The following is a 144,179-nucleotide window of genomic DNA, read 5'->3' on the forward strand; positions in this document are numbered from 1 at the left end:
GATTATCTTGAGTGCCATCACACAACACTTATAGGACAACCAGGTGATCGGGCCCAGTCAACATGGGTTAATCCTGCTTCATGAATCTAATCTCCTTCTACAACAAGGTGACATGCTCAGTTAATGAGGGAAAGGCTGTGGATGTGGTCTACCTAGACTTCAGTAAGGCTTTTGACACTGTTTCCAAAATCGTTCACCTGGAGAAGCTAGCTGCTCAAGGAGTGGATGAGTGTACTCTTCATTGGTTTAAAAACTGGCTGTGTGATGAGGCCCAAAGAGTCATGGTGAATGGAGTTAAATCCAGCTGGAGACCCCAGGGCACAGTATGGGGGCCAGATCTCTTCAGTATCTCTTCAGTATCTTTATCAACAATCTGGATGAGGGCCTTGAGTGCACCCTCAGTACATTTGCAGATGACACTAAGTTAGGGGTGAGTGTTGATCTGCTCAAGGGTAGGAGGGCTGTACAGAGGGATCTGGATAGGCTGGACTGATGGGCTGAGGCCAACTGAATGAAGATCAACAAGGCTAAGTGCCAGGTCCTGCACCTGGGTCACAGCAACTCCATGCTGTGCTACAGGCTGAGGGAAGAGTGGCTGGAAAGCTGCCCAGAATAAAGGAACCTGGGGACACTGATCGATAACTGGCTGAATATGAACCAGCAGTGTGCTCAGGTGGCCAAGAAGGCCAACAGCATCCTGGCTTGTATCAGAAATAGCGTGGCCAGCAGGACTAGGGAAGTGATCGTCCCTCTGTACTCAGCTCTGATGAGGCTGCACATTGAATACTGTGTTCAGGCTTGGACCTCTCATTACAAAAAGGACATTGAGGTGCTGGAGCATGACCAAAGAAGGGCAATGAAACTGGTTAAGGGTCTAGAAAATAAGTCTTATGAGGAGCGGCTGAGGGAGCTGGGGTTGTTTAGTCTGGAGAAAAGGAGGCTCAGTGAGACCTTATCACACTCTACAGTTACCTTAAAGGAAGCTACAGCGAGGTGGGTATCAGGCTCTTCTCAAAAGCACCAAGAGATAACACAAGGAAATGGCCTCAAGTTGCACCAGGGGAGGTTTAGTTGGGGTATTAGGAGAAATTTCTTCACTGAAAGGGTTGTGAAGTATTGGAACAGGCTGCCCAGGGAAGTGGTTGAGTCACCATCCCTGGAGGTCTTCAAGAAATATGTAGATTTAGAATTTAGTACCATGGTTTAGTGGTGGACTTTAGCACTAATTTAAAGGTTGGACTAGATTATCCTAGAGGTCTTTTCCAACCTAAATGATTCTATGATTCTGTGATAAAGCCAGGAGACTTTCCCCATTCAAAGCTAAAATCTGAGAAAGATTTGGCTCTTGTGCCAAAATGACCCTAGCCACAGCAAGATATGCACCCCTCACAAAATAAAATAAAATAAAATAAAAGTAAAATAAAATAAAATAAAATATAAGTAAAATAAAATAAAATAAAATAAATAATTAAAATAAAATGAAATAACTGAGGTCACAAGAGCTGATGAGTTTTATCAGTGTTTTCCCCACAAAACTCCCCTGCTTATTTCATGGGCTTTATCTTTTCAGATGTTTTGATTCCTTTTAGCACCAGAAACAAAAAGCTTCTTCAAAATACTGTCTTACATAGTGTTCTTTTTCTGTTCTTTAAAAACCCTCATCTTCAAAGTGATTCCTGGACAATCACATGGTTGCTAGTTCAAACAGTGATTGCTTGTTTGCTGTACCCCTCTTCTGTGTGAATGCTATTAATTCAGCTTCTGGTCACTATAGGGAATTTTAACAGGTTCTTCTATGTTTAAGGAAAGATGGCTTTAATCAGCAGATTCAATAAGTTTTATCCTAAGATACAATATTATTTTCCTTTGCAGAACTAACCAGTTCTGTGATCAGTGCAGCAAGATGGGAGCCAGTGACTTATAATATCTCCCCTCCCTCCTCTTTTCCTACAGAGGAGCTAGGAATATTTTCAATTTATTGTGGAGAATATCTTTTTATTCAGAAGAGTGCATAAGTGCAGTACTGGAAAGGTCTGCTTTCACCATTGAATGGGGTCCCCAACAAACTCAGGCTACTATGTAATGTGTATGAAACCCAGAAGGGTGCTTTGCAATTTTTCCATTTTGCTCATTACTATCTTCAAACTTCGAAAATGTTCACTGCACCTTCACCGTTAAAAAATAAGATTTAGAATGATTTGACTGAAGGTAGGGTCCTAAAATATTTTAGCAATGCCCTTTGCCTGCACCCTTTTTGTAGTATGATGTCAGGTGTCATCTATTTAAGCACCTGCAGTGGATCTGAGTGAATCTACACTTGTCTACCTCATCTGTCTCTGCAGTCAATGGAGGGAGGTAAGTGCTTTTAGGGCATGAGTCATCTCAGTCTGAGCAACTGTGAAGTAGAACAGTTCAAACCTGATTGATCATCTTACATAGTTACACAGCATAGAAAAATCAGGTCAGGTACTAGACACTAGTTTTCACAGGATCTGAATGACTACTGCAGCAACAGCTAAATTACAAATAATAAGAAAGAAAGAAGAATCCAAGCTTGAAGTTACCTTAAATGTCATTTTAACCTCTGCTTTAAATTCTAGTTGAGTTTGACTTAGAAGATTTTCTTTATTTGTACTCTCATGTTCATGGTGATTTTAATTACTTCCTGGTTGATATTGTTCCAGTATACACCAAAAACATTTCTGAGGACTAGTTATACTGCTATGCAAGGTGAAGAGTTTTTTACAACAACACACTGAAACCAAAGTTCTACATCATTTCAGTACATGCTTTAAGGATATATATTTTAACACAGATGTAAAAAAAATCCAATTTATCAAACGAAGTTTAAGGAAAGCTAATGAAACATAAGAAAGAAATATATATGTATACATATATATATATATTTTCTAACTTATTTGTGTTCATGGTCATCATCTAGGTTTTTTTCACCCTTGCAGTTCTGACAGATGTTGAGTCTCCATTAAAAGGCATCCAGTCTGGACGCCTACCAGGGCAACCTGCTCTAAGGAACCTTATTTGGCAGGGGGGTTGGACCCGATGATCTCTTGAGGTCCCTTCCAACCCTTACAATTCTGTGAAAAGGTTCACTGCCAGTAACGATCTTAGTTCCAACTGGTCTTCTTCATAGGTTCATCCTCCATACATATCGTGAAAGCTTTATTTGCAGTAACTCACTCTATGGCTCCTTGTTGCACTTATTATAGACAAGTTCTCCCAGATTGTGCTTAAATGAGTACCCTTCTAGGTTAACAGAAGCCCAAGCAAAAAGAAACAGAGGAAAAAAAAGTCTTTTTTTTTTTTCCCTTTTTTTCTTAATTACATACAATAGTTTATTAATTTCAAATTTGAAGTTATTTAATGGATTACTATTTATCTGTTATTTTTTCCCTTTGATCTGGAAAGTACTTTAGCTTAAAAAAAATACTATCCTATTGCCCTTATTTCTCTAGCTACCTCCAACGTCCATAAAATATTTATTTTCTTTATGATTAAATGCAGGTTTTCCTCAGGATCCAGAAAACCAAGCACCATTTATATCACAACCACAGAATATACAAATCACTGTGGTATTGATTATTAATTTCAAAATATGGAGATATTGCTCTTCAAACATGCCTGAAAAGACTATTTTTGTAATAGTAAGATGGCAAAAAGTTTAGAGTTAGCATGCAGTGGAAGCTAGAAAAAAAAAATAATAATAACCTTAGAACTAATAGAGAAAACTAATAATAATTAAAAAAAGTAATGTGACAGTCCCAGCATTTCTGTCAAAAATGTAGCATATTTGTCTAATATTGTAATTATACTTCATCATAGTAGAAGTTGCTAAAGAATAAACTGTGCAATGTTTGCTATTGCAAACCTTGACTGCCTTCTACCCCCAAGCGTCTAGGTTAAACCCAAATTAGAACTCACAGAATCACAGAATCACAGAATCAAAGAATCATAAAATCATAGAATGGCTTGGGTTGGAAGGGACTTTAAAGATCATCTAACTCCAACACCCCTGCCATAGACAGGGATGCCACACACTGGATCAGGTTGCTAAAAACCCCATCCAGCCTGGCCTTGAACACCTCCAGGGATGGGGCATTCACACATTCTCTTGGCAACCTATTCCTGTGCCTCACTACTTTCTTACAGTGAAGAATTTCCTCCTAATGTCTAATCTAAATCTATCCTCTTTTACTTTAAGACCATTCCCCTTTGTGCTATCATTATCTACCGAAGTAAAGAGTCCTTCTCTAACCTTTTTATAAGCCCCCTTTAAATACTGAAAGGCTGCGACAAGGTCTCCCTGAAGCCTTCTCTTCTCCAGGCTGACCAGCCCCAGTTCTCTCTGCCTTTCTTCATAGGAGAGGTGCTCCAGAGCTCTGATCATCTTTGTAACCTTGACTCCCTCTGTGCCTTTGGCTTTTTAGGGCTCTAATAGAGTTTAGGTACTGTCTGGGGGGATCTGTACCTGGTGACATAACAAGTCACATGCTTGGTGCAATCGTTGCAAGAAAGAAGACCACTATGGTAGGTTTAATGACTTCTTTATGTTGATTTTACGTCAGAGATGCTGACATTTGTTGTTTCTTTGCTGTTTTTTGATAACAAGTATGATGTGTGCACACAGATATACATAGGATAGACACAAGTAACACAAAATATATTTAGACCTGCTGGGAAGGAAAAAAAAATAATAAAAAGAATCAATGAAACTCTTGCCAGAATTTCTACAATGTTTAGAGAGAATTTTACAAGTCTTAGGTGACTTTTCTGTGATTCCAAAATACTTATCCTCATCATGCTTAGACTCAGTCTCCATCCCATATTCTCCAAACATTCATAAATAAATCCTACTTATGATACAATTCCTGTAAACGGTCCTTTTCATATGGTTCTCCTTTATGGTTTCAGCTTTGTTGTCAGGTATTCTACACCTAAGCTAAAAGCCTATGTTGCTTAAGTGGCTCCTTAGACTGGAGGTAACATCCCCTACAGGTCTCTGGGCAACAATCCACCTCTTGTTTCTAAGCTCTCATCATCTGGATTGGTGCAATCATTTTTGCAGTATATGACAATTTCTCAAAGAGTGAGCAAAAAGGCAAATATGTAAGGGCCCTCCAGTATTACAATACAATCAAAACAGTGTCACCAAGGAAATGGAGATTATGGATTGATACAGCTACATGTAGAAATAGATCGGTTTTCAGTTTCAGTTAGTTTTACCAAAAAAGTTTAACCGGGAACTCTGAAGTGTGGCATCTTCTAAAAAGGAAATTCTGTGGCTTTTTAGGCTTATTAGTTCAGAAAACTGTTTATTTTGAGTAAAGAAAGCTCTATGACCAACTTTAGCACATAAATAGTTAGGGTTGAAAAGGTGATATTTGACAGTTCAATAACCTGCACTGTGACAACTAAGCTGGGAGTGGAGAGGACAGGGCAGTATGCACCCTCAATTTCTGATCTGTTTTGTTTTTTTCTCTTTCTTTAGTTCTCCTGTGATTCTTTTGGCACTGGGTGCTTTGTAGGCTGGAGATGTTAAATCTCTCTTGCCACTGGTTAATATTCACGCTTTGGGCCCCTTGTGCCTATTTGCCTGGGAGGAGGATGGATCAGGTCCCATACATCACTCAACACTTTTTGCTATTTCAGTACTTAGAATTTGCTCTAGTTTCCTTCTTTAGGAAGTGATATGGTTTTCGTATTCACTTAGTGTCACATTCTAAATAGGCTGTTCATTGTCAGTGTATGTTTGCTATACATTAAAATTTTGAAATTTAAATTCTCAGTGGAAAAAGACTGAAGAACTTATTTTATTTTTTCTTTCAGTCTTTGGTTCTCGAAATACGTCACTAACAATATAAAGGGCTGAAAACAATTGTTAATGCATTATCTTTTGGTTCAACTTGTAAATTCCAAGAGTTAGATTTTTTTTTAATTTAATGGCCATGATTCTCACTCAAATATATTTGCTGCTGAAGGGTAGAAATTGCCAGGAAAAGACACAAATCTCTCTAATTCTCATGATGCTGTCTGTGTTCTGCCCATTGCCTATGCCATAAATTACTAAAGCCAATTAAGAATTGTCCTAGATATTGTTATTTTATTTCTATGGGATCTGTTCTGTCATATTGAACCCCTACTACATTGCTTCATCTTCTAGTGAGAGTTGAAGATAGATGATGCAAAATTTGGTTGACTCACTTCATCTAATTTTTTTTTTCTTATTTTTTAATCGATTTCCAGCTTAGATCTTTGGATGGGTTTGTACCAGGCAATGGAAAGGAAATCTAGCTCTGTTTTCTTTTTTGCTGTCCTTCTAATACATTATTCACTATGTCACTATGAAGCAAATTTTCTAAAGTTAGGGGCACAACACAACTTCCGGAGATTAACTTGTGCTGGCGTAAAGTGTTTGGCATGAGTACTGGGTCAGCCTTCATATGTGATTGGTGGACAGGTGGCTCCAGAGCTCAGCACAGCAGACACTGCACCAGTGCAGAAATTCAGGCTTTCAAACTGGTATCTAACCGGATTCCATGTCCCTGAACTGCTGCCATACCACAGACAACAATATGGATGTTACCTAAGATGTACATTTCTTGATCTTTTCCTCTTCCTGTACATGCATCCACATATTTCTGAAAGTTAATATCTTACAGAAAAGTATGAAGGCTCTGTAAGTCTGCAGTTCATCACAGAATAACTTATAGGAAAAGGATGTGTGTGTCAAAAACATCCGTCTAAACCTTGTTATCTCCTGTTAAAAATAAGTAAGTCTCAGAAGGCACTGAGAACTAGGAAGAAATAATGCATTTATTTTCTTTAAATCTTTTTCTCTCCCCATTTTCCCCATGCATTTTTTTTTCCTAAATTGTTTTCTCTCTAATGATAATGTCATTTCTGCAAGGCTTTTTGCACTTCTCCAGCTTAAGCATCTCAGTGGTTGACGAAGTCAGTCAGAACTGAATTGCTTAAAGTCAGAGATACTGTTTTTGAACCAGTGCCACCATCTATTTATAAAGCAATATGGAAAATGTCACAATAACCTTAAAGACATTTTTCCCTCTCTCATGTTTGTAGGATGATTAAATAGGATTTAGTTTGTGAAAGTGGTCAGAAGGTAATGTTTCCTCTCACAACTAACTTTCCAAGTTCTCTTTCTGTTTTCTCACAGAAAGAGATACATCATCATTCTCTGTGTCTGGGCTGCAAGACATACACATTTTCTCTCTTGAACAGAAAAAACACAGAGAGTCAATACAAGTATTAAATTCCTCATTGATCTCCCCCTGCACATAGGAAGGTACACACTGTCTCCAAAGTATTTTGAATAGGGAGAATTTTACCTCAGTCGATCCTGTCTGCAGGTAAATGATATAAGTCAACAGTTTTATTTTTAAGGATTATCTACACGTTTCATGTTTCCCAGGATCAGGTTTTCTGGGGGAGTTCATTCTGTCCAGCTCTCTAAGGATGCTAAAGAGGAGTGTAGGGGGAGAGGTTTATAGAGTGTTCCTCTCATAGATGGCTGCTCTTTCACTGGAGCTGGCATTCTGCTTTTTAAAGAGAAGCAGTAATGAACTTCTTGAATAGTTAGACATCTCTGCCAGGTAAATTAGTGCAAACACTTATTCCTAATAAAAACAACTGTAGCAAGGACTGTCAAGACCTTGTAGTTCAGTTTCCTAAGGGAGAAGGTCACCGATGGAAGAGACTATGCATAAGCCAAGTATGAACTGGGTGATGTGACTTCACTGTGTATATGTAAGAGGGAATTGACTTATACACTTATAAGCCTCAGTCCAAAAAAAAAAAAAAAAAAAAAAAATAGACCATTCAGGTCTATTGTATTTTCTCTAGGACTCCTTTAGAAGCCTGACATCAGGGAGCAATGCTGTTGAGAGCACTGATTCTAATCAAAGACCTAAGGGAAAAAGGGATTTCCACAAATAATTTCTACCAAGGACTGCTCTGAACACAAACAGCAGCATCAGTGGGCACTTCCCTGTACTCAATTGTTTATCACAAGGTAGGAAAAAGAAAGAGAGATGTCCTTGACGACCTCTGAAAAATAAGCTTTTTCATAATTATTACTATTGTATTTTATTTGGTACTTATGATTGTATTTTTACTGGAACAGCTGTCAGAATCTCAGCTGAGCTCAGGCCTCAGTGTGCTGCAGGCTAATTCAATGTATAAAATGCTTGAGGACTGCTTGAAGTTCTCCCCTGTCTGTAGGAGTTGTTGCTGGCCTTTGGCTCTGATGGTAACTTTTGGATGTATTCTTAGCCGTCCACTGGTTCAATGCACAGTTTGCATGTGGTTGGAAAAGAAAAAGGCAATGATGGCCTAAACAAATAGGGAAAGTCAAAAAAATGTCAGAAGGAAAAAGAAAATAGAGAAGTGACTTGCCTAAAATCATGATGCCAGTTGGAGCTAGAATTAAAAATCTCTTTCCCTTGTCTGCAAATAAATTTAGAGCATTGTCAGAGTCCTGGGAAGATTAAACAGAAAGCTCCATGTACTACACATTTCTCTCTCTTTCTATATATTCTTTCTTAAAGCCTCATAGGTGTTCTGTCATTGGTTTGCAAAGGCTCATCTCTCATTGATTTGTAAAGTTAATACAGTAGCTTGAAGGAAGACTGCACAGGAAAAGATAGATAAAGCTGGTTGACCTCAGCCTTGAGCCAGATGATGTGTACTATTCAGCATTATATCTTTCCTGTTTGAGAAGTCCAGAGGCCCATTAGGCTCAGACTAAAAGCTCTTAAGAGCGGTTTAAAATATATATATATATATATTAATTAAAAGCTTGAAATTCAGGCAGATAAATGAATGTGTGTAGAAACTGAAAGAATGAGGACAATGTTAATCTACGGTGGCACTTCACTGAAACCCAGAGAGATATATTGAAGGCAAATTGGACCCAAAATATTTACATTGGGAAACATTTAGCTTCTTTTATTTTTTTGCCTGAATAAAAGTTTTCAGTGAATTGTAAAACATTTTTTTTTCAGCAAAACTAATGTAAATGGTAACAGTAGCTATCCTTTACTAACTTTACAACTCTTTATGTTGAGTTTCTCAGAATCTTCAGAGAGATGTTAGATGCTTTTGCAATGTCTTTGTTCTCTTATGGGAAAATAATTATGGTACAATTTCTTCTCATTCAGATTTTAAATCCTGATTAGAGGCATGCAATCTGACCTTCAAGTAAAATATATAATTTTATACATTTATCTTTCTAAATTACAACAAATTTTCCAATTTTTATTTTGTGGACTGTGTAGTTACAGCAATCAGCTTATCTGCTCTTCACTTCAGCATATGCTATAGTGCCTTAAGTGATGAATGTCATTTCAAATGAATGCAAATGAATGTAAGAACACCTCAAACTAGGTTCTAGTTAAAATCATAGCTTTGATTTTTATTTTTTTATTTTTTTCTTCATGATGAGACGAGCTCTTAAAAATACTAATGCTACTCCCTCATTGTTTCCAAAAAAATAACGGAAATTGAAATGAAGATCTATGCATGACCATTCATTCCTGACCCCACTGGTGTATGGGAGGTTTGGATACAAAGCATTGCATTTTTTTAAAAAAAGTAAATAAAAATTACATCAGAATTAGTTAGTAGTTAGTACATTTATGGTAGAAGGTTCTCTCAGGCCTCAACTCTGAAGGCAGGAGAAGGAAAAGGGGAGTGCGGTGAAATAGTCTCCAGCTTATTCTGTCTAAACATTTGGGGAAGGCTAGATGAGGTTGTAACATATTGAACATTTCCCTAAAAGGAACACCCTTTAGGTGTTTAGGCTCAATAAGGTTCTAGATTTACCCAGGCAGGTAGAAAAGATAACATTTGGATATATTTTTCAGGCTTTCTTCACTCTGTATGTTATGAGCACATATATCAGTTGATTATTTTCAAAAATATACGAAGACCGTATACAGTTAAAAAACAAAATACTGAGTATATAACTGTAATCTGGTTTGTTATGAACCTAATACACAGTTATTTCTTAGAAACCACCTCTCCCTGGTAGAAGAATTGGTTAATATATTGTACTCACAAATTGGAATTTGTTGGGTTGTGTTGTTGACTATCCAAACTTATAAGTACCTATAGATTCAATTAGGAGTTTATTTACATACAAAGGTAAAGTCCAAGAAAATGAAAATAATGTATATATATATATATATTATATATATAAAACAAATTAAAAGATAAAGACTTTTAACAGTATATTGTAGCATGGGATTTAAAACTAATTCAAGGGGTGATTAAGGTTATGATCTCACAAAGCTGGCCCAATGTACAAAAGACAGTGAAATTCCTATAAATTCTTCTAAAATCTTTGGAGAATCCAAATTCTAGGTAGAAGACACAAACTCTTTCAGTCATGCAGAGTGTTGAGGTGTTTTCCTCTATTTTTTTTCTTTTAAAAAGTCTTAGGTCTCTGTAACATGGGATTTTAAAACAAGGTGGAAGTTGCAGTGTGAAACACTGAGGAGCATATTTTCTGCTGACATGTTTCCACTGAAACCAGTTGAATTCCACCAACAGATTTTGGCTCTGAAAGTCAGGAAATGCCAAACTTAGGTTGAATGTAGGGCAACATGACAGTATTTTTGCAATACAGAAAGCACACTTGTTTTCATTCTCAAACAGCTTGAGTAAGCTGCTGAGGAATTTGAAAGAGTTCACTCAGCACTACTTCCAGCTCCCCAGATAGCCAAAGAATATCTTATGATAATACAAAAGTCACCAGTGTGCCTGTTCTTAAGTGAGTACATTACAGAATGAAAGTAGATTTATACTATCTAAGAAGGATGGACTGAGAAAATAATCTCCATGTTTTCTACAGGCATATGCATACACATTCATCAATATCTTTCTGCAGCTAATTCATTTCTCCATTTCATGAACTGGTGTCATTGCCTTTAAGTCAGTAACCTTAAGCTCAGAGGCTTCCAGCTCCTTAGAAATCAACATATTGTGGCAATATAAAAGATGTCTTCATAATAACAGCTTTTTAGAGACAGGAAACAGCTAGAAATATGAAAATCAATAAAGCAGAATGTTGAGGTTTGGGGCAGTTTCCACTGGAATCTGAGAACACCACTACAAGCATTTCTTCCTCTTGTTGTTTCAAGTTCCTTTCTTTGTTTTTGGTATTTTAGAATATTTTCTTAATCTTCTTATCCATGTGAACACTCTGAGACAAAATGTCATCAGTAAAAGCTAGTGAGGTTTTCTAAAGCCTTTAAAAAAATACTATTGATGCATTTGGTTATTGCTGTATATTTTGTCTCTAATATGTCCACTTTGCTATCCAAAACCATGCCTACAGTCATAACTGAGGTTATGAGTACTTACACTCCCCTTTTTAAAAAGGGTAAAAAGGAGGACCCAGGGAACTACAGACCAGTGAGCCTCACCTCTATGCCTGGCAAGATTATGGAAAAGATCCTCCTGGAATCAGTGTCGAGGCACATGCAAGACAAGGATGTGATCTGAGACAGCCAGCATGGTTTCACCAAGGATAAATCGTGCCTGACCAATCTGGTGGCTTTCCACAATGGATTGACTGCATCATTTGACAAAGAAAGACCGATTGATGTCATCTACCTGGACTTCTGCAAGGCCTTTGACACAGTCCCACAGAACATCCTGGCCTCCAAATTGGAGAGAGATGCATTTGATGGGTGGACTATTCAGTGGATAAGAAATTGGCTTGAAGGTCACACCCTGATCATCAATGATCAAGTGGTGATCAATGGATCTCTGTCCAAGTGGAGGCCAGTGACAAGTGGTGTACCACAGGGGTCTGTCCTCAGCCCAGTACTGTTTAATATCTTCATCAATGACATAGACAGTGGGATTGAGTGCATCCTCAGCAAGTTTTCAGATGACACCAAGCTGAGTGGTGCAGATAATATGATAGAAGGAAGTGATGCCATCCAAAGGGACCTGGACAGGCTTGAGAAGTGGGCCCACATGAACCTAATGAGGTTCAACAAGTCTAAATGCAGGTTTCTACAGCACCTGGGCTGGGGAAATCCTGGGCATGAGCAGAGACTGGGAGAAGAACTCATTGAGACCAGCCCTGCAGAGAAGGACTTGGGGATTCTGATGGATGAAAAGCTCAACATGAGCCAGCAGTGCGTGCTTGCAGCCCAGAAGGCCAACTGCATCATGGGCTGCATTAAAAATAGGAGTGGCTAGCAGGTCGAGGGAGATGATTGTCCTCCTCTACTCTGCCCTGGTGAGGCCCCACCTGGAGTACTGCATCCAGGTCTGGAGTCCACAGCACAAGAAGGATGAGGAGCTGTTAGAGTGGGTCCAGAGGAGAGCCACAAAGATGATTAGAGGGCTGGAGCACCTCTCCTGTGAAGAAAGGCTGAGAGAGTTGGGGTTGGTCAGCCTGGAGAAGAGAAGGTTCTAGGGTGACCTTATTGCAGCTTTTCAATACTTAAAGGGGGCTTATAAAAAAGATGGAGATCAACTTTTTGCTCAGTCAGATAATGATAGGACAAGGGGAAATGGTTTTAAACTAAAAGAGGGGAGATTTAGATTAGAGGTTAGGAGGAAATTCTTCACTCAGAGGGTGGTGAGGCACTGGCACAGGTTGCCCATTGAGCATGTGGATGCGCCATCCCTGGAGGTGTTCAAGATCAGGTTAGATGAGACCCTGAGCAACCTGATCTAGTGGGTGACATCCCTGTCTATAGCCGGGGGGGGGGGGGGGGCAGTAGATGATCTTTAAGATCCCTTCCAACCTGAGGCATTCTATGATTCTATGACTGTATAACAAAATAATTCAATACCAGAACAATATAGTTGTAGTTTTAAGGCAGCATAAACCTCTTGGATGTGTTCTGCCAAAAGTGCCATGAAACCAAAATATGAAACAGGTTGCTGAAATGTAACTTTAAGACTGACTACCTGAGCTACAGTCCCACTTCTGGACTATAGAAAGACACATTTTCAGACACATGCTCCTGATGTATTGTCACCTGCAGTGAGGATAAAGAAGCTCCCTGCCCACAGAACATACAAAGGGCATAGGCAGGAGAAAGGCTGGAGTCCAGCACAAAAGCCTTCTATTAAGATGCTGAAAAGTAAAGAATAAAAATTTGTTCCTCAATGTAGTGTGAGTGAAGGAGACAGAATTGCTTTCCAGCAATTAATTAAACAATACATATTGAGAATGTGGAGGGAGAGAAGAACTTGCGTGAAAAAGGAGACATTAATTTACAACAGCTGTTTAAACTACTTATGGCAAAATCCCATGAGCTGCTCAGTGAAGAACCTTGGCTTTTAGTACTGCAGGTAAAACATCTCCTCAGTGAAATTTCTCATTTATAAGGATATGTTAAGACCTTCTTTATGATTCCTTCTCAGAATTCTCTCCCCAGTCTAGTGTGAAATCATTTTTTTCATTCATGATCTTCCTTGCTGTTATCCTTTCATCTATGTGAGCCTGAACATAATTAGAAGAACAGATTCATTTGTGTCATTTAATAATTTACGTAATTTAATTGCATTCCCACTTGAATTTCTTTTTATTTAGAATTTATATTTACAGCAGCTAGCTAGCAGTATCCATTTCTCATCTTTATTTTATTGATACACGGGCACCTATTGCCAACAGATACTATTATACCTCTATAAAATAGCATGTGGAAGCGAGCAAGAGCTAGGTGTAGTAATAAAAGTATAGGTCTTTTCAAGACCAGAGTAACGTGGCATTGTCTTGTATTTTAGATGGTCAGCAAAAATATTCCATTTTCTTCTAATCTCTTCTCCTTAACAATCTGTATAATTAAGGGAAATCAGTATTAGTAATTGGTAATTAACATTCTGAAATTCACAAAATATATTTAAATCTCAACCAAAAATATAGTCCTTGTCAACAGAGTTTTCTTCTCTGCTTAAAAGTTTAGTCAAAAGCTAAAAAGCCAAAGAAAAGCTAAGAAGTTCCTTCCAGTTTTGTCCTCTTCCACCTGAGCTGTGATGCATAACCACACTTTTTTTTTTTTTTTTTGGCAAGGTATAGGCCCCAGTTTCTCCTTTCACCAAGGCATACAAGTCCTTTTCTTGGTGCCCAGATTAGTGTGATGGGGCTCTTGTGGACTGGGAGCATGGACAATTATTTTGGATACTCATTCCTCAGATATCATTGCTCATAGATTATTTCTCCTTCTGAAGACAATTGGTGCACCATGTGTAACTAATTATAATTTTATTAATTTTTCATATCAAATTTTCTGAAAGGAGATTAGTATTCCCAAAGGAAAATGGGATGGCAGTAATAGAATGAATACAAAACACACATATTTCTCTCAGGTTTTAATAGTCATGTGTTTTCCTGTACATTCAAAACTTCATCTGGCAGTTTAAATCAGCAGTCTAAGAATCTGATTTTTCTACCAAATTCTTTAGATTCAGAGTCTTGGAAAAAAAAAAAAAAAAAAAAAAAAAAAAAAACCTAGGATTTCCATTCCTACAAGTTCGTCCCATGGGAAGGCTAGTAGTTCTGACTGCAGAACAAAAAATACAATTTGTGACTATGCAAGGCATTACTTGAGAGACTTGTGGAAGTATTGGGGAGCATTTACAGCATCACATTCTTGACATCTAGCATCTTAGTCCAGCATCTATCCTTCTTGTAAAAGCAAAAGAGAGAAAGAGGTACACGTTAAGATTAACAGGGTGAATATACTTTGGTTCCCTCTATAGTCAGAAGAGAGAGAAAAAACACTGTTGAGGTGATTCTGGGCAGAAACTTAGCTTAACTAATTGGACTCTCGCTTCAGAGGAGCCTTTCCCATTCACAACACAGAAAATCTCAGATAACCAGCCTCCTGGTTAGAGCACCTTTCCGTAATTAAACTTTTGTGGTAAGAAGGCCTACAGGATGCTCTTCTATATTCTTTGTAGCGGGTTTTGATTTTTGTAAAAACATATCTTTTGCTCAGATGCCCCGAATTATGATGTAAAGGGCAGGAGAAGACGCTCAAGAATTCTTCTCTTTTGAATTTCACTACACATTGGAATTTGTATATACAAATATTTTTATTCTATTCTCTGCTCATAAACAATGACAGATAATACCATTATAATAACTGCAGGTCCTGATTCTTAACTATTTTTCACTGTCTTAAGCCAAAATATTTTTTTCCTAAATTTAATAAAGCTTCAGTGGTGCTGAGCCAGTATTAATTATATCAAAAACAAATTAGTGGTCTGTCAAAGTAATAGAGATAAAATTCTCTCTTATTTTTTTTTCAATGGACAAACCAGATGGCCAAAAAAAAAAAAAAAATTCTTCTGTCAGGGTTTCTGCTAGTCACTGATAATAAGCATTTTACTGATATTTTGTCAAAACATCCAGTTTAAGATGTCTCCTAGGAATAACTGATGAATTATGACTGAACTGTTTGTTTCACTCTTGAAGGACAGCATTTATAACTGTTTTTTTTAACATCATTTTATCATAATTGTATCACATTATCACATTCATCACATTTTATAAGAGTTTTTCAGTCACTTTTTTGCAAGTGCAGTTAATGTCCCTAGCCCAAGCTGCAGCTCAAATAGATTCCAGTGGTCTCCAAGGGAAGTGCGGCTCCACTTGGAAGCCTGGACCACGCTGAGGTCATTTCTGAACTGAGCCCAGAATCAGGTGAGAGCAGCAGATGGACATCTATGCTATGGGCTGCAATTCTTTTCTAGGAGAACTTAGGGCATAGGGAGAAAACGTGGTTATACTCTTAGGTTTAATCTTGAGATTAATTTAGGGCTGAGAAGAGTCCCTGACTAGAAGGTCTATGCATACCATACCTTATTTAATGGAGCTGGCCAAAATTTATTCTTAACTATGGTATTACCTAAAGTGACTCAAAATTAGAAAAATAAAAGTTGAAACATGTTTGAATGGATTGTTTGAAAAAAAAAATCAAAACAAATTGAAAGTTAGACATACTAATATAAAAATGAAATAAAATAGAATAAAAATTAAATAAACAAACCCTAATTTTATCTCTTGTTTTGGTGGTTTTATTCTTTTAGAACAAAGATAAAAATAGGCACAGGAAATCATTTTGAATTGAGACTAGGAAACTTTACATTTCAGTATGTAACAGTCGATTTGCAGGCTTTGTTTACAGAATATGGAGTTGCATAATTTATTTTAAATGTTATTTTTTCCTCCAATCAATCCACTGAAGTGACTTTCACCAGCAGCAAAAGTTCCTAATTTCATAGAAGTTCCAGAAGATGTTATCAGCTGAAACAAAGGTATAAGAATGGAAAGAGTGAACTCTTGCATTTCCAACTTCCTGGGAAGCACCAGTGACTCCATACTGAGGCAAAGCAAACTGGGTGGTAAAGGAGGAAAAGTTCCCCAGGACACCGGGGAACCAGATCTTAATGTTTCAGTATCTGGCTTGTAGCCCAGCCAAAGACAAGAGAGCCAATTTAGAAACCTCCTTCCTTCCTCAGCCCCTTCTGCTCACCACCCACACCAGTGCATTATGTTTGAGAAGAACCAACAGCAAAATGCTGAGAGCCTCATTTGAAAGTATATGGGCTTTTTCAGGGGTGGAGGGTGTTAGGAAGCTCCCTGCCTTTCTGCTCTCTTTGCCCCTCCATGGGAGGCCGTGATTTGCCTGTTATAATATTACGTGTTGGACAATAAGCCCCTTGCCTGCAAACGTGACTTTTCCCATAATCTTTACATTTTCTCTGTACTCACACTTGCTCTGTGGAGGATCACCTCCATTTACTGTGGCACATACAGAGTAAATATATCCATAATTTCAGTTCTATGAAAGAAATAGTGCACTGAAAAAAAGTGCATTTCCATGGGATAACTACATTTCTCCACCAGATCAAATTGTTCTGACTTCAGATTCAAACATTACATGCTGGCACTACCTAACATCCAGAGATAAAAGTTGATCTGTAAGAGATAGACATATTTTTTTTTTCTTATTGATTATACAATTATCTAGAAATACACCACCACAAAAACCTACAAGTTTAATCTAAGCTATATTGGAGGTTTATTACTATTGCAGTCAATCTGTAGTACAGTCAGTCAGAGTAAGCATCTAATCAGAAAATGATATCTCCTTTCACAGCAGTTAGTGATCCAGGTAGGTTTGTGAGTGTATAAGTGTGAAAGTTTTCCCATTTGGTTTAAGAGGGCCAAATGTTGCTGTTGGATATGTGTTTTTTCTATTAATATGTGCATTTTTGCATATATTTAATATTTCTCTCAAGAGCTCTAAAGAGATTGATTTTCAAGGCCTACATGCTTAAATTATTATGTTACACCATAAAAAGTTCTTTAAAAAATGCTACCTTTCTAAGCCTCAAAGCCACTCACTGCATATGAGCTGTTGAAATAATAAGTTAAAAAACAAAACAAAACAAAAAAGATACAAAAAAAAAAAAGAGCCAGAAGTGTAAATGAGCAGTTAAGTAGCTTGCTCAAGGATTTACCAAAGCTAGGAAATTAGTCTGTATAAGGAGATTCTAGAATGACCAGACCTGACTATGAATTATTATATATCAGAACAAGCACAATTTATTTGGAGTTAATTTATTTTAGATTTAATAGCAAAACATGTTTTAAAATAAGTGCATCCAACTCACAGGATTACTAGAAAAGCTATTGCCTTTTAAGTTACTCTGCCTTAGTCTGAATTTATTTCTCTCCATAGATAAACTGCTAATGAAATCAGCAGAGTTCCAGCAACTTTGGATCACTCCCTAACAGACACGTGATCCCAGAATTAGTTCAAATTCTTGCTCCTTTCAGATCTACTGGCTTTATTTTTATGTTCACTAAAATTTTAAATTAAAATTCTAGTGGTACTTCAACATATGTACAGCCTGCTTTCCATGTGGACTCAACATACACATCTATGGTACTCTTATTGCAGATGTTCAGAATTTACTGCACACTAGCTAATAGGTTCTAAGTCCTACGCCCAGTGTGGGTGACATACCTGTAGCATGGTGGCAACACCATATCTGTGTTGAGCCTTAATGTGAGCAGTAAATGTGGGGGAAAGTGAATTCAGTGTGCTCAGAGCATGGGTAGCAACCCTGCCAGTCCTAAGGAGACCAAAGAATGACTGAGCTGGCACCTGACACCTCCCAAACTAATGGCTAGAGAGAAGGGAGATATTCACAAAAACAATACCATTAACAGATCTTAGATTCAATAGGAAGAAAATATTTTTCTTAAACTTCTTAAAGTTCTCTTAAAGTTTAATTTGAGAACCATACTTTCTCTGAGCTAATAAGAGCTGATTGAACGGAGAGGAAAGCAATGTAAAAAATGAAAACAGTCAAACAGTAACAGGAACAAGCATAGAGACAGGATATTTGAATTTGTTTATTTGTTTTGTGATTGCCTGTGAAGGGTACTGTTCTCACTGTAGTCTCATCTCACATGGATATGAAAGTGGAATTTAATCAATTAAAAAGGGGAAAGCTGATTTTAAAATTATTCAGAGCTAAACAGCAAGTCCTTTTTCTTCCCATGTTTATTATTTTCAGTCAATATGTAGTTTGATAATAGTAGTTAATAATGAGTTTTACTTCCTCACTGGTAGCTATATGCAGAAAAAGGTAAAGCCATAACAGTTGTTCGAGGAGCTACCAGATCTAGTTTTGGGTTCTGGAAAACACAAGCTTTTTGATTTTCTAGACATGAGCAGTCACGAGCGTAGATGATCCTTTCTCACAAGACTTTTACTCTTTCTCCTGTTATCTGATAAAGTTAGGAAGCCAGCAGCCAGCTCTTTGCTTGCTTGATAAGGGACAAAGAAGCAGGAAGGTAAATAACTCTAAGACAACTGGAAGAATTGGTTGGGACTGTCACAGCAAGCACCCGAAAGGCAGTGAAGGGTCTGACTGAAGGGGAAGTACCAAGAGACCCCATACAACCCTAGAGTACAGAACATGACTAGCCAGGGCAGCCTGACATATCAAAGTGAAGGTGTGAGCTGAGCAGTGCAATGAAGGAGGAAGTGGATTAATTATGTTTCTGTGCTGGAAAAAGATTTGCAGACCTGGCTTCATAAATGCATCTCCTCATTTTAACATTTTGCTTAACTTTTAAGTTTTTTCCTTTTCAAGAAAATGAAGAAGTGTGAATTACAGCTGAAACTTGTAGAGTAGAGGTGCTTGTAGCAGTTAAGTAATCTCTTTTTGTTTTATCATTGTTTTTCTATCCAAATGTGCAAATTGAATTTAGCTGGAGGAGATAAATATTGAAGAGGTCAGTATGGGAGTTTACTGTTGCTGTAGCATCTTTCTGATGTGTCGTTAAATAAATAAATAAGTAAATAAATTTTGCTTTATGAGCAAGGAGTTATTTTATGTTGTGCCCAGCATGAAACTCTCAGTAAGAGAAAAAGTACCATTCATATAAGTGCAGTATCAAGAATTGGAGAGAACGAGCAATAGAGACAGGCTCTAATCACCAAAAACAAACTAACATACAAACATAAAGAAATCCAATTTGCACAAGCAGGAAACAAAGAACCAAATGCTCTACTCTGCCCTGGTGAGGCCCCACCTGGAGTACTGCATCCAGGTCTGGGACCTGCAGCACAAGAAGGATGTGGATCTGTTAGACTGGGTTCAGAGAAGGTCCACAAAGTTGATCAGAGGGCTAGAGCACGTTTCCTACGAAGAAAGGCTGAGAGAGTTGGGGATGTTCAGCCCAAAGAGAAGGCTCTAGGGTGACCTTATTGCAGCTTTTCAATACTTAAAGGGGGCTTATAAAACAGATGGAGATCAACTTTTTGCTCAGTCAGATAATGACAAGACAAGGGGAATGGTTTTAAACTAAAAGAGGGGAAATTTGGATTAGAGGTTAGGAGGAAATTCTTCACTCAGAGGGTGGTGAGGCACTGGCACTGTTTGCCTGGAGAAGCTGTGGGTGCCCCATCCCTGGAGGTGTTCAAGATCAGGTTAGATGAGACCCTGAGCAACCTGATCTAGTGGGTGACATCCCCCCTATGGCAGGGGAGTGGCACTAGATGATCTTTAAGATCCCTTCCAACCCAAAACATTCTACGTTTCTATGATTGAAATAACAGAAAATTAAATTGTAAGGCACCATTCTCAACTTCACTGTCTGGGCCGTAAAGGCTGAGGGCTGGCGGAAAAGTCTCAGAAATCCACTGATGTGAAGTCATCAGCCCAAACCATTTGCTATTGCAAGCATGACCAGGGACGATTTTAGCCAGAAAGGAGCTGCTGAGCATGCTCTCTGAGATGGAGCAACTCCATCAGTTCCCCTTCATGTGCAGTGCAGGAACCACTCTCAGACAGCATTAGGGAGAAGCCACCGCAGACTGCACTTGAGTGACTTCAATTCCAGTCTGTGAAGCTCCAGTGCTGTGAGATGTGGATGAGAAAGCACCCAAGAATGTCACTCCCAGTTATAAATATACTGAGCAGTAGACACGTCAAAGCATAGTATAGACGGTTCAGTGGAACTGAAAGCAAATTTTATCAACATGGCACCATCCTGCTGCATCACACCTGGGATGCTTGAGGCAGTGAAAGAAGGGGAAGAGCTGGATTGCTCCAAGATTTCCAAGACTGATTATCCAAAGAGATTACGCCTGCTTATTCGTATTTTTATTTAGCCCAACAGATTAAAACAATACAAATAAATAATATCTATTTATTTTTAAAAAGCATATCATGACATAAGAAGGATTGGTCAAAGAAGACAAGAAATACATATGTTACACAATGATGAATATCTAACCAAAAATATATTTGGGAGAGTGAGAATATGCAAAGGGTATGGTGCTGGATAGCAAGGACAATGAACATGTTGTCAGTCTGTGGAGCAGGGATTTTTCATTTATTTCCCACTTATGATAAGTTCTGTTGAGAAGATGCTGTTTCATTGTTCAATTGTGTGCAAGCTTAGCAGTGAAATGTAAAAAGTTTCATATTTAAATTGTCTTTATATTTTGGATAGAATGCTGGATTTTTTCTCAGTGTCCCAGGGGTACCATAGCGGAGAGTTTTTCTCTCCAAAATCCAGTGATCTCTGAGTCTTCTCACTGACATGAGAGGATGTCTTATTTTCCACACTTTCTACTCCAGTATGTTAATCTATGATTTTCAGGCTGCATTTCAGTTTGAAAAAGCGTGCTGCAATCAAGATGCAAAATAAATTACCCCATAAAAATTCAGTCACGATACTACTTTTCATTCCAGGCTTGGGATTGGAGTTACATGGCATTCACCAACTCCCTATTGTACTTATGGCCACCTCACTCTGGAAGAAGTGCTGTAAGAATGTCCTCCAGGCAATTCTGAGGTGGGGGGTGGGGGGGGGGGGGGGGGTGGGGGGGGAATCTATAGTAGAGTGTTTGAAGAAACTTAAAGACTTAAAGATGAGGAAAAATAATGAAAGGATTTTGTGGTCCATCTCTTCATTTTCCCACACAGAACAGAGGATATTACATTTTACTATAAAATAAAAACACTCTCTACAATAAAATTTTAGTGTACAACTGTAAATTTGGATAAATAAAAACAAGAAGTGCATAAATAAATGTTTCATAAAAGAATAAGCTGACTGTACACATTCTGTAATAGTCTACAGCCACATGTTAGCATTGCCTTAAGCTATCCCTGCTGTTCTATAAACATCGAAGATTTTCCAGGTAATCCTATAAAATGTAGCTACTATATTTGGTAAAAGAAAAAAAATATATATATATATATTCTCTGAAATGTTGGAATAAACTAAAAATTAGGTATGATTCAATTTTGTAAATATTATTGTGTCTTTTTTATTATTTATTTTTCTGGGAGAAAATATATTTTTTCTATTCCTCTATGTACTTCATTCTTACTTGAACAAGAGAATAAAAGGGTAACTATAGAAGATATTTTACATTTCCAGTTACTTTTTGTTTGAAAACAACTGCTCAACTAGATCAAAATAGCTATTATCCCAGTTTAGTCAAGACTTTAGTCAAGTTTACTTTCAAAACCTAACTCCAAACATTTTAGTTTTCTACAGAACAAGCTGTTATATATAAAAACTTGCATATAAATACCTTTCAGTAAAAAATATAAAAAATAAAAAGTTTTAATCACCCCCAAAGTACACTGTAATACCTCTTTACAATGCAAATGGAAGCTGTTCAAGCCTAGGAAACAGGAAATCATGAGGACATGTGATTTCTCCAATCATTGCAAATAATATAACATAAAGTGCCAGTCTGAATCAAATAGAAAGATCAGCTCATAGAAATAAAAATTTGGTAGCCTTTCTTCAGTCACTAAGTAAGCATATTTTGAGAAAAAAAAATCTTGAAGAGCATAAAGTGCTATAGAATGAGAGTTTTATAACTTGACATCAGTAACATCAACTATACTTTATGCAATCTGTCTCTTCTGAGAATAGATAGAGAATCAGAATTTGGAAATGGGTTGAAATAACCACAGGTGTAGCTTTCACTTATTAGAGAAGTAGCTATGAAGTGTATACTGCATATGTGGATATTCAGTAAGGCACAGTTAAGATGGTGTCTGACCAAAGTTATCTGTTCTATCATATGACAATTTGGACATAGTGTAATCAAGGCAAATTTCCACCCTGCAGCAAAAATCTGATTACAGTGAAGCATCACAAAGGACTGGCAGTAAAGATCTTCTATCACCAGTGGTGGTATTTGCAATCTCCACTCAGCAATCTCCATTTTGTGTTTTGTGCATTTCCCTTCTAAGTTTGTGTGATGTTTCATATTCAGTGGTACATTAGCATGTGGAAAGGTTTCAAAACATCCTTTTTTTTTCTCTCACGTTTGTTTTTCTTTCCAGACTGTATGTCATTCTGTGCTTTCCAGCCTAGCTTTTAACTTTATCCCCATCTGCCTGTAATGTTTAAGTTTCTTCTCCATCTGCCATGGCTGACAATTTCTCTGTTCATAATTACTTTCACAATGACCAGAACAAGGAAAATATATTAATATCAATACCATATTTCCCTTCACAGGTGATGTGGGTACTGGAAAGATGTTTTCTGTTCTTACCTACTGATGGCTCACACATTATGTATTTATTCTTGCCCTGCCTATATTAGCAAGGGAATAATATCTGGTTTATTCTACTCTTCTGTTCCTCTTTCCTAAAATTAGCTATCAGTTGTTATCTTCTGGTGGGAATGATAGAGGTTAATATAGATATTATCTGACCTTTTAGGCCTATTCTCTAATTTTGCATAATTAACTTTTTGTCTTGGAATTTATCTTTGCCTTTTTCCCTAAAACATTGCACTTTTGTAATTCATTATACATTTTACCAGCTCTCCTCTGAACCTTCTTATTATCATCCTTGCTTCTGTCTGCTTAGGGACATCAACAGTCTTGTTCTGATCCCAACCATACAGTGAGTCTTCTGACTACATTGGTTTCTCGTGGACATAACTTACCAACACCAGACACCTCATTGCATCCTAGCTGGTTCACCACTCACACCTCAGCTGCTCATATGCTCATGCCTCAGTCGTATATACAGATCCAACCTAAGTGATCACTGTATGCAAATGTCCTTCAAGTGCTCAAAAACCTCTTAGCAACCTTGCAGATCCATGCAAGAAAAGAAACTGAAGTTACCCAGAGGTAGTTTGTGTTGCTTTTGACAACGTGGAAGGGTTGAATTTTCAGTGCCTGTCCACCTGCTCTAATTCTGACTTCATTCAAATAACTAAGGACAAGGAAGTAGAAGCTTTCTCAAATGCAGGTCTCAGAGTGTAATTACCCCTTGAGCCATGGCAGAAGAATATGGGGAAAATATTTTTCTTTTAAACTGCAGCTTTAAAGATGGAAAGCATTTTCAGTGCATGGAAATGTCTTTTAACCTAGCTCTGCTGGGTATAAAATGAACTTTATTTTGAGTGACAGTCTGCTATTTTCTTCTCAGAATCTTCAGTCTAACTCTATTTCATGGTGTGTCGACTCTCTATATGATTACTCCAATATTCAGGTGCAGAGAAGTAAATGTTTCATGAAAGTGATGTCCCTGTCAGTAGTGTGCATATCATCTGGCCCCCTGAGCTGTCAGTGAACAGATTGTAGAATTACCATTAGAATACAGGAGCCCATAGCTGCAGGCAGTAAATGGAGAGCCGGTAAGCATATGTCACCAGCGTGATATTTTAGCTTCGTATGAATTTGTAAAGTGGAAATAAGCCAGCAGTACCACAGCAACTGCTAACTGCTCTGACTATCCATGTTTCCACATTACACCATATGTTCACAAAATTTGCAGCAAAAGGAATAAAAACTGCTTTCCACTTTTGTGAAATATAACTTTATGGGATGGGGCTTAAAATTTCATTAGTCTAATGCTTTAGATCTTGTGTGTTTAGCTTGATGAAATTTACTTTTTAGGATATCACAGAATTTCTGTGGATGTCTACCTAGGAAATTACATTTAGCTGCCAGCAGGATAAAAATAAGGCACATCTGGTTTGTTCCTCTAGGGAGGAAGGTGCTAGATGCACTTGGATTTCAAAGTCAAATTATATTTTTAATCATATTCAAGATGCAGTTGGATAGCAGTCCATCCATGCAGGCAGATGCAGAGTTCAGTGTTGGCTATCACTTTTTTTTATTAACCTTGGTGAATTTTGTCTGTTGAATTTGCTATGACTGTTTTGAATTGAAAAGAAAGACCAGGATTAGTGAAGAGGTATTTTTACCTTAAATGTCAATCCTTTATTTTAAAACGTTCAGATTTTCATCCAATCATAATTGTTAATTTTTCAAATTATAGGAAAGCACAGTAATGTCAACCATTAAAAATGATAAATTGTTAATGTTACTTTCTATAACACATTATACATTTTCCTATTAGTAATACCATTTATATTGAAGAAAACCCAGATACCCTCTAGCTCCCTAGTGTTGAATAGTAATTGACCAAAATCCTGGTATTTGGTTGCATACTAAAATCTGAATTACATTCTGCAAGTGGCTGTGCATCTCCATCTACACTGGTGTAGAGAGAGTGAAGTGGGAAGGACTTGGCATCTGGGAAGATCAGGCTTTTAAGATCTGAAATAGATTCAGATCCTAAAACAAGATGGGGTAAATCTGGGATCTAGAGGCCAGCCAGATCCTGACCATTTTTCCTAGGAGAATAAATCAAATGAAGACTCCTTCACCCAAGATCTTACCTGGGATTTTGACAAGATTTTATTATTAGACAGTAAGACAACCTTTGTCTGTTCTGTGCTCTGCCACAGAATGTTAGCCTTTGGTCACTAATGCCCAGTTGCAATATATGATTATTCATCACCCATTGTCTTGTAGAGGCTAACAGATAACATTAACACAACTGTAATCTTTAATAACAACTCAACCAATTAATAAATGTATGGCTATTTTCTGTGTTGAAACTTGATAAATAGAAGTAGTGACATTAGAGAACTTTCAGTCTTGTTAGCTGACAATGTCATACACCACAGAGACACTTAACACATATACAAAAAATAGAAATATGCTTAATTATTCCCTTTATGTCCTTGGTCAAAAGAAAACATTAAAAAAAAAAAAAAGCAGTCAAATTTCACGACCTTCTGAGCATCATAGAAGAGCCATTTATTTAATAAAGCATTTGGACAAGTTCAGATTCTATTTCTTGAAGGTGAAAAAAAAAAAGTTCTGTGTTGTTCTGATTTATTGGCTAGCTGAGTTACTTTGTTCTCTCTTTGTGATTATTGTTATGTTGTTTGGTGGACATCATTTGGAATTGTAAATCTAATTAGTTTTATGGGCACGTAGGGCATTTCAATGAGTACTTTCATATTGCTCAACTATAGATAAATAAATGTATAAGAATAAAACAAGACTAATATTACGTTACAAACAAGAGAAACTGAAACACTAAAAAGATGAAATAATATACAATACAAAATGCTCAATCATTGAATGCCCTGTGAAGGAATATTCTTATTGAAATTTGGAATTTCTTTAGCTTTTTTTTTTTTTTAATGTTTATATATATATATATTCATATATATATATATGTATATATATATTCTTTTTGTCTATGTGTGTGCAGTCAGGTCCGTGATCTATGACTGCACCAAATTTCAAGGTTCTACTCAATGGCATTGTGAAAAATCATCAACGTACCTACAGCATACTTGCTTGCTTTCAGCAATTTTCTTGGTTACAATCAGATAAAGAGATCTGGTGACCTTTATTCAGCTTAATATTTCCAAACTGAAGGCTTGCTGCATGTTAGTATAAACAGAAGGGAACTGGTTCACAAACCATGGCTAACAAATTGACAGTTCAAATTTGATGAAATAACTGAAAGGTCACCTTTCAATGTTAGGATAGTTTACCCCTTCTTAGCTTATAATGGTTGCATAAATTAATATATCAGATCTCGAGATCCTAACTTAGAATATGAAAACTAATCACTATGAAAAATCCCTCATTAACATCTATATTGTACAGAAGACAAATAATGTGTGCCTAGTTGTGGTTTCCTTCTTGGCTACAGTTTCAAAGTAAACAACAACTTTGAAAATTATATATATATATATATATATATATATATGTGCTTTGCTAATCAGAGCGAATTTGTGGTGTTGGTTTTAGTTAAATATCATAGAATTATAGAATCATTAAGGTTGGAAAAGTCCTCCAAGATTACCTGGTCCAACCACCATCATTAGTGCTTTTAGCTTTCTTCTATGACACCTGGCAGAAAAAACATTCACTCAGAAAATTATGTAATACAAGAGTAGACTGTTGCATTTCACCACTTTTTGCAGTGGAACCTTAATGAAGAAAGAGACTTTTTCAGTGCATAGGATAACATGAATGAAGCTGTCTATAACATTTGAATTTTGAATATTAAAATATGTTGTTATTATTACATGCTTATATAATGTGTTTATAAGTGGTGGGTTAGTGAGATTTTTTCAATCTTTCTGAATGTGTATAAATATATATATTCAAGGTAAAGAATCACAAGGTTTCTTTTTATTATCCTCTAATATTTGAAGTACTCATGACAGACATTACACAAAACCCTAGCTGCTATTGGACTATTGGTTTGTCACCTGGTAAGACATCAGTTGTCATCGCTACCAACAGAGACAATAACATGCCAGTCTCAAAGGCATTTGTTTGCATACAACTCCAGTTTAAAATATGACCTCTCTGATATGATGTTTCTCTCTGTATATATAATTATTATGCACAGAGGACAGAAATCTTGACAATACTTTTTGATCAGCCTGACAATAGCCAGTCATAGCTTTACATTATCTTATTTTGACACATTTCTATTGCCTTCTTCCGGTTTAGACATTTTATCCACACTAAAATTAAAATCTCTTCTTCGTTAATGCTCATAGGGTTCAAACTTCAACTTTGATAAGTATGAATATAATGTAATTTATTTCACCAGAACACTTAAAGAGGAACTCTTATTTTATTGCTGAAACAGAGATATTTGAGGAACTTGATATAATTCTTCAATGTATATTGTTTAAAATACATATATTTTAAATATATAAATAATATATAAAATATATATATACACTAAAAGATTCAGTTAGCAAAATCTTCCATTTTCACCATTTCAAAATGCAAACTGCTTTCTTTTTTGTTTTAGACTAATTCTTATTCACCCACATTTATTTTAACTCAAATTCCCCCCATATAATTTTTAGAAGAGATGGATTTGGTGTATACATTTTGGTGTATCTATAACTTTTAACTGAATTTTATTTTTGATTTATCCAAATCCCTGAATCAATAATCTACCTAGCTCTGCAAGTGAGAAAATTATTGAGAATAAAACCATCAATAGGCAGACCTACAGTCTTGTACTGGGGCCAGGGGTGGGGGCAGTAGGGTGTATGAGAGGAGAATAGGAGGAGCTGAAGGGAGGTTTGATGTGAATGGCACCACCTAGAATGTGGAAGGAAATAGAAATTGTTTATTTGGACTTCCCTTTGCAACTGTGCAATGCTTCTGTCTGTCCCTAAAGTGACATCTGGAATAATTTCCTTCACTGGTTCTGCCATTGAACAAGCTCTTTGCATGCAACATAACTTCAAGTGGTTTTGATTCCGCTTAATCCTCCAGTCCATGCCTCAGAAGCCTGCAAACATCTGAATATTTCTTTCCTCTCCAAGTGTGTACTCAGTTCCTCGTCCTGAAGCAAGCAGTAAGTTCAGGGGTGTCTTTCTGAGTAGATTAAGCATGGGCTGTCTCCTGCTGAACTAGTGTCTTTTTGCAAGCAATGGAAACACCAAAACAGAGCAGGATATGGACACATAAATAAAAGTTCCAACAGCAACAAGTTACATTCCTTGGAATGTCTGCCAAATGTTCATTGAGATGTTCCTGAAACCAGACCGCTCATGTAACTCCAGCATCACTGAGGCTCACAAGGCTTCAGACAGCATGCTGCTCTCTGTCCCATGGAAGCCTGGAACAGGGTCCTGCACTAAAACAAACTAAAGGAGAGAATTGTAGACATGGTATTACTTCACTATCCAGAAACAAATCTGAAATGATGAAAAGAACCAGACTCTGCTGGGCAAGATGAGTGACCTGCCTGCCTGCTTTCCTTCCTTCCTTTCATCCTTCCTTCCTTCTTTCTATTCTTTTCTTTCCTTCTTTTTCTGTCTTTTGTTCTTTCATTCTTTTGTTCTTTCATTTTTTTTGTTCTTTCTTAATGTCTTTTTATTGAGGCTTTTTTTTTTTTTTTTTTTAAACTTGGGCACTTTTCTTAGGTGAACTTCAGCTTAAACCTGTGCTGGTTTTTAATTATGCCAGCACAAATAAAACACTTTGCAAACATCTGTTTCTGTTTGTGTTTGTATACACTATAAAGCAATTCTTTGAAAAAGAAATCTGTAGAAGAATTAGCTACCCAGGCTGAGGCCTCATTTGCCAAGTTCTATCTGGGATTTAATCCTATAGCTGTGTAATAAATCTTGAAAATGATGTTTATACTGGAAATGCTGACAAAACTTTCACCATAATTACAGCATGTTACTATAAATACATGTCTGTGCAGCATACACATGTAATGTATCCACATGTATATGCTGTATGCAGTGGTTTTATTAGTCATGAGGCATTTCATGTTTGACTTTTTTTTTTGTTGTTGTTCAAAAGAAGTAGAAATGCTGCAGCCCTGAAAACTTTCTAACAGTGACAATAATAAAATTATTGTGACAGCTTCACACAGCTGTCACCTTTGATGATGATGCATGGCATGAATGAGTGATTGGCTAACATATACTGTGAAAGATAAACCTGCACCAATAGGAATTTTGATTTAATTAAGAAAAAATGTTAAAGGTTAAAAAAAAGCAAATGTGCGTGTGACAGAACTATCTCAGGGGCACCTTTTCTAGCATCTCAACGCATCCTTCCAATGCTAATTTTACCACCTTTTGTGCTTTCTAGAACTCAGAGACATAGAAGACAAAATTCCCAAAAGTTATGTGGAAGGAAAAGAACATCCACCCAGGTGCTCCAAAACACACTACCCCTGTTCTGTGTGAAAAGAAGGCAACAGTTCCATTACTGTATGATTCACAATCCCTTAGGGGTATTGTCACTGCTGTCAATCAAAACAAGTTTTTCCCAGATACATTTACTAAGAAAATCTTGTCTTTCTGTAAGGGGACATTGTCAAGACTTGTTAAGAGCAAGCAAGGCAGGACTGCTTCTGTTTACACATGACATCAGAAGGATGTACATTTGGCTGTTTCTCAGGCTCAGCCTTTCCAGTGGGCAGAATACTGAAATATTCTGAAGCAGAAAAGCTTGGTATGTAAGGACAGGCTTGGATCAAGCCATTGAAACATAAAGAGACAAAAGGGGACTTATATGTGAAATTTTCCAAAATAATAGCTATTTCTTTCATAAAGATGAAGATATTTCAAAAGATATACTAAATAATTCTATATATGCAAATCCATAATAATTCCAATTAGCTAATATTCAGCTTTCTGGGCTTGTTTCTGTAGCTCTAGAAGGGCAGCATTGATTCCAAATCAGCAGGATTGTTTTTATCTTGAGTTCTAGTAATAATCAGTGCTTAGTCTTAAAAACTAAATCCCTGGAGTCACAAGTTTCTAAGATAATCTTAGGCTTTATTGCAGTAAAAAGTAGGATTTTAGTTGTCATGGTCAAAAATTAGCCTTAAGAGTTTCCCCAGGGCTCTATAACAAGAAGGTAAATAAGAAGTGCCAGAAAGCTTCTTGCAGTTTTAAGCTAAAATTGTGACTTTTCTCATCCCTTTGAATAGGTAAACAAAACCATAAGTCAGACAGTGAAAACAGAATAGAAAAACAGCTGATAGCCATGGGAAATTTGTGAAATTAAAGTAATTTTTTAACTAACTTACCTGTAGCAAACAAGAGAAATGAGAATGGTGTTGCTGTTGTAAGTGATGCCTGAAGCATGGAACAGTTAAGCAAGATTTCAGAAAACTCCAGACAGAATAAGACTATAGAAATGTTGACTAATCTATTTCTTACTGTATCAACTTGCTATCTTAGATCACAGCATGATTATTTGCAAGGTCTGACTTCTTGGTCTGATTCTTATTATGTATGCAGATAACTACAGATTTTCCCCCTTATTGAGGTAACAGTACTCATTCCCTGAAAAACACAGGAAAAATTATGATGTAGATGTATATGTAGTATATGTAGAAGACATATAAATGCAGAACAGAATAAATTCTATGTTATTAACCTAATCTTATATGTACATTCTTTTAAATTTGTACTTCTGATTTGCAAAAGATGTCAGACCATCAATATATACTATACTGTACTTCACCTTCACATAAACCATCCCTTATAAATGTTTTCCATACTCTCTCTCTCTCCCTTTAAAGTGTATTCACACTGGAAACATTCCCAATACTTTACTTAATTATGTAGATCATTATATCTTTGTGTGCAAAGGTGGCACACTACTCACTTAAATCTGCATTCTTATATCGGTAAATAGCTAAGGCATTATGGCATTATTATGGTTGTAATAGCTATAAAGGCTGCATTGCCTGCAAAATACATTTTAATGCTTGAATCTCGTCATTAGAATTAGTAAATGGAAATTGTGTCTGCTAGTTTTAGTAAACTTAGTATCTTTCTGCACCAGGTATTCTATGAAGTTCCTTGCTTACATTAAATACAGGCTTTTGACCATTTCTGGTCTGAAGTTTAGTTATCTCCTATCTGTATTACAAAAGGTTATATTGCACCTAGACAAGAACTACTGGGATATTTTCTTCTTTACTTTGTTTTCTTGTTTCATATTACCGAGAAATATGAAAATCAGAATAAAGACTAAACACATTTTCAAAACTGAAAACAATATGTGTAACTTTATGGACATTAAAGATTCCAATACTGAATTTAGGATTGTCTCTGGGACAAATTAGTCTAGTTTGCAGGAGGAATCCTTGAGGGAAACAGATCTCGATAAATGCCTCCAAACAGCTAGGACAGTTGAATTGTTCAAGGAAAAAAAGGCCAACATAATAATAGCTATTAGCACAGAGCAAGTACACGACTGATTTGAGCTCAAGAGGCGATGCTGAATTGGTCTGGTATTGCAGAAAACAATACAAAAAATACAGACCTTCATACACAGCTTATGCGGGGACTGGGAAGAGTTAGAGGGAAGAGGTGGCTTTATAACCTAATCCCATAATATTTCTGAAAGAAACAAACAAACAAAAAACGTAGGCCTTCACCTGATCATTTTAAACACAGGTCATATCTATGCTGCAAAATAAAACAGTGCCATACAACGGATTCGAGCAGTGGATGGGACCGCTAGTCTTCTGTGCTGCATAATTGTTAGCATACTCCCTGGCAGGGATGTCGCCTGTCCCAGTTAGAGTTCTCCAAGACAATGCCTGGGCATGGTTCAGAGGATAACATGTGCCAGGACCATTCCCAAAAGGCCACGTGGAGAAGAATGCAGTGGTTTGGGTGTCCCCCACCCTATGTGCACTCTGACTTTGCAGCAGCCAGCACTGTACCCTCAAATACTCCTTGTGACACAAGTCACTGTATGCAATATAAGCCCACAGCTCCACATGATGAAAATATCACTCTGGTAGATAAGTTTTCATGTTATCTCAGAATCTATACAGGAACCAAGGAAGGCAGGAAGGCAGGAAGGCAGGAAGGCAGGAAGGAAGGAAGGTGGGGAGGGAGGGAGGGAAGGAGGGAAGAAAATTAAAGAAAGGGGAAAAAAAAAGAAAAAGGAAGGGGGAGTTATGTACTTATAATGGCACTTGAGTCCCCAGGACTATGCAGTGTGAATGCAGTCAGTATATTCCATTTGGTCTTTGGGACAGACAGTGGTCTCTGGCCTTGTTTTACCTACCAGTGTAGACACACCAAAGAAACTTTCACTAATATCTAATGTGTACTAGCAGATACTAGAGCTCTCAATACACATGCAGAACTGAAGATACTGCAAGACATTTCTTTTTTTTTTTTTTTTTGTATTTGCAGCTATGCAATTGGATCAGTAACCAACACAAAATCAGCAATACTTGAGGGGCAAAATTTGACAAAATATCAATTACATGCAAAAAGACACTCTGAGGCCCACAAGCTCTTAGTAAGAATTCCACGTTAAAGTCATTATCACCTGAGGTTCTTGGTAACTGACAGATGCAAGGTCATTTCTTCTAGACAGCATGGTAATAAAATCAATACACAGACTTATAGTGGTGGTTGTATGTTCACCTTGGGCTAGATGTCCTGGTGTGTTAGGGAGCATAAGACTTATAATTTCAGTAGTGACTGACATATTAAATAACAATGTGGATAAAACAAAACAAAACAAAACAAAACAAAAACAGTCTCCTTTGATTCCCTGACTCTAATAACCAGGTGACCTTTCCCAACTGGGTCAGTTAGGGAAAAGGATGCAAAAACTCATAACCTAAAATTTATGGACAGCAAAGCACTGACTGACATAGCTGAATTTATTGCAAATTTTCTTAAACACTTACATTACAGCATTTCATTTCACTGTAACATGGTTCCAAGCTATTTTCAGCATAAGAATTACAAAAGAACTCGCACCGTGGGCCTTCTTCAGTGTTGTAACCAAACAACATGGATAAAAGACAAATCAATGCTGTTGAGGAAATATTCACATTGCCTAACTGTAAGTGTGCATTTTCATAACTTTCGTACTCTGGAAATGTATATAGATTATCTGGAATGTCTAGGGTCCAGAGATAGCTCTCTACAATAAGGCAGTATACTTCCCTTCACCAGCACCTGAGATTAGAAGAGAGCTTTGCCTGCAGCCTGTGAAACTGCAGGAACATATCTCTATGATCTTTGACAGAATATGTTGTGGCAAGGATTAACACTGCAGCAAAATGATCAGCGTTTCCAGCTGCTCCCTGAACATCAAAAGAATAGAGTTAGGGATTTTGATGGCCATTGCAGGATCTGGACAAGACTGTGTAGTGCTTATAAACTTTCCTGTCATTGTTATTTCTGCTTTTGGTTTTGCCTCCTTGTATTTCTGAACCTCTGTTCTGTTGCTTTCCTCCTCCTGCCCTTGCTTCTCTCTTTGGGCAACCAATCCTGCCTCACTGCATGCATCCTTTCTCCTAGCTCGGGTTCCTAATTTTCCTCTTTGCCTTATTCTCTTACTACCTTTCCATTTCTATCCTTGTGACACCTCTCAGTTGCTCAAGAGTGCTGTGAGTCCTGCTTCAGAGAAATTCTCATTCAGGAACACTGGGTGGATGCAGAAATCTGAGAAAAGCAGAAGTGACCAAAGACGCACTCCAAACATTTCCACCAGACACTACTTCTTTTTCTTGTCTTGTTAGTGTTAGGACAGAGATTGGACTAGATGATCTTGGAGGTCTCTTCCAACCTAGACGATTCTGTGATTCTGTGATTCTGTGATTCTGTGATTCTGTGATTCTTCTCATTATTATTTAATTATTTCTTCTCACTTGAATGGTGACAGATAATATCTGTGTCGTAATGGTGCAGCACTAACTCCTGGCACCAGCCCAGGTAATGTTATGACCATGCCACAGCAAGCAGAACATTGGTTGTGGCCATGTCACATGGGGTCAGTGACAAGGCCAGCCCAGGAAGGCAACAGAAAGGGCTGCACTAACCCAGGCTGGCAGGTTAGCAGTCAAGTAAGCAAGGGTTGAACAGGAAAGGTCAGGGAGGATATGGCAGGGAGGCAGGGGCTGCTCATAGTGATGGACAGTGGCCTTAGTTGCATCACCTCTAGATGTCCAGACAGACATGCAAACATACAACACCACATTCCTGTCCTCTCCCTCGAATGCCATTCAGACAGAGACTTGTCAGCACTCTACAGGATAGATAAGATAACACCACCCTGTACCCCATCATGGTCTTACGTGGAGATGGAAGGTCACCACAGACGTGGATGATGGCAGCTCTGCAATCTTTCTCCTAGGGTAGCTGAGGGCTGGTCCCAAATGAAAACCTGTCACCAGTCGTAGGGACATAGTGGCCACATCACAGTGGGCAGAGCTCTGGTGGTGGGCCATGTCACAGTGGGTTTGGTGAGAGGGGCTGTGTCCTGGGAGACATGGCATTGGCAGCCTTGGCATGAGGCTGTGAGAGCGTGGAGCATAGATGCAAGGGTTGCCTGTGGTGACAGAGGGTGGCTATTCTGGTTTTGATTCTCCTTGATAGCCGTAGCCCTGGACCTGGACATGATTGGATCATGGCACTGTCTTGTTCTCTTCCTGCTCTGCTGCTCAGCTAGGAGAGTGTTGCAACTTGCACGTTGACTGAAATTCAAAAAAACACATAGCCCCAGTCTATACACCATCATGGTCCTGCAGGCTGCTGGAAAGTTTCCACAGCCATAGATGAAGGGAGCTCTGCACCAACAACCACCCCTCACCACCCACCATCTCTGTATCTTGTCATGGTCCTAAAGGCAGCTGGAAGGTCACTGAAGCCATGGACAAAGGGAGCTCTGCTACTCACCTCTGTTTTTTAAAACTACTCTGTGTCTAATCTTCTTACAAACATGAAGAAAAACTGGAATTTACTTCACAAAATACTACGGCCAAAACTTCATCAGCATTATTTGTCTTAATAAACATGTAATGAGAACCACTATGATCTACATGCTAGTACTAAAATATGTCTGAGCTATTTCCTGCTGATTTTCTAGATGTTTGTTCCTCCAGAGAGAGCAATGGAAATTTATTGTTCAGCCCTGAGGACATATTTACACATCCCAGGAGAGAATCTATATATAAGTTTACATGTATACATATATACGTATATATACATCAGGTGTATATTATATGCATAAAGGAAAAGCCAATAAATGGAAATAATGTCAGATTTTCAAAGCAACTCACATAATGAATATGAACTGATTGTCCTTGCAGCCTTAAGTCTGTCCTCTGCATCCTTGAGCTGAAAGCATGCACTGAATGAGAAAGGCTCCATGGTCTGTAGCAGTGGAGATCAGTTGTGCCTTTTTATTGAAAGAGAAGATTTCTTTTTCTTTTACTCTTTAATTTTTAGCTTATTGATTTTTTGCTTTTTCTATTTGATGAATATCGATTGTACTCATGCAGTGTTGAACTCCTACCGGCTGTTTTATTTCTCCCTTTCTTGTTTATTCATTGTGGTAATTTACTTGGGGATATGAAAACTGCTGAGTATCACAGAATCATGGGATGACTGGAGTTAGAAGGGACCTCTGGAGACTGTCAAGTCCCTGCTCAGGAGAGGTCAAATACAGCAGGTTGCCAAGGGCCATGTCCAGACGTGTTTTGAGTATCTCCAAGGACAACAGCTTCACAGATGCTCTGGGAAACCTCTTCCAGTATTTGACCACTATGACAGTTTTTTTTTTTTGTTTGTTTGTTTGTTTGTTTTAATACGAATATTTAAGCAGAATTTCCTATCTTCCAATTTGTGCCCACTGCTTCTTGTCCTGTCACTGGATACCATTGAGAAACAGTCTGGCTCTGTGTTCTTTTCTCCTCCCATCAGATATTTATATACATTGATAAGATATCCCTGAGCCTTCTCTTCTCCAAGCTGAAGAGTCCCAGTTCTCTCAGTATCTCCTTGTATAGTTAGATGCTCTAGGCATTTAATCATAGTTGTGCTTGGCTTACTCCAGTATGTTCATGTCTCTCTTCAGCTGGGGAGCCCAGTACCAGATATATATTGTCAGTACTAAGCAAAGGTCAGCACTCAACTTCCTGGTAATGCTCTTACTCATACAGCCCAGGATACTGTTGGCTTTCTTTACCATGAGCCAGCATGGCTGGCTCATGGTCAACCATTTGTGGACCAGGACCCCTAGGGCCTAGTCTGCAAAATTTCTTCCCAGTTGTTGAGTCTCCGGCATATATTAGTGCCTGAAGGTATTTCTCAAAATGACTTCACACTTCTCTTTGTCGAACCTCATGAGGTTTCTCCACCATGTTGAGGTTCATCTGAATGGCAGTACAATCAGAATCCTTGCCAAGAATGGCAGTACAGTTAGAATCTTTGCCAAATTCAAGACAAACAACATCCACTGCTCTCCCCTTGTCCTCCAAAATAATCACTTAATTGTTGAAGTCTTTTACAGAGTTGTAATCACAGAATCACAGAATGGTTGAATTTCAAAGAGACCTTTGGAGATCATCAGGTCCAATTCCCCTGCTCAAACAGGGCTACCTACAGCATGTTGCCCAGGACCATGCCCAGGTGACTTTTGAATATCACCAAGGAGGGAGACACCTCAGCTTCTCTGAGCAACCTGTTTCATTGCTCATGAGTCACTCACAGCGTGATCAGCCATATCAGGTAGTTCAGGAATGATTTCCCCTCTATAAATCCATGCTGAGTACTCCCAATCATCTTTTTGTCTTCCATGTGTCTGGAACTGTTTTCCAGGATAAGAAGCTCCATTAATCTCTCAGGGACTGAGGTGAGGCTGATGAGTCTTTTGTTTCCTATATCTCCCTTCTTGCCCCTGTGGCAAGAAAGAAAGAAAGAAAGAAAGAAAGTGGCATTTGGTCTTTTCTAGTTCTCAAGAATCTACCTAAATTGCTGTGACCTTTCAAAGAAAATGGAGAATGACCTTGCAATGACATGAGACAGTGCCAGCTCCCTGTGCAGTCATGGGCAAATCCCATCAGATCACATCGACTTATGTGTTTAAGAATTTATTTAAATACTACCTAACCTGATCCTCCTCTGCTAAGGGCAAGTCTTCCCTGTGCCAGACTGTCCCACCTCTCTTAGGGACCTCAGTTTCATGAAAGCCAATCTTCCCAGTAAAGACCAAGATGAAGAAGGTTCTGAATACCTTGATATTGTGCTGTCCTTTGTCACCAGGTGTCCTGTTCCATTTGTCTATGGACCCACATTTTCCTTAGTCTTCCTTTTGCTGTTGATATACCTGTAGAAGCCTTTCTTGCTCTTCACATCTCTTTCCAGATTCAACTCTAAATGGGCTTTGGTTTTCCTAACCCCCACCCATACATACTGAGACAGTGTCTCTGTATTTCTCTGAATCATATTCCTCCCATGTGAAGCACTGCCTTGCTTCTATCTCCTGTTTGCTTCCTTTTTTATGTTTGTGTACTGAGGATCTCCTTGCTCATCTATGCAGGTCTCCTATCACCTCCGCTTGAACACTCATGTGGATGGATGAATCATGAGCTTGGATAAAATTATCCTTGAAAATCAATTAGCTCTTTTCAAGCCCTCTTCTCTCCAAGCTGCTCCCCATGGATTTCTTCCAAACAGATCCCTGAACAGACCAATCTGCTCTCCTAAAGGTGAGGCTTGTGATCCTGTTATTTGCCCTGCTCCATACTGATAGGATCTTGAACTCCATCTTCTCATGGTCACTGCTGCCAAGATGGCAACTGACCTTCACATCCCTGAACAATTCTTCCTTATACACTTCCTTCCATATATACTTCCTTCCTTATATACTTCCTTCTTTATATACTTCCTTCATTGGTTCCTCAGTCACCTCTGTCAGGAATTTATCACCAAAGGACTGCAGAAACTTAGATTTCTTGTGATGTCCCTCCACCAGACACCGGTGTGGTTAAAATCCCCTGTGAGGACCAGGGCCTGTGAGTATGAGGTTTCTTCCAGCTGTCTTAAGAATGTTTTCTCAACTCTTCCCACCAGGCATTCTGTAGTAGACACCCATCCCTAGGCAGAGCATCATGCATCCCCACTGCTCTCTCACACCAATAGCAACTCCTCCTCCTTACCGTTCCAGCCCGTCCTTCCTAAAGAGCCTGCACCCCTTCATGGCAGCATTCCAGCCATGTAAGCCATCCCCGAGATCACAGTGAGAACACAGCCCTACAACAACACACAGGCCTCCAAACACCTCCTGCTTGCACCCGTTGCTTCATAGGAGCTTGAGGGGCCCCCGGTTGGGCCATTTCCCCATACTGGGCATGAGACCTTCCTCGGCGTGTCATCCTCCCACCCTAACTTAAACCTTTCCACACCAGCTTGGCCAGCCTGTGGACAAAACCGGCTTTGCCCGGACCCTGTCCAGGTGGATCCCGCCTGGTTCCTCGCACCCGGACCCGCGGAGCCGGTGCCGGAGCACCTGGGGCTGCCGGGGACTGCCGGCTCCCTCTTCTGGCCCCGCGGCGGCAATGCACCGGCCGCGGCCGGGCTGCTGAAAATGGCCGGTGGCGGCTGGAGGCCCATCGGGCTCACACGGCCCCAGACCGTGATATTTGGAGGAATTCGTCTTTCCCTTTCGTCGCCGGTTTCCCTTCAGTTTGTCTCACAGGGAAGCAAAACAGGGCGCGTTTTGATTTCCTTGTGTTAATTCCACTTAGGTATTTGGTGTTGGATGTATGCTGGTGCTTGAAGGGAAAAAATACTTCTGAGTTGGACACTCTGAGCAAGTAGAAAAAAAAAAATTCTATTTGAAACCTCTCATGAGGAAGAAAAGAATCCTCATCCTATGTGTGCTCTAAATGCTAAGCTTCAAAGGGAGCCCAAACATCTCCTGTACTTAAAAAGTCTGAAGACTGTATTGATACTCCCCTCTCCCAAGATTAAGCTCCTGCTTCCAGATCACAAGTGGGCAGAAGAAACAGTCAGTCTTCAGGAATTGTCAGAGGTACAAAGACAGCTAACAATCCGGGGGAAAAAAAAAAAAAAAAAAGTAAAAAAAAATATAGATTTTTTTTTTTTTAATCAAAGGCTTGAAATGGTATACAAGCATTGAAATGTCACAGAAGTTTGCAAACTGTCAGAAAAAATGTCAGCAATGTTCTCACCCAGCTCCAGTATACATGAGTATATCTGAGCAGAATAATCAGAATATAGGTGGCCATTATTTAGCACATTGACCCAATGAGATTTATGAAATTTATGCAAACAAGCAGAGGAACAGTGAATTTATGACAAAAGATTAGGGGTGTGTGCACAGGGAAAACTCAAGAAAGATTCACTTCTTTAAGTGGATTAGCAAAACCTCATTAAGCTCCTTAGAGGATCCCTTTATTCAGTATTAAATTGTCTTTACACTTAACACTAAAAGTGAGTTTTAATGCTTTAAATTTACACCTTTAGTTCATTTGGATTGATTTTCCTCAGTGTCCATGTTTAGGACAGTCCCAAGCAATTGGATTTTAGGCATTTTTTTTGCAGTTGCACCAAAGAGATGTTAAAGACATTAAGATTCATCTTCTCAATCCAGGACCAAGGTCACTGCTGCTACTGTGGTGAAGAATCTTTCCTGCATGGTCTGCATCCTAATATCAGCTCCTGTCTAGAGAAGCAGGCTAGAAACCAGGCTTTCTCTTGGCTGTACGAGCTCTTAGGTTGCCACATGAAGGGTAAGTGCTACGACCATTGAAGTTCATTACCATCTTAAACTTATTTAGAAACACAAGAGAATGCAGTTCAAAATTAAGACACCTAAGTTTAGGACTTTACAGGGAGTTCTCTGTTCTCTATAGGGACATTCACTATTTATGGTTGTACTGACTGCCTGAGCCTCCATCGCAGTTGCTGGAGCCTCCATAGAGATTCAGCCTCTGGGGACTCAGTCCAGCCGCCTGAATGTGGGTGTTTCACAAGGCAGTCAATTCTGAGTCTTATTCAATATGTCCAGGTGAGAACAACAGATATGACTGACACATGCTCTATGAACAAACATGACGGCCCCCCAGATGAAACTAGATACATATGGTTAGGTAAGCAAAATGTACCCTTAGTCTTCCACACTACAAATAGCTGATATTTGGTTTGACTTTGTTATTGATGACAGGAGGTCAGGCACAAACTGTGCCTTCAAACAAATGCATTTACAGGCCTTAATTTTGAACTCAGTCATATACTTAAAATTAGTAGGGTTTCATTTTATTTTTTTTATTTAAATTATTGAATTGTGCCAGATATTTGCTGTCTGTTGATTTGAATTTGATGTACAGCAGACTTTTAGATAAGACATAGGCACCTATGTCCCCTGAACATGTGTGAGCAAGTAAGGGTATAGCAGTTTCAGTCATGAAGAAGAACCTTATGAATTTTGTATCTAGAGAGCTAAACAATTTGTAACCATATTCTGAGCATGAACTAACTTTAGGCACTAATATCCTGCTACAGATGAGATTGCAGTGGGCTGCATCCTTCACAGGACACAGGTCTGCTTATTATAGCCCCTGCTCCAACACTCATTTTGCCATCAGTAAAATTTGGGGGGTGAATAGAGGTTTTTAAGCACTTCTAAACACTAAAAGAAAAAATTGAGTGATTTTTACTGGCCTGGAGCTCAGTTACACTTTTATGTCCTACACAAGTAAATTTGTATATGGACAATACCGCTGAGACAAAAGCCAAAATTGACTTTCTGAAAGGATCTTGTCTTCCTGTGAGTTCTTAAATGGGTTTGCAAATAACTCAGCTTTTTCTTCAGACACAGAAACAAATATGCTGCGTGTCCCTGGATGGTTTTGGGAACAGCTTTCAACCACGGGGGAGGGGGAGAAGGGAAAAAAAAAATGAAAGCAGGAAAATCATCCTTTTTGCTTTTTTTTCCAAGTTCTTCTTTCTCCTACGAGCTGACAGGAGAGTAGAGGAGATGGTCCGGGCGGGGACCGGGGGCCGGCGGCGGTGGCGGTAGATGGCGCACGGCCCCGGAGCATCACTCGCGGGCCTCCGGCTCCGCCCGCCCGCCGCTCCCAGCACCTGGGGGCTCCACCGCGGACGCAATGCTAGAAAGCTGGATGCTGGACAAACCTGGGAGCGCCCTGGCCCCGAACAGTTGCAGTCGCTGGCTGGCATCCCACAAGCTTTTCCTTGCAGGCAGACTTTGCTTTAGCTCCTGGAGCTGCCGAGCGGCGCTCCCGCAGATCAGATTTCAAAATTAGGGTCTAATTTTAAATGAGATGTCAAAAAGCAGGGCTGACAAACAGTGGGAAAGAATGGAAGGAGGCAAACTCCGGGTAATCTATGTGAACTGCTCAGCAGCTATGCTGACAGCTGGGAATGGGAACCCCAGAGTGCTAATGTGAGCTTTCAGACCGGCTCCCCTGACCTCAAGGCAAGCTGCTCATGGTTTATTCCTTCAGGTGTAGAGCTCCTCCTGCAATGCTGCTGAATGGCTTGACAAGAATCAAGGGGAGCTGGGAGTGTTCTTCTGTTTTTTTGAAGCCCTCAGTGACTTGCAGGATAAATTTCTCTGCCTCAGTTTCTCTGTGCATAAAATAAATTCCCAAGTGGAATAAAATGAGTGCTAAGTAGCACAATATTGCAGTACTCCCTCACAGAATAAAGTGGTTCAGTAACATCACCATACTTGACTGGGGCTCTCATGTTTTCTTTTTCTTGCTCTCTTTGGAACATTACAGACCCTTGGGAAAGTCTCCAAGCCAGAAGCAGAGAAGTCTGGCGACGCAGAAAGGAAGAAAAGTGGCTAAAAACAGCCAAACAAGCCTCTGTCTTGGAAATAGAAAAAGTATTTCTAAAAGCATTGAATTAAAATAAGCAGTGTCCACTTTTGTTTTAAGGGATTAAATGATCTGGACAGATGCAAGCACTGGACAGATGTAACTGCACAAGCTCAAATGAAGCCAAATTATCTGCTGATTAGAATTCAGCTAGCAGTCTTCATCTGGACAGCTATATAGCAAAAAAATTGAAAGCTCATTTGTCAAGGATGAACCATACACTTCTATTTCTCACTTTTTTTTTTTCTTTTTTTTTTTTTCTTTTTTTTAAGAGGTAAAGTTGGGAAAAAGTATGACAGCAGGGACTGTCTGTTTTACCTGACTGTCCAGAGCAGGCTTACTTGATGCTTCAGCCTGAGTCCCAGAGCAGGCAAATCAAGAGTAGAGTGCCATGGAGGTTGGTTTTTGACAGGGAAAAACCTCCCCTTGGTGTTTGTCTCATCTAGGAAATTTTTCCATACAGAATGTTTTTAAAAATAATGAAACTGTGTATTTTCTTTTCTGTCTTACTAAAGAAGATGTGGACATTTTGGAAGACATTCAGAAGAACCACTTTCCTCCTCATCCTCAGCTCATTTTAAATGGTCAGTATCACTTGGTCCTGTCTCACCTCACTCATTCCTAGTCAGGAGACTGAAAGGCAGATTTCCTTCACACATATACCCACAGTATATCCAGCTCCATTTTGGTCCATTATCTACCACCTGTTTATTGGATTATGTCTCATCCTTCTTAAATGTTTTTTCTTGTTTCTCTGTCTTTGTGGAGGACAAGTGTTTCCATTGCATTGGGTGGCTATGATAGAAGCTGACTTCCAGCCTATTCCATAAACTATGGAGCAGCAATCTGGGCTGTAACTGCAATCCAAGAAGGACTCTTAAGTGTATAAATTTTCCCATTGTCTTCATCTGTAACATTATACAGCAACAGCACACCACAAGCACAAACCAACTCTAGGATTTTAAGCTCAAACATGCTAAGGTAACTTGCTTGAATTAGAAATCAAAGTTTTTGACATTTATGTTATTACGGTATCCAGAGGTGGAAGCTGATAATATTTTAAGAAGGAAAGATAATTGATGATGTTTTCATAAAAGAGAAAAAAAAAAGAAAGAGAGAGAGATAAGCTGTTATCAATGCCAATCAACATTGGAGACTGAAATCTTGGGTAATTCTGAAGAGAGGAATTTGTTTTCAATCCTTTCCTCCTAGCAGTATTATAGAGACAGAAATCTAGGTCCCTGATTAACCCCTGAGTAAAGAGTAACCTTCACCTAGAGAGCTCTGCTTTCAAAAGAGTTGGGCCCTGTAACTGGAGCCTGTTCAATTATTCTTCTTCAAAGAGAGCAGGCAACCAAGAATGTCAGCTTCACAGAAGAAGCTATAATTTTAAAACAACTTCCTGTTTGTGGATTTATTTTTTTGATCTCATGGTGTTGTAAATGAAAGGAAATGGCATGAAGGAAATTTTTCCTTTTTTTTTTTTTTTTAATTCTATGTTTCATTTTGCAATTGCATATGTTTACAAATAAATATTGTTTTCTGCCATTGTTTATAGATTAAAAGTTACCAGACACTCTATAGATGTGTGACTACCAACTACCTGATGAATTTAAATGTGCCAAATAATATTGTCCCAGTCAGAAATCAAACAATGACCTTCATTTAAAAATATATTAAAATAAAATAATAATAATAATATATATTAAAAAACTAGCTAGTATTCAGAAGGAAAAGTCACATAGCTAAAGCTGGGTTTAGACATGAAGTTTCTCCCTGGAAGAAGTCAGCCTGTCAAAATCTCTTTCTTGGCAAGGTCCCAGAAGGGGAGTATTTTCACAAAGATGGAAAGAGTGTTAAATGCTAACATTCTTCCAGATTGGATACGCATTCCTCCTTATACATATTTTTGTTATGAAACAAATGCATTTTGGTAAATTTAGGGAAGTGCTTCTATGTTTCCTCCTATACTGTACATTTTGTGTGATAATATGGCACTGATTTCCTACCTAATTTAAAACAGTTTAAAATAGCTGGTAACATGTAGTAGCTTTCTGTTCTTCCAACCTTTATTTTCTCTTCTGTGTATTTTAATGCAGAGGGAGGAGTTGGCTGTAATTATTTACTTTTCGTTACTTTTATGTTTTAGAATAGGAAGACACAGGCTTTGACCTTCTCCCTTCTGTTCCTGGCTGTGCCTCGCCATCACCAAACTTTTCTGTTCAGTGTCCTAAATTACATGGTGGAAAGAAATGTTTGGATTTAAACTCTGATGTTTCACAGTCAGAGATTCAGTTCTTGAAGGACAATAAAAGTATTTTTCAAATGATATGCCAGTTCCTTTCAAACATTCCTCCAGTATTTGGAAGCTGGAAGATACATGTATTCTGATCTCTTTATTGCTGCAGTCCATTATATTTCACTGTGTTATAACTCTGACTAAGGGGCCCCAAAACTAACATTCGCCCATGATCTCAAACACAAAAGAAAACAACAAAACAAAACAAAACAGAGAAAATCTACAATCATCTTCCAAAATACGTATCCTCTGCAGCCTCAGGCAAAATGTGTAGGTGCATGGTATATACACGGACAAACACTTTCACAAATAGCCCTATAAACTTAATGCATGATTACTGGGATGTAAAGGAACTGTGCAGTGTGGGAAGGCTTAACCTTTCTGTAGCTAAAAAGCTACAGCCTGATAACCTTCCTCATATTCAGGTCGTACTGGATACAGGCAGTATACAGATACCACATACTACTTTGACTTTGTTAGGAGATTGAACCTTTGTCTCATCTTTTAAACTAGGTTTCTCTTTCTAGCACATTACCCTTTTACAAATGCTTATGCTTCCCAGGGAAATGGGTTGTTTTATTTAGCTTATATTTTTGTGTGTTTTTTCCTAGTCCTTTTTTTTTTTCCTGCGAGGTTATTAACATTTTAAATAACCTTCACAAAATAATGTTAGAGAGACATATCAAGCTTTGCCACATCACAAATATTAGGCTAAAGAAATAGATGTAACATGTCTTGGAAAAAAAAATACACAGATGTAATTAAGTTACAATGAAGTCTTCCGGTCTCTGCCTAGAAAACAAGATATGTGCTTTCTCATAAACATGTTCTAGCATTCAATTCCTAACCTGGGAAGGGAAACCCAGATTCTACCATGGGTAAGCTTCCACTCCAAGCAAAGCCTCCACCAAGGCAATCATAGCTGACATCCCCTCAGGATCACTTCTAGCATGTGCAGCCTGCGAGTTTCCCTGGAAACTGCCATGCAGCAAGCATGAGATTATAGCACATGACTGCTAAGCTGTATAGCTTTACCCTGGAAAATAAAGGAATCCAGGACTGGGGCCCAGGAATACAATCTCTTGCCCAAAGGAGGTAACTGCTGATTTGCCATGTGAGGCTTCTAATGGTCAATGAATTGTTTCTATACAGGTACAAAAGACAATGAAGTAAAGCAGATCTGTTGTTTATGAACTGATGTTCATTCCATAAGCATCTGTTTCTCTGCTGAGAGGAGGACAAAACTGAAAAGGAAGCCTGAAAATCACCACACATCCAAAGAGCTTTTGCAACAAGTCAGCTGTCAGGCGTTATGCATTTTTCCTTAGACTGGACTAAGCTGTCCAAGCTACTAGATAGAGACTCTTAAAAAAAATGCCTTCGTCATATTTCTGTAGTTATACAGTGCTGAAGGTAAGGTCATGAAAATGGCTGTAATGGCCCCAACCAAATATCCACCAAGTTCATAAGCCTGTACCTGATACAGCCTAATAAATAACCCAGACAACAGCACAAGTCCAGAGGAAGCATGTGACTGTGTTCAGTCATCCTTGGTGGATTTGTTTGCCATGAACTTATGCATTTCTGAATGGTCAAAAACCTCTGGTCCCCTTCCTGTCCTGCAGCAAGCAGTTCCACGTGTCACCTCCGTGCAGGGTGAGGAAGTTTTCCCTTTTGTTTATTATGGATCTGAGTCCTGCTGATTGCCTTTGATGACTCTCAGCTCTTGTATGGAAAAGACAGTGACCAATTGTTCACTATTCACCTTCTCCTCTATACTAATGACTTTATAGCTCCTCTATCAGATCCCCCTCCTGTCATCACAATTTGAGGCTGGAAAGCACTAGGTTCATTGTTTTACAGTGCGCTTTAACACGCAGTTTGTCCATGGCGATGTCAATTTAGGGCATGAATTTTCTTGTAGTTTTATTAGGCGAGACTGATTAGCTGTGTCCTGAAATATATAATTTAGCCTGTGGGCTTTGTAGTCTCCATATGAATTTGACCCAAGATATACAGGTCACAGGAAAGCTTAATGATTTGCATATTCAGATGTTATATGGGAACTTAGCTTTGCTGTTGCTGTCCCGTCGCAACAATAATTATAACCCTCAGCCTCAAATTCATTCATATTGATTTGCACTGTCTTCAAAGGTTGGGATTTAAATCCCACCTCCCCTGGCCGATATCTTCCTGGGAATCTGCTGCACTCAGCCCCTACAAGGAGCCCATGGCCCTGGGGGCAGCCAGAGCACCCACCCCAAGCCATCTGGCGTCTGCCCGCGGTCCTCCAGGGCACTGCCTCACAGAAGGACAGCTGCCCCAAACAAATGGCGACCTCTGTCATCTGGGCCATCAATTGTTCCAACATCTGGCAACTGGCTTTCTTGTGAGAGCTGACATTTGGCTGCTGCTGACCAAGAATCTGTGGGCCAGAGCAGGGAATGGGCTAGACCTCAAATTTTTGTATGTCACTAGAATCTTATATATATATATATATATATATATATATTTCCCAAATAAACAAAATATCGCAATAAGAGAATCTTTTTGACAATTTTTTGCTGGTCTTCTCCCATTCCTGCACTGAATTAATACCTTAATACAGGTGCAATAACTTCTCAAAATTCTGTTACAAAAGCATTTCTACACCTCAGCAATGCATGTAAACAAATAAAGTTCCTCGCGTCAATGCAGTTGTCTCCACTGAACTTAGGTGCTTGGCCATGTGAGTCTCCATCTGACCTTATATATGCACCTATGTTTGTAGTAAGAGCTCAGTGCTCTGACTCCCTCTGCTCACTCTCTTTTCATAACTTTTCTCCACAAACTAAATACACCAAAGATATATATCAGGATTTCTCTAAATCTGAAGCATTTCAATGTGCTAAAAGTGAATTTCATCTTTAGCAGTATTCGTAAAGCAATTTGGAAAAAAAACAATACTGGAAGAGGATTGAAATCCTTGAAATTTTGGCAAAGATATTAGTGAAGTCTTGAAAACTGCAGACAGGTATTGTATATGTTTTTATTGTGTTACCTCAGTCTCACAGATGGCCATAAACAAAAAAAATGTTTAATATATAATATTTATTTCAAGTTACAAAAGCTGTCTTTAAAAGATTCCTTCCTAAACTCCAGGCAGACTTGACATAAAGCAGAAAAAATAGAAAGAGGAAAATAATAATAATAATAATAATAATAATAACTTACAAATAAGCAACTAAAATAAACTTTCAAAATGGAAAAATAAATCTTATCAACAACTGAAAAACAGAAATCCAAATAAAACATAAACCCAATAAACATGTATGTACAAAGAAACGTAGTTATTAAAATGCCTAGGATCAAACATAGAATTTAAAATCTACTAACTACAACATCTAAGGCAGACTTTTAGATCTAATTGAACTAATCAGCATGAGCAGATACTAAGGTACAGTGGCTGCACTGATTTATCAAAACACCAAACCTTCAGATAGTTGATTCCAGAAGAAGGAAAAATAGTCTAAGTGGAAATTCTTATTTTTCTGTGTTGAGGTTTCATCTGGGCTCTCTGTGAAAAATGGAGACGGAAAACAATACTGCTGTCGAGCCTCACAGCCCCATTTCAAGCACCTCGCTGCAGCAGTCAATGAGGGATTCTGAAATGGAGTTAGGCTTGTTTAGCATGCCTGCAGGGTCATGCGGAGTGACCCGTTCCCCTCTGGTTTCACTTAAAACTCAAATTTTCTCCATGAAGATAACATGTTCCTCTGATATTTAGTTACCTGGCCTCCAGAAAGATCTCATTTTTCATAGTGTAATTTTTAACCTTTGCTTAAGATGTCTTTTTTTTTTTTTTTTCCCAACGTAAACTCTTTTAACCTGATATATCTCCTCAAAGAACATGTGCTTAGAAGGAAAACGTTTGGTTGTTAAAAATATCTTCAGAAATCAAAGTTCACTGTGGTTTTACCTTGCTAGGTTACAAATGGGAGTTACAGCAATCATTTAGTGTTGTTGCTTTTATTTATTTTTTGATTCTTGCACTATACACATATGGATACTCATAGATAAACTGATTCTGTAAATGCTTGCACTGAGAGCTTTTGTATTGAAATATACCATGAGCTAGCACTTCCGTGTCTTTCTTTTAATTCATAAGCGCATGTAATTCATGAAATATATGTAAATACAATATATATATGTATATATAGGCTGGCATGAGGTGAAACTGAGCATATTGGTCAGAGAACATACCGCTGTTTGCCTGCTGGCTGCAAAGGCGTATTCGACACAATATCTGAGAGCACTTTCTGCTTGTCATTCAGGGGAATGGCAAGTTGCGGAGCTCAGCCCTGCTGAAGTGCCCCTTTAAGGGGTCTGACTGGCATGTGAGGAATGTGAGGATTAGTGATGTAAACTGCAGCAAATCGAGAGTTTAAGGAGGGCAGAACTATTTTAATATGTCACTGGGAGATTGCGATTACATTTTCCTATTTTGCTTTCTCTAGTCTTCGCTTCTTAAATCCCCTGACTTGCACTTTGAAAACTCAGCTTGCTGTCCCAGTCGCAGGAACAGCCTCCCCCTGCCTGCTCAATGCCTTCCCCTCTTCATCCATCCTCCTATGCTTTACCCCTCATTCTTTTCATTTATTTTAATTTTTAAGAAGAGGAGAGTGTGTTGTGCCATTTATGCTAAAAACAGATGTTTCAGGAGGTGGGCCTGTCCCTGAGAAATCACAAACAATTCGGAGCATCATCACATGCACAAACATAAAACCTTTCAACCCAGAAAACCCCCTAAATCCCTCCCAGCTGCAGAATCCATCCCTGAGAAAAACACTACTGACAAAATCAGTGTAGCTACTCATCACCTCTGAGACTATGGTTTCGTATGAATATTTTGCTGGTGGAAAGCCAATTTAAGAGGTTTCATACTCTCTTTGCTCTCACCTGATCATTCCTTCTTTTGCTTCCCCACCTCTGGTGGGGGAAGCTTATCAGTCTTCAGTGAGGCTAATTCATTCATTGTTATTGCTGCTGACAGCTAGAGTGATGCAGGTTAATAAACAAAGAAAAGCAACACTTGAGGAAGGGTGGGAGAGAGTGTCTGTTTGCTTAGATCATTTCACTGAACCAGTTTTGAGCATGGTCACCCAGACAGATGAATTGCCACATCTGAGTACCAATATAGGAGGGGAAGACGGCTCTTAAACTAGCTTTGCAACTTGAAAAAAATTATAATGTGGAATCTCAGCTTGGTTTCTTGGGTGTGTGGAGTAATATACATTCAGGAATCACGTTACACCTGACTGAAAGGCAACCAAATCTGTTGCACAACTGCTTTTGAGAACATAAGATAGCATATTCTGATAGAACCTGTATGAAGATGTTGGGGCTTGTGCAAGAGTTGCTTCCTCACTTTCTGTCCTCAGGAACATTGAGGCATGGTAGATTTTGTATTCTTGTAGCACAGGCAGTTCTCATCATCCTCATCTCAAAAATGGCAGCAGAAAACTTGAAAAAGTTTGGAGAGGACCATCAGGGACATCTGAAGGTGTGAAATGGCTTCCACAGGGGCAAGAATTAAATAAACCTGCTGTTATCAGTGTGGAAAGGAGGCTAGGAGAAACATCTGTGAAATCACAAGTAGTGTGAAGATAGTACATAAGGATGGCTTGCTCACTATCTCTTCTAATACCAAAATGATGGGGCACCAAGTCAAATGAGCAAGATGGCAAGATGTAAGCTGAATACCAACAAAAGGAAGCTACAGTGTGTAGCTGTGGTACTGAGCTATCTGCCACAGGATGTTATGGGTGCTCAAAGCTCTCTCAGATTTAAGGAGAGACTGAACAATGAAGATAAATCCATTGCTGGAAACAACTTCAAAGCAAGCTTGGCACAGGAGGTTCCACCTTCCTTTATAGTTCCCTGGGCACTCATCTTGGTCATTGTCAGAGATTGGATACCAGGCTGGATGGGTTTGGAACTGATCCAGAGCAGCTGTTCTGATGCTCTGCAACAGTATAAAACTATGTAAATCTGAAGATAGCCTTGTGTTCCTACATGTTGTTGTGTTCTTGTGCAAGGCAGCAGACTCTCCTTTGTACCTATAAGAGTGGTATGAAGCTGTGTCCATATCCCAATTTTGGGAGGGGTGTTCCTCTATTCCTGGAGGCAGCTTAGATGGGAAACCAGTAAATCTGGTGGCCTGATCACCATCCTTTCCCACATAGGAAAGACTTTTAGAGCTTAAGAGAACATTCTGGAGCCCAGTCCTGTAACTGATTAGAAGCCAAGGGCATTTGGTGTTCGTAAGGAGATACCACACACCAGTTAATATAACCAAATAGCTATCAGTTGTGGTGTGGTTGATTCCTGCTTTACCTGAACAGCTATAAACTCTCCAGTGCTTGGGCATTTGTGTTTAAAAAAAAATATAGGTCCTTTTGAGCTTATTTTAAAAGATAATGTCTCATGAAGACCATGCTGTGACCTAAAAATCAATGTATTTAATACATGTACAGAGATATTAATTGTCTTAGTCTTCTGAGACTGGTGAAGTAATGAAAAAAAAAAAAAAGATATATCCAAGAGTTTGACTAAAGCTTCAGTTCAAACTCCTATAAAAGGAAGTATTAGAAGAAAAGGTCTTTGTTCATCTATATTTTCCTTTTAATAATCTCATCATGTTTAATGTTGCACTATTACATAGTTCTTATTTTGCATAAATACATGATGATTATAGCTGTATAACCTTGGCAACACAGTGTCCTCTTGAGGCTGCCTGAAATAGAAGAGAAATGCAAATTATAGTACACAACTGCCCTTTTGGGAACAATATTTTATTATGTTTTATTTCCTTTCCATAAAATTCAAAGAAAATGAAGGTAATTTGGGTTCTACAAAACCAATGATAAACTGGTGGAGGGAATTCCTAAATCACCCTCAGGCACATCCATACACATAAGTGTAGACAAAGATGGGCAAGAAGATCAGGCTATACTCATGATTCCCTTCAACTCGACCTTCTGAACCTGGAGGTTTGGGACTTTTGTACAAGGAACTTGTATAAAAAATGATTAATTGTATTAAAATTTTTAGGCCAAACCTCAGACACAGGAAACAACTGTATTTTCTACTGGGTGGATAATGACACATGGGGGAAAGGAAGTACTAAAAACGGAGGGTCTAGTTGTTCATTAGTTTATACAGCCTGAGAATGTGGCCAAGGGAGTCTCTCAGGCTCACCATTAGATCCATTGTAAAAGCCATTAGGACTAGTCTGCGATGTCAGTGATAAGCTCAGCTTTCATTTAATAACACAAAATAAAGGTCTTTTTCACGGTGGAGATAGAATCTCAGTCAGTTTACCTACCACTGAAAGAAAACAAAACCAAAAACCTTTCACGCATAAAGGCAACTTGCTATTTTTTGACAATACTTTTTGACTCTTGTTCTATTATCCGGGGCAGACTGAAATGTCACTTCTTATAACCAAACCAGTACTCATTTGTTTGGGGGACATGATTTCTGTTTAGTGCCTCATCACAAGCAGGATGAAAATGCTTTACAGAGCAATGGTACTATATAACCTGGACATGCAAATTATGAGTTTTACCTATGTGAGGAGAAAAGGGCTAAATCCTTTCCTACAGCTCAGGGCATGAAAAAGATAAACCTAAAAAGATTGTTTGACGAATCAGTGAAATAATCTCTGAAGAATCCCACAGGAATAAACCTTTGCTGCTGGGGAAGGATGTAGCTTCAGCTTCATCATTGGAGGGCTGGTGCTTTTATTCTCTGGCATGGAAAGTGAGAGAGTGCTTCATTAGCATGTGAGCCCATTAATCTTGCATTTGGCATACACATTCCCACATGATTTGAACATCTGCCTGGAAGGTACATCTCTAATTAGAACAGATATATTATTCTGGAATTAAAATAAATATCAAAACATATTTCTGTCTTTCAGCTTGCTTTCTTCATACTACCTGTGCTGAAGTAATCATGGGTGAAACTTGTCAAATCCCAAAGGTGTTAACATTTCATTAGGAAAACACAAGGTAGTAGGGTAATACAATACACACCTATGGGATGTGTCTCTACAGGGTATTATTGCTACTAGATCATGGTAATGCCAGATACGAATGCCAAAACACTTGCCTGCAGGTTATAATACAGGTGTCTTTAAATAATAAACTTCTGTCTAATACCACATTGCTTAGTACAACAGCTCCTTCACTGCTGTTTGAGATAACATTTGAAACCTGAAAAGTGGAGATGGAGGAGTTATATCAGTGTTTCCTTCTGCAGGCTAGCTGTTAACAAGTTGAACGTCCAGATTCTTTCTGGAACTGGTTTGTCTCAACAACAGACAAATCAGAGACTGACCCTCAGATGTCCCAGAAATGCAGGTGAAGGACTCCTGGAAACTTCTGAAACAGTGGGCATCTTCCATTTGAATGAAAACCTACTGACTGTTTGGCAGCAATTTCCTTGTAACAACTGAGAACACTTAGGACTAACTGGAGCCTATATGAGACTGTACTGTTTGGCAGAGATAAAAGTGACCCTGTCTTCTGTTTCTAGACTGGCTTCCTGCATGCATAAGATTTTGTGGGAATTGCTCTCCTTTATTGCAGTTTGTGAGGACTCCGAGAGCAAATGTAGACAGAGATGGGACTTCAGTATGAGCAAAAGCAACTCTTTGTGTTGTCTTCTTGAACAGTAGCAGAATGACCTCATATAGGAAAATTATCTTAGGGGAAGGATGTGTCAGAAGCTGCAGCCACAGTCACACTGGCAGACACTAGGTGAGGCTAAATCATGGAATAAAAGGTGTTTTGTGCACATAAGCTTGGACGGTCATATGCACACCCACCAAGCTTGACTCATCCATTCCCAGATAGACAATGACACCATCTATTCAAAAAGGCTAGAATACTAACTGTGGCAATGTGCTAAGATTATTATTTCTCCTGTGTCCCACATATAGCAGGTCCAATTTCTCTTCCCCTCTAAGGGTCATAGTTACCCTACCATGGGAGGATCCTCATATGTGAAAGACCCAGGATTCATGGTTGTTGTGGTTTAGCCTGGCTGGCAGCTAAACACCACACAGCCGTTCACTCACCCTCCCCCTCCCTCTCCGGGATGGGGGAGAGAAACGGGAAAGTGAAGCCTGTGAGTTGAGATAAAGACAGTTTATTAAGACAGGAAAAATAATAACACTAATAATAATAATAATAATAATGTGTACGAAATAAGTGATGCACAATGCAATTGCTCACCACCCGTTGACCGATGCCCAGCCTATCCCCGAGCAGCCGGCCCCCCCCCACCCCGGCTAGCCACCCCTATATATTGTTCAGCATGACGTCAGATGGTATGGAATACCCCTTTGGCCAGTTTGGGTCAGCTGTCCTGGGTCTGTCCCCTCCCAGCTCCTGCAGCATCCCTAGCCTGCTCGCTGGCAGGACAGAGCGAGAAGCTGAAAAGTCCTTGGCTTGGTGTAAGCACTGCTCTGCAACAATTAAAACATCGGCATGTTATCAGCGCTCTTCTCATCCTAATCCAAAACATAGCACCCTACCAGCTACTAGGAGGAAAATTAACTCTGTCCTAACTGAAACCAGGACAATGGTGCATCTGCAAAGTACTTTTGTACAGCATGACAGAAAAAAAGTGCAAAAGGGAATATATTTCAGGCTTTTGTGCCTGTCCAAACACAGCAAAATGAGTTGAGAGGCATGAATTAGAGAAGGAGAGAAATATACTTCCTACAGTTCTACATAAAAAAATCATTATTGTTGGTTTTATGAGTGACAAGAAGGAAAAACTATCATTTGTAGGATTTTAGTATGGCATTTAAAAGGTACATGAATCAATGTATGTTGGTGGCAGTATGAGAATCCATTACTCTTCCTGGCTATGGTTTGAAATGAAGAAAATGAATGAACTCATATTGTGTTTTGGTTTTTCTTTTTTTGTTTGTTATTATTAATATTATTATTATTATTAAAGTAGACTGGGGAAAATATATTTTTACTGCATAAAATGAGAAAAGAAGATGATCAATCTTATAAGGAAAATATATTTATAAATATCAGTGGTCTCCTGTTTCCTGAAAGAAAAAAAGAAGATATTGGAAGCCTGACACACCACATAACTATTGGTTCAGAGGAAGATCTCTCAGACTTACAATTCGGATTTCAGAGAGACTACAGGCAGGTATGCCTGATTCTACACACACACATAAATACAATGTTTCTGAGGAAATACACCTAATTCCATGGAGAGACTGTGTTAAGGTATTTTCTGCCAAGTGAGGAAAGTCTCAAATGTCCAGTGTATTTGACTTTCTGATTATATTTTAGAGAATGGGAAGGAGATGGGATGTCATGTATATCCTACTCATTCTATTCATGCAGAAATTCACTTAGTACTAAGGATTTTTTAAATTTCTTCTACTCTTTTGGGGAATTTCTGCAGAATTAGAATGCTCTTGGAGATGAAGGACACATTCACCCTACAAGTCAGTTACAATTTTACACTCTCAGATAGTACATGAAAAAACACACAATAAATAATACCCCTGACTAGGTACAGAGTTAGGAACTGCTCTCACTTGCCAGATGGGGCACTTTGCCATCACAACAACTATCAGCAGTATTGGTATTGGTACTTGCGATCATATCAACAGTACACTTCAAATGATAAACACAGCAAAAGATCCCACTGATGACAGTCAAAACATATGTCTCACTTCCTCTATGAAGGACACACAATTTGTCTTGCCACTGTTTAGAGCTAATATTAATAAAACCAACAATAATAATAAAGTAATGTGTCAGTAAAGTGCTAATTGCTTTAGAAGCATATGGGGACAAGCAATTTATAATCTGAAGAAATCAGAGATATAGACAGACAATATTACTGAACAAAGTTTAATAGTTTAAACACAGCTTTGTGTTTGTTCACCTCCCATTACTCTCTCATGTGCAAAAGTGTTTGTTTTTTTTTTTGACAATACTTCAGTGTATCAAGATTGGACATCCCAGAAATAAAATCTGGGCCAATTATGATGATTTTCTTTATCAGTACTTATAGTGAATTTAAAGGAAATTGTGACGTTAAAAACACCTGGCTGATTAAAGCATAGTCTACAGCTGACTGAGGTTAGCAGAAAGTCTTTTATTGATTTCAGTGGAGTTCAGATCATGCTATTTAATCCTTTTTGCTTATCGGTCTCATTTATCCCATGAGTGAACACAAGTTGAAAAAAGAAATTGAATGTAAGTGAAAAAGGGCCCAGTGAAACTGAATCTCAGATTTTTTGTGAAAGAAAAAAAGAAAAAAAAAGTCTAAGTAGAATTATGTCCATCTAAGAATAAGTAAAATATCTTTCTCTAGTTTTGTTACATATTCTTGTGTTTTCTTAGGCCTTTCTCTTCTTTGGGTAAGGGCTGTGTTTTCATCTGTACTGCAGAATTATTTAGCGTATTGTGAATTTTACTGAAATCTAAATAAAAAGAAAAAACTATTTATTATCTGTTAAAATTAGCAACTGCATGTGTTCTGCCAAGAGGTGTTATTCTGGAGTCTTACAAAGAGCTACAGAAAGCTAGTAAAGGGACCACAGAACATTATTACAGCATCATTTTTTTGGTTGCTGTTATAGCTTTCAGAGTTACTCTGAAATTTCATAATGAGCTCAAAAGACCATTTGGCTTCATTTTCTTTTAGGATTTCTTTAACACAACTGTTGCTGCAATCTGGCAATTCTAGAAACATATACAAATCAACAAACATCTTCCTTTAATAAGCATTAGTAGATGCCTTGAAGAGCAAATTACAGACCAGACAGACAGAGCAATGCAATATGTGAGCTATACCTTCCTGTGAATTTCCCCAGTTCCAGACACAACAGGACTTCAATTTTGTGTGGGGGCCTCAGGGCACTGTTGAAATCCAGACAACACATGAACATGCATTTCTGAGTCCTGTGAAACTCCTGCAAGAAACTTAATTCCACAGATGTTTAGAAAGCTGAATGTTGATTTTTCCCTGAATCTGTACTTTTTGAATTCTCATTCTATCTGAGCCCAAATGATGCAGGCAGATTTCAGTGAACCTGGTGAATTTCCTGCACTTGCTTGTAAATACCTGTTAGACAATCTGTCTCTACATGATATCTTTTTAAGAATTCAGCTATCATAAATTTTTGTTTTAGAAATCTTGCCTAAGGACCTACAAAAAGGTTTAATTTTGAGCTTCTTATAAAATTTTGTGCACAAGATCTGTTATATCTAGTCTCTTGTCCTCTTGTTGCTAGTAATCATAGCAGCTGATCCTGAAAAATATGCAGACATATGTAGAAAATAAACATATAGAAAAGAACACCTAAGGGAAAGATTTATTTTTCTTTCACTGGAATTTACAAGTTTTTGTTTTGTTTTGTTTTGTTTTTCCTCTTTCTTGTTTAATAGAACCTGACATTTTTCTCAGTTTGCATATAAACATCCAATCCTTTCAATGAATTCCACTATACATAGTGTATCTCTGGAAATGAGCTTTGGTGAAGAAAATACTGAAAAATATTGAAGAAATTGTGCTTCTTACATAGTACTTCCAACTATAGCCTTTTCGTCTGTTTTTGTTTATTTGTTTGTTTGTTTTTGTTTTGTTTGTTTGTTTTTTGTTTGTTCCTTTGCTTGGTTTTCTAGGCAAGCAGTGTTCCTCCCCATCAATTATCAAATGTTTCAAGACCCAGCTTCAAGTGGCAGAGTGCATCTCTCGGGTCTTCAGTTGTTTACTTCTCAGCCTTCCCTAGTGCCCTTGACAGACAGATTAACACAAGCAGAACACCATGTTTAAGAGTTCAATGGTTTGCAGACCTGGACAGACTTTTTTTTCTTTTTCTTTTTCTTTTTCTTTTTCTTTTTCTTTTTCTTTTTCTTTTTCTTTTTCTTTTTCTTTTTCTTTTTTGAGTTGGCATTGCTCTCAATCCTATGCAGTTTTTGATTTGTTTGATTCTACATGGTGAGCTATTGCTACAATTTCAGGGTAGCACTAGAAGACACATAGTTCGCAGGGATAGTTTTGGAAGGAGAGGTGTACACCAGGGGGCTTGGACTGGGATATATGTTGATCCTAATTACTATCTAGAGCCCACACAGGTCATTAAAAATATTCACAATATTTCCATTGGTACAGGACTGAGTTGTTCATTTCACATTGGCTGTTGAAGCTATAGTAGGTAATTAGGCCTTTTACATCTGCCATCACAGCTGCAATTCATTCACCTTTCTTTTCTCAGGAATAAATGCTGCACATTATTCCCCCTGCAAAAAGAAACTTCACAGTTGTCAAGAAACATACAGTTCCAACATAATTTCATGCTACTTGTAAGACTGTTAGCAATGATAATACAAGCATGTGTCTAAAGAATGTAAACTCTTGCTATGTCATTAGCCAAAAAAACAACCAACAAACAAACAAACAAACAAAAAAACCCTCACCATTTCTCCAAGTGCTCCTTTTCTTTCATGTTAGTTCAGAATTATTTGGTTAGAAGTTTTGAGTTTCTCCAGGTTCTTTTGCTTTTAATTCAAGACAATCTTTTTATCAAAAGGTGCAACTTTAATTGTTCATCCTTAAGGTACTTTCAACACTGCCACTTCACTGGTGGTCTTTGTTTGATTTTCTTGCATATAAGTTTAGACACTTAAACAAGGTTTAAGTGAGGTCTCCATTCAAATGAGGTCTCCACATTGCATCAAGGCAATGTATAAGAAAAAAACAATTCCAAGAGAGCAATGCAGAAGGCAAGATTTCCAGCCATCTACTTCCCTCCACTGACTCTTCAGGGAACACAAAGAAGCTCCATTCCTAGCTTAGGTACCTCAGAAAGAATCTGCAGGTAGGTTGGAAGGTTCCAGTTTATAGGAAAAAACAAACCATAGCAGTACGTCTGAAGTGACGTTGCCACCTTCTGTAATTTCTCTGCTCTGTTAAAACATTTCTGAAGCAACAGAATTCAAAGATTATAGAAAGATATATTGTCACCTGAGAAGTACTGAAATGACTTTGTAAGTTTATCTCTTCTGAGACGTTGAAAATGTCTTAGTTTTGGGCCCACTGCTCAAAAGGTGTGTGTTTTGCATCTTGAGCAAATAATGTGTAACCTTACTCTAAAGCAAAACTGCTGGGAAGATTTTATTTATTAATTAATTGAATGAAAACCCACCTATCTTCACAATAAAGACCATGCCTAACAACAGTTGATGCCCAGATTCTTTGAAACCCATCAATATTTCAGTGGCAATGATACTCATGAAAAAAAGTCATCTTTAGGAAACCTGCAGGAATGGTGACAAGAAGTATAGGAACAGAGTCACCTTTAAGTATGTCCTGGTTTCAGTTAGGACAGAGTTAATTTTCCTCCTAGTAGCTGGTAGGGTGCTATGTTTTGGATTAGGATGAGAAGAGCGCTGATAACATGCCGATGTTTTAATTGTTGCAGAGCAGTGCTTACACCAAGCCAAGGACTTTTCAGCTTCTCGCTCTGTCCTGCCAGCGAGCAGGCTAGGGATGCTGCAGGAGCTGGGAGGGGACAGACCCAGGACAGCTGACCCAAACTGGCCAAAGGGGTATTCCATACCATCTGACGTCATGCTGAACAATATATAGGGGTGGCTAGCCGGGGTGGGGGGGGGCCGGCTGCTCGGGGATAGGCTGGGCATCGGTCAACGGGTGGTGAGCAATTGCATTGTGCATCACTTATTTTGTACACATTATTACTATTATTATTATTATTATTATTATTGTTATTATTTTTCCTGTCTTAATAAACTGTCTTTATCTCAACTCACAGGCTTCACTTTCCCGTTTCTCTCCCCCATCCCGGAGAGGGAGGGGGGAGGGTGAGCAAACGGCTGTGTGGTGTTTAGCTGCCAGCCGGGTTAAACCACAACAAAGTATATCTCAGAACGCCTCTTCTGACATCTTTCTCTTTCATTCTGTTTTGCTCTCTTGGCCGTATACACCACAACATGTGCCAGTTTATGCAAAAAAAAAAAAAAAAAAAGACACCTTACCCTTACCCTTTTAAGGTCTAGTTTTTCCTACCAGTATACAAGGAGTTCCCCTTGACTTCAGCAAGAATTACTACTATCATAAGAGAAAAGTGCCATTTCTCAAGGTTTGCTTGGTATCTAGCATTTGTAACAGCTATACATATGCTGCTTAAGACCCACATAGCAACCCCCAAAACTATGTAATTACAAATGTCTTATGTCCACTTTGAATAGAGCTAACTGCTTGGAAACTGGTTGCATCTACACTGTGTATGACTTGGGCCACATTTCTGCTAGTGCAATGGTGGATTTTTTGTTTGGTTGATTGGTTGGTTTTCTTGTTTTGGTTTGATTGCCTGCCTGGATTTTTTTTTTTTCTGGTTCAAAATGCTTGAAATCATGTCAGAAGAGTTTAACAGCCCATCAGAATATTCCCATAATAGCAACTAAGCTTTATATCAGGTCTCTATAAAGGTCTAACTGTCTTAGACAGAGCACTTGGATGTGAAATTCTTCATGCACAGAGAAAATGATGAAGAGACTAAGACTTGAAGTAAATGAGGGACATGAGTTTTATGACAGTGTAGTCACACATGCACTTAGAAGACATAGTAATAGACCTTGCAGAAATATCTAAAAACCCTAAGCAGATGCTTGGATCAAAACACAGATATGATTATAGTTTTCCTTTTAGAAACCTCTTAAATCATGATCCAAAAAAATACTTCCTACTACATTCCTTTATCCCAGCAGACTATCTGAAATAAAATTATTGGGCACAAGCTGTAATACAGGAAATTTCATTTTAACATAAGAAAAACATTTTACTGTGAGTATGACCAAACACTGGAAAAGGTTGCTGAGAAAAGCTGTGGAGTCTCCGCCCTTGGGGACATTCAAAACCTTACTGGACATGGTCATGAGCAACATGTAGTAGATGATCTTGCCTTGAGCATGGGGGTGTTTCTGTAATTATTATTATTATTATTTATTTATTTATTTATTTATTAGAAAATGTAGGAGTTTTACATTCTTAGGCTCATAAACCTTTAAATGTAAACAATGGTCAAAATGTGCTGGTTTATGCCTATATGCCAAGCCTGGATTCAAATAGATCAATACTTAACACTGCAAGAAAAGAAAAAAAAAATGCGTGTATTGAGGCTCTTTCCGTCTTCTTGTGGATATTTATTGACTCCTAAACTTCTATGCTTTGTGTTCAGGAAATTAATTCACCATTTAAGCTATATGTAGTCTGGATGGTGTATGTCAACGTTTTCTACTAATGGAAATAAAACAATGAAATTATGACACTTATTGGACGCAAAGACTGCTATTCTTCTCAAAAATCTGCTTTGCACTACCAGTAATCATCCCTGCAAATTCCTGTGTTACTCACTGTTTTGCCCTCTGGAGATCCAAGAGTGAATGTGGACTGTCAAATGTTGCATGAAATATTTTATGGCCATTAATAGCTATTCATTTTTTATTCCTTCTCATAAACTCTGGAGTAACATTGATATTATGCAGTGAACTTGTGATGTTTGTGATATAATGGAAAACTTTAATTTCTGAAAAAAACCTTCTGTTTATGAGCTACTTATTTAGCTTCTCCAAGATGAATGTGTTGTGTGTAGAAATTATAGATTCGATATATAATCAAGAAGAATTTTGCCTAGCTGGATTGAACAAATCATAAAACAAAAATAGAATGGTAGTTTTAATTTTCCTAGAATTTTAAAGGCATTCAGATATAAATTCAGATTATTATTGATCTAATGACACATTCGTTTATTGTTATTAAAACATGCTACAAATAGTTCCAGTTAAGTCAAGTGGTAAAATTAAGGAGCACAGAAACAACTTAGTGATATCAGAAATCAAAATTAATAACTTAAAAATATCTTAACTTCATAAAAGTAGCAATCGTATATAAAGGGTACAAGTTCTTCCCTGATGACAAATTTTTGTGATCCACATTAAACAACAGGGAATTTTCCTTAATTTTAAACTAATCTGAAAACAAATCTTCTTCAAAGTCTAGTTTCATGAGCAACCTGCAATATCTTCACTATAATGATGTTTCTCAGATCTCAAAAATAATACAGGATAATAATGTGCAGTCTTTTGTCTTTTGTAGTTGCATCCTAATTACGGAATATGAGATGCCTTATTTCAAGGGTCCAGGTCACAACTATATCTAAGTTCTGTATGGACTGAGGATCCGGTCCACCTCAGCATGTCAAGTGTGGCAAAGGTAGACCACAGTAAGCTGTGTAGCCAGAGTGAGCAGAAAGACAAAACTTTTCTCACAGGAAGCAAGATGAGTTGACAGGAAATGTAACAACTAAAGAAAATTGAATTTATTTGCAACTTAGATATTCTTCACAGCCTATTAGTACATTGCAGACTAATTGCAAAATAAAAGCCTTATTTTAACTTTGAATTCCAGGAAACATATCTTGTCCTCATTCCCATCTGATCCACTGAAATGGTTCAATTGCTGTCCAGTAGTGAAAACTCCCAGTAGTAGGATCATCATTTCATATAATGTCTTCAGGATACAGAGAAACACTTAAGTATTAATCACCCTTTTCTTTAAGACAGGAGTTGAGTGTCTGCTGCTAATGGTTTAATAAGTTCAAAGGCACTTATTTTCCACAGCAATTAAGTGAAATGAATAATGAACTACATTTATTGGGGTTCATTCTGCTCTCACACTTGCTTTCCACTAGTGTAACTTCATTGATTTCCACAAAGATATTCCTGATTTATTTATTCTTTGCTCTGATTGTTGATCCTGTTAAAAAGAGATTTAATTAATGTCAGATATAGTGGAGAATCACTGCCTATCAAATGGGATTGACGTCAGCAACTCCTTTCACCTTGAGTGCAAAACTGTCAAAGAATCAAAATAAATTCTGAACACTTTCAAGTGAGTCCATTTTCAAAGCAGTGACCTCTTCTGAATCCATCCCACAGACATTTATTTTACTTTGTCTTATGACTTTTTAAAAGTACTTTCATTTCTAAAACATCTTCTTTAAAAATTAAAGTATGATAAGGTAGGCAAAAACAATCCTTGTATTATATTTATGATTGAAACTTTTAAGCTTGCTGCCTCTCTGATGGAAAATCAATGAAAGATGCTGGCTACTTATTTATATTGCTTTGATTGCAGCAAAATACAGTTTCTGCTTCTAAAACTTCATCACTAGATACATAACTGATGTGACACAACTGATCTGATAGTCAGCACTCACATGCTCTACAGAAAATAAATAAATAAATAAATAGATACTTAGTGTCTCTTAACAATGATGTTGGATTTCTCTTTAGAGTTAAATACAGACACACTGAATGATTAACATTGCTAATATGCCATAATAGGGAATCGTGTGTTCATGAAACCTTATTGACAAAACTTGATAGTTGTGTGGTTGTTGGAATCCCCTTACTGGATTTTTAAAAAGAAAAATGGCAAAGCAACCCTTTCAAAATCCTTCACAGCCTTCATTAATGATGTATGCTTTTTTATTAGTATTTTATTTTTTATTTTCCCGTGAGAGTCACTTTTTGTTTTATTTTTTTCTGCTGCAGCACATACAGAATACTGGATGATAAATAATTCCCATCTAGTGTTTTGCTAACAGCTAGCAGCCTTAAAACAAAGCAGAACTTCTGCACTTGTGCTGAGCTGTAAAAACTCAGTTGTAAAGAGAACTAAGATGAAACATAATGCAAAGCTCAGTGAAAAAAAGTGAGGTTAAAATAATGATAAATAGATTTTCAAAGACTTGGTTATATGTATACAGATATTCTCCTCATATATGAAGTAGTGTAATTTGAATTTTTGTTTAGAAAATTTGCAAAAAGTAGAAGGTTAAAAAAAAAGAAAGGGGAGGGAGGGGGGTGTCCTATGTTGAAAACTTCTATGCAGTGATCACTGCCTCTTATGACAACTGAAAGCTTTACTTCACTTTTTTCATTCTGATCCTATTTCTCTCTTGTATCTCATTATTGATAGGAGATAATTAGGCTTTGTATGTAGCTTGTTGTGCACTTTACTCTATAGAGGCCAATAAAAGGCTTTTTTAAAAATCTTTTATACATTTCCAGAAGAAAGTCTTGATGAGGCAGATTTTAAGGCTAAGATTTTTTTTTTTTTAATCAGAAAACATAAAAAAAAAGTCTATTTCCTCTAAGCAATTTGCCAGTAAATTTTACAAAACTTTGTTTGCAAATTAAACTATTGAGCTTTGACAACAAATAAAAAAGAAAAAAAAAAGTAACATATAATTAGGCACACTATTTTCAAATTTTATAAAGTTCTTAAAGTGTAGTATCTCCCATGCAAAAAGCTTCAGCCTTCTCTCACTGCAATAACATGAGATCATCCAGAAATGGAGATATCTTTGTGTCCACCAATACTACTTTTTTTTGTCAGTGTTTACTTTTTTGACATTATTTTGATCATAATTGTAATATGCCAGTGCACCCTCTCAGAATTTCTGGCTGAGTTTTGAATAGTGGGGGAGTATAATTAGCATTGTTGGAGTGAGCACTGCAGCCAGTCATGGATGAAAAATAATGTTAATCATAAATATTTTCGTAAATGTTTGTGTTAAAATCCTTTCTCACTCAAAAAATTATTTAGCCATTTGTTGTCGTTGTTTTGTATGTCATCTGAGTTTTTGTCTTTTTTTTTGTATCATTTTGTCACACTTTTTATTAGAACTAGTTGAAGATAAAATTTGTATATCAGAAGTTGTTGATTTTTGAAAAATACTAGTCTTGCTTAAACTTGCATAAACGTCAAGTATGAGAAAAAATATTTTTAACTTAAAAAATATTTCTTATAATAATAGTAATAATCATCATCATCATCATCATCATCATAATAATAATAATAATAATAATAATAATAATAATAATAAAGTAAGGTAGATGTTTTATGTTTCTATTTTCCTGGCAGGCCAGGCTCTTTGGCCACATTTTTTGTGTGATCTCATGATTTCTGAAGATAAATTCCTCATGGAAGTCAAGATCTTACAGCCCCTGCAGGCTGCAATTGGCATGACCCATGGGAAAGAGACAAAATGTAGATCATAAGTGCTTCCTTAAGTCTCTGAAGCAACACAAATGAAAATATTTATTCTGCTAGGAAATGTGTATATATATGTACATACATATACATACATATATATGTATGTATATATATTCTATTTGTTTTTAATTAAAAAAAAAAAGTTCTTCTGAACTAATGCTTGCCTTGAAAGTTAGTCAGTGAACACCTTAACACTAAAAAACAGTGTCAACAAAATGTTTTCAGAAAAAAAGTCCACAAGTCTAATATTAATCTCTGCTTGGACTCCTTCTAGAGCCTGATTCCTTTTTGGATCTGATTGCACTGTGGGTGGTGCTGGGTATTTTACTTGACACCATTTTCTTCTTGTATAGAAATTAAAGTACTCCTAACCAAGCTGTATTTTGTATGCAAAAGTAGTAACTAGTGACTAGAGTTAATTCAATAAATTTATAATAATAAGATACAACTCCCCAAATCAGTTCAACAGCCTGTTTTTTTCTTTGGGACCATTTAGCTATCACAGTTTTGTTTCACCTCATTTTTGTGACCGAAAATTGCAATAAGAACAAAACAAAAAAATGGGAGTGAATGAATTTATTCCTGAGATAAAGATTAAATGGGCATGGATTACATCATTTTGGCAGATTATGATAGACCAAAATTATTAATTCCTTTCAACATCATTACCCTTAGAGTAGATTCTGTAATTTTCCAGGTTTTGGCAGTCCCTTCTTTTAATGCATATTTGAGCAAATGCCAGTTTGTTCCTCCTCCCCAAAGCCTGTCTGGAATCACAGTATTTCATGTCTGTAGAGACAAGGGGCTGCCCGTTTCTAGATTAATGAAGTTTTATGTTCTAGCAGGAAATTTCAAAGAGAGAAAAAATCAGTCAGCCTTATTTTAATTTTCCCTTATTTTCAGATGTTTATTTGAAGCAACTCTTAAACAGGAATGCAAGGAACACTAGGAACATGATTCAACACTCTTCAAAATGCTGAAGTAGATTTTGAATCTCAGGTAAAACGTGTCTGAAGACATTAGTCTCTCGGAAATAAGTTTTATTGTTCAGCTGAGCACCAGCTTGATGAATATCCAGTAAATATATGAAAAAGGATACAGTGGGCTCACAAAGCCAAAATCAATTTTTCATTACTCAGTGCTGATTCACTGACATTCTTAAAATAAAGCACATATATATATATATGTACTATATATATATGTGTGTAACAAGATAGCTCTTTGATTATAAGTAGTTCTAAGGTTGAAATTTCTGGGTCAAACCTAGAATAAAGAGGCATCAGAGAAATCTTGTGACTAAACTGCTGAACTATCAGTTTTTTGTCAGAAATTTACGCTTTGAGTCACTTGTATGAATTAGGTCGAACTAGCCTTGGTGTTTCATCCACACACAGCTCAGCTCCACTGAGCACCTGATCTGCTGGCTATTTTGGTGTAACGGCTTCTCAGTTCATCTGTAGAAAAGTTCTGCAAGGATTGTTTTTGTGCTTAAAAACAATTTCTTAAGATTATTAAACATAGGTCTGTTAACCCAACTCCAAGTAAATTCTCTTCTATTTCTTATATTTAATCTTGTAAAAGTGGAAAAAAAAAACACAGCAGAATAATCTATAGGATAAAAAAATAAGATATCAAAGGAGATGTGGACTAGGACCAATAGTACATCTACTATTACAGAGTGACAAGAGGGAGCATGAAGAGCTGACAGAAGACAAAAAGATAACATAAAGAAATGAAAATGAAAAAGTTGTGGAAGACTTAAATACATGAAGACAAGAGAGAAGATCAAAAAATAAAGGAAATTTGTAGCCTGTTGGATTTTTATTTCTATTTTAGCTAGTGCAAGCAGGTATTTGTCTTCATGCTTTTAAATAGGACTACTGTGAGAACAATTATATGTTATTATCACTATCAATAATAGTAATGCATGAGAGATGGTAGAGATTTGGAAAGTACATTATTCTTTCTTTTCCCACATGTAATAATTGCAGAAAATAGTTAAGAAAATATAAATGTAAAAGGGGGTTCATTCCTAAATGTTTTCACTCATAACTGCTCTTCACTGAGAATGTTGGGAAAATGAAAGAGCCATAGTGAAAATAAAAAACTGTTAATATATGTATGTGAGCATGTGTTTGCATTATAGGACCTGGAAGCATTTTTTGTCAGACTTCTTAAAAAAAAAAAAAAAAAAAAAAACTAATTTGTGGAATCAATAAATACTTCAGCCACTACCTTCCTGCATTTTCTCTAAGAGTTCTTTGCAATTTTCTGTTGTAAATGGGCCTTAATCCCACCATTTTCCCCGCAATTTCCTAGTCCCCTTACTCATTACAGCCAGAAAATTGTTATTTCATCATCTTCATCAGATTCTTTTACACAGACACTAACATATGGCAGGACAGAACAATTGCAGGCTTCAGTCATCTTAACATTTAGACTGACAACTAGCAAATGATTCTTATTACATTTTAGCCTTGCTGATCTTTTTTTTTTTTTTCCAAATGCCTTTTTATTCACTTTATTCATAATAAAAAAATAAAAAATGAATAAGCCCCAAAATGTAAAACTTGTTTTAATATATGCTGTTACATTTCAAAATCTTTATCTGTCTCCAAATTTGCAATCTCATATTCAAAGTTTACCTTTCTACTATATTTTTTATCCAATATCCTCATTTTCAGTCCTGTATGAAGTGAAACCATTTGGTGGTTTGTTCTGTTTTCTTCTTGTGTTGCACATTCAAATTTCTTGACCCACTTTATTTGAATTTGGATACTTAATTTCTAGGTGTTATTTGTCTTCATTACAAGTACTTTGGTGTCTGATGAGTAAGAATACATGTATGTGTGTGATTGCATGTAGCATTGGAGGTACGGAGAGAAGTTTACAGCAGTGGGTTATACGACTCTTTTCAGTCACATTAGTCCAAAAGGACATTGCAGGAGGTTTGGAAGCTGTAACATTGCAAAAAATCTTGTTCTTCATTAAAGCACCAGCTGCTTTGTTATGCAAACTGCAAGTTGAGAGATTTCAATTAATGATGATTGTGAGGTCTACTAATATTGACTGCTGTCTTCACTATTGATCTGGAGTGCTAGTAAAATTTCCTTAGCCTACAACACAGGTTTTTGAGAAGTGGCTAAGCTCTCCTTTGACTGAACTGCATAATCCCGCATCTCATTAAAATTAATGATAATTGTGTGTCCAATGACAGAAGGTTGACTTGCAATTTTGCTGGCTTTGTGGATAATTTTCCCTACAATGCCTCCTGCAATTATTTCTAAGCTAAATAATTCATAACAGTCTTACAAAAGTAATAAGTACACTTGTTTCTTTTAACTGATATTACCAAAGGAAAAGTTATTAAAAAAAATAAAAAATAAAAAAATGCAGTGTTTCGTGCTTATACAAGGTCTATTGGTCTGTATTGTTGTTGTTTTGCTGTATGTTTGTCCTGAATACATCACTAACTGTCCCCTCCCCCGATATTACTACACGTCTATAGATTTCATGAAGGGAAGAATTTTGGGTGCTTAACATTGACAGACCTGTATGAATTATTTTGTAGTTTGAAGCAGATGACTGAAATTAATTAAGACTGGAATTTTGGAAGTCTGAGAGGGATTAACAAAAATAAACCCATTCAAATAAAAAGACGTTTATAACAGAGTGAGTCAAAAAGCCCTTGGGAAAAATATATATATATATATATGTATATAGTGTATATATATATATATTTCCATATATATATATATATATATATGAAAAACATTCACTTGAAAAATTTCAGTAAGGAACAGATATGCTGTAAACATGACCTGCAGCTCTTGGGAGTCATTCTCAGATTCCAGTAGTCCTTGGATCTGGCTCAACCATTTCTTTTAATAGAAGAACCTGCAAATGAACCTTTTTTTTTTTTCCTTTTATTTTCAAGTTCACTTAAAATTTGCCTAATCTGTCTGCTTGCCCATACACATGCATGCGTATATAAATAATTTTATCTTTTGTTTATGTCGTTTGCACAGGATATGGCTGGTCTTTCTTCAGGAGATTGTGACTGCATTACTGGACATCACTGACTGTTAACAGAGGTATCAGAGAATAACTGAGCAGGGACTGTTCCTCCCAGTCCCCAGAATTCTCACAAGGAAACTCCCAAGGTCAGCAAATACCACAGCTAACAACTAAATATCAAAGATCAGAAAGAAAGAACCATTTAGGGCATGTTCTGTAAAGATAAATTACCTTTTTGCAAATGCAGAAAACAACCAGGTGTGGAAAGGATAATTCTTCAGAGATATCTTCAACCATAACAGCCTGGAAGGGGATCTGCCAACTTTAGACACTTCCAATGATAGAAAGGATGTTACTTTTCCTCAGCACAGAAGTGTTACCTGAACTTACTGAGCAAAAATATGTGTCTTTATCATAGACACCAAGAAATCCACAAGGCTAGAAATTGTGCAGTCCCTAATTACATGGTGGGAGGAAATCTCCAGGTATCTGTTTCCGGTAGATATTACACACTTGAATAGAAGCTTCCTGGCCTTGTGCTCCTATCTTCTTCAGCTAATTCCAGGAACAACTCTCCAAAACCTTATTGTGGAATTTCTCTTGGCTTCAGCAGGAATTTCATACGTATGAAGAACTATCTCCACAGAACTGCATTATTAGGTCATTCTTAGCAGCAACACCACTGCAGTGGAAAGAAAAAATGATAAAAAACAGAGTCAAGGAGTAAAAGTAAGATTTATTTTTTTTTAATTTATATAATTTATCTTCTTTTCTTTGACCACTTCAAAACTCCCCAACTTGACTCTGAGATCTTAGAACTATTTTATTTTATTTTTTCTGAATCCTGTGTCAAGTTACTTTCTTTCCTTTTTCCTTTTCATTTTCTGAAAATCCTGTTGCCTTTTGTCATTTTGGCTCCAAAGACTGCATCTGGATTTATACTATTGTTTTCTGAAATTTCACAACAATTTTGATCTGGGTCGCAAAAATAAAAATTAAAATTAAATAAAAATAAAAATAAAAATAAAATAAAATAAAAATAAAAATAAAAATAAAAATAAAAATAAAAATAAAAATAAAAAATGCTGAGCTTAAATCTGGAATGGATTTTTACAGCTGAATGTTTGAAAACAAAAGCCTAGACTGTTGAAATTTTACAACGGGAATATAGCTAGAAGCACTGCATGGTGAAAAAGCAGGAAGATCTGAACCCATTTATTAATTTTAACAAACCCAGTGACTCAGACATTAATTATAAAGGACACATTCCTTTTCAGGATTTTTCAGTGTCTGTATCTGATTTAGACAGAAAGGTAATCATTCAATTTCTTCAAGACACAGAATGAATATTTGGCAGAACATGAGCAGGAACAGCTCAGAAAGTTTGTTTTTGGCTATATTAAGTTGCTTTCTTTTCCCTTTCCAATCAGGGCACATGCGAATTTTGAAAACTCTAAAACCTAAGATAGTAGCTTTGTTAATAAGTACGTCTGTTAAGGTTCTCTGTTTTTGAAAACCATAATTATTATTTCAAGCATTATTTGGAAAATTGTCATCTTGGTTATTTATTTGGGAAGGGAACTACTTAACTCTTGACAATAATCTTTTAAGAAAAGTATATTTCTGTAGCTGTCCTCCTATAAATTCTCACTGCTGTAACTTTCCTTTAGAAGCCAGTGAAACTAGAAAGGCTTGTTTAAAACCTGTACAAAGTTTGTCTCTCAAGAGCTATATTTTGCCCTTTTGTAGCCTGTTCCCATAAGTGTGAGTGTTCTGCAGAAGTCTCTGTGGCTCAAGGCCTGCATAACTTATCTTACCAGTCTCCCTCCCCCTCTACCTTCCCTACTTCCCTTAAGATACAAGTCTTCTCCAGTGAGGTTCCTTGTCTTTTAAAATTTGTTGTGACTGACATTCTCCAGAGTCCCTTCCTTGAACAGGCTCCACAAAAATCCCTCACTCCTGAAGAAAGATGTTAGTCTCTATAGCAATGGTTCCCTTTGCACCTCACAGCAGAGCTTTGAAGCCAATACAGAGGGATAAAATGTGATGGTTTTCCAGACAACTCCCCTTAGCATATTTTTTTTCCACGTGGTGATGCAGGAAAAGATTAATGTAACTTGGAGCCAAGAAAGAATTTCTATAAAGGAAATAGGTGTTCCTGGAGGATCTCTGAGGCCATCAGGACAGCAAGCCAGAAAGTTGACTCAGGTGCAGGAGCCATCTTTGCAGAAAGCTATTGCTCCGTGGATCTGTTAATATCTTGCCCTGCAACTGGGAGTCATCCAAGAAATTCTGAATATCACTATCACCTTCCTGTTTCATGGATTGTTACTGATTTCAGTGGAGTTACACCTTACCAGGTCACTTTTCTTTTCAGTATTCACATGCTTTACATTGGTTGAGAAAAAGATCATGACATTTAAAAGTTATCCTGAAGATGCCTTATGTCTAAAGGAAGAACACAGTGTTTTCTCAAAACAGTATATAGAAACTCTTGCATTGCTCATCTATCTCTTACCAGGCAAACTGTGTAGTTATTATTGGTGGGTGCTGTCATTGTAGTGACAGTGTAATTACAACACAGGAAATGCAGTTCAACATCTGGCTTCCCATGAAAATTATGATGATCTCTTTTTTCTTTTTTTTAATGTTATGTAACATTATTGTTGTATTTGCATTGATTAAATACAAGAAAATAGCTGTATTGGTTTCTTACCTGACAGTGATTACCTATTTAATATCTACTTGGGGTATTAGAATGCGATTTTTGTCATAGCATTTAAAATTGCAGTATCTCTCTGAGAATTATTTGTAATTTCATTTTAGAGAGGAATTTTCACCTTAATATTTGTACATCCAGTAGATTAAATATTCATCAATATTCATCCTCCTACAAAGAGGCAGACACTGTAGTGCTCTTTAATTCATCCCTTGTTGCCAGAGCTGTTCTGAAAACTGTTGAAAATGTATTATTTCCTTACCAAAAATCACTTTTCATAGCAGAAAGTAATAGCTACTTTCTGTTAAAATTTCATGGTTGAAAGCATGTTGATAGTCCTATTCTTTCTTTTCCCAACATTGAAACAAGTACCCATTTTGCTAAAGTAAATGTTTGTAGTCTTCCAGTACAGAACTATGCACTTCTCTCTTCCTTTTCATTCAGGAATCCTGCTCTGTTGTGTAAGCATTAGCAAGTTGTGTTTCAGAAGACCTCTATAAGACCTGTATGTCTGTGCTGTTTTCAGATGTGAAAACTGAGACACTGGTACTATGTGATTGTCTTCTACTACTTATAAAGAATTTGTAATACAACTGGCTGAGGTGTCCTCTCTCCCAAATGTTTTGTTCAACTGCTCTGTAAAAACTGTTTTCCAAAGACTGTGAGTAGTACATCATAAATCCAAATTTTTAAATATGCAGCCTCACCTAGGGAAAAGTTTTCTAGCAGCATTTCAGAAATGGTGGGTCAGGTGCATTTTGGTTTCCAGGGTTCATTTCCAAAAACTTTGGAAAAGGAAAGATACTACCTGACTGTTAGTAGGGTGCAAGGCAGACGTCCTTCTCTACATTCAGATTATGCCAATTTGCAAGGTCAGGAGATATTCACTATACAGACTATGACAGAACGGGTTAATGGTGGGCTAAAGTCCCACAGTCCATCTTGTAAGTGCCTGACAAACGACAGTGCTGCCCATGGAAAGGGAAGATGCAACAAACCTGTGGTGCTACATACTGTCCTGCTTGAGTATAAGTTGTTCACCCCTGACAAAGGCATCCTTCCCTTTCTCAAGATGGTAACATTTTCTGAAATTACAGTATTTTTTTCATTTAGGAAGATGTTTCTCCATTTAAGAACACTGTCTCAGGTGAGCTACATGATTTTGTTTTCTTCTGCAATTTGGTTAGCTAGGTGAATAAATGCAGATTCCTACACTAAAGAAAAAACAAATTACAACATAAAAATCTAACTTTCTGAGGACAGGTGATACATTTGATACTGTGTTTTTGATTTTCTTTTCCTTCCAAGAAAAAAAAAATGGGCAAGATCAACAGCTATCCTGTTTATTCAGGCAAGCAAGGGAAGATCAATTGCCCTGTCACACATTCAGTGGTAAATTCTTCTTATTCCTTCCCCTAGGATTAGTGCAAAGCCATCTTTCATTCCAACTTGCTTTGGTTTATTTGTGAGGCTACTTTCAGTGTTTGTTTTTCTTCTTAAAAGAAAAAAAAAAAAAGAAAAAAAAGGATTATTTCTTGTATCTTGAAGGTACACAAGGATAAGGAAGTGAAGGATACACAGGGTCTGAAGATTTAGGAATGGTGTGGTGAAGGTGAACTAAGATAGTCAGTGCTGGTGGTAAAAGGCCAAAACCTTCCTACAGCTATCTGTAGCCAGCTATCTGTAGCACTATGTTTCTACCATGTGTTGAAGTCCTTCAGGAAGAACTTCCATCCCCCGGGGTAAATTAAACAAGGCTGTGACAGAGATTTGAGCAGTGGTGAATGATTTTCTGTAGCTCTTAATTTTAAGCATATTCTTTGACATGGTTTTAGCCATACCAAGAGTTGTCATAGATATGGTCTGGTCGTGGGTCAGGGTATAGCTGACCAATATGAATATGACTATAAAAGGTCAATATTATATCACAGAATCACAGAATTGTAGGGGTTGGAAGGGACCTCAAGAGATCATCAGATCCAACCCCCCCCCCCCTCCCCCCCACCAAAGCAGGTTCCCTAGAGCAAGTTGCCCAGGTAGGTGTCCAAACGGGCCTTGAATATCTCCAGAGAGGGAGACTCCACAACCTCCCTGGGCAGCCTGTTCCAGTGCTCCGTCACCCATACTGTGAAGAAGTTCTTTCACATATTGGTGCAGAACTTCCTGTGATCCATTTTGTGGCCACTGCCCCTTGTCCTGTCCCCACAAACCACTGAAAAGAGGTTGGCCAAATCCCTCTGTCTCCCACACTTAAGATATTAGTAAACATTGATAAGATCCCCTCTCAGTCTTCTCTTCTCAAGGCTGAACAGACCCAGGTCTCTCAGCCTTTCCTCATAGGGAAGATACTCCAGGCCCTGTGTCATCTTTGTGGCCCTCTTCCAGACTCTTTCCAGAAGATCCCTGTCTTTTTTTGTATTGGGGAACCCAGAACTGGGTACAGTACTCCAGGTGAGGCCTGACCAGGGCAAAGTAGAGTGGGAGGATCACTTCTCTTGACCTGCTGGCTCCCTTTAATGCACCCCAGGATCCCGTTGGCCTTCTTGGCCACCAGGGCACACTGCTGGCTCATGGCCAACCTGTTGTCCACCAGGACCCCCAGGTCCTTCTCTGCAGAGCTCCTCTCCAGCAGGTCATCCCCCAGTCTGTACTGATACATGCAGTTATTCCTCCCAGGTGCAGGACTCTACACTTGCTCTTGTTAAACTTCATTTGGTTTCTTCCTGTCCATCTCTCCAGCCTGTCCAGGTTATGTACTTCTTATTCTGAAAGGGACTGTTTCTTTAACCTGAAAGCAACTTCTAGCCACTACAAGAAGGAGAAAGAATTATATCAGGAGAACAAGAATGAGGGAAACCTTACTAGGAAAGAGTTACAGAATTTTCTATGTCATACCCTAAAACCACAGTTCCCTGCTATGAAAGTGAAATGTTTACCACCAATAAGTATGGATAGCTTGCATTCAGGGGTTCTGAAAGCATTGGCCCAGCCCTCTCCAGGCCACTAGAGTTATTTTAAAATTAAGTTTGAAAGAGTTTCCCAGAGACTTGGAACAAACATAATAAAGTTTGAATATTTTAAAAGAATAAATGGGCAGATCCATGCAACTACAGGCCATTCTATCCAGCACTGATCTTTGGCAAAATAATACAAAATCTGGTGTGGGGATTGATTCATAAAGAATTAATGTAGGGAAATACATCTAATTCCAACAAAAATGGGAAGCAGATGCCATCAAACTCACTTGATGACTTTTTCAGATCAGACAGGAAGCGTGTTTTTTAAAAGAAAAAAGGGTTATGTGATATAAAAGACTTATGTCTGGCCTTGGTACTGCATGACATTTTATTTGCTAATAAACTCACAATTACAGAAAATTGAGTTGGCATGCATGTTATAGATTGGAAACAAGCTATTGGTAAATCTTAAATTGTAATCTTACATGAAAAAATATCATTAAGCAATTATGTTTCTTCTGGAAGATTTACTCTGCTTAAAACATTTGTCAACACAGTCTGTGAAATAACTTTAAAAATCATTACTAATGAAATTTACAAATGTCGTCAAAATAAGGATAGAAAAGCAGAAAGAAGTAGAAGAAGGAAGAAGAGGAAGAGGAATCATAGAATCATTAAGGTTGGAAAAGAACTCCAAGATTATCTGGTCCAGCCATACCCCTACTACCAATGTCACCTACTAGACCATGTCCCTAAGCACCATGTCCAACCTTTCCTTAAACGCCCCCAGGGACGATGAAGTCACTACCTCCCTGGTCAACCTGTTCCAATTCCTGACTACACTTTCTGAGAAGAAATGTCTCCTAATTTCCAACCTAAACCTCCCCTGGTGCAACCTGAAGCCATTCTCTCTAGACCTATAACTGGTTATCTGTCAGAAGATGCTGGCCTCCAGCTCCCCACACCTTTCTTTCAGGTAGATGTAAAGAGCAATAAGGATTGCTTATTCCTGAGCTTCCTCCAGACTAAACAACTGCTCCTCATAAGACTCGTGTTCCAGGCCCTTCACCAGTTTTGTAGCCCTTCTCTGGACTCTGGAGCTCCAGGGCCTCAATATCCTTCTGGAGGAGGTGGAGAAGGAGGAGGAGGAAGAGAAGGAAGAGGAGGAGGAGGAGGAGGAGGAGGAGGAGGAGGAAGAGGAAGAGGAAGAGGAAGAAAAGTAGAAGAAGACAAATCAATGTTTGTTTAGTTAGGTGCAAAACATTTATGGATATAAGAATCTCTTAAAGAACTTTGGAGTCACCTAAGATAAACCAGCTGAACATTATTCAGCACTAGAACAATTATCTGTGGAAAAAAAAAAATCGATAAATCATAAAATGTGAAGGGTTTGAAGAAATGTCACTGAATGATCTAAGTATTGGAAAGTTCATCAGTTTTTTTTTGTTGTTGTTGCTGTTGTTTGTTTGTTTTTGTTTTTTTGTTTTTTTGTACTATGTATGTTGGTCCAGTAATGAATACTGCTGCTCCTTACAAACATTTCTTCAGTTATATAGTGACACAATCACAGCACTAATACTACTTTATCATTTACAGTGAAAATCCAAAGAGCTCAATCTACTGTTGTGGGTGCGGGAAGAGATGATTGCAGTGGTCCTTCAGATCTTAATTCTGTCAATCTATACACACCTTTGGTTTCAGTGTAGAAAGGATGCTGAGAGGCTAAATTCTGTCATAACTGCTGCTAGTCTTAACAAAATGCAACATATGTCTTTTTTATTAATGAGTTATATTCCTTCTCTCAGATTACTATTCTTCAGACCCTGTTATATTGTCATGGTACATCATAAGACAATGTCACCGTCTATTGTGGCTCATCTCTCCAAATATACCGTTAATCTGTTATTTACAGTATACTAGGAAAGTGATGAACAGAGGGATTTACTTATTTTATTTAAGCCAATCTTTATTCACACTCTCCTAGACCTAGCCTGAGATATGGGTGACCCAACAACAATATTTTAATAGCTTAAAAAAAAAAGTTTTAATATGAGCTGATAATTTATTTTTTATAATATGAAGTGTTATGGTGTTGGGAAAAAAAATGCTGACTATTATCTCTGCATACTTGAATAAGAACCTGCCTACATAATTCATCTCTCTTTGGAAATGTAACAAAAAGGAATACAGTTGCTGTTCACACTGATTGTTTTTCAGTGCAATTTCTAGAATACACATAGAGAGTTTGCACACAAGCAGTTGTGTTGGGCAAATTAATACTTTGTCTGGTAGTCAATCCAGGTTATTATAATGCAGTCATTACTTGTTTGTAGTATGTCATTTACAAGTTTCACTGGAAATCAAAGAATCATTGTCTTAGGAGCTGCCTTTGCCCAGACACCTTGTGGCTTAACAGTTGAGACAGATGAATGCACTTCATCTCTAGTAATGAGGATTTTGCAGAGCAATTTACTTTCTGTTATGCTTGATTAAACCTATTATGCCTTTACTGACACTTGTGCAACCCCATTACCCTTCGTGGGTTTACACAGGTATAACAGGTTGGACCTCTAACAGGAATTAATTCTGTGATTTCTGCATAAGACCAAGTAGGATTCAACTTGCTCCCTTAGCTGTACTAGCTCAACAGGACGGACATCAATGAAAATTACCTGCAGAGAAAACATATTTTTGATTCCAAATCATGGATATGTGACTGGATAGATACAGAGGGAAGAGATCTCTGCAGAACTGAAAGATGTTGTTATAAATTTAAAAATACAAGCAGATTTTAAATAAGAGGAGAATGTTTCAAAATGCTGAATTAGTTTCACTGAGCAACTCAAAATGTAAGTAAAATTGTTTGTAGCAGACTGAGGAGTGAATTGTTTGGCAAATGTGAGTAGGTAGAAGTGGTGTTACAGGTATGGTTTTAACTGCAGGAATTTGTTGCAAGATATATTTTGTTACTGAAACTGAGAAAGCTATTTTCTTCCTTGCCAAGACTTCTTCTATAGCTAGGGAATATATATTTAATTCACTGTCTATTTCGGCTTACACAAAAGTCAAATACAATACCTGTGGCTGCCTTCTCTGGGACCAAAACCAATTGAGCAATGTTTGATTATGTAGGATGATATTGGTGAGAATAAATGTGGATTTTTAAAATCTATATCTCACACTTCCAAATCCTTAAATTAAAGAACTTAGTAAACAACCATCAGTGCATCTTCACTGTAAGGCAAATGTTTAACTAGTATCAAAAATTACTTGACCTGTAATGGCTTTGTTAAGAAAATTGGCTTTTGAGGTGTTACTGTAAATAATCATGTGTACTGCTTTGAGATAACACTTGCAAGGGAATACACTTGCACTGGGAAACATAGAAACATACTCATTTCCAGTTTCTTCAATAAGAATAGAAAAAGAATGCCCAAGTTCATAATGAATTTGTCTGCAAAAGTCAATGTTATTTATTTATGTCTCTTTCCACAAAATTAACTGCAAGCATGATGAAAAAAAGCTTTTCATGAAGAAACAACTAACATGAATAGGTATTTTGCTATTTATTACAATATGACTAACATTTCAGCTGTGATATTTTGTCACCTGTTCAATAGCATCAGTATCAAGTGGTGGCTACATCTGCCTTAGCAAGCAGAGTGGACCAAAAGGACCAGACTGTAAACAGAAATATATGGTACTCAGGAACTAGCATTCACATTTTGAGAGATTTTATGTACTATTAGACTAGTTGTAGTCTGGTTCCATAGCCTGAATGCCTGTTTGTAGCTGGAGCTCAGTACCCTCAGGAGCACATTTTCCAGATGAATTTCATGCAAAATGAATTTAGCCCAGTAATCAAAAACCTCTGCACATTACGAACCACAGCTACTGGGAGATACACTTCAAAAGCACCTTCCTGATCTGAATTAAAACACTAACATGCATGCAGAGTATTTCTACACTAGCAATGTTTCTAATCTGAATCAGAATGAGGATGGGAAGGAAAATTGAACAATAAAAAACTATTTGGACATCAAAAAATCCTAAAATATGTAAATCAGGCTCATCTCAAGTTTTGAAACTGATGGATTAATTCATGTTTACCAAAATTTGGATGTCAGTTGGTGTGAGAGACTTGTAGCTGAAAAGAAATCTTCGTTTCACTCACATATGTCAGTTTGAATTGATCAAAATATTCAGAAAACCATTGAATTTTGTAACATTGTTTTAAGAAAGAAAACTGAAAAAAAAAATGTGTAAGCATTTAATTTTAAAACTGTATATTGTGAAAATGTTTTTAAAATGTTCCTCAGAAGTGAATTTGTGTTTAGAAATACATCCACATCATTTTGTAGACAGCTATTAAAAATGTGCTTGGTCTGACACAAGAAATATTTTTTTAGATGTGTAAGAATTTTAACTTTTTTTTTTTTTTCAAAACCAATTATTATTTCCAACATCAACCATTTTGTTCAGAAAAAAAAAAAAAAAAAAAAAAAGATCTTGCTGTCATTTTTCATTGTATTAATTCTTATTGCTTGGTAAACCCCATAGACAGAAACACGAAGATAACACAGAAAGGAAAACACAAAATGGTTGTGGTAAAGCAGTGGTAAAGCAGTGTTTTGATTGTGTGCTACAACTTTGCCATGAGAAACAAAAGTCCAAGATAGAAATAAAATTAATCAACATCATCAGCAACTGATCTTTTATGATATCACTAAAAGGTTTCTGCTTTAACCCTTGTTAACCCTGCAGCTCACTGCATATTATGCAAAAGAAAAAGTATAGAGCAAAAAATTTCTCCAGAATACCTGAGTACAGAAAGGACAGTTTTTGGCAAATTGACATGCCTTATTTATTATTATTTTTTTTTTCCCAATGTTTTTTGATTAGACGAACTTACTATTAGACAAATCACATTGCCTGTTATCTGTTCCCTCTTCCCCTATATCAATGATTCATTCTGACAGGGGGAGTTTAAAGCAACAAGTAAAATATCATAAACAATATCCATCACCATATAGGGAGCCTGGCTAAAAGCTTTCTGTCACCATTAATAATACTGTTTGGTTTTCAGCCTCCCCATTTATTGCATTAGTGGCAGATGTAAAATACTGCAAGAAGTAAACAACTTTCAGTATGTGCTACCTGTGAAAATTTGGCCTCTACATGAAGACATTTTAAATGTCCTCTGGACAGTTTTGTGCACAGTCTGATGAACAGACCTCAGTGAGAATGCCTGTTCCCAAATTATCTAACGAAAAAAATCTAGCTGTAAGAGAAAAATACATTTTAAACAAGAAATGTATAGATAAACTTGTCTAGAGAGTGTGTAAGTAGATCAATATTTTTTAAAATTACTTTTAGTGTTTTTAAAATATAGTAGAAATTTACACTTACAAAAATTTCCTGATGAAACAGTTTGATTTTTCAAAGGTTAAAAGCAATTCAAACAAACCAAAGACTGAATATCATGGACATGTTTAGTACATCCAAAAATATTTTATTTATTTTTTTTACAAATCATCTATGTATTCGATAACATCTGTTTCTCTGTGAATAGAGCTGCAAATTTCTAAAATGTGTTGTTATGTCACTACATAGCTTGAGTTATTTCTTAATTCATTTATCTTTTATATATAGAAATATGCTGTCTGTTTATATGACTACTTTTTCTTAAATCCATATGTCTGAAAAAAAATATTCTGAAACTGTAGATAATCCTCATTTGTCTTGAAAGATATAATAATAAACTGAAGACAATTTTAAGTAAGTTACTATTTTTTTCCTGTGGAAACTTTCCCCAGTAATTGAGATAATATTAATTTATTATCAAGTATTTTGGTATATTACATATTCCATTTAATTAGCAGTCATGGGACTGTTCCTGTCTATTTTAATCTGGTACACTATCACTGAGCTGCTTTCACACCATGCCTTCAGCAGTTTCTTCCTTTCCCTCGATCTCACTCACACTTATGTGCACACACATGTATAAAACTAAAAAGGCATGCCAAGATTAATTGCTTTCTACAATTTAACCGAAAGAACTTGAGAGCATGTGCTAGCATGCACACGCTAGCTAAACAGGGCTTGTGGGATGACATATCCCTTGATATGTATATACCTTTATGTATGATGTCTGTGTGTTGGTACACATATCAATATAACAAAGTAGCATAGACAAGCATATTAATTTGTATGAACCTACATAAGGCAAACCTGAAGTAACAGAAACTGCAGCACTGCAGAAATTTTCAGTTATTTCAGAATTATGGAAGTCATTAAATTTGTCTTGTTAGGTTTTGTTTTGTTTCCTACAGTAACAAATTGTTTCACCATATTAGTGAAGTCTGTGTTTCAGCTAACAGTTAGCCTTCCTTTTGGATATTAAATTAACACTAAGTGATTTAAGTCCATCAGAGCCTATCATGAGCCTAAAGCCTGGGTCTCGCAGCCCTGCATGAAAACATTAGTGAGAAGGAGGAAAAAACATGCATGTCCTTCCTTAACTTGGAGCTAGGATGGCTTCTTACCCAATATTTTGCAGTGCTCATTAATTTCATATCTTCCATATCACCTTTGTGATACATACATTTCATGTATGCATGCAATAATAAGTCATATAGCCTCCCCTTAGCGAATATTTCACACTTCTTCATCACCAGTTGCACAGAGATGTAGAGATCCACACTGGAATTTGAAGACATAGCATTGTGCAGTTGATAACTCATCTATCAATCTGATGTAAACTTTAATTCTTCATTAGACCATGACTGGCCTTACAAGACAGAGAGCATTTATTAGTAAACAGGTGTTTCTGTCGGCTTTCAGCACCACAGCAATAGAAGACTTCAGACTGAGAATCACCTTCATAAGGTGCAGAAGTACTGTTTTTTTAATGTTACCTACACAACAGTGGATGTCTTATCCCAAACTACTTTAATCAATGAAAAGACTAATGTCAGTTGGATACAGTTGGGCACAGCTGGTAGTGCATTAGATGTAGAATTAGTTGTGGTTGGGAAGATGACTTTGCACTAATGCAGCAGCATGGAGGAGCTTGAGTTTTTAAAACACTGAATGAAACTTCAGTAATGATGGCTGTAGTCGAAAACATAATATGCTGGCAAAAGGTAACATCAAAGTAAATGTGGTTCTCTAGAAATGTATTTTCATTACATTAAAAAAAAAAAAAAAAACAATGAAATGAAACAATATTGCAACATTGTTTAGGTAAAATTACCTGTGGAGATAGGCAAAAAAAAAAAAAAAAAAAAAAAAGGAATATTGGGAAACTGGGAAATTGGAGGAGTCTGTTACTGATCTCAGAATCAAATATGGACACTAACAGAAATTATTATGCTGTTATTGCAAAGATATATCTAACAAAGAATTATCCTGTTGTGAGGAAAAGCAGAACTACCAGCCAAATTGTGTTCGTACACCTGAAGAAGTGTTGTTGTTGACTTAAAAGTGTCTTCAGTGGACATAGTTTTAACTGAAAGCAAAACAAAAACAAAACAAAACAAAACAAACAAAGAATGCAATTAAAACTCATTAAAGTTCCTCATTTCTAAAAGACAGAATTCATCTAAACTAACGACAGTCTGGAGCAATTCTGAGCTCCCAAATCTGGAAATAAGCCTTGGCCATATCCCAAGCATATGAGGGCAAAACCTTGGCACAGACCTATTCCCCTCCCATGCTGAACTTTGATTTTGATTAGAAGGAAATCTGGGCACATGAGTCAGGAGGGAGAGGCACCTTGCGCTGACACTGTGCACTATCTGGGGATCAAGCAACTGGGACAGGAGGCACTGCGCCGTGTGCGCAAGCTGCTGAGTTTGGATGGAGCCCAAGGTAACTATTTAGGGAGGCCAAATGAACTAAAGAACTCAGGGATTTGATTTTGGAGGCAGCCTGGAATCTCTCCATGTCAAACCTGTTAAAGCTATCTGGAATCTGTATGCCAGGCAACGAGAAAAAAAAAAAGAAAAAAAAAAAAGAGAGAAAAAAAAAGGTACAAGACCTTTCCAGACCTAATTGGAAGAATAACCAACTTGAAAATGACATTAAGCATAAGTAGGGAGCCTACGAGCTGGCTCGTAAAATGGAAAAAAAGACTGATCACCAAAGAAAACTGACTTCAAAGTGAAGAAATGCAGGTCTAAAGAGAGATTTGTCAAAAGTGAAATTTGCTAAAAGTCAAACTGAATCTGACCTCTTAAGGGAAATCAGATTCAACAAGTAATGGAGGTAAAGGTTCTTCAGGTATGTGCTTAGATGGAGAAAAAGGCAGGAAAGTGAAAGGTTTTGCAATGAAGATGAGATATACATGGAAGGTCTGTAATTGGGTCAATTTGAATTTGGCCAAAAATTTTAACATTATTTTAGTTTTCAATCAGATTCATGTTTCTGAACATGGCATTACACACTGGAAAGCAAACAGGAAAAGATATTTCCACAAGCAAAGTGAACATTATACACACAGTTTATTAAACTCAAATTGAGTGTACTCAGATATCCTTCAGTCTCACAAATGCAAAAGAATGGGTACATAAAACCCAAATTCCCATAACAGCTGGCTGGAATAAATCTATCAACCTCGTGATGGTCCTTATAACTGAAGTATACAAATGCAGCATCTACATTAAGAAAATATCACCCTACTAGATACAGGATCCTTTAAATTGACCTCAGCAAGGCAAACATCAGTAAAATTAGGACTGAAAGCCCCAAAGACCATGTAATATGGTTTTGTCATAAGCAAAGTATGCCTCATTAGATACTGATATTTGTCAGACTTTTTTTAGACAGAGATAATATGAACCTCAGCACAGCAATCAGTACAGTACCACCACAAAAAACATCAGGTTTAAAGAAGAGACTGGGACTGGTAAAGGAACATTATGGTACAAAAGAGGCTGTCTATAAGGTTACTAACACTGGGCCAAAAGAGGAAGAGTGAGGTAGAGAGGATTAATATTTTTTATATCTTACAGAAAGTAAAAAAAAAAAAATGGAGTAATCACAAAGATTGACATAAATTTTGGATGTTCAGATGGCAAATGGCAGATGAACTTCTCCAAGCACAATTCAGACCAGGTAATGTGTCTCTTGTTCTGAGTTAACTTCTACATGAGCTCGTCTCCTTTCCAGGGTTGTAGAAGCAGTCTAGGATGACTAACCCTGATAGTCTAAAGCTGATCTTTGCAGACACATCCTTTGTTGCTACACTTTCCTCCTGTATCCTCCACTTGCACTGTCAATACATTATTGGATTATTATACAGGAGGAGAAATATATATATCTTGGAAACTGAAGTAATAGAAAAAGGATTAAATTCAATAGCGCAAAATTCAACAGCTACATTGCTTTTATAAACCAGGATAACACTTTAAAATGACCAGGGGAAGAAGGTCTTGAGAGCCAGCAGGAAGACAGCCTTGCAGATGCAGTCTTGAGATGTATAGGTAGAAATATTTACACAGAATCAGACACTTATGAGAGGTCCTCCAAAATACTGTACAATTCTGGACATTCACATTAAGGAATATGCACATATATTAAATAGAAACAGGCTATAGTAAAATCAGGAAGACAGAGAAGCAGCCATGTGAAAATAGCTTAAAAATTTGGTTTATTTAGCTTAGTAAAAAAAGGTTTGATGCAAGAAGTGATTGCTATGTATAAACATTAGGGAAGTAAACAGCAGGGAAGAGAAAGCACTATTCAGACTAAAAGAAATTGCTGGCAAAGGAACTAATGGATATAGAATAGCCATTAATAGCTTTAGGATGGAAATTAAAAGGCATCTGACCATTAAAGCACTGACATTCCGAAGAAGAATTCTGATGGGGTGGAGGAAAGAAAATGTACAGCTGTTTTTTGAGAGGGCAACTGGCAGCTTCATGAAATGATGGTGCATGGTAATTCCCACGATGATAAAGGGCAAAGTTAAGGATATGTACTGTCTCTTGCAGCTCAGAGTTACTCTCCGCTCTTGGAGTTCTCTGTTTTAAAGATGGGACCTGCTCCAGCAGGCCTATCCAGAAATGGAACCTGGGCTTGAAACACTCATTCCCTCATATAAAAGGTATTTGAAAGAATGAACAGAAGTTCCAAGTATTACTTTGAAATCTACTGGGTCTGCAGTGCCCTTCAGAAATCAAGAGCACAACTACTCAAGGTATATTGGCAAATCTACCCCAGCTTCCAACCCACACCATGTCTTTCAACATATCTGTATTGCTTACAAAGCAGGACTGCTCACTGTGTTTTATTTTATCAATTGGTTCTTTAAATCCACTAAAGGATAGGTCTTGGTGTGCATAAATGTTGTGGTTATTGCAAAAAGAACATCCCACAACTAAATGTTTCCCATAGACGATGTGTTCTAGCAAAGTGGTGAACTAAGAAAGTTATGGGCTTTTAAATAATTTGAACTGAAGAATTTTTCACACTTTACCAGAAAGAATCTCTTAAAATAATTAAGCTTTATAATTTTGGTTTTGTTTTAATTAATTAAAATTAAGACATAAAATCCTTAGGGCTTTTGTCAGAAATTGTCATTAATTGTTCCAGGTGAATAATACCACAATTGTCTCCTTTTCTTGTGGTTGTAGACTGCCAGGCAATTTGGCTCCTAGCCAATAGTAGGTATTTTTATATTACTCAGCTTCAGAGTGGTAGAACACTTATTTTGCTTGTTGTTTCAATTTGTTTCATGTACTGGATTTTTTTTTTCTTTGACTACCTTCTTGGTAACTCTTAGGAGTAATTCAAATCTATTTTACCTTTTAAGATGCATTAATACAAGTACCACATAAGCATATGCCTGTACAATGCATATAAAAGACATGTGAAGTAAGATTTGACATATTTGTGAAGGGGAAAAAAAGGATCACAGAAATGCATTAATTATATCTCCCCCAAGACTGTTTTAGTATGTAACTATTATCCCCTAGCCTAGCTTGATTTCTTATAGTTCATTGACCTATTCGGTAAATTCGCAGACAAACTTTGGCAGAGGTGTAACTTGATAATTAAAAAGTATGTTATCTCTTGCCAGCTTGTTATAGCCGAGTGTAAGCTGAACGCTAGCTTTCCCTAATCCCATCAACCCAGTCTGTAGGAAGGGTCAGGGGTCAGTAACTGCTTCTAAAAACACTGTTCAATTGAATCCAAACAAGCTCTTACCTACTAAGCAGCTGCTCGCAAACAATTCGGAATCTGTCCTCATTACCAATTGTTAGGGGCTCCTGTTGCAAGAAAAGCCCTATTTTGAATAGTCCTCTAATGCATCAGTAAGTCTTCATCTGATAGGCTAAGATCTAAAGTCAGCAACATATTCTTATTAATTTTTATTTTATTTTTTACTCCTAGCACAAAGAGAAAAAAAATAGAAACCAGCTAATACTGGCTGGCATATCTACTGGTTCTGGCAGGAAACAAGATGTTGATTTTCAAAATATAGCGTTGTACGTCAAGGAGGACTTCTAGGAACTGGGAGAGGGCATAAATATATGGCATACTGAGAAAGGCATAAACTGTTTTCCAGTGACTGATAGAGGAAAAAAAAAAAAAAGTCTCTATTAGGAGGCAAACCTTTAGGTTACTATGTAAGGAGAATAGTATTTAAATATTTTGTTCTCAATTAAAAATGAGAACAACATCGTTATATCCTGTGGTCAGATGTAGTTTTCTTAATTATCAGAGGGATGTTGGCCCATTTCCAAGGACTTGAAGATTTTTTGTTTTTTTTTTCTGGTTTGTCACATTACCAGAAAGTTTAAAATGGCTTTGGAAGGAAAAGGTGAGAATGTTAGATACCAAAACATGTAGAAAGGGAAATGTTTATTTAAAGCATAGTCTGATACCATGTATAAAAGCAGATGTGTGCCCTGTTTTGAACACACATAATTATTCCTGCAAGTTTACTAACGTATATATACTCTTTTGTTAAAAATGATAAAATGTTTCATCAATGACCAGCAATTACAAAATATATTCACATCCTGAAACTGTAGTACATAGGGCACCTCTGCAGTTGTAAATTGTGAGCCTTGTAGTAGTCTCACTGGTTTCAGAAGGAACAGAATCAAGCCCTCTCTTGCCGTAATTATTATCATTATTATTATTATTTTTAATACAATTTCTGTTTTTGAAATCTTTTTTAGAGAACTGGGAAAAATACTTATAAGACCACCAGAAGCTTATACGCAAGGAAGAAGTGGGCTAACAGGGACGATGCACCAGCACCAGACCCCCAGTACAACCCAGTGCCAACACCAGCGTTGTGGAAATACCTACACACTTGCAATTCAGAGAACCAGAACATGATCCAGGACATGGACCTAAGTCCCCTCCTCTTATTCCTGAGGTCGGCTGTTTTTACAGGCATCATTCATAGTCTGTCTTATCTCTCTTTCCCTAAGGTAGGCGGGCTATCCTAGCCCGGAGAATGACATGCACAGCAAGATAAAATTTAAGGAAAATTTCCTAACTCATGGTGCAGACTTATATTACAGCAACCCAGGCAGGTTAGGTGCCTTACACTCCTTTGTGTCCCTGTGAAACTGCATGATAGTTCTCCTAATTTTATATCACTGTTCTGGAAGTTGTGAGGACGATGTTTCCTTTTTGGTGTTGTTTATTTTTTTTTTATTTTTTTTTTATTTTTTTGCTTTCCATTGTGAAGATCACAGTGTTTCATGGGAGCAGTTAATATTCATTATATTCATTGTTCCAGATGAAGAAACAAATATTTTAGGTAGCTTGACCAAGGCAGTACTAAGAAAAGAGAGTTGCTCTGCTGGGCAACAAGGAAACTCTTGTGAATATTCTTGCAGCAGTTTCTACACAAATTTGAATTACACATCAGACAAACATTAGTTTTCAAACACATGACACTTATTAAATAATAAGAAAAAATGCTATAGAAATAGACAGTATTGCAAATATACCACTGAACCATATTTTTATTTTTATTTTTATTTGAAGCATTAAGGATACACAAATTCCATTTGAGAGAATTTGAGATGTAAAATTCTGTGACTACAAGAAGCAATAGTCATATGCAGTACAAAAGTGGACTCAGTGTATTAGGAAAAATATAAGTAATAAATTAAACAGAAAGAAAAAAAAATGAAGCAGAAGCTGAGATTCATTGCTTTCCATCAGGTATGGATATGCATGTACACGCTACTAGATTTTTGTCTCTGTACTTCGAAATTCCTTCAGCCTCCACAGAACCCTTGCTATGGATTTCTTCTATGGGACTCATTAAAGACTTTTTTTCTAAGAGCTTTGGATATTGTCTTTTTTACACACTCCCTCAAGAGCAGAGATGAGGATGATGCCAAGGTCTGAGCTTCCCTCTCTGCTGTTTTATCACTGTCCAGCCTCCCTTGCTGACTCCCCTCTGACTCACTGGCGATACACTCATTATCCACTTTGGCAGGCAGGTATTCAGCTATGCCTTCAGAAATTAATTTGCCCAGTGGACTCTGCTTCCAGAATAACAATATCATAGTGCAATCCAAACGATCACACTTCTAAATTTGAAAACATCCACACTAGCAGTCGGTCTTCGTGAAGCAAGCCTTTAGTCTTGGTGCATTTCTCTAGGGTGAAAAGGTACCTAAAACCTCATCCAAAACTGGCAGGCTTTTAATACTGAGGAAGAAGGGATTGGAAGGATCCTCTTTTCCCACCAGTGAAAGAAATAGTGTGCTTCACTTCTGCCCCCTGTTTTGTACCTGCTCTTGTGCAAGGTGATACGACCGTCACTGGGTTTCCAGCCCCACGTTGTCCTTCAGGGACAGTTCCCACAGAAATGTCACATTTTTGAATTGGTTCATTCTCCATCAAAAGGACAGGCACTGCAGACGAAACAGATTTTGGATGCAGCTTAGGATATACATATTTAATTGATCTTGCCTACTTAAAAAAAAAAAAATCAGAACGAGTCATTTTCATTGTCAAACATGAAAGCGTCTAAGATTCAAGAATTCATGGAGTTAATTAAAAAAAATCATATTTGGGGGATTTACTTTTTTTTTTTTTCCTTTTTTTTCTTTTGTGCTTGGGGGAGGGAGGAAGAGGGAAGGGGTAGAGTGGAGGGTTTCTAAACAAGACTGATGAAGCCTGGCTTTCCCTATTCTTAACTGTCCCCCTGGAAATGTTTAGCCAAATTATGCTTTCAGTCACCCTAGTATAAATCCAGAGTAGCTCCACTGAGTTCAGAGGAAGAAGGCCAGATTTATATCAGTATAACAAAGAACAAAATTTGATTTAGAGCTCTGGTATACTGTTCAGTTGTTTATAGAAAAGTTCTGATCAAAACAAAAGTCAAAATTTTCCAAGAAATTTTCTACATAAATCAATATCCTAGCAAGTCTAGTCAGTTAAAACAAACGAACAAACAAACAAACAAAAAAACTTTTATTTTCCTGGCTCTGCTAATCTCTTTTCTTTGAACGTTTCTCTTTGTTTCATTTTGAGTCCTAAATAACAGCAACTTGCTAACAGCATGAACTTGATTTAAAACTAACAATGACAGTTTAAGTCCCCTGAAAAAGGGTTAACCATAGACCATACACTAAAATATCTGCTTTTAAAAAAAAAAAAAAAAAAAAAAAAAAAAAAACCTTTAAATCATTTTATGTTTAAGAGATTTTCTTTGCACACTTCCCCCTTTCAAAAAAAAAAAAAAAGTGAGACCATCTTAACTGTAAGAGCAAGTTTATTCAGGTGGTATGAATCAGACAGGGCTCACTGATGCAAACTATAGCCTCAGAAAGCACAGCAGGCTCTGGGTCTCACAGGGCTGCCCCACTAAAAGAAGCATAACAAAAACCAGAGAAGAACAGGCCTGCAGTAATCTCCTTGCCCTGGCTAGAAAACAGGGGTGAAGGAAAGCTGCCCTCTCATTATGGTTTTGGTCTCAAGGTTAGAATTAGACCCTTAGGGTAAGCAGCTGTCAATTAGAGATAACTCCGACCAATGCTGTCTGAAATCTTGGACTTATCTCCTAGCAACTCCCCTTCTTTCAGGGCAGCAGCCCTCAGCCCTGCCTTCAGCTCAAGAGTCATCTCGAAGACACCGAAATAACCTTTTCAATTTGGGCAGATGCATAAAAAATCCAGCTTCCCCAGCCTCTGTGAAGCCTGCATGGCATTTGACTGAAGCTGGGTTTTAATCTAGGTCAATTATATATTTGTTTTCCACATTGCATATGCTGGGAGCTGAGTGATTTTGCTTAAAAGAGATAACACCTACAGATTCAGCAGGTTTGGGGCACACTTGCATTTCCTTAGAGATCTCCAGCATTTGTGCATCTGCTGGTGCATCTTTCCTTTGCCCTGCCTCATACACTGGGAGAAATTTGCTAAGGAGTGGCCATGGTTACAGCAGCAGCTCTGGGCTCCTCTTTATCAAACGTGGCAAGGCACACAGGAAGCCGACAAGCACAAATCCCAGTATGAAAAGCACAAAGCTATACACCACTCATGCGGGAGACATGGCAGAATTTGAGGGGAAAGCTTAAAAGACACCAAAAGCCACCTCCACTTCTATTTCTAGGGTTTACCATTGACTGTATTTTTTAGTATCCATAGCATTCCCTTTTCCTAACCTCTGCCTGGCTAGTGAATAGGCTAAAGGGAGAGAGAGGGAGAGGGGGATCAGAAAGAGAAGGGGTGCTTGCAAAAAAATAAAGGGGGGGGGGGGTGGAGAGAGCTGGTCTTTGATTCAGTTGGAGTCCATATTCACAAAGAGATCACTCAGAAATTTTGTACAAATGGCAGGAGCAGAATGCAAGCGCAACAAGGGGCCTAATACAGGCACTTGTCCTGTAATCAAAGATTCAGCTCAACGTGAATCCTTTGTGAGACAACAGCATCATTCTCCACCCAGGCTAACCCCTGAATACAGAGCAGCTCTCTAAAGCAAGGCAGGACGAGCCTCGCATTTCTTTTTCTTGTTTGGAAAATATGATATTTTTTTTCTCTTCTCATTTTTTTTTTCTCTCTTCCTCGTTTGTTTCCCTTCTAAAGAAAACATTTTCTCGACGTGCCTGTAGTAAAGCAGAAGATGTTTGTGTGAAGGGAGGCACTCGCGGGGAGAGGAGAGCAGCAGATGGGCTGACATGGTGGGGCGAGCGCCGCTCCAGCCTGCCTTTGGTGAGAGCATGCAGAAGCATGGCTGACGTCTCCAGGCCAGCGAGCACACCATGGGCATCCTCCTCTGCGTAAGCACAATTCCCCCTTCCCCAGGCTTTGCCAACCCAGCACAGATGAAACATGCAGGGATTCCTTTTTTTATTTTCCTTCTTAAACCCATTCTGCAGTAGAATTTCTCAACCTTTTGAAAGCTTTTTCCTTTTTTTTTTTTTTTTTAATATTTTGTCATTTTGTTAAAATGCAACAGAGAATTTCAAATTTTATAAATAGACTTTTTAAATTGGGGTGCAGTAAAATCCTTATTTTTCAGTTGTAAATAGTGTTTCTGTGTATATTTTTATTTTACCATCAAAAAGTAATGTTAAATAAAATATAAAGCCATGTTTATCTGCTTTCTGATACCTTTACTCAGTCTGAACATATGTGATGGGTATAATCTATGCTTTTCAGAATTTGGCTCTTGAAGACTGGAAGCAATATGTAGAAAGTAAATTAGGATTGCAATCCTTAAAGCTTTATATAGAACCAGCACAAAAAAATACAAATTAAAGAATCACCATGCAGAAAGTGAACACGAAACCAAACGGCCCAATCGAAGGTTTTGTTATTGTGGAGCTACATCAGCATGAAGCAGTGTGGCATTGTGGTAGTGAGGCAGGTCCCAAATTCTTAGGAATCCCATTCATTCTTTGCTTTCTTCATTTGCTAAGTGCTTATCTCTATAGAGAACTGGCTGCTACCTCTAGCACTGCCAAAGATATTTGTTGAAAAGGCAACTCAGAAATGGGCACAAGCCCACATTCCTCACTGATATCACAGGGAGTCATGGACACAAAAAGCATGAGTGTTTAAATTTCAGACAGGATAATTTCAGGCACCACCTTCATGTGAAATAGAAAAAAATATATATACATGGCAATATTACTATTGGAAAAAAAGAGAAAAAAAAAAAGTAAAGTTTAAAATATTGCTGAACACCCTGGGGACAAAGGAAAAAGTGAAAACATAATTTCAAGTAATAAAGCTTTTAGTAAACTTAAATGTAAAGGATAGTTAGAAAATATGACTGATGAGATAGTCTTACTTTTAATTTAACTGAAAATGTATTTGTGGCATCTGTTTTATATGTTATCTCTTTACCTGATTCTCTCGGACACTGCTGCAACTCACCTGTGCGCTGTACGTGTGCTGTATGTTTGTGTGGGCATACATCCTGCAGGCACCATGCAGCAGAAGATTTGAAAGCCCAAAATGTATAATCTGCCTGGTGGTGTATGCAATTCTACCTCCACTTTCATACCCAAAACACAGTGCAATATGAGTTATACAGTTACAATGCAAGGCTTTATCACATAATTATGTCATATTTGTAGACATATTCAACCTTACATTGCTTGTACATGTTGAAAGTGAACAAATTTAAATCCTGTGGAAGTGAACAAATTTAAATTATGTGTTTTCAATTTTGCATTATAAATTTGTGACATTATAACAGGACAGCAAAAAGTTTGCAAACCAGGCCTGGCTTTAATTCTTGACGTGATGTAATCTCTACCATACCTCTCCTTGCTGCATACTGAAAGCACTGAGGATGCTGCAGGCGTGGTGGCCTGCCAGGCTGCCATGGCTCAGCCAGAGCTCTCGGCGTGATTCAGCACTCCGCCCCCATTCAGGGATGGAACAAGAATGTGCCGAAGTGCTTTGTGCTTAGGAAACATGCTTAGATGCTTTGTTGGACTGGGAACTCATTAAATGACTGAAAGTTCAAACTTAATATCTCCATGCAAAGAATGTGTGAATTTTCCCACAGGAAAGAATAGTGTTCTCTTAAAACATGGCTAAACTTTTTTTTTTTTTAATTTTGTTTTCTTTTGAAATAAGGTATCTTTAATTTTCAGGGCCTTTCCTTCTAAATAATTTAGAGTATTTTTTAAAGCACATACAAGAAAAACCGTAAGCAAAATGAAAATTTTAAAATTCATTGAATGAATTTTGTAGTTAAAGTGTGTTTATTTCTGAAAGCTAGAAATGGTGTTTCCTTTTTTTAATTTCTCTTTTCTCAGTTTTTAAATTTTTACTTTTTTTATTATTATTACTTTTTTTTTTTTTTTTCCAAAAGCCTCACAGAAGGTTGGCAGAGGTCCAGAATAACAGCTGGAAGTGAGAAGGAATGAAAAAGTATATCACAGAAATTCAAATGAGAAATAGGATCTACATTTTTAATGGGTATGGTTATCACTCATTTGAACAAATTATAAAGGAGGGATTGTTTTTTAGGTTTCCAGATGTCTCCAGATCAGTATTGGATGCCTTTCCAATAGGCAAATACAAGTGATTAACTTTGCAGAACGTCTGTGGGTTGAAATTCAGACATAGATAAAGTGGCTCATTCTGGCCTTCAGAGCTCAAAGCATCACAGATAGGAAATTCTGGAATCCTGGACGTAAGCATATATGGGGTGTGTGCAGAAAAAGGTACTTCATTTCACATCCTGAAGAGTGCCTATTTTTTTCAACCATATTTTCCTTTTTTTTTTTTATACGTTGACTATGTCGAAGAAACATTTGTTCATCAAAAGAGTTACTGTTAAGATCAGATCTATTGCAATAATTAACTTATTTGCAAACAGTTTCATCTATTTTTGTTTGAGTCTGCCTTCTGCACACACCAAAACTACCCTGATTCAGCTCCTAGTGAATTAGGGTGTACAGCAAATAAAGGAACAATCATCTAGTCCAAACATATTTGCATTCTTAATATGGTGCACACATTCAGGCAAGCGGCAATTTGCATGAAGACCATGAGCCAAATTCAGTTCTGACAGTAGCAGGCATAACTTTATTCAAATCAGACAAGCAGCAGGCGTTTACAAGGGCTGGAATAGGTGCTGTGTGCTTGTTGCATGTCCATGCTCCAGCATAATGTAATGCTCTTGCTCAGAATTTCATATTTTCCTTAGACGGACCAAAGCTTATCAGAACTAAATACAAGTTTCAGCTGTAGGATTGGGCATGTATGTAACACCTGGCAAGATATATAGATTAGTTGTGTACCTTGTTTCAGTGTGAAAAATAAGCAATACTTTTAAAACTTATTCTCCTTGCAAGCTTTCATTGCGTGATTTAGCTGGGAAGCAGCACACCAGGAGGCCTCTGGCCACCTTCAAAACCTCCTTGTAACAAGTAGAACCTAATTCATTTTGTCCCAAGTGTTAGCCTTTTTTTTTTTTTTTTTTTTTTTAAAGCAGCAGTTTTCTGAGTGTTGTTACTAATACTTTAATGGTGGTTGTATACCCCAGTGCTGATGTGTCTTGCTGTGTTTCAGTGAATGTTGTGAGGAATCTACAGCAATTAGCTGTTCATGCCTCTGCTTTCCTGTTTTGTGCCTTCTCTTTCATGTATCAGATGTTTGTAAGTTTTCCATTAGACATTTCCTGCTTCTAATAGATGTTTGTGAGGCTCTTGCTTTGAGCTATCAAGGCTCCAATTTGTGCTGAGATGTTTGGTTTTGTTTTAGGGCTGAGGGGTCTTTGTACTTCTTTCTTCCTAGAAAACATTATAATCTGGAAAAAATAAATAAATTGTACTTTGCAAAAAAGTGAATATGACTCCTTCATCTAAATGGCATGGTTTGCACATGTGTCTTTTGTCAGCAGATCACTCCTAAAATAAAAGCACTTAAACTGCAGTTTCTGTCAACTTATCAGACACCAATTGGTGACAACATATATGTATTGCAGTTTCTAAAGGCAGCTTTGTACTTCAGCGTTTTCATCTTCTTTGCCCTGTTTCTTTTCTTTCTTTTTTTTTTTTTTTCTCTCTTTTTAATTTGAAACGGTGACTGATTTCTTTTTCTCCTTCCACCAGCCTGATGTGCTGTACTTAACAAGTAAGGAGCTTTAGCTGCTTTTGAAAGAAGAAAATGCCTCTTAAAAAGTGTTTCAAATGAGCATTGCCCACTGTGAAGTGGCTGTCAAAATTAACAGGAAAGGCATAATTGATTCCCTGAGAGTCATACACGGAAACTAGCTTAAATTTTACAAACCCGTCTCTGACGTGTTTAAATACTTCAGTAAATGTGGTGCTGATCTTTTAATCCTCTCTGCCATGTTTTACCAGCAGAGCAGCATCCATGCATCCAGCTCACGGAGGGTGTTTTTTTCCAGCCAGCCTCTATCTATCATCCCTCCCTTCACATGGTACGGGTGTTTCTGGATTTGTATTTTGCTTATTGAGGAACCAAACCAATGAATCATCAAAGGCGACTGTCAATTCCTAGCACATCAGCAGCACTTTGAACTTAGAAAGGAGTTGAATGATTTGGAGTTTTATTTATTAAGGTCAAGACTGGATTTGAATCCAAAATGAGGGCAAGGGAGTGGTGAGGGGAGCGGAGGATGGCTGCTGACTCAAGAAACCTGCTGGGACTTTGTGGCCTACTGCTAAGCAACAGCCCATCCCCACCACAGCAAACAGACGACCACAGAAGGAATGACCTCATCTACAAATCAGCTATTTGAGATGCAGATTGGACTGCGGTCCTCTTCAATAATACAGCGCGCGGCGCGGGCAGCAGGTGCAGCAGCAAAGTACATGGCCATTCCACGTCTTAAAAGACAGGGCTGGGCTGTGTTCTCTCTCTTTCTCTCCCCCTCTGCTCCTTTGCAATTCCTGAAGCTCTATTACCTTCATTTTTTATTTAGGCCCTCCATTTAAAGAAAACATGGCGACTCCTTTCTGCTCCTTTCTGCGCCCTATTTTAGGCCAAGGGAATGGGAGGTAGGATTAAGAGGCTGCACTAGCAGTGCTTGCAAACCCTTCAGCATCTGAACACAAAGCCTAAATAAATAAGCAATCTAGGGGAAAGAATTGTGATTTTTCAGTTTTTTCCTCTCTCAGATGCAATATCTTTACAAATGACTATCAATGTATGGGTTTTTTCCCCCTATTTTTTTCCCCATTTTTTTCCAGAATGGGGCTCCTCTTTGTGCAGAGAGCAGTACATACATGAAGAAGGGATTCTCTCATGCATGAATATACTCCTTCAATTTTATGGAAAATGCTCTTTGTATTGTATGATAAGTGATTTGAGGGCAGGCTTACAAAAAAACAAATACACCATTTTGTAACAGAATTGAAGTATTTTTCAGCTGTGTGTTAAAAAGAATAAAGTGCTACCACTCTGTACTATGAAACGGCACTGAGCCTCTTAGTGGGCCTCAAAGAGCAATAAAACACAGTGTAATATAATTTGTATTGTCTGTGGTTGCAGGTTATGTCCTGAAAGTCGTAAACTGTTACAGCTTTATAGCTATGCTGCTGGTATTAACTAAATGAAAGGGTTATTTGTTCTAAATCCGTAGACTGTATGATAACAAATCTTAGATTCATCAAGAGCAATTGATGAAAAAGGAGTTAAAATACTTCTGAGCCAATAGACACAAAGCTATAATGCAAAGAGGTGAACAACAAAACAAATACACGGTCTGGTGTCTCCAAACTTTGGCCTGTGGGGTGGAATTGGTCATCCCCGAGATGACAGTGTGTATTCAGCCAGTGGGCCTTAGGGAAGGCTTGGGTTGTTTGATACAGAAAATTATGAAAAATTATTTATTTTTATTACTGCGTTTAATTCATTCTGTGACTCTAATTTTAAGGAAAGCTCTTTTTTATTTTTTTTTATTTCTTTTCTGAAACATAAGAGATTCTTCCTTTTTCCCCCATAAGAAGGGATTAAGTTGAAAAATGCAGCTATAAGTAGTAGTTAAGAGAGAGATTTAGAGAGCCAGCATAACAACACCATGTCTTTTTCTTGAAAGCTGTGAAAATGTTTAGAAGGTTTTTGTCTGAAACCTTGGAATTTCTTGTTAAAATGGAATTGCTGTTTTCAGCTCAAATGCAGTTGTAATGCTCTAGTTTTATTCAGATTTGAATTTAAACTCAGAAGAGACGTATCATTAAACTTGTTCAAGCACATGAATTATTGGTCAGGTGACTCTGCATGCTGATTCTTCATAACCTACAGCTTTTGCATAAGCAGATCATTTTTAGTGTCAAGGATAGGGTCTGACTAGTCATGGAGTACACTGCATCACCACTACAAGATCCTTCTGTCAGGCTCATGTGGAACAAATACTTTTAAGTTAATTCAGAACACAAATCAGATTAATACTCTCAAATATTTGCTTCAAATTGGTCTGCAATTATTTCCCACTATAAATTCACCTATGAGAATGCTCATAGAAAATGAATACTAATAGGTAAGAGGCAACAGTAGTGAAAAGAAATGGGTTTGGACATTCAAATGAGTGTTAATGAAATAAATGGCATATTGTCCCATTTCTTTCAAAAGGGTTTTGCTGCTAGATGGAATTTTAGATGTCTGACTTCTGAGGTGATGCTCAGGGTGTCCAAGATGTTGTCTTCAGGGCTTTCCTCAGGACAGAGATGAAGTACCACCAGCCTTCATGTCTGTCTCCTGAGTGACAGGAGACCAAGGCTGCAGTTTGAAATACTTTGGGATTTGATAACAGGGAGCTTCAATATGCTCTTAAAGAGGGAACAGGCCCAAAATAGGACATAGTCATGACTCCTGCCACTCAGCAGAGAAGCCACCAGTGACGTGGCAGGGTGAGCCAGGTTTGCTCTGTGAGATCACAGAATCACAGAATTGTAGGGGTTGGAAGGGACCTCAGGAGATCATCAGGCCCAACCCCCCTGCCTAAGCAGGTTCCCTAGAGCAGGTTGCCCAGGTAGGCATGCAGACGAGCCTTGAATATCTCCAGAGAAGGAGACTCCATCTCCAGAAGGAGATGTTATGATGGTGCCATGCTTTCTTCTGTTTCTCTGAGGACAATCCAGGTGACTTAGCTGGGAGTCAACCTCACTGCCTTTTGCACAGGGGTTCAAGGTAAATTTTGTTACACTGTGGGCATGAAAGTAGAAATTGGCTGGCAGTCCGTTTCCTCAGAGTGTGCTCCCAAAAACTCTTCAGATTTGCAAATTCCATGCCCTTTAAAACACTTAACTGTTCTCCTCTGAAACAATGGTTGGCTGGATGTTAGCTTGAATGTATTTTGATATTTTTTTAAGTACTTATGTGAGTGTTAACCCTGGTGCTCCTTTGATGCATGTACCAGAAGAACAGGGCTGGGGAAGAACCCTATTTGCCCCCACCCCAGTTTCCCCCAACCCTGATGTTTCTGGGCATATCCCAGGAATCTTTGACTCCCAGCTACGTCTCAGCTCACAAACAGCTGCCCTGGAGAGAGCATCACATGCCTGCCAGGAGTGCAAAGGCACCAAGTAGCCCCTACATTTGAGGACATGCCGTAAGACAGGGAAACTCCCAGCTGAAGGTAATTTGTTCTTTATGATAACCATTAGAGACTTTTTGATCACTTGTGAACTTGTGAATATCTGGTTGTTTTTCTACCAGCAAATTTGGCAGTGTTAAGAAGTTGGAGGAGGTCAGAGAGAGGTCTCAGCTGCATCTGACCATCCTGGTCTGGGGCTGGGAGAGTTTGATGGTACAGCCACAGGCCATCCCTGCCTGCGGGCCTCAGTGCCAGAGAAAGGTCCAGAGCACTTTCATGTAATAATTTAATAAGGACTTAAATAAAGATGTAAGTAATGTGTACACACTACAGCAGACACTCAACTCCAGTTGCAGGCAAAGCCGTCGGTACGGAAATGATTTGCGATGAGAATTGAACACTTGTACAGACTGCCCAGCTAATAACAAGCATCGGAAGAACCATTTCCAAGCTAGCTAGGTGGCATCTGTTATGACATGGCTTCCCCTCCTGTGATAAGGCAGGTTGCACTCTGTCTGTCCTGCCTGACCTGCACACCAATGGCAGCTTATGCTGTCTCTGAGCTGGGACCTCACCAGGAAGCCCCTGCTGGTGTGGAGCTGCCACTGGAGCAACATGGAAGAAAGAGATCTTTTCTGCCCAGCCAAAATGCAGATGCACACAGAGGCCCCACCACCTTGAAGTCAGGGAGGAGAGCAAAGGCTCTGGTGGAAGGGGCACAAGAGATCCCAGAGTGTTAAGGCTGCTCCCAGCTCTTGCTGAATTCATCCCACTAAGGAACAAAGCTGGGAAAGTGAGCTCTTGCAAGAATTTGATCCACTGAGCAAGGCTGCTACAGCATTAACTCCTTCATGACGAGCCAGTTGGGTATCATTTAGCTGGAATGTTGTTGGAAAGTGGCAGTTTGCAAAGCTTTCAACGCAAACAGTGCCACAAGCACTGTGGTCACTTGCTCTAATGAGTAGGCCATTGCTTTTGCACTTAATTTTTTGGAGGGGAGGTGCAACTGAAGCAATTGTGTCAGGTCTGTGGCATTGAAAGAGTTATTGCAAACCAGAGGATAAAATGTCAATGAAGCCTGATGCAGAGAAATGTGCAGCGTTAGCAGATATATGCTGCTGATCTGGTAGCAGCTAGCCCTCTCCCCTCCACAATGTGATATTTCTGGGTTTCAGTAACCAGCCCCATAGGAGGTCTTCCGTGATGCTTTGAAGCAAATTGTGGTGTTTGGCTCCTGGCCAGTGAAAGGAAGAAATCAGAGCTACTGGCCTTCAGGAAGGGTTTGGGGAAGAATTGCACCTCAGCTCCCCAGCATACAGGGGCAGGAACAGGATTCACCAGGCACTGGTGGGATGCACTAGACTTTCTGCACCCTTCTTCATGGTTCCTAATCACTCTAGAGTAGGCAGATTGCACTGAGGGAAGAAATTGTTTCCGTATCTTTGAGTGTGAGCAGTGTGACTGCAAGAAGCCAAGTGATTTGTTTTCTACTATGTCGATGGGACTCAATTTAGGAAAACAGCAATGTTTCGTGTTTTCTCCATGCTCACCCTCCCCTGGGACACTGCGGCCAGCTCCAGCTTTGCTGCAGCCCATCAAGATGATGATCTTGGAGACTACAGCCACGATCCTGGCTTGTTTCTGCAGCTGCAGGCACACAAACAGAGGTGCAAAAACCTCCAGCCTAGCCTTGCACATGTTCCAGCAGCTTGGCTAAAATTTTCACTGGTACCTGTACTGATCTTTACCAGTGAAGTGTGACTTGGTGATTAGAAATCACTGGACTATAACTACCTTGCACCACGCTCTGTGCTCATCCAAAGTGATATTCCTGCTGCTTGTGGCATTCTCATTTCTAATTCTTAACTAAAAAGGTCACTCCAAGGCTCCATCTGTGCTGAATGTGATTTGCTCCTATTGCAATACTGTTTGTAAGCACACAGTACTGTCAAGCCTTGCTGGTAAACATCAGGTTTATAACCAGCAAAAGAACTTCCTAAACGTGTAAGTGCTGTGACAGGAGCATCTACTTTTACAGTGGAGGTTTTACCATCATACATATGACAAACAAGGGGGGGAGGGAGGTGGGGTGGCTTTCCTTTCACTTCATGATGACCCATTAAGCTGTTAAGAATAAGCTAGGTTTAAACTGTAGATGAACAACTGCAGACAACAATACAAAATTCTTTTTCCAGACCTGAAAGTATTTGAATTTCTTTTTGTACTGCTCTTTCTGCAGACTGTATTGCTCTTTTATTTATTTATTTTCAGAACGACCCATATTGTAACACTTCAACAGAGGAAACTCACTCTGCCTCTGCTTTCGTGCTTGGTATATATTTAAATAATTGCTGCATTTTAACAAGCTAAATTGCATTCCCACCAGCTGTCCCTCAGACCAAACCTTCAAGGATATGCTAAACAATAATGACTGCAACAACAGTAAACTCAAAAGGCCTCGAGATCTCTTCAAAGATAAGATGTCTTGCTGTTTCACTTCCATACCCAGGCACTTTCATGCAGATTAGCAAAACAGTATGCATAAAACCCACACAAGCAGGGCAAGGCGAAGAATGGGGTGAATTTGGCCCTCTGCGAATGCAGGGAGGGAAAACGCCATAAAAACCAGAATGATGCTCCGGTGCAAAGGTAGAATAACCCTGCTACAGTCGGTAGAGCTGGGTGATTTTCATCCCCACCTCGTCCAGCGTCCGAGCTGCGGGGCAGCAGATGGGGAGGGCAGGAGCCGGGACCAGCAATTCCTCCCTACCTCCCACCCCTTCCCCAACCGCAGATGGCTGTTTGAAAAGCAAGTCATAAACCCATTAGTGCAAAGACAAATGAATCTCATACCCTCAGGCATTCCTTCATTCAGAACTGGCCTTAACTACTTTTCCAACCTTTCTCCTTAAAACTCTCTGTCTTGGGGGGTTTCCTAACGTGTGACAGCAGAGTTGGGCAAAATGCTTAAAAATACATTTGTTTAGGAGATTTTTAGTACAATTCTATAACCTCACTTTGTACCAATGCAGGGTATCAACTCACATATGCATGTGTCAAATAGCTGTATAAATCTCTGTCAGTATGTATATGTCTAAATATGTGCTCAGAGATGTCCTCCATATTATTTACATATAAGTGTTCATAAAATACAATGTAATTTAGATACATATAGTGTCAATTAACATTGGAAACTGACTGCATATGATAGCTAAGTTTAATATTATATGATTATACGTGTCCTTGATTTTACACTAATGCTAAGCACATGTGAGCCTGTAGATCTGTAGCCAATGTGAATTATTTCCCCTTGCAGCTAGATGGGATGTAGAAAATAATGTGACGATAGTGTGGTAACTATAAAGGACTTGCTCCAGCAGTATGGTGGGAAGGGCTTTGAAGAAATCATGATTGCAAGCGAAAATCAAAATAAGGCTTTATGGAGGGCTTGTGTTTGTTTGTATTCCGATTTAAAATGCCATATTTATAGATGAGATGGTGCAGAGCAAGGTAATGTGTGATGAATCATATGTATAGCAATACATTTAGAAGATGGAAATAAAGCAAGTTTTTTTTTTTTTTAAAAAAAAAAAAAAAAACAGAATCCAACTGGATTAAGTATGTCTGAATTACATTTCAGACATTTTGGAACTGGGCATGTTTGAATATGCTACTAAACCATGAAAGTAAAGACAAATGGACACTATTTAAGTCACTTGTTTTTAACTTTCTGTCACTATCAACTACTTCCTATTCAGCTGTAATTTGCAATTTCCTGCTGCTGATTATATACATAAATATATAAAAGTGTTAACTAGCCCAGACTTTAAAAATGTGTATTTAAACTGAGTGAAAGACTTCAGCTTCTTTTGTGTTAATTTCGACTGACTTACTCTTGGCAACTCATACTTCTTCCCACTGGTTTTATCACCTTTTTACTTTTCAGAGTTTTTCTAGGAGCTTTATAATTTCCACATGCAAATAAAATTATGTCCTGCATGCGAGAGATTGCGTTCATGAATCACACGTAGGATTTTCAATCAAAATCATATGGATTATAATTTAAAAGTTTTAAACTGATAAGCCTCTTTAGTACACTCTGACCTGTGTGGAGTACCACTCAAGTTGAGGACCATCTGCGTGAATGCATGGTCCATCCAGAGCAGAGATAGCAGAATAAAGGGTCAATGCTTGATAGTGACTGTTTGGATTTTATGGTTATTACCTCTTATTCCATTAAAATCAAATGCAGCCACAGAGAATTCCTTGTATTATAGCTCTTTCTTAATCAAGGCTCACATCGGAGTCAATGCAGATATAGATTAATAAAGATTTTGTCCTTAAAAGAAAACCTTTATATTGGATTTATGCAATTTATAAAAATCTGGTTGGGCTTGAACACATTAAGCACACTTCTACTATTTAAAACACACCTAAATTCAGGGTAGATTGTTAGTTTTGCTTTATATTATATTACATGTCATGAATAATCCTGAAGTCAAGGGTGATAGACAGATGACATACCGTTAAACAAGACTGGAGGCTTTTGAAGCAGCTGCTGGACCAAGATGCACAATGGCTGTTAAGGTTAAATGGAGCTCTCTGAGTAAGACTGTGATTTGCCAAAGCATCTAAGTTATCCATGAGTTTAAGTCTTGATGAAAGACTTCTAAATCTCTTCTGTGCCTCGGAAAATTATGCCCTATATCCCTTAGTCTTCCGTGGACGTCTCCAGCTGCATGTTCGAAACAGAGGGTATGCCAAGTTGATTATGTTTTCTAAAATGCCAGGTTGATTATGTTTTCTAAAACGACCTAGCTTTCCACTGTAAAAGAGGCCAAAGAGGGCAGTGCAGCACAAGGTGACGAGCTTGAAGCCTCAGAAGAGTCACAGATTAACATAAATTGCTTTCGTAAACAGGATTTTGCAGACTGGAGCTGTTAATTGTTATTGTAATGCACAACACTTTAATTGAGTTAATCGGCACAAAATGTTTATCTCTATTGACTGAGATAAAATGTCAAAAGCTCTTTGATGGCAATTGGAATTACAGTAGGCAACCTTGACAATAGCAGTCAATGTTTTACAATGTAGTGGTGTTTAGATGTGTTTGCTACATAATGTTGCTTATCTCCAAGGTATCTAGTTTACCTCAAAAAAGAGTGTCCCAAAACAACACAGCAGATTTCTTTTTAATTTTATTTTTATTTTTATTTTTATTTTTATTTTTATTTTTATTTTTATTTTTATTTTTATTTTTATTTTTATTTTATTTTTATTTTTATTTTTTATTTATTTATTTATTTATTTTTAATTCCAACTGGCTGTAGAGAGAGGTGAAAGATAGCCCGACTCAGGTTAATTCTACTTCTCCAGGGAAGCGCTATTTACACTCTATCAGCACAGACCAAAGCTTTCACCAGAATATGCAGGGCTTGGCTTTGCATATAGCCCATAGCTGCATGCCTGCTCTCTTCAAGGGGACAAACAGGCTCAGGGAAGCAGCAGGATGTTCAGCAAACAGTGAGGCTGATCCCTCCTGTAACAGCCAAGATGATGCCTTCTGGTGCTGGGAAGGCACCGAAAAGATGTGAAAGAGAAAAAAAAAAACAAGCACCATGCCAGAGACTGCTCTAAAAGCAGGTTCCAAAACCGAGAGTCCTAAGGCCAAATGGGAATTTAGCCAGAAACCGTGACTCACTGCCTGCCTGCCAATTCTCAGTGCAGCTGAGAAAAGTCCGACTGCTCTTTTTTGATGTCTTCCAGCTCCCAGCTCTCTTCTACCAAGTTCAAAGAAAGTCCTTACAGCGATTTTAGTCCAGCTGCTATATGTCCATCCAACGAAGACCCTCAAGTGAAATATAAGATAACTCAATCTTCAGCAAATATGTGGGCAACTCTTGACCCCTCTTAAGAAGCATGTTCCTGAATGGTGAGGAGAAGATTCTAGGAGGTTTTTGGTGGTATCTAGTCATGTCTGGGGGCAGGTGGTGGTATCTAGTCATGCCTAAGTGCAGCTGTTACCTTGCCAGACCAGGCCAACACCTGTATGCAGGCAGGGGAAAGGAGGCATATAGGAAGAGCAGGCAAAGGTAGATCTCCTCAGGGTGGTGCTCAAGGTTGTGAGTGACAATGCCAAAAGCCTCTGCTGATGGTGGACGAGCATTCAAGCCAAAATGTAGCTGTGTCTTTCCCTTTTTATTCTGACATATCATTTTATCAGCCCAGAGGGTTTCAGCCCTCTTCAAAGTTATAGTTATTATTTAACTTCCAGTAACACAGCCCCCAACTTTCTTCAGAGACAGAAACTTCTCAGTGGTTCTTCGATATCAGAGAGTACTGGAATGCAGCCATGGGTCAGAAAACACTGCCCAAGGAAAAGGGCGATGAAAGTACCGACACTTTTGTTTAAACAATTTGCCTTCCTTTTCCCCTCGAGGAATAGTTTATAAATCGTATACCTGTCAAAGCAGTGCCAACACACTACTCAGACAAATTTCTATTTTTGACATGAGCATGTGTTTGGCTGCACTTCCGATAGCTGGCTGAAGCTGTGTTGTTATGAGATATGTCCAGACCGAGCATCTGTACACTCCAGCAACCACTGTCTATGACTGGGCAGGTCACACACTAAAACTAAAGTGTTGAGGCCTGATTCTCAGTCCTTTTTTTTTTATTAAATAGCAACGAGTAGCTGAAGGTTGTGTTTTCGTTTGTTTTCTCTCATCTCCGCTGACAGCTCACAAAAGATCTTTCAAAGCATACTGGAGGGAAGGAATAGACATGAGCAATGAAGTGAAGCTGAGGTTACTGCCACTGCAGCACAGGACAGGTCTATACAGCCAGACAGTCCAGTTCCTCTAACCGATGGTGAGAAGTGGAGAAGCTCTGAAGCTACTTGCACCATGTTTATTTCAGAAGCACCAGCTTTTCTTTACATATTTTCCATAAAATCCACTTAAGGTCATGTTTGTTGGTTTGAATACTACCATCTTTCAAGCACAGGAAGAAAGAAACAAAAGGGTGCCATAAACACATCAAAAGCCTTTCTTTTCAGGAATCAAAATCCCCATAAAATATTTTCATAAGATTACCTGAATCACTTGCATCTATTATTCATTCTTCTACCCTAGGGTGAACTTTTCTGAGGGAGAGGCTCCTTGTGACATATTTCATTGTGTTAGCTAGCATAGAATCCAATAAATGAAGTGGTTTAGTAAGCAGAGTGCCTACCAGGCCATCAGTAGTAAATCCACAAAAGGTTAATGAAGCCTGAAACTACAGTCATTTTTGTGTGATGGCCTCTCTGCAACCTCTGGGAAAGAGACATCTTTGTGGTGTGAGCTGCAGAGAAACCACTCCAATGGAGAAGAGATGGTGGGAGTTAAAGCAGGAGAGAGCTCTAGAATTTCCTTTTTAACACTGGGGTTTTGACCTCTTCTCTTCTGCAAAACTCTGTCTTCCCACAGCAATCTAGCAAGGAGAAGTTTAGTATGCTTTTGTTATTTCTTGCTTTCAAGTTTGTTTCAAATATTTATCTGTCTCTTGAAAAAGGTCTGGCCTCTCAGTATTTTTTTTATGTCTAGGAATTATGGTGGACACCTTTTTCCATCAGAGGAGTAAAGGGCAGCTCCACAGGCTATTTCCTAGGATGCTCATGCTTTAGAGTTACTCCAGAGAAATGAGATGTGTGATACAGTTTGTTTTCACTCCTATCTTAACATATTACATAGGTTCAAAAGGGTGGGTATGCCTGACCGGGTCATCTGTAAAAGTCAATGCAGATATAGACTCGTTTTATATATGTATATAGTTTTCATTTTCAATTATTTCATTTTAAATTATTCTTCCCTTGACCAATACTTTTCTTGCTATGCATTGTTGTTATTATTATTATTGATAATAGATTTATTTTTAAGTATCTTATCTCCTTAAATGATCACAATGATCCCTTATTGCATATTACCACAGATGGAAAAAAAAAAAAAGTTTATATGTAGTTATTGTACAGGACAGGGCACAGCTATGAAGCTCTGCAAAAATTAAATTGATATGACATCATAGCGGAATAGACATTTGAGAGTGTTCAAATGCTGAAAGTTACCACAGAAGGTAGCAGGGCAGGCAGTTATTCAGGTTAGCTTACATTGGCCAAGGAAGATGAAGGAGAGAAGAAATGGTTTTGTAAATAAATGGTGTGAACATATAACAGAGAAAAAGATGTTAAATTTTAAAAAACTGGTGATGATAAGATTTTGTCAGCTGAGACTTAGAGCAGAGGCTGTTTTCACGTTGCATTTTTCTGTTTTTATAAATCCAGTTCTGACCTCAGACAAGCACTAAGGCCCTTTTCAAAGTCCCACATATCTGCATCTTTACTTATCTAAATACCTTTCATAAACTGACCCAAAGTCGTGTGGATTTAAAACCATCTCAGGTGTATAAATAAAGAATGATGATAGATGGCAGAAAAATGAGCTGTGGGAGATAGATGTGCTGTGACCAGAGGGATTGGTCTGTTCTTACTTTGCATCTGCATTAATTAGCTGAAGTGGGAGTAAATAGCATCTTAATGGAGAAATATTACAAAGGGACTTCGAGAAGTTGTAGGAATTAATTAGATAATCTTCATAAGGCACTTTGAATATGACTACTTCTTTGCTTACTTTTGCTTTATAAAACATATTTATTTCATCTAACAAAGGCTTACTGTAAAGAATTGATATTTTATCAGTTAAAAAGTGAGCAAAATTTAATTTATAGACATAACATTTTTCTTTCATTCTCAGCGTATGTGGAGGATGTGTCTCTGTGGGCATATGCCTGCGTGTGTATGGGAGTAATAAAAAATATGCAGAAGTGTGTGCACTCACAATATCCCTATTGGGAGAGAACTAAGAACAGTTTCCATAGAAAACCAGGAGTTTCCATCATTTATTTTCTACATTCACAAAAGCAGTATGAGAAATGAAGAATGGACATGTGCAGGTGAAAACACTTTCCATTTTACAGTGCTAACTCCACTTTATTAGAATCTGGATGTGGAAGAGGAAAATAAAAATCTATTGTTCATTTTCACTTTGATCATCATATCCATCATTTTACATACCACATGCTTTCCTCTTCCAAGGGCATATATTGTATTTATTCTACAGCTGCAGTATATTGATTTTGGACTACTGAGTTCAGTGCAGATGAGTGACAAACTAAATAAGCTGCTGGGTGACTGATAAGTAACCAGGTTTAATCTCTTGGCTCCAAAATGAAATCCCATAACTCACTTCAACAATTTTAGTTTTGGTACTCACTCAAGAGCATACAATCATATTATTATTTTTTTTTCCACTAATAAAAGTAAAGAGCAGTATTAGAATAAAAGCTTTAATGAAAACTATTTGAATTCTGCATTCTAACTCTACAAAAGTATACACAGAATTATTCCAGATTTGCACTAACATGGCAGTATAATTTCAGTTCATCGTTTTAATTAGATACAAATATTAATCTGCATTTCTTTTGCATTGTATTTATTGTTCAGTATCTGAACATGTTATTACTTTTCGTTGTTGTTGCTGTTGTTGTTTTTAACAGCTGTGGTGCTTCCTAAGCTTTCATCCACTGGATGGTAGTTGACTACACAGCTTCCCAATGCACTGCTCTGGGTATTAAAAACTGTATGTCAGAAGTTCTTCCTTTGAGAAATTTCATACTTTTGTTATTATTGTGTATTAAAGCATTAATAAGTTTTTTCTATAAATTTTATTATTATATGGTGATATATAAATATATTTCATTATATATTTTTTTTGTATGATTATTTGATTAGCTCTCCTTTCAGTACAAAACAGTCCACTTAGCTGTAAGCAGTAATAAGCAGTGTAGTAGACCTTACAACACACACACTAAAATCTTGAGGCAGAAAAATCATACTTTTAAATACCAGTTGCAAGAATTCATCCCAAAATTCTGTGAGAGGAAAGCATTACAAGGCTGGAAAGTTCTCTTCCATGCTGACACAGATGGACAACATACCCAAGGAGAGCTTGCAAACCCTAACAGAACACAAAGGTTTTGAATGAATTGTGATGTTTGTAGTCCAGAGCATCTGAGAACAGAACGTGTTCCATAAAATCAAAGTTTGTACAAGCTCATGCATTGCAAACAATTAGCCTGCTTGAAACCAAGCTGTGTCTGCAAGGGAGGTGTGGCTGCAACATAGCCAGGCTTATTTTTGCCTAACTGTGGCTACTGACACCAGTAAAGTCCTCCAAGAACCTGAAATCTGTGATACAACAGATTTACTGCTATCAAAATTTGAACTGGCTGAAGCATGGCTAGAGCTGCCTGTAAGCACTGAGCTCACCCTTTGAACTCACCCAACAGGGGTGAAATCACTGTCAGCTGACTGGAGAGGAACAGTCATAATTTATCTGGTTGCATGTATTTGTATAAATAACAATTTTTAACACATTAAAAATTTTTGACCATTGCTGATATTTTTCATATACAAATGTGAGATAATTAAAATTGCCTGGAAAAATAAAAATTTCCACCCGTAGCTGGGAATAGGAATAAGTGAAATCTGGTAATCTGGATGCCAATTGACCGAATGGCATGGGGTACAAGGAGTAGAAAGAATACTAAAGAACTTCTTCAACAAAATTCAGTAAAATGAGTTTGATAAAATGTTAGCTGAACAGTTATTAGCAGGGGTTTGTTCTTGCTTTCTCTGCTAATGGAAACAAGTTTCAGCATGGAATGGCTGTCTGAAAACCCCTCATTAGACAAATGTGCAGGGGTTTTAGCATTTTCTGTTTAGGCAGACTACAGGTTTCCTAAGCTGAGGGAGTGGTAAACATGTTAAAAATTATCAAGCATTCCAATAACCTCAGGCTAAATTTGAGTTTGCTCCTAAAGAAGGAGGCTGTGATAACAGCACAATTCAGACAATTATAATATAGTAAGGTTCACAGCAGAGGCAACTGTCTGTTTGAAAAGTGCTGCAGCACACAATTTATGACATCCTTTATTTTAACACTGCTCAGTATATCCTGTAAATGCTTTAATGGGCTTAAGCCAGTTTATTCCTTTGTTAATGGTCCATGATTGCAATCAGGCATGCCCCATAGACAGCTTCACACTTCCGTGTGAGGTATTATTTGATAAAAACCCTAATCAATAAATCTAATTTCTTCTCTTGCCAGATACAGTTACATAATGCGTTTCCAATTTGGGCATGGATCAGTTTCCTGGAATGCTGAATAACCTGTGAGAATTTGTAAGCTTTATACCAAGTTGGCATCCAAAAACATTACAATTAGAGTTTAGGAAAAAGTAAAAAAAAAGCACCACTACAAAAAAAAAAAATATATATATATATATACACTTCCACAGCATGTTAAGGATAGCTAATAAGGTTATGCATTTAAATGAAGAGGACATAAGTAATACAGAGTTCAGTCATGTTGGCAGAAGACAATGATAAAAGAGTATTTCCTTTTTGTAATTCCTTGATTAGAGTCCTGCCATAATAATTTTGAGTGCTACCCAAACATAAAGGGGAATTCCTCATATTCACCTCATATATCTGGGCCTTTTCTTGCTTTTCTTTCTAATGACTGCCAACCATAAAAGTACAGAAATATATATTTTTTTTTTTTTTTTTTTGTCAGAGAGACCAGCTGCTGACAGCCCCAAGGAAACCTGGGCTGGTAGCCCAGTGCAGGTTGTCTTGAAGCAGTGCATGGGGAGGTTAGGTGCCTCATACTGGGTCTCAGTTCCAGTTCAGGAACTAGATTTCTAAGAATTTGATATTTTTTCAGCTCAGCTGAGAAAGATGTAGAAATAAATAAATACAAGGGAAGGGTGATTCATCCTAAATAGGTACCTAGATAAGTGAGATTAAATATTAAACAGGATGTCTTTCTATCTTAGCTGACTATCAGGGGAGTTCAGCCTGGACTTAGGTAACTAATTTTTAAACTTCCAAGGCAGATGAAACCTCATTGCTGGGTACTTTGATTGATTACGGGATGTGGCCTGTTTTACAGCCAGTGCTTGGGAACCCTGAGCAGTGGTTCCTACTGTGGAATGGAAGTAGGTGTCTAGCAAAGGTTAACAGCTTTATCTAAAATACACTGATGTCAATAAAGACTTGTCTTCAATGACTCTGATTTGTGAACTACTAAGATTGTATGTATATAAGTACATCTATGTGTGTATGTGCTTGTGTATATATATATACATATACACGTGTTTATGTAACATATAAATGGTATTCTTCTGTAATTCCTTATTCCCCCATGTAAGTGGGAGACTTAGATTGTCCCTCATCAGTCTTTATCTTCACTCAGTCACACAGCACAAGGGGAAATGCTGAAAGAGCTTTTTTTTTTAATTGATGTTAGTGGTAGTAATAGTAGTAATTGTTGCTATTGGCCTTATAGGCTATTACCATTATAATCACACACAGAGATTAACATCAAATGCCATAAAAGAGAAAGAAAAATTGTCACTTGCTATGCCCAGAGCTAAAGAAAACCCACATCTGTGTAACATTTGAAGTGTTCTGTTTTGGTTTTCAAAATTACTCAAATGAGGTTTGAGGTAATATTAATAGACAAATAATTAAATGGTAGACAAACATCAAGACCAACATTCACTTACAGCCATGTTCCAGCCATAAGTATATGGCTGATCCGCATGTTCAACACACGTAGCAAGTATCTGTGTCCACAGCTTGCAAATGAAGTGGGAAACCCTGCACAAAGCCATTTCTATCCACTGCCTGAGTAGTTGGACAGAAGCTTGAGGGTCTCTCAGGTTATTGCTGTTGGAGGAAGATATTGATGTTACCCTACCAACAAAAATGTGCACAGACCTGTTTTCTTCAGATACCTGTTGTTTCAAACAACTAGAGGCTATTTCCTTGCCAATGGTATCAAATCTCTTTTCTGCCACAAACTTACAAAGGCTCTTTCAGGGTCCTTCCTGGGGGCAATGTTATTGTGCTTTTTCAGGATATCATGGTGATTCCTCCTCAGGCTATTTTTGAGCTGAGATTTTTAGTTTGACTTTGCTTTCTTGCATGCACATATTTGCACTTATGCATCCATTTATTCAGCCAGAGTTTAAAATCCCACGGAAGCACAGGACTTTTTTCTGCCTGAGGTAAAGATTTGAGTCAATACTTTAGATTTGGAAAATACTGCTATTTCAGCCACCTGCGTCCACAAAATAACTTAGTGGAACCTAAATGAAAGGTAGTGAAGACTCTTTCAATTAGATTTAAGCTGTTCTATAGTGTTATTAAATGTATTTTTTTGTAGCAGTCTTCAGAGGCCATTCTAGTGGAATGACTCATCATTTTGGGTTATATTTGCTCCTACATCAGTCTCAGAAGACAAACTGCACTTTTGGGTGATGAATGCTTGATAATTAGAGAGAAACAATGCTGTAAAACTCCAGCAGCCAACAGTTTAAACATCACATGGGGATGGAATTTTTCTAGATGTAGGCCTGAGATTTTCCATGGATAATATGTGTCCTTGGGAGTCTCATATATATTGGAAAGACTTTCTATCCGGTACGATAAAGATCAGAATTAATAAAGATAAAGGGTCACCTCAGAAACTTTGTATTTCAAGATACAGAAAGCACCACAGTTTAAGTCATTTAGTAGATAACATCGCTAGTCTCAGAACGCTTAAAACAGAAGAAAAATTATCCCTCTACACTCAAACGCATTACCAAAATAATTCAATTAAGTAGATTATTTTGCAACCAAAGTAGTCTATTTTAAAGAGAAAAATAACTTTCTGATATTTATGCATATGACTTTATGCTAGAACCCTTGTCAGTCCTTAGATCATAGTACAAACAACACAACATTAAAAAAAAAAAAGCTGCAACAAGGTGTTTTTTTCTGTTTCTGTTTTTTTTTTTGTTTTTGTTTTTGTTTTTGTTTTTCTGATCTTTTACATTAAGATTGTGTTTCTAATTCAGGATGATACTTTATGACAGATTTTTACAAACACAAAGTACTTACAGCCTGCCCCTCATGGAAAAATACTTTTTCTGATTCAGTATAATTTCATTTTATACTGATCCTTATACAACCTTGTTGCGTAATACTGTGCAACTACATTATACCACTGCCAATGTATCTATAGAATGCTGTAGGGTAGTAATCAAAAATCCCTGTAAGGATAGTTTAGATATTCAATATCTTTTTTCTATTTATATAAAGTTAAGTAATCTCTTTCTGTTCAAGAACAATATTGATTTCCAGGTATCCATTGATTTATTTGAGACTTTTCAAGAATAGAAAATATTGCTTAGTAAGATACAAAAGTTGGAGCATGAAAAATGATTAGGTTTACACAATGAAAGAATGGCATGCAGGGAGACTCATTTTGGTTTAAAATGATGGCAATAGAACTGGAACTTTCCAGAACAATAAATCTTTGGTCACTGCTTATTTAAACTGAGTGTATATTCCAGAAGTTCTCCACTTTAGCAAGACTGATGGGAAAATAAGTTATTTCTTGTCAGATATTTAGGGGAGAAGTGACCAACATGTAATCAGGGTGCACAGAGATGCCCTGCCAAAAAATGAAATTTCTAAGAGCAAAGACCCTTACAATGAATGCCATACACTATAATATCAAGTTAAATATACTTGCAGGCTATTTAATTCTTCCTTAAAAGGCTAATGCATATTATCAACAAAGTTGTTTGCATGAAATATTTACAGTTACGGGCACACTCATAACATGCAATAAGTTATGTATCATTACATGACACTATATTACCATGCTATGGTGATTACTCAGAAGGCTTTGGCCAGTTCCAGAAACCTCAGAGATGGCAATAAGAGAAGTGACCCTCCACTAAAGTTTTTGAGCCATATTAAGGTTATGCATGTGATAAAGTGAAGCTAATTTAGGGGCAAGTGGTACTATCCAGTCTCGGAAGTGAAGGCAGATAAGAATCTTATCTGTCATGGGATCGACCTCAGACTTCCGTGCATGATCAGTCTTATTTGCTCTGTACTTTCCCAGCTGCCAGACATATCACTAAATGTCTCATGTAGTAAAGAGTTTTTTTCCAAATTGCCAAAGCCATAGCTGAACTGCAGAGTTTAGGTCATAAAGTAATCACTCTAGAGTATGTCTTTGATATAATATTGCTGTACTCCAATGATCAGAGAAGAAAAAAAAAAAAAAGAAGAAGAAATCTGGTTAAAAACCCATGCCTTGTACATATAAAGAATTTTCTCTCTATTAATTTATAATTTTTTCAGTTACATCATAATGTAACTGATTTCTAGCAATCAATTTTACTTACAGTTCTTTGACCTTCTAGGCATGTGGGCATTACATAGAAGTCATTTGCATCCTTGACAAATATTTTTCCATTGTCTGTTGTCCTCCACTCACTAAATTGAGAGCTGGCTTTTAAGTTATTTGATGCTTACAGCAACATGAGACAATCGGCATCTATCTAACAGCAGGACTTCAAAGAGAAACCACTATTTCCCCTGCCAGTCCTGCCCTATGCTCAGGAGCTCCTGGAAGCAGCTGGGTTGCTTTGAACTCAACTTTAACTTCACTTCAGAGCCAATTTTGGGCTCTGATATAGCATGTAAATTGGTGTAGCAAGGTGGTGTAACCCACTGGTGAGTGGGTGTTACAGGCCTCACCCTGTGCAGACCCGTAGCGTCTGTGAGTTACTATAATCCCTGACCACAGCTACCCACTTCATTAGTTCACGCTGGAGTAATTTATGCTTTTATTTTTGCTCATCCCCAGATGATCCTGGGTAAATTATGTCTACTGCAAAGTGTTAGGTCCCCTGGGACTCAGATCTGTGGGAGCCTTCATTAACCAAAAGAGATTTCTTTGAGTAGATGAAATGCACAAGTAGGAATACAGTGGCAAATCATTTCTTTCCTTGATTTTTTCCCCATGGCTACTAGTCTCCTGACTATCTATGTTGTATGTCTATGAATTCATGTTCCTCTTGAGCTGTATTTAGAAAAAAACAACTCATTCCTTCTGAGACGAGACTGGCTGTGGTTATACAGACTATTGCCCTGGGGGTTGTAATGCAGTCTTCACCTTTCTTCAAGCACTTTGAACTGAGGAAACATATGGGTGCCAAATGGCAACCAGAAGCGATCTGGGTCAAGTGATGCAGCTGGAGGCACATCCAGTCCAATCTCAATGGGGACAGCCATGGGCAGAGCCAACACAGGGCTCTCGTGGTCAGGAGACCAGAGGTCCCTTTTCAGAGGGAAGACCTTTTGCAGCAGATATATTCAGGGTATACTGATTATCATAGATAATTATACATACCACCACAATAATTTATACCATTATGGGCTTGGCTCCTCAGTTTTTTCCTGTGAATGCCCCAGGGCCAGTCTTTCCTTGTCAGCCCTGCTGGGTCTTTTCAAGGCAAGAACTCCCTGAAAGCATGCATATGGGAGACAGTCAGGGCAGGGGGTGTGCAGGTGTGCCCAAACTGATAAATATTAGTTGGTAAAAGACCATAAGTAGAGAAGGGAAAAGCACTTTTTATTTGCTTTTGGGGCATATAATTAAGTTTTCTAAAAGTGACACAAGCAAAAATTTCTGAAAGATCCCTGCACAGAATTTTAAACTGGGTATATTGGGCCACAGATGGTGATCTTATCAACTCCCCCTTTTTTACCCACTTAATGAGTGAATATTTGTCTTCTTTTTAAGTATGAAATTAGATAACTATGACTTAGGCTATAATTGACAGCAAAATATTTTCATCTGACCAGTCAGAGTATTGTTTTAGAAATTTTATTCAGAGAAATAATATGATACTGGAAGAGGAGTCCTTTTCTAACAGAAGAATTATGCCTGTTTTCTAGACTGTACATACGTAAATCCTGCTAGTAGTTCCCACCTGCCCAGTAAGAGGAAATCATTGCATGAATTTTTATCTAAAAAGATAGAATTTCTGTCTGACTGAAGCTCCTGAGGATTTGTTCGTGTAGTAGTTCCAAATGCAAACCAACACTTTTTGGAGGTCCAGCTAAGAAAATACAGGACTTTTGTGTAATTTAACTGAAACAGATAAGACACCTTTTCTTAAACAAAGAAAATAATGTTTTAAATGAAAAAAAATAATAATAAACATACATAAACAAGTCAAGTTCTTTTCTGTATGTCATGTGCAATGAGCACTAGCTGTCTTAGAGAATTCAGTGAGAGAAAACCAACTTCTAGGAGGTATCAGGCAGATTATCCAGTGGCTTGGGCTCTGCCAGAGCTGCTGGAGACCCTCAGCAGCAACAGGGGTGGTTCATGGGGGACCCTTCTCTGCAAAGCCCTCCAGCAAGACCAGCTCAGAGCCAGGTGAGTGACTAACATGGAATAAACCAGCAAATTAATGACAAACAGAAAGACACACAGGTGGCTGAAAATCAAGACATGGTCAGTTCTTAAGGTAAATCTAAATCTCCTTTGTTGCTTCAATGCAAATTCAGAGGGAGCAAGGTGTACACAAAAGTGTGAGTAACTGGCTAAAATAAAGAAAAGAGGAGGAAAACCCAGAGCTGAGAGGATCTAACAAACTAAATGAAAAGTGTCTCCAGTACACATGGGGTATTTAATTTGCTAATTGATCAATTTACTTCTACCTACACAAGCAAAGCTTTAATACGTCTTACATTGTGGACACAATCATACCTAGGCAAAGATCCCATGGGCAAATATAACTTGTCATAATCCTTTTAGTATGTATTGCTTTCATTATTCATATGTAATTCAAACAGACCTATCAAGTTTTCACCGAACATTTAACCTCTGTAACATCTCCCATCTAATATTTCTTGCAATTATGGCCATAATTTTGACATTTGCAGCGTATTCGTGTTTTTTGTAGCCCTTTAATCTGTCAAGCAGTGGCTTGGCACAGGGGGTCACAGTGCAGGGAAGAAGCTGTGGTGCTGTGGGACAGCTCTGTGGGATGCTCCCACCAGGGCCCCAAAGGTCCTGCTCCACCTCGTGACCCAAATGGCCAGATTTGGTGCTGTCACACAAGGCAGAACAGCATGATCTAATGCAGGCAAGTGGGAAACAAGGGAAAGATTTGGCTAAAATGGTACAACTTCTGCGAGTTGACAGGACCTTAGTTACTTACATGTAAAGTAATTATATAAATTGCAGTCATGAAGAAGAAAATCTGTCATCTAGTTTTGGTTACTGCTTAACCCTATTAGGGGGAGTGCAGTGGCTACACTGCTGCAGCTACATCATTTTACAAGGGCTGAGAATCTGTCTATTCAGTATAGTTTAGCAATTTTCCAATCCCTTACTCAGCAGAATATAGTCTGAGGTGACCTTTTGCACGAACTTCCAAAGGCCACAGAAACTGAATACTTCCCGAGCTGACCATCTGACTTATCCTTGTGAAAAGTTACTCTGTATTAGAAGGTCAAAAGAAAAAGAAAAGAAAAGGCTCCTCAGCAGGGAGCTGCCCTTTGGGATGTTAGGTAATTTAAATTAACTGGCATCATGCTGAGTAGCTTACATTTCTATATCTATATGTGAGTGGGAACAGCTAAGGTCAAAGGGTCAGCCTCTTCTTCAGCGGGAAGACATCCCTTCCTGGCTGAGCATGATGCTGAACATCAGCAGTTTCTTTTGGGGTCTGCTCCTGCATTCTGCACATCGTGGCTGAATACATGAAAATGTTAAGGTGACAACAAAAGTCAAAAACAGATTCCTCTTTCCCCTTACAGTTACCATCCAGGATTCCTTTTCAGAGTTGCTCAGCATTCTCACATTTCCACTAAGGTTATAATGCTTGGTTCCTAGAGAGGGAAGATTTTACAGGAAAGCTAACATTAACTTGTGCAACTTCTTGAATGGACAAGTATGAAGTAAATTTACAGAGCAGAAGCTATTAGGAACTTTTTTAAATATCTGACCTTTAACTATAAAATTTAAAAAAAAAAAAAAAACAGTGAAATAAGTTTTCTGCTAACAGTGCAGTGGGAATTTAAATGATCTTGTAGCCTCCCCTCCCAGGTCTAGAAGCTAGAGTCTCTGGCTCTGTGTCAGACCTTCTCTGTGATGTTAAATCTCTGTAGGCTTTGCCCAGTATGAGTAAAATGTAATAAATAATAATTCAAGGGGATTTTGCAAAAATCTACTCATTTATTTTCTGAGACATGTTAAAAAAAAAAAAAAAAAGGATATACGAATATTTCTTCAAGAGTACAAGAAGCAGTTCCAAAGGTTTCGTCCAAAGGTTTTTGATTCAGTTCATTGTGATTCTCTTATCAGCAACGTTCCCTACTTAGAACAGCTTTTTAGTGTTTTTTGTTACTTTTTTGTTTTGTTCCCAAGATGCGGTTTTTCCTTGCCTGTCTTAGTGTGAGAGGGAAGGAAGGAAAGTTTGTATGAGCTTTTTGACATTTGAGAATTTGTTTGTTTTTCATTTGATGTATGTATTCTGTGTTATGTGTTTTAATAAGAATAGGAAAGCCACAAAAAATATCTTTCACCTGGAAGGAAGGACAAGTCAATATTCCAAGCCAATATCAGTGAGGTTTGTGATGCTTCATTTTCTATTCATTGCAACTACCACTAAGAAATACAAAAATGGCTAAACATTTTGAACTGAACACTGTTTTTATTACAGCTCATGGATTAGCCACAAAACTACTCTGTAGCTTCTTTACAGAGAGTTTGTAATAGACAAAAAATAAAATTAAAAAAAAAAATCTTTAAAGGATTTTCAACTGATTCTCCTTTTAATGCACTGCCCAAGATCACACAATGCAATATTGCAGCTCAACACACTGTTCAGGCTTTTGAAGTTACTTGGTTCCACTTGATGTTTCACACCACATCAGAGGTGTGCATTATCTCACCTTAACACAGTCTTGTCATGTCTTGTTGCCTAATTAAACTCCTGCATACCAACTAAATCAGTTAATGGATGTTTTACTGATAAGTTTATTAATAGAAGAACAGGTCAAACTGATTCCGAGGTGATACCGTATCTCTAAACAGAAGATTTCATTAGAGACTCAAGGCAGGACTTTTCATTTGTGTAATTGCCGTATCACTGAACTGTTGACTAGTGCTGTTTTGTAACTCAAGAAATCTTCATATTCTTCTTGCCAGACTGAACTCCATAAAATGTATCATAGAATTCAAAATGCTATATAAATTATGTTTCTGGTCAGTAACCAGCTGCAAAAGGAACTGCCAAATAGAGAAATGAGGACTGAAGCACACCAGCAATTAAATCTATGCCACAACTTTAAATATCTAAAGCTATGCATGCCAATTAAGTATGGTCCCCTTATATTCAATGAATTGTAGATTGATTCAACTCACAAGTCTCTAACACTTGTTGTGGAGATGAGGTGAATCACCCTGCAGGGTTGCCTGTTTCCTTCTGTTGATGATAAGGTGAGACTTGAGTCTAGATTTAGACAAATAACATGTAGACAAATAGAATGTAGACAAATAGCCCCATCCCTGGAGGTGTTCAAGACCAGGCTGGACAAGGCCCTGGGCAACCTGATCTAGCGTGTGGCATCCCTGCCCATGGCAGGGGGTTGGAAATAGATGATCTTTAAGGTCCCTTCCAACCTGAGCCATTTTATTATTCTATGACTCTATGAAACATGTATCTAGCCTACAGTCAAAGGTCTATATAGAGCAGGGAGAGACAGAACCAGGCTGACTTTTGCAAGGAGGCTAAGCCACAGCAAAGAAGGCTTGTCAGCACATATTGCTTAGTTGGGACACCATGGACAATTAAGTGTATGCTTGCTTTACTAGCCTGACCTGAAATCCATGCCACAATTTCTTCACTGACATTGTTATCCATGCTTACTAGCTTAGCAAGATGCACTCCCGTGTTACAGTCATGGCTTCCCTTTGCAAGATAGATGGCCCCTAAATCTGTGACCCACCAGGTCCACACAAGGCAGGGAGCAAGTAAAGCTGTTTTGTCTTCCAGTGGTCATTACTGATGTAGATCTTGTAAGGCTCTGACTTCTTTTCTAAATATATTTACTGAATTGGAAAACTGCCTACTTAAATTGTACATGAGGATATCATTCCCACCAGGCTCCCCAGGCACAAAAAGTCAGACCTGCCTTTTTCCTAAACGCTGGGACAAACAGCTCTTGAGAAAAGTTCAAAGTTCTATTGAGTACGTGGCCAAGGAAGATGACTGATTTCATATTTCTGTGATGTTAGACCTGTATACTTGAGGACTAAGATGAAGCCAGAGACCAACAATAACTCAGTTTAAATAATATCATCACAGACTAAACAGCTGCCAGCAATTGTCAGATGATTATACTGAAGATTCTATCTTGATTTGTAGATGAAAAGAGCTAAGATAAGTGTCTGAAATGTTTACGTAAACTATCACAGGGAACTATGAGCAAATCTGATAGCTAGACTGTGCTCAGACATTGTGTTAACAACCCATCTGAAGCCATTAGCAGGTTACTTTTACCTGATCATTGAATCATTGTACTAAAATATAATTAATTAAAATTGTAACATAAACTTTTACTGTAACTTTATGCAAAGCTGAGCATGACGGTACTCTTGATTCTGAGAGCTCTCACTAAGCTTCAGCCATTTAGCCATTAGTAAGGTGCACTGTCAGAAAGTAGATCTGTGTATTTTTCAGAAAGCATCATACATATGGTAGCAGACATTAGGATTCAAAGCTGTTGCATTCACACTGTGGCCTCAAGGAGTACAGAAGTCAACCATTAATGAAGGGACTTACTGTTCACCTCATCTAGCTATCTCACACACTGTCTCCTGTGGGATTTCATAGACAGATAGTTAATATGTATTAATTATCTTGTTATAAATGCCCTCTTGCTTTTCTTGCCATTTTTCAAATGAGTCCAGAAAAAAGTTTTGAAAAGGTTGGGTGAAGTCTAAATAAATCATAACACTGAAGGAAAATTATCAGTTTTCTCTACTGCCAAATTTTGAGTTTATTTAATTTATGCTGTTGTAAATAAAATAGAATCAATGAAAACTAATTTCTGCAAAGAAAAATGGCATGAGTGACCCTTCCACTACTGCATGTGTATGAGATGTAGAAGTAATCTGTTCACATAAACCATGTCTATTACGGAAAATTAAACGAAAAAAAGCATACATGATAATGAAAGGTAATCAATTCTTATCACTGATTCTGATTTTATATTTTTATATGCCTTAGTAAGAAACATAAACAACTTTTCCATTTACTGTGAATTAGTTCTGTAATAAAAAAAAAAAAAAAGACTACATACATGTAAAAGTAACATATATGTGTTACATAGCCACCTAAACTTTGTTTGTATTTGGGCTCAATTAATGAATATCTCAGTCCCAGGACATAGTGCTGTCTTTATCCCTTTTCCATTATTTGTGTTTTTAGCTGTGATATTTATTACATAGAGTAAAATTGCTTGTAGTTTAAATATATCACTTTGTATACAAAGTACTGGCAGAATTAAATAGAATATAGCACAGGGACCAGATTGTCACATATACAAAAGTCTGTAGTTCCACTGATATCAAAGGAATTACACTCCTCAGTAGAGGGGTATATATATATTTTCACTTTTATGTGTTATAGGAAAGGTTTGATCCTTTCAGGATTTGAAAACATACCTTATTCTTATAAAAATGGAATTACTGCATGTGGTTTTCATCCTTCCACTGCAAATGGGAGTGCAGCTCTTCTGTGCAGCTGTACTTACCAGAAGAGTTCTCGGTTCATTACAAAGTATTGCTACAAATAATGTTCTCTGAGAGAGAATGGGAAGATGCAGACAGTATGTCCATGAATGCATATATGACTGTATATATAAAGGATAAGGTACACAGAAGTATTGCAAAAGCTCTGCAATTACACTGACCTGCATGTGGATTTAAGTTACGCTTGCTGAGGAAACAAAAACAAATATGCGTATAAGTTGAAGTTAATTTATAGCCCACAAAATATGTAGCCCCATGAGCCCATAGGTAGGTGTGCTGACCATGAAAACCTTTCCTCTGATAGTGAACATTTTGCTGTATTCTTAGAGAGGAAATGGTGGTACTTAGAGGAAATATGCACTCTTGTAATCTATTGAGTATTCATCTGCGCCTAAAGTCTCTGCTCTGCTTTTCCCAGAAGTGCTACGCTGTTCTTTCCTTCTTATATTAAAAAATTCCAAGCCTTGAAAATCTAAACACAGAGGATGAAAAGTGAGCAAAAGAAATGATTAAAAATAATGTCAACTGGGAAATTATATCTTGAACAAGGTGCTTTGGTTCTCAGGTGTGAAATATGTCCCAAATGACAGCATGGTTTGAATTATTTTTTCCCTTTCCTGTCTATCAACATATCTATCAGTCATAGAAAATGTGTGCAAATGGCAGAAGAATGTTCAAGCTTTCTTTCAGCTGGTCGGAGCCTACATGGGACTGAAGAGGATGACAGATTTTTCAATGGGCTGTTTACTTTTTGTATATTTAGAGACATTTCTCTGTAGATTTCAGTCTCCTTATCTAACTCTTTTTGTCATTATGTCTCATTCAGAAATGCTCAGCCTTTGGAGACCAGTCCTCCTAGGTCCTCCTAGATCCTCTCTTCCCCCTCACTCCCAAGAGTTCTCTGACCAAATAAAAGACTAAAAGACGCTCCTCTTAACTTTGATATGTTTCCTGTGAGTGTGAGGGCATGTACCTTCAGTGAAACTTTCTCTTATCTGTCTTCACACATGTTCAATATATTATTGAGCATATGCGTGTTTGGGAGATCGGAGACATTTTTCCTCACTGCATGTTCATGACCAAATTTCTTCAGCAAAAATTACAGTCAAGGAAGGATGAAGGAGACAGTAGGAGAAATGCAAGTGCAGCAGGAGTTGTGGCAGCTTGAATTCATGTGGGTGTGTATCTGTTGCAGCACAGATTTACCTCTGTCACCTCTGGGCATCTGGGTGAATCATCAGCTTCAGGAGGAACTGCATATGTACACGAACTCAGGTGAGTAGCCCATTCTGCAGAAGTCAGATTCTACTTGTTTAGGGAGATTAAGGACTTTTTGAGTAAAAAAGTAAGATTAGGCTTATTTATTTATGTATTTATTACAGAAGGTGAGTTGATTGCAAAAATTGTATGTTGAATGCCATTTTGAGAATTGAGTCTTGTATGGGGGGTTGTTTTGAATGAGAGTTAACTGCACAGCACATGTTTTACACTGACACCCAAGATTTCTTCCTGCTATTCTCTGTTAACAATATGTCTGCAAAGCTGCACTGCTCTGCAGGCTTTGTTGGTGTTGGTCAACACGTGTGACATGTTTCTGCAGTAAAAGCATCTTGAAATTAAAAGTATTTCATTTGCCCAAAGAAGCAGCAAACCAACCAACCAACCAAACAAACAAACAAAACAAACAAACAAACAAAAAACAGTACAAGAGAAGTCCTGATTTATTTATTTATTTATTTATTTATTTATTTATTCATTTATTTAGAAAATGGGGTATTCTATAATCCATCTGCCTGTGTGTGGTAATGGTGTGATATCCATGGGGAAGCTCATAAGTAATCCATACCCCTACTCTTCACCAGTGCATTGCAAACTGAATTAGGTAAATGACAGTTTGCTTAAGCAGACACTGCAGCTGGAACAAAGTGACTGACTGTCTGTATTCAGAAGAAATAAAAGAAGCTCCTTTTCCCTCTAAATTTCTCTAAGTGATGCTTATTTTCCTAATAAATATGTAATGGAAATGCTGACCCGTCAGGAAAAAGGAAGAAATGTCTAAATGGCGAAAGTGAGAGGAAAGAAAACGGAAATATAAATTAAGGAACCTTGAAGATGCAGAGTAATGATTCAATTTTTGGACACATCTTGTGCTATATAACCTGAGGATATTAAGGGGTGAAAATGAGTTTAGAAATCCAGTGGATAGATGGAAACATTTTGTTGAATATTTCACAAATATAAAACTAAATACAGCTACAGCTCATTCAACCTGAAGTAATGAATAAGTTATACAGCTCTAAATGTGGCAGTACTTCAATTAAAATAATAATGGCATTCCAGTTGTGTCACTGATTTTCAAACAGGTTCTTCTGTTTAGAAAGGCACTGTTTCATATTATCTGCTACTTTCACAATAAGCATAGTAAATGAATTTTTACATATTATAATACTTCAGTTGTGTATAGCTCAAAGACACAAATATTTGCAGTTATAAATTTATGAATCTACCTAGGGCAAATAATCCAGGAAGAAACATCCTCTTGCCCATCATCTACACTGAACTATTCTATGGAAAGGGATGTCAGAAGTACAGATGGATCAATCTGGAAACTACTGTATGGCCCACTTAAGAGGACAAGGCTACACTGTTATATGAGAGGGCATGTGGTCTGTACTAACTGATAATTCCCAGACCTGAGAAGAGCAGATGCAACTTGAGAAACAACCTAGAATACTTCTTTTTGATTCACATCAAGAGCAGTCAGTTTTGTAATCTTTGCCGACCTGGGCAGATGTGTGGTTCATATTATTTTAACTGAACATCTCAAATGAATTTGAGATTTCCATTACCCTAGTGGTAATGCACTCTGGCAGGCACTTGGCTCTGACCCAGCCCTGTTTTGAAGCTGAGTCCTTCCTCCTTTCCTTCCAAGCTTGAGGGAAGAGCATTGCTATTTCTGTCATTTCAAATGCCCCTTCTGGTGGTTATTTCAATGCTAAAAGCCATCATTATGGCCCTTGATGGCACGAACCTATTTAAAAAATCAGAATAAATTTAATTTGTATGGGTGTAAGATTGTTAGGGTTTTTATTACAGTACTTTTTGAAAATCACATAATGTGTGATGTAGTGTGCTGAATTGAAGTAAGCTAAGTGACAACTAGGCAAAGAAATTAATAGCAAAGTAAATGAATTTCCCAAAGGTTTCACATGTAAGAATTTAAGAACCTAAAAAAATGTTAAGATGTTATCTACAAAGGAGATGATTTCAGAAATAATTATTTCTATAGTTTTGTATATGCATTGTTAATATCTTCCAAATTTCTCGTTTCACTTTCTCCAGTAAGGCAAGAAGCAGTGTTCTCCTAAAGCACTGCCATGATTTTATGAGATTTATTTAGATACCAAAGTATTTTTTACACAGTTAAAAACACAGATCACAATTTGTCCTCAAAACAGAATAAAAGTTCTGCAGACAATTCCTTGATTTACTTATAAAAAATTCCGATTTACTTCACTAGGTTTTGTAAGGGTGAAAAAAAAAACATGTACTGGACAAAACTAATTTACTTGAGGAAAAGTTGTCTGTTTAAATGGTCAGCTTAGACAAGACACAATTAGAATTATATTGGTCTTTTCTCTTTAATTCCAGTCTCCCATGAGTGTATTTATGGATCTCAAGAGGGATGCTTTTGTCCTGTTAGCCTTAATTGCATTTTGTTTAGCTTGATGGTTTAAACAAAAAGCTCTCTCCAGTATGGTTGAATTTATGGATCTCTAGTTTCTGTAAAGATGCACAGCTCTTGCTATAAGCTGGCCCTTTAAACATGTGAACTATTTTGGATCTGATACATTTTAACCTGTAAATGGGAAATCTGACTTTTAACTAAGGGGAAAATAACCCAAATTATCACTCTAACAAAAGTAGGAAAATGTTTTAAAGATACTGAAGTAGAATCCAAGTTTAAGTAACATTTTCTATCACTTTAATTTCATAATTTAGCCTAAGTATGATTCATAAATTAAAGTAATAAAAAGCAGGACAACATCTGTTCCACACTATGTGAATAGGAGAGAATTTGGTCATTTGAGAAGTTGTTATGCAGACATTACATTCTACATGGGAACATATGAAGAGTGTTTACAGTAAAAATAACTTCTGATGCCTACTTGTATTTCTTTTAAAACGTACACATATGCTTTAAGATTTTAGTACACAAGTACTATACCTTTTATTCTAAATTTAATTTTGAAACTAAAATAAAATAAATAGATAAAGTCATGAAAAAAACAGGTTTATGCTTTTATTTTTTAAATAATTTCATGTAGCCTGTTTAATGACATATCTTTTGCATATCCCTATTTTATCTCCCTGAGTAAAAATCCAAAGTTCCTCTGTGTAATTCAGATAATACATGTGAGAAATATGTCCTGACCTGGCACTAGTTCTTAAAGTTTCCCAACCTTATATTCATTGCAATGTTAACCACTAATTATCACTACTAATAAAATCCCATGGTACATTGATTTATAAGTAGGGATTACTTAATTCTAGATCAAAGCCAAACCTTTTTATTCATATCTTACAAGATGAAGGATATAATTGAGTTCATATATGGGCTGTTAAGTAACTTGCATATTTACCTCATACTTAAAACTGCTTCCTGAGCTGGTGTGCTAGCTCTTTTATCCAGGGGTATGAAGTTCAAACAGTAACACTACTGAAAGAGAGCTATAAAGAGGGATAGAATGGGAATCCCTGCATCCTGATTACCCAAGATAAGAAGGTACTTGGGAGTGGAAGCAAAGGTGGTGAGAGCTAAATTAGCTGTCTTTGAGATAAAAAGTTAATTTCCTTAAGAGAAGAGCCCAGCTAAGCAACTGTCCCTTTTATAACTTAATGTTCACAGTTAAGACAGCAGAAAACCTTTATGTTTACTGGAGATAATCATTTGTGGTTCTGGTGGTTGCCTCTACACAGATCATGGCAAGTAGTGGTATATACAAACACCTTAAAAGATAAACATCTGCAGAAGAATGCAGTCCCTCTGTAAAGCAGTGGATGTTGAAACAGAAAGAAAGAAAGAGAAAAAAAAGAAAGGGGGGGGGAATAATTTAATGTATAAAACTGCTTTTACCATGAAGATAAAAATATGCACGATTTTCTTAGGGAGCTCCAGAAATTATTATAGCTGATCAGAGCAGAGCAGTAGCTCAGAGAAATGCCAGTTACTTGGTTCCCAGGTTGCTCGGCTTAAGTGATCAAGTGCATGGGCAGCTGATAGAGTTGCACTGAAACATTTTGCACACATGCTGCAAAATTCAGACCCTGAATATTGAAACCTACTTGTAAATATTTTGTTCTGATTTAAACAATGCATTTGTCTTTGGGAGCAGCTGGTGTTTTTCTGTTATACTGATTTCTGTGTTGAGAAAGAAAACAATTTATGATTTATGTTAGCAGTGGTTAACTACGAAGGTCTGAGCATACTTAAAAAGCATTTCATATTATGGTATGCCTTCAAACACAGTGCAAAAAAAGGAAAGGACATGGAGACTTGCTACTATTTGTGTCAGTATTTTTCTCTGGACATTGTGTTTTCTCTATGGTCTGAAATGCCTTTATATGGATGAAGCTAGTAGGAAAGTGAAGAAATCCAAAGAACAACACAAGGCATTTACAAATACTCTCTTTTATTTAGAAATGAATTGAGCCTCAAGCAAGTCAAGTGTTGGAGACAGGTTTCAAACACCATCGGATCCTTCCTCCTCCCTTGTTTCTCTGCTGAGGAGAATCTCAAATCTCTTACACATTACAGTTCTCTCCAGTCGTACCAGAAATGCCTGAGTGGTGGCTGTGCTGGGAGCATTTGGGGCGCCCTTGATTGGGGTGTTAGCTCTAGTGTCTCTCCTTCCTGTGGGCATTGAGATAATTTGTCACCTATTTTCACCTAGTTCAGAAGCAAATTTATTGCTCAGTATTTACAGACCTCTATCTTAGCAAATGTTTTCATAACCTTACCTACAAAGTCAGGGAGATACTTAAGTGTTTCACTTATAAACAAAAGAATATATAGTTTTCTTCATATATGATAAAAAAATATACCTTAACCTGGGTTGAACTCAGTGTTTTCACGTTGAGGTTTTAGTCCTTGCTAGGAAGCTCTTCCTCTTGCAAATGTTCCAGTATAACACTATGGGCTTCTGCCTGAATGAAGACTTCAGTCTGTGGCCTGTTATGTTTTAGAACATATTTTTTTTCGATCATCTAATTAAGCAAACTGGTTCATTATGAGCAGCGCTAAGGTGTTAATTCAATTCCTGCTTGTGATTTTTTTTTTTTTTCAAGCTTGTTTACCTGTGAAGCCATGTGTAACTAAAGAAAATCCCCCCAGCAAGTGGTGGAAGATAGAGGGAGAAGAGGCCTCACTACTGCATTTAAGCTTTAGTCCAAAATCTCCAAGCCCCCAAGGTTTAATTATCGTGTGCAGTCTAGTGTTGAATAGGAAAAAGGGACTGTAGCACGAAGGAAAGATTTTCACACTGATACACACAAAGGAACAGGAGCATTAAATGAAAAAAATGTTCTAAGGTTCTAAATGCATTTGAAGTGAATAAAAGGGAAATAACTTTCAGAAGCTGAGCAAATTATGAATGAAATCATAAATATTGGGTATTTATGCACTTCTCCTGCATGGAATGCATCTTTGAGATTATTGCAGACAAATAAATAAGAATTGTGTAAGTTAATTTTTTTTCAAGCTTTCTTAGGCCTTTTCTTTATCTCATTTCAAGTTACATTACTGGCTTAAAAGAACTCAAGAGGTGAAAAAGACCTCACACTATTATTCACTTTAGCACATGTGTGACCTGAAGAGGATTAAAGGTTTGTTCAATCTCTATTCATAGTATTCTTAAAGAGTTTTCAAAAGGACCTTTTAAACAAAGGTTGCCAAACAAAACACTTCTTTTGTTGCTACTTAGCTGAGGCCTATTGTCAATTAATAAGCAGGCTTTCACTTCAGTGTAATTGGGCTTTCAATTATAATTACATTACATACATATAGAAAATGCAAATGTAATAATAATACTAACATAAAATCATACATATATGTGTGTATGCCTACATGCATATCCTCCACAAGCATCAGCACACAAATCTCCATGCACCGCTATATAATGCACTGTTACAACAGGTGATGTGTGCCACCACAGACTTGGTTGCATTTCAATAATACCTTTAGTCTGTATCTCCAGAAAAATGCTTTGATGTATTAGAAATAGGCTGTATAAACAATAATTATAGTCAAAGCTAAAGTAGGTGCTGTGGTTACATTTATTCCAGCCACCATACATTTTAAAATTTTTAATTAAATTTATTTAATTTTCTAGATTGAAATTTAATTGTGAATTGACCTTTTGGAAAAGTTTCAATTAAAGATATTCCATTTCATTTTGATGAATTGAAAACAAATGTGTTTACTATCCTTTCATCCTTTTTTCTCTGAATAATCAGGTCTTGAGCTGAAGTACCTCATAACAACTAACCTTGAACCTCTTCTTTTAGTATGAGAAGGAAATTTCATTTTGATATGATCATATGATAAGATTTTGAAAAATCATATATTGTACTTGTATACCAAAAACCCATTAGACATCTGGAACTTAAGATAAACAGACATATTGTATGCACACACACGCCCATATATAGAGAGAATATATACATTTATGAATATACACTATTGTATATGGACATAAATAAACATAAAGATATATATGAAATACAGATAGATACACTCACAAAGGTTCTTGTGGGATTTTGATCCCATTAAATAGAAATATAAATTATTTATTATGAGAATATATATATAGGAGGAAAGAAGATGATATCTTTCTATACATAATTAATTTAACTCAAAAGGGAAGTACACAGTGGAGATGGAATGAGTTGACTGCCAACAGAAGCAAAAGGACCATCTGCAAATATATGAGACTGGCCTAAATTACAGGCTCAGATGTAAAGGAGGGAGGGCCTCTTACCTATGAGATGTAGGAGAAGATATGGTTACACTTCTTAAGCATTTACAAGACCCAAGCCAATGACCTGCAGGTACTTTGAAGCATCAAAAGCTTAAGTGGGGTAAGCTGCACAACACTCCACAAAGAGGTGGCTTCAGCCTGGGTGCAGGGTCTATTATATTTTCCTATCTATGGACACACCGTATGACAGTGGATTAGCATAACCTAATAGAGGGAGAGGAAACTTTCTCAACAATACCTGTTTCCTTTTCAGAAAATTTCCCTTTAAATATTCTGCTCAGCTGCAGTTTAAGGCTAGAGGAAGGTTTTTTTTCCTGTCTCATTCTAAACATGACAGTATAAATCTCATGTTTCATTTTTTTTATCCAACTATTTCTAAACTTAACTTCTTATTTCTTATTTATATCCCTAGCTGTTATCCCTAATTTATTGTGAGCTAGAAGAATTTATAAAACTTTGAAGAGCAAATTTTTTCTTTAAAAGTAGAGATTTCTTTAAAATCTCTAGGAAGTCATGTGTATTCCTGGGATCATGGTGTATGAGCAACTATAGATGGTTTTTATGTACACACATGCCATTGGTAATATATATGTGAGAATAATTTCCATATTATATGTATATATGTATATATACAGCATACTGATAAGGGATTTTTCAAAAGCCTATAACTTGATGATATAAAAACAGAACATATTTATTATATGAAGCCTGTATGTGAGAAGGGAGCTATCTACATTTGAATGGCCCATACAGAAGAAGAAAACTGCAGAAGTAAACTATACGAAGAGAGAGCCCTGTGTTTATACAGTTAGCCTAAAGGATTTCTTAACATTTAAATGAAATACCAGTGTGTAATTCATTTTGACTTCTTTAGTGTGATGCAGCTCTTATAAAATGTAGCTCCGGACATAATGCAACTTTGCCCTGAAGACTGTGAACACACTCAGTACAGCACTTTTCTTTCATACCTTTCCAAACACTCAAACTGAGCATAAACCTGACAAAACTACCTAGCACATGTTTTGAGGCAGGCTGGTCCAACAGATCATATTTCTTACATAACACCATTTAGTAAAAAGTAATCCAAGTTTTGTTAACATTGAAATTCAAATGTATTTTCTACCTTAAGGAGGGATTGATTTTCCTTTAGGTTTGCTCAGGTCCAATGTTAGGACTATCCTAACATGTACTAAAAACAATAAGTAAAATGAGGTCATTTGTGTTGAAAGTTGACAAGAAGCTCTGGATATATGTCGTGTCAGACCGAGAAGTACAACAGACCATAGTCAGAAATTCATGATGTAACTCCTAGTAGTAGCAATATCCTATAGCTACCTTTTAGGATAAAATGGACTGAGTCAAAAATGTGTCAGCTTTTGGACACCGTGAGTGTTTACTGGTATCTGTGCTGTATTTGAGGTTGACTCAGAAAAATCACTTCTGAGGAGAGATAAAAACTATAAGTGCTGAAATCTATTTTTCCCCATGTGGTACCTACAGATCTTATCCAAGAATGCCAGATGAAGCTTTTAAAAGTCACAAATGTGATATAGTGCATGACATTTAAAGTAAAATGCTTGGAAAAAAAAAAAAGTACTTTATGGATGACATCTGCAAAACAGGCACTTCCTCTGGTTTGTATCTTTTCTGCCCCTTGGTTTCTTCTATTACTGTTCTCCAGTCACCTTCTTCACAATGTCATGATTTTATTTAGCTATGATACATTTCCCATATACCTTTTTCCTACGTCTTCTAGCCATCCATCTTATAGAAATCACTTTTGATCATACTTGTTGCTTTTCTGAATGTTCCAATGCTTTCACCATCCTGAAAGAAAATGTCTACGTGTCCACACAGTCTTTGACATGTAAGCAAAAAGATGTATATGGCAGTATAATGTTATTTTCTGTTTTCTTCCCCTTTAATTCCCAAGTTTTTTTTTTGGCTACAGTTGAAAACTGAATCAGTGCTTCCAGTGATTGATGCATCTCCATCCTTGGCTAAATTATAGCAGTCACTTTGTACGTATAAGGAGGTCTGTTCACTTCTCCTGCATACATATATGCATTCATGCCATTTTACTATTTAACCATCCAGTATCTCAACATCCCCATGCAACTCTTTACAATCCACTTCATGGTTGTCCATTCCAAGTAAGTATGCATTATTTACGGTTTTATTAGCTCCATAAGTACTCTCTTTTCTGCAACATTTAAAAATGTGTTGAATGTCATAGATTCCAGCAGAGATGAGATCTCTGGAAATGTAAAGCAAGTGACTAAGAATTACTCCTCTGTAATGGTTTTCTTTCTCTGTGCTAACTCAAAAATAGAAATGTCAAAGATAGACTTCAGCAAATCCGTTACACTTTAAGAGCTTAATCCTACAAAACTTGAAAGGAAAGCCATGTTTTTAAGATCCAGATACCTAAAATATGGGAAAATGTGCCTATGATGTGGAGTACCTTCAGCTTGTTTTCTGGGAAAAACAACAAACAATGAGACAACTGTCTTTGTTCATGGGGACATGCTTACTTATGTAATTAGTTACTACACATTATTTTTCCTACTTGTATTTAGTTACTTTAAACACAGGTATGTAACTAAGCCTTGCACACAGGTGGTGCCCCTAGTCAGAGGAGAGATGCAAGTGCAGAGGATGTTCCAGCCCATCCTAAAACAGGTGTCCCAGACCAGCAGGATGACTCACTGCCTGGAGGAGTGCCCGTCTTTCTGCGGAGACTACAGACAGCACTTAGGTGACTAGCTAGGCTAGATACTTCACTTTTAAATGATAATAGACAAAGAAGATGAATCTTACCCTACATAACTTAATTCTTTTAATTCTTCTAACCTCATTAGAGTTACAGACCGAATTTTGCAAGCTTAAGCAGCTGTGTTGATGGCTATGGTAAAAGTCATCTGCAGAATTTCTTATTTCAGATAGAACCATTTCCTTCTTCCAATAAGACCTGAATTGTAGAGTAAAGACTCACTTACATGGAAAAGTAAGCAACTCTGACAACTTTTCCATGGAAGTAGAAATGATGCCAGTTTAATACACTGATAAACAGTATGTGGAAATTCTTATTTTAGAGTGAGAAAAGTTTTTAGGCTTCAACTTTTTCCAGAGTGACATCACCAAAATGAAAAAAAAAAAAAGGCATAAGGAAAAATATTTAAGCAAAGAAATCACCTTTTACAACTTAGTAGAGGCGTATGCTGGTATAAATAGAACACTTTTATTTATTGTCTTAGTTTAAACAGCTAGCAGACCCAAAATGAGTAAAAAGGGACATAGAAATATAGTACTATATTGAGCATTAAAAAATCGAGGTATTTTTGGTGAACTTGGTAGAAACTTCCATCTTTTCATATTTTTTTTCCATAATTCTCACTTCTGTGTAACAAAACCCTAGTTGTGAATTTCTTTCACATGGCTGATTTCATCCTTCTAGCAACCTCTAAGCTTATTTTATCTTAATATGATACTTTTTAATCCTTAACAGAGAAAGTCCTAATTTTACTGCTAACTTAACAAATTCTTCCCCAGTAGAAGACATTAGGAAACATTGGCAGCTGTTGTTGCAAGCAGTATGCATGCCAATTTAATTGTTACTCAGTCATTAGACTTTGGTTGTCCAAAACATTTAGGAATATAAACACCTTCCATTTCATGAATTTTACTACACTGGCTGGAAGCCTGAGAAAAAAATAAGAGGAACAGAGAAAGTAGATGGATATCGCTACTGCCTCAAGCCTGTTTATGAAAACAGCCTTCCAGCAATCTGCAGCATGTCAGCATGGAGTCAAAGTCGATTTTTCCAATCTGCCCTTATGATGTGTGTTAGACATCAGTGCCAACATACACACACTTTTCAAACAGGCTTCTATATGTTATAGACGTTACCTCTGAGCTGCTGTCAGTTGCATTCTTTCCTGTGTCTTCCTTTCTTTTAATAATAAATAAATAAATAATAATAACAATAACAACAACGACAACAACAATAAAAGCCAAATCAAATATTTCCCATATTAAAAAGCTTGAGGTGTAGGTACTTGCAAAATGTCAATACTTCTTTCTGGTGGTGGAATAACTATTTCTAAAGGAAAGAAGATGGTGTCCAAGCTGGCAGTGATGCTGCTTTCTCTGTCTTCCTGCACTCTCCCATAGTCCTTGCAGGAGCCTGGGAAGAGCACCCTAATATTGAGCTGAGCTGTAGACTGGACAATTTTTTTCCTAACTGCAGCAGTGGTAGGAATTTTCAGGGTCCCGTCAGAATAGCCAGCATCAAAGACAAGATGCATTTTATTTTAAGATATTGCAGAGGTTTCTCCGAGATTTCAGAAGGAGCAAAACTCTGCTTCCAGTTAAATCCCCTATTGCCTCCACTTCTGATGCAATATCTGGCCAAACTGGTACTGTAGGAAGAAGTGAGCCTGAGCAGCGAATGAGAGAAATTAAGTCATGGATGCTGTGTTTGTTTTTCTAAAGAAAAATAATCTACGTAAGTAATATTTCTCATGAAGTCAACCAAGAAAAAATAAGATAGAACACTGCAAAAAGCTGGCCCCTGAAAAACGTCAACTACATATCCTTATATCCACCCAATTACCCTCAAACAATAGATTGATGCCTGCTAAACATCATATTAGCATGCAGATGATCTGAGATGACAACATACACCATCAGGCACTCCTGTGAGCAGTCTGCCCATGTGGAGTTGTACAAAATCCAGGAGGAAATGGCTTCCAGGAAGCTAAACTCTGTCCTTGGAAGTTTGCAGGAATTACCCACTGACAAGTAGGCATTTGTTTAACTCTCATTAGATAGTGTGTCACTTCACTGAATTATTTTCCTTGTCTTCCACACAAACCTCCCCCCGTGCAAGCCAAATTCCTGAGTCATCATTCATTGTGGATGTAGATGTCCAGGTTCCAGTAAACCAGCACAGTTTATTGCACTGGAGCATTAATCTGCTTCCTGACGCTGATTTCTTGTCCCTTGGCTACTGAGTATAGTCACTTTCAAAGCTGTAGACTTCAATGTTTTATTATTATTCTGTTCTAGTATTCAAACTTTTATTTAGTTTGACAGCTTCCATTCATATATTATCTTATTAATCTTTATCTCATTAATCATTATCATCTCATTAATTCTTTTCCATTATTTTATCAATATTCCTTAACATTCCTGTCTCAATTTAAAAAAATAAAAAATAAAAATCTGCCTTCATTCTTCAACCTGTCCCCAACTATTCTGTGGCTGAAGAAAACCTGAACTCTTCTCCACTATTTTCTCATCCACACAGGAAAGATGAAGAGAACCCAGTGGCTTAAATGCCTTTCCACTCTTTTTATTGTAGAGAGGTAGCAATCACTGCAAAGAAGCCCTGCAGGACCCATTTTCATGGTAGTAATTATTCCAGCTGAGGACCAAGAACCTCTAATCAAAGATCAATGATGGAATATCTTAGGTGGATCAGAAGAGTATGGATGAAGGCAGTCCCTGGTAGATCTTACAGCTTGAGCATTATCATGTAAGGAACAGGAGAGACACACTTGAGGGTGATGTTGGGGCACAGACATGGGGTGGAGTGAGCAGAATAAAGCTGTTCTCTCCTTTCTGTCTATTCCTCATACTCTCTGTGCTGCATCTTGCAATAGCAAATAGATAAAACATTAACCAAAATTGTATTTGATGTAGCCAGAACAGAGAGTTTAGAAACCTGAGTAAGATATTTTCCAGGGTTAAAGAGTTTTGGATGTGATGACAGACAGCTAAGTTTTGAAGAAATTGTATGTAGAAAAGGATAGGTATTTGTTTAAGAACAAAGAATTCTAATCATAATGTTTTCATCTTAATCTTCTGTGACTTTGTTCTGTCTAAAGGACTAACATTTTGGTTTTATTTTGTGTTTAATTATATAATATATTTTTTTAATATATATATATTTTTTTACCACCCAAATTTAAATTCTACCATGGTTTTGAAAACTTTATAAAATCAAAATGTTAAAAGTTTGCTCAAAATAGATTTCATCTTGAAAGAGAGAAACCACATAAATCCTCTAGGTACTCCATTACTTTTAATACGCTGGGCATAAAGCACTCAGATAATATCATTCCAAACAGTGTTATAGAAATAGAAGAGAAAAATAGAAATAAATACAGGGACAGAGATTTTTACTTCCCCTTATTAAAGGAAAAAAATGGACATTCAACTAACACTTAAAGGTGGGATATCCAAATTGATGAAAGAGACATTTCTCCCCTTGACAAGAAGTACTGTTAACTTGCAGCTTTTGTTACCACAAAATACCATTAAGACGAAGGTCTTGGGAGATTTTCTATATCAATCTTGAGAAAATGGTTGAGAAAAGAAAGAAAGAAAGAAAGAAAGAAAGAAAGAAAGAAAGAAAGAAAGAAAGAAAAAGAGAAAAAGAAAGAAAGAAAGAAAGAAAGAAAGAGAAAGAAAAAGAAAGAGAAAGAGAAAAAGAAAGAAAGAAAGAAAGAAAGAAAGAAAGAAAGAAAGAAAGAAAGAAAGAAAGAAAGAAAGAAAAAGAAAGAAAGAAAGATCTGCCTGGAGAATTTGATTTATTTTGAGCATGAGCTGAAAGAAATTACCAATATTTCCATTTGTTATGAAAGTCGAATCTGATGACGAGAAACTCTGAAGTGGTTACTTGCACTGGAGGTCAGGAGGAGCAGAGAAGAGAATAACAAAGATGAGAAGTATCTTGAAATGCTTTTTAAAATAAAATATTAAAATCAATGGAATTGGTGTGGCTAACTTCCAGGTTCATTTGGAAAACCTTAATTAGTGTCTCTAAAGAAAATTATTTTCTGAAGTAGGAAGAACATCAGTTGTTCAGCATTAAGTGAAAATTACTTTCTCTATTATTGTTTACCACTATTATATTACAATCCACCTTTATAGGGAGTGTTTCACTCCAGCTGTTTATAGTGAATGGGGACACACTATGTGGATCTTGTAAAATTGCCAGTGAATTGAAGTGGGTTTATTTTCAAAGAAACCTTTGAGCTACCAGGTAAGGAGCAAAAAAGGCTGTAAACTACCACCTGAGCTGGAGAAATACAATGAAGGGCAGAGTTTTTGAACAGCAGAAGCCACATAGTATGTTCATAGCATGACACAAAGAACATAATCATTTGCCTTTGCAGTAGCAACCACTTGCACCTCTTTCCAGGGATTCCAATGCACGGTCCCTTCAACATCCTAAACATATTTAGGTATTGAGTGCAGAAAAAGTAGACCCTATTGGTACATGTTCACCACAGAAAGTATCCAGAGAAAATCCACTGTGCGCAGCCCCTTATTGTTTTCTCTCCCCCAGTGCTTACATTTTGTGTTTACACAGACTGGGGACTGAAGATGATTTTTATCTCTCCTAATTTTAACCATGTGGAAATTAGACTTCTAATTTCACGCTGTGTAGTCAAAGAAGACCGGCATGACCAGAGCATAGTTTATACCACCTGTTTTGGATGGGACAAATACCCCTTTGTAGGTATCTGTGTCTGCTCATTAATTATAGAGGGAGACTAGATAAGTAATTTAGACTAGACATATCACTTTTAAATGATAAAGCTAAGTGAGATGGATCAAGCTCTGGCATCAATTATCAAAAATTCAGTTCCCTGTGCAACCTTTCTAGGAGTATTAAGATTTCTAGGAGTCTCTCTATGCTAACCAAGAGGGTGCACATTATGAACATTCAGCCACTCTGAGTACTAATAAGACAATATTAGAGAAGACACGTAACATAAAACATTCTTACAGGTTGTAAACAAGTCACACCCCAGAAGATTAGATAAAGTTGAACAAAGAGAAACATTTTCATGTACATACTAGAATGCTGTTTAATGTTCTAAAACTGCCAAACTGCAATTATGGTTACAAGAGTCTTGTTTTAGCACAGCTTCTGGAACTACAGATTTGCTACATTAGAATTCCTGTGAATAAACTCTTGAGCATTGTTCCCATTAGAACAACTTTATACTTCTTCCTCTGGAGAAAAAGATATATGTGGGCAAATAGTTTGTGTTTTCTGATGAGGAGAGTCAAAATAAAAACTTGTAAATATTTCTCAACAAAATTTCATAAGGAAGCTTAAATGTTTTTTTGAAACCTTGTTTCTGAACGGCTTTTCTTTACTTTGGAGAATATATTTGGACTGACAAGAAGGAGCTTTTAGAGTACTGTTTCAGAATAGCTGATGATTTTGATTGCAAATACATTACTTGACGTATCCAAATTTAAACTTATAGAATATTTATTCGGTGAGAAACCCATGCACTTTGACTTCTCATCCCAGTTCAGAATTCAGAAAGTAATTGCAAAATGTCAGATGATTTCCTGTGAGGGGGAAGCTCTGTTTTGAGAACAGAGGGTCTTACAACAGGGTTTAGTGTCCCCAGTTAAGATGAAGGCCCCATTATATGGTTTGTTGCAATAGGAGAAAACAGCCCTCACCCAGACAGACGACATGCAAGAGGATCACTGCCTTGACCATCACTTAGACATGGTATGCAGACGGATACCTGACTTTTCTAGGACACAAAGGAAATATGTGGCAGAGGGAAAGCTTGCACTCACATACCCTGAGCAGTTCCGCTGCTTCCACCACAAGATTCTTTCAGTGTTATGTGGAGAGTAAATCACAGTAGAGTTTGGAATTAAATACTATTATTGCTTAAAATTGTTTGTTGTGTTTGATTGTACAACACTGAGAGGTTACTTGTTTTCTAAAAAGGCCCAGTTCCTTGGACTCCTGCAAACAGAACAGGACCTTCCAAACTCATGGTGAAATGCAAGGTGCTGAATGAGGTAATTTCTACGTGTTTTCCATCGCCTGATAACAGTGTTCAGAGAGACATGCTTTCAGAAACCTCAGGTTCATTTCTGGTGGTTGCATGCTTTAGGAGCAGTTTCTTGCTGATAAATCAGACTCTACAGATGCAGGGCATCAGAAGATTGTTTACCATTTCTTATATATATATATATATATTCGCAAATGATATATGTAGTTATGGTTATACATTTAGAGTTATATATATTTACATGCAGTTAGCAAACATTTTTCAAGTTCTATAATAATCTAGGAAAGACATCTGTCTAGTTTTTTCTTCCCATAAAAAACAGTGGTACTTGGCAGTGTTGGGTGTGGGAAACCACATCTTAACATGAAATCCAAAATGTTGACCTGACACCATTAAGATGTAGCTTGTACTTGATTACTGGCTTCTTTCACATGCAGATTTTAACTCTGCCCATTCTATCATCATAGTGGAACATAACCTGACTTGCTTACACAAGGCCAGGTTTTGCCTTCCTTACATCAACTTCAACTGAGCAAAGCACTTAACATTAAACACATGCTGGAAACTCAAGCATATGTCTAAAGTTAACCACATGCTTATACGGGTCTTCAAATAGGTCACAGAGAAATGTCTGGAGAGAAATGTCTTTCTCTTCCTTTCTGTAAGGAGACATGGTTTACATGGGGGTAGCATGTCCTGCTCAGGTGAAATTTTGAATGAATGCAGTGTATTTATATGGTAAAGGTATAAATTAAACATGCGTGAATACACTGGAAGTAGATTTATTGCACTTCCTAATATTGCAGTAGCAGCAAGACTTTTCTATGGCCATTTTAAGGTCCTTTGGGATCCTGACTATGTCTCAGAAGCACAAGTTGTGGCTGCATTGTAGTCCACACCCAGACAAAACATTGAAAGCTGTCCAAGGTGTATTTATCCCACTTCAGTTGTATTTCTGACTGTACTGTGAGTTACTGCAACCAAGAGGTTGCTGAGCTAACAGCTCAGAAGGATTTCAACATTTTCATTCATCCTTGTGTTTTATTCAAAGTGATATTACAACTCCCTTCACCTTTGTGAGGGTTAACACTCCTGTAAGAAGCTTAGGTAATACATGAAACAGTAATTTTAGATTTTAAAACTATTCTCTAAAGTATTTCATATTTTCAACTCGTTGTCTAATTCACACAATCTTTTTAAGGACAAATACACTATTAGCAAAACCTCATGATTTTAGTGTACTAAACGATTGCATAAATGTATTGGTAAAAATATTTAAACTAAAGTTTTGCCCTTTCGTCTCTTCACTTTACATCTTGTATTTATGTTGTGCAAGATATACAGATTTATAAAGCCCCGTTGAACAGGAGTCACTCAGCTAACCTTGTAATTACAGGCAAAAGGAAAAAAAATAAATAAAATTAAAAAAAAAATATTTGTGTACAGAGATTGTCTTTATTTTTAAATAGAATTTAAAATGCTTTTCCATTTCAAATATTCATATTTGAACTGTTATTGCTATTTTCATTTAAGAACAAACAAACAAACAAAAAACATTATTACTTACAGGTCTATATCTCTCTTCTAGAAAACTGATATGCCAAAAAAGGGTGTGGGAGGTGTAGAAGTGGCAGACCAAGAGCTGATGAACCGAGAGACAGAGTGATGAGACAAGGTCACACCAAATTTATGCCACAGGGCTCAGAGTTCATCACAGATCCCAGAATAAGTCTAGTTTTAGCCAGAAGGCCGTACACCTTCCCTTGTGACAATAAATACCTTAATGCTATGTAATGCATCTCTTCCATCTGAAATATTTGAATTTGATATTCTCTGTGGACCTGAGCTTGCAGCTGCTCTGTTCGTAGAAATATATTTGAATTAAAGATGAAAATGAACAATCAACTTCATGTTAATGACACACTCAGTTTCTCTTGCATTGTTTAATTTAATATTGGAGTCAAAGCATTTTCTGTAGCTGCCTACACTCACACATATGCTCACTGCAGTCCTCAGCTGCCCCATGCAAGTTTACAAGGATTAAAGGAGAAATTCTGGGCTCTGGTGGAGGACTTCACAAATTCTGAGACACAAAGGGAACATATTAGGATTGTGGGGTAAGTACAGGGCCTAGATAATTCTACTTAAACGGTCATCAACAGAGTTAGCACATTTTGATTTCAGGCCCGAAGGGACCGTAGAGATGATTCTTAGATCATTCCACCCTGGTAAAAGCAGATTATATATTTTCAAAATAGTTAAAACTAGCACCTACAGTAAATGCAAAGACCGTACGTTACCTCAGCTGAGGATATGAGTAGCAGCAACAGTATTCATATTTTGTGTTGGTTGAAAGATTTTTGTTTCTGAACTACAAAGCAAATGAGCATTGGCCAAAGGACATTATACATCCATAATTAGAGAAATATAACCAAAGAAATTTTACATGGTTTCTATAGAGTTTTAAGAAATATCTAGCAATAATGTAGACTGAAATATATAATGGCAGATTTTAAAAAGATGTATTTCATGTAAAACCTTAGCACTACAGAATATAATATATTTTAATGGCACTAAACTGAAAAATATTCTTGCTGTTGACCCCCCTGGGTCCAGAACTTCATTGTCATATAAATAAGGTACCTGTTTGCCTCAGCAACTTGCAGCGTTGGCTGTGTTGTTCCACCATCCCTTGACCTGGGTTAGGCTGTCTTGGGCTAACCCTGATTGATATCATTTTATGACAAAGAAGGAGCACAGTTGCACAGAGCTGTGATGTCTCTTTTTTCAGAGTTCCTTTTCATGTTTGTAGGAATCAAGGCAGTATTAGGAATAACCAGCCACTCAACAATTGCATGTCATTCTGGTTTTGATTTTACAGCACACCAAACTAATTTCTTCTGACAAAACTCATGCAGGATCTTTTTCTTAGAATATCCTCTAATTCATCACAGATGGAAGTTGTGCTATCTGTGAAGGAAGGCTACCCATTACTTGCTAAATATATTTTCTCTTATGTGATCTGCTTTGCAGAAGGCAGAAGTGTTGCATGTAAGTTGTATGCTTGTGTTTCTTTGGTTACAAATACAGAATGTACAGGAGACAGGAAATAGGCATGTGTACACTTGTGTTTTTTAATATTGTGTCTTTGCTTGTGTCTATAAAATTGGATTCTTGAGAAAAGGACTTGGAGCAAGGATGACTGAAAGAGCTGTTAGACAGATAAACTTATTAATCTATGCAATTAATAAAATAAAACAGTGCAGACTAGATTTTACTTTTTGAAATGTGCACGATTTATTTTTTTTTTTTTCTTAAAGTATAGCAGAGAAATCACAAGGTTAATTAAAACCAAATGTGGCTTAGATTGGCACCCTAATGTTCTCTGATCAGTGTGACGATTAGCCTCAGATATTTTGAACAACAGTTACTGAAAAGATATTACATTACCTTCCATGTCTAAAGGGGCTTAGTAACAATAAATATTCTCTTCAAGATGCTATTATTTTCAGTGCAACATAGGAAGGCTTGACTGGACAGCAACTGGAGGAGTGTATCTAATTCCTTGTGCACAGAAGTAAAAATTAACACTGTAGTTCTTGCAGGGAAGCATACACATTTAATTTAGCATATTATTCTACTCTCTTGTAAAAAAAAAAAATATATATATATATATAATAATAACAGACTATGACTCACGGGAATTAAATCTTATGAATATTTCCATTTCCTGAGGACAAGCCTTTCATCAAATATCAAATGGGGCAAAAATGGTCCTCCATGAAATAAAAGCTCTAGAAAATGTTATGAGGAAAGTTACCAAAAGAAAAGGATACCTTGTTTGTTAACCTGGTAGAAGCTGCCCTTTGGTCAGTGACGTTTCCTGGGGACGTTGGAGAGGGCTCTGCATCCCACACAACAGAGACACCAGCGCCTGCCACAGTAATGGGATCCTCTGCTGTCAAAATGTATTTTTTTTAATTGAATTTATTTGTTTGTAAAAATGAGTTTGTTTCAGGGCTGCAGCAAGATATAACTACCATAAAAATAGCTCCATGCTAGCCTCTGGGCTGCCTGTAGCTTTGCTAGTAAAACAAGAAGCAGGGATTTAGCAAGTGGAAGGCTTGGGCAGAGAGGTGTGGCTTTGTAGCTCTTTTAAAAGTAGCCAAGTACATACTTACTTAATTGCATTTCTGCAGGGAATACATTCCAGCAATGTGGGCTTGCTACCAAGAAAAGTCTGTCAGCAGCAGACCTGGCTTGTGGTTGAGGCACTGGGCTGTGACTCAGGATATCTGGGTGCTAGTCACAGCTCGGCCACAGGCTTCCCCTTGACTCAGAGCCAATTATTTAATCTTATTTTCCCACAGGTAAATCAAGCAATAACTCTTTCCTTTCTTGCAGGGATGTTGTGAGGAGAAAAAATCACTGGTGTCCGCAAGGTATTCAGGGTCTACTTAGATATTTTGGAAGGGAGGGGGATCATGCAACATGTAGCAAAAGAAGAACTCCATCAGGTTCCCAAAGAATTTCCATTACATCAGATTATTTTCAAATCATAGAGAGTTGAACAGAAAAGCCAATAAGTGCTTAATTCAATCTCATAGCATTTGTAAGATCAGACTTCTCTAAACCTTGTTGCTACTGTTTTGCCATCTGCTGGATTTCTGGTTTAGGGGTTTTGTTTTCTTTTGGTGGTGGTGGTGGTAGTAGGTTTGTTTGCATGTTTTTTAAAGAGGGCAAAAATTTGCCATGTATATCATTACATCTTCAACCTCAAAAAAAAAAATAGTTTCTGATGAGAAAGTTACCTCCAGAGGTGAATAATGCATATTTTATGTAATTTTCCCTACGTGGAAAGCAGAGAAAAGCAAAGAACACACAAAGAAATGATTGACAGAAATCATGCTGTCTTGATTTATCATAACCACTGCTTTTTGTAAAGTGGTGGCAGAGCACAAAAAGAGCTTTTGGGTGAATAGGGTGAATTTTCAACACTTTACTTCACGTCTTGGACTGCAAAAATTGACTAATAACCTGTCCTAGCCTGCTTTGTTGGGCTCTGTCTGACCAACACTCTGGTCTGCATCTATTCTTGGTAAACTGAGGCTGTCACATCTTGTGAGAGATTGAGTGAGCTCCCCATCAGCTCCAACCTCGTTTGGAGGGCACATTTTTTATAAGAGATGTGCAGCACTTGTGTAAGCCAAATCCACTTTGATATGAGTAACCGGTGCCAAGGAAAGAAAAATCACAACAGTACAATCTCTATTTTATATCTTTTCTGAAGGTCTCCACGAGAGATTGCATATGTTGTAACTCCAGCAGTGCAGACAGGTTGATGGAAACCTCCTTTGTACAGAAGGCCTGTAATGTCCTGGCTGATGGCAGAGGTACCAATTGGCTCAGGTAGAGTACCAATTTTAAGGCCAAAGCTAAAATGCCTTAAAACAAAACAAAACAAAACAAACAAACAAAAAAAGTACAAAACAAATCTACTTTTGTTCCTTTTGCCCGATTTCACAGTTTCAGAAACAGAGTATAGATCTCATCCTGCAAAGGTCATACTTAGATCTGTGTTGCTCACATCAGTAAATCCAGACAGCCAAGTGTAGTAGAGCTCAACTTCTTCAGGAGAAAAATGATCTGGGTTCTGAATATTCAGAGCAGGGTGTGAAATTATTAGTGTACATTTCATTTTCAGCAACGGAAATAAAACTTACCCAAAACTGCATTGCATTCTCATAACTTTAAGAAGCCTGGCTCTGTTTCAGTTTTAATGCTCCACATTCAAAGTCTATGCTTTTTTACAACATGATCCTTAAACCAAATCTGCTGTACTTGTGAACCCGCAATGAACATCTGTCCCACACTTCACACCTTCCTGTACCAGTTTCCTTGTTCTTTCCCTTTCCAGAATTAGAAAAGGACAAATTGACCATAAACACCTATTGCATGTCTTAATCCCTAAAAACAAAACAAAAGTTGATTTTATTGCAACTTCTTGACTAGGAATATGCTACCCTATCAACTTTTGCCAGAATCAGCCTAGGAAAAACACAGCCAACAAAACTTTGGTGAAATTCCCTGCTTTAATACCTTTTCTGTTCCTATCAGAATATGTGAAGAAGTAGAAGACCTCTACTGATATTGCTTTTATTGCCCTTTCTTTTGCTGGTTAGCTATGTATATGACCATGATGCCTGGAAGGCCCAGACAGATTCCACCTCAATTCTGGTTTTCTTCAATAAAACCTCAAAATAAAAAACTGTAACTTGAAGGACAAGTTCATGCCTATCCCAGCATCTGTGGAGGGATTCCTCTGTGCTGAAGAAAGAGTGCGGGAAAAGACATTTAGGTGTTTGTTTGGGAGCTTCACCAGTGAGCAAAGCATGTTTACAGGTCCAGAACAGGGTACCAGGGAAGATGTCTGAAGAACAGTGATGGAAGATTAAGTTATCAGTACAGAACCTTGATTATTCATATAGTTACTACAGCAAGGTGGAAACACAGGAGATAGAGGAGAAAGGAAGGACAGGAGACACCTGGGTAATATACGACTAGGAAAACTATTAACCTGAAAAAAGTATAGTCCAACCAAAGTATAATCAGGTGAGGACAAGAAGAGGAGAAAACCTCTCTCCCTCATGGTTTCTTGATTTTAAAAGGGAGCATTAAACTACCCAGTGTGGCATGTTAATTAATTTTTCACATTGCAATTTCATTCTGTATTACTGTGTTATTA

Source organism: Cygnus atratus, chromosome 3, assembly GCF_013377495.2.
Source record: "Cygnus atratus isolate AKBS03 ecotype Queensland, Australia chromosome 3, CAtr_DNAZoo_HiC_assembly, whole genome shotgun sequence".
Taxonomy (NCBI): Eukaryota; Metazoa; Chordata; class Aves; order Anseriformes; family Anatidae; genus Cygnus; species Cygnus atratus.